Genomic DNA, 102510 nt, shown 5'->3' on the forward strand with positions numbered 1-102510 from the left:
CCTAGCCGGGGCCATTCATTCCCTCTCCCGCCCCTTGTACGACAATCTTGAAGACCCCCTTTGAAGAACAAGTCTTTGACTCTGGGCCCCACCCTGGTCAGAGTGAGAGCTTCAGGGTCAGTCCTAGCCCCTGGCTGTGTGACCTTGGGCAGCTCGCATCACCTCTCTGAGCTTCCGTTTTTCTGGCTTTGGAATGGCCCCGTGAGGGCAGAAGGAGACAGCGCAGCTGCTGAGGAAATGCCAGGGGACTGTCTTCCCAGGCGTCACCATTTGCAGGGGCTTCAACGGCCCCAGGGTTTCCCCAGCTCCCTCCGGCCCCAGGCGCCCCACAGCAGCCCCACGGGGGCCACCACACCTCTCCCTGACCTGCATTTCCTCTGCCCAGCCCCCCCCTGCCCCCCCCCCGGGGGTGTTAGGAAAACCCGACAATTGCACTGGGTTCTCACTGAGAGTTGTGAGAACCAGTGGTTGAAAATAGCCTGGAACTACCTGGCCTCCCTCCACCCCCACCCCCGGGAGGGCAGGGGCAGGCAAGGGTGCCCAAGGAGTGGGCAGGGCCACTCGGGTTACATAAGCCTGCCCGTGGCACCCCACCCCCACCCCTACACTTCTCCAGAGAGGGCCTGGGGACACGGGCACTCGCGAGCAGGGGCCCCTCGTCCGGGCCTGGACCAGCAAGAGGCGGTTGGCCCGGCAGGCTCTCCAGGGGCTGAGGGCTGTGTGCACAAAGTCCTTCAGAGCACTTGGTCCTGAGTGTCCTCCTCCCTCCTGTCTGTGGGGACTCGCTGTGTGGCCGTGGCCGGAGCCTTCCCCTCTCTGAGGCTTTCCTGTAGAACACAGGGAAATAATGCCGCCCGGCCCAGACAAGAGCAGATGTGGCCACAGACGTGAGCTCAGCAAAGTGGACTGGCCGCTCTCCTCGCTTCCCCAACCCTGCTCTGTCCCTTGCCCCCTCCCGGCCTGTGGGGCCAGGTCTCAGGGCACGTGTCTCACTTCTGAGCGCCCACACCACGGTGCCCCGCAGGTCTGACACCGTCCGTGGAAGCTCCTAGCTGACGGGGCCATAGTGTCTCCAGGCCCAGCGTCCCCCCCGAGTGACCCCGCGGTCTGTGAGGTGAGACACTGCCCCAGGATCTCTGTGTGGGGCAGGCCTGGCCTTCTCCCGGGCCTCACACAGACACGGTGAGAGGGATCGGACGGAGGGCCGGGCACAGGCCGCAGCACGAGGGCTGGAGACCAGCCGTGGGGAGAACTTCCAAGGGGCAGGCGCTCTCCCCTCCTGTGTTCCTGCCCTGTCGGCCCTGGGCTCCAGCACGTAGCTGGGCCCACGGGGCCAGGGGCTGTGCTGAGGGTGTGTCCACGGTGGGTCCCCGAATCGCCCCTATGGTGCTGGAGTGGGGCGAGGCCGGGGGGCCGTCATCCGCGACAGTCACGCCCGCTGACCCAGAGGGGCTGGAACAAGGGGGTCCTGGACTGAGACAGTGCAGGGGAGGCGGGAGCGGGGCCAGAGCAGGGCCCTGGCCCGGAAGTGGGGCACCAAAGAGCGGGAGAAGGGGGGGAACGGGGCTCGGACCTCCACTGGTATCCCGGGCTGTGCCAGGCCTCCTTAAGCAATTTGCTCATTTGAGCCTGACAAAGACCGTGCAGGTGGGTGCTGTTATCATCCCCAATTTACAGACAGGCAGGCACAGAGGGGTAAGTAACTCGCCTGAGGTCACACAGCTAGAAAATGGAGCAGTTGGGACAGAACCCTGCAGTCTGGCGGCAGCGACTACATCGGCTCGCGGAGGATGTACCACGTCCGTCTTCCCAGGACCCACGGATGATTGCCTGTCAGCCCAGGTCTGGGCCTGCCCGGGATGTAGAGCCTTTCTGTAGTGGGAGGTCTGGCCACTGTCCTCCTCTGGGCCCAGGCAAGAGGAGGGTCCAGGGAGGGTCCCAGAGTAGTATCTGTCCCGTGCCTGGAACACAGGAAGGGGCCTTGCCTCCTGAGAGGCAGGGAGGGCTTCCAGGAGGAGGGGTCTCCTGAGCCTCATGCTTTTTTCTTTTTTTTAATGTTTATTTATTTGAGGGAGAGAGAGGGAGGGAGGGGCAGAGAGAAAGGGGTACAGAGAATAACAAAGCGGGGCTCCATGAAAGCCTGATGCGAGGCTCGAACTCACAAACCTGAGATCATGACCCCAAAGCAAGTGGGATATTCAACCGACTGAGCCCCCGGGCACCCCCTGAGCCTCATTCTCGAGAATCTGGGCCTTCCCAGGGAGGTGGGAGCCCCTTTCTCCCCAGCTGCTCCTCTACTTGCCCCCCCCCCAAATTTGGCAACCTGGAAGGACTGAGGGCCCAGCTGGGGGTGAGAAGGGGCGGGGGTGCCCGAGGGCACAGGGCGGGGCCATTTCTGCAGAGCAGCAGCCCCACAGGCCACGTCTGTCCCGACTGGGAGGCTAATTGGGCCTTGTTGCTTCCACAATTAATTATCGTGCCTGTGAATCAGCTAATTGCTCACCGAGCTCAGCCCCCACCCCTCACCCTCTGCCTCAGGCTCGAGAAGTTCACGAGTAGCTGGAGAGGGACCGCGGGATGCCCTGGGAGGGAAATCCTGTGCCGTCCCCTCCTCCCCTGCCACCAAGTGACCTCACTCCACCTCTGTCCCAGCGGGCAGGGTGGAGAGACCATGGACCAGAGCCAGTGAGCTTCGGTCTAGACCACCCCCTCCCCCCCCCCGCAGAAGGGCCTCAAACAAACCCCCTTCCTGAGCCCTTACTTCTCCCTCTGAGACCAGGATGGTCTCCGGTGAACGCGGTTGGAAATGGACAGGCCCCGAAGATGTGTTTCCTGTGGCTCCACGCTGGTTCCTCCCAGCCCTGCAACAATCCGTTCTCCATCCCTCAGGGATGCCGTACAGGGCAGGCTCAGCCTTGCTGCTCAGGAGCCGGATGCGTAAACCTGACGAGGAAACGGGCCCAGAGAGTGACCAGGGTGAGGGCCCAGAGCGTGCCCAAGGTCAGGGGCCAGTGTGTGCCCAGGGTCAGGGCTCAGAATGTGACAGGGTCAGTGATCAGTGAGTTCAGAGTCATTTAGGAGTCTCAGCTGAGTCAATGGCTGTGGTCAGGGACTGGTTTATGACCGTGAAGAGGGCTTTTTAGGTGCCAAGTGTCATATCCCCCTCGGGCTGTATGAGGAGGTTCTGGAAGCCGGCTTCCAGCTGGATGAGGTAACGCCAGCCGAGGACCGTCTATTCAACCTGCCCTGTCCACCCAGGGTTTCGTCCAGCTGTGGCCGGGCCGCCAGTGTTAGGTGCAAGTGGTGAGGGTCGAAGGTCTGGGAAGAGGTTGCTGGATGTAAATTGGTAGCAAATTTCTGGTAACGTGGCCATCAGTTCAGAGCTCTAGAGTCTGGGAGTGTCTGGGCTCTGAGAAAAGACCATTATGCACCAACAGAGAAACTGAGGCTGCCGTGGGTTGAATGTGACCCTGTTTATTTCAGGTCATTGAGCTGACAGCCGGGGGGGGGGGGGGGGGGCGGGGGGACGATCGACAATGGGCAGAATTACCTACATCTGATCTTCAGGCTCCAAGCTGACTGTTGTCCCTCCTCGGGGAGGAGCATGAGGGGTACAGGTCCTCTCTGCCTCCAGGTGGGCACACTATCTGGATCCTGGATCGGGAACTGGAACAAGGGGTCAATTTTCCAAAAGGGGCAGGTCAGGGAAGGAGGCAAGGAGTCCCCGTGCGAGGAGGGGGGTTGGCATGGCCCTGCGAAGCCCCCGTCTAAGGGGACACCACCTTGTCCTGGGAGCCGGGACCAGGCCCCGAAGCAGAGGAGTGGGGGACGGCTGCCCCTCCCCCCTCAGCAGGGAGAAGGGCTGGTGGGCACAGCGGCCCCTGAAATCCTGACTCAGAGCAGCCAGCACCCTCGGCTCTGCCTCATGGCCTAATAGCAGAGGCCCCCTGGTGGCCGTGGGCTGCTAGTGCACGAGGACGCGGAGGCCAGGCCGCTGCAGGGGAACTGGCCATGCGAAGGCTGGGCGGGCGCTGCTCTGGGGGGCCCCGGAGGTAGCCCCCCACCCAGCACCACCTCCATGTCTTCCCCCAGTTCAAGGGTTTGGGGAGGAAGGCTCTCTCCCTCGGGAGGGAAGGCAAGAGACAGACTGCCCGGAGGTTGTACCGGGAAGGGCCCTCCGCTGCCTTGTGGTCTTTGTCTCCGCAGCCCTCCCGACCAGCCCCTTAGAGAGACCAGGGGAGGTTTAGGCCCCAGGCTGGCCTTGCAGGAGGGACTGGTTTGGACAGAGCTCCACCCCTGGAGGGCGCTCCATCTGGGCGCCCAAGCCATCTTGAATTGCCTTCCCCTGCCCCTCCCCACCAAGGGCTGGCGCTTGTGATGGGGGTGCTGACGGTGACCAGTGATGGTGTTGACCGTGACGGTGCTACAGTGGCACTGGCCGGGGGTCGTGGTGATGGTCACGAGGAGCACAGTACGGGGCTGGATGCCAACCTACAGGTCGAGAACAGCGAGGACTGTGAGTTAATGTTTGGTGGTGACGATGACGACACCCCGATTCGGTGTCCCGCTGAGTCTGCTGAGAAAAGCAGACAGCTGCACCAGAGAGCGGGCCTGGACGGCAGAAGCACAAGTGGTAAAGTGCTGAGATGGTAAGGTGTGTAAAGTGTTGAGTATTCAAGCAGAGTCAAAGAGGATCTTGCATTCAGAGTGGACCACAAGTTGCGTAAAAAGAGCAAGGAGCTGGGGGGCAGTAGCATCCCAGCAGAGAAGAATCTGGAAGTAATTTCCCTGAGGTCATTCCTCCAAGACTCTGGATTTCATTCTAGAGAGGCCCCCTGTGGGTAACTGGCTACAGGTCCCCGGAGAAGAGGGGTTACGGGCACTTTAAGGTGGAAGATAAAGCAGCTAAAGGGGCCACTGCCCTCAGTTTGTGGAAAACAGAATCCAAATATAGACCCAGGACGTCCCCACTGTCACCAGGTCCAAGGAGGATGGGCGTGGGGTGAGAACGGCGAGGGGCGAGCGAGGGCAGCCACGCTGGCTCTATGGTGGCCTGCTTCCAGACCCGCCGCCTCTGGCTCTTCTCCAAGGCCCCTCCCTCAGTGTCTCTAGGAGTCCCCTGAGCACACACTGGACAGACCCAACCTGGACGGCACCAGTCGGCCCTCCCCCGCTCTGATGCTCTGGACGGGGCCCAGAGTCCGTGCTTCCGACTTCCACCTTCTGCCCATAACTCCTTTCTCCTTCCGTTCAGCCGACCACCCACTCTCATCCGCCTCCCCATGCGTCCTCCCCGCCAACCCTCACGGGCCACCCACCTCTTCAGCCCTGCACGCACACCACGCCACACCACGCCGTGCTTCTGATTATGCGCCTATCTCTCAGTCCGCACTCTCCTGCCTCTTTCCTCCATGCACCCGCCCTCCACCCTTCCACTCCACATCCTGCCCGCCTCTCCAGGCTTCAGGTCCATCCACCCTCCCACACACCTCCTTCCTCTACACCCCCTTACCTCATCCTTCCTTCCATGTGCCTGTACTGTCTATGCACAAGCCCCCACAACTTCCCTCCACCTATATGTCCTCTGTCCATCCGCCCATCCACTCACCCATCCAACCGTTGAACCATCCGTCCATCCATCATCCACCCACCCACACGTCCATTCCCTTACCTTACACCCACCCATCCACCCTCTCACCCCTCCATCCACCCACCTACCCAGTCATGCATTCATTCACTTACCCTACCCCCACCCATCCAACCATCCATCCATCCATCCATCCATCCATCTATCCATCCATCCATCCATCCACTTACCCGCCCAGCCATCCACCCACCCATCATCCATCCATCCATCCATCCATCTATCCATCCATCCATCCATCCATCCATCCACTTACCCGCCCAGCCATCCACCCACCCATCATCCATCCATCCATCCATCCATCCACCCACCCACACGTCCATTCCCTTACCTTACACCCACCCATCCACCCTCTCACCCCTCCATCCACCCACCTACCCAGTCATGCATTCATTCACTTACCCTACCCCCACCCATGCAACCACCCATTCATCCATCCATCCATCCACCCATTCATCCATCCATCCATCCATCCATCCACTTACCCGCCCAGCCATCCACCCACCCATCATCCATCCATCCATCCATCCATCTATCCATCCATCCATCCATCCACTTACCCGCCCAGCCATCCACCCACCCATCATCCATCCATCCATCCATCCATCCACCCACCCACACGTCCATTCCCTTACCTTACACCCACCCATCCACCCTCTCACCCCTCCATCCACCCACCTACCCAGTCATGCATTCATTCACTTACCCTACCCCCACCCATGCAACCACCCATCCATCCATCCATCCATCCATCCACCCACCAACCAGGCGGTGACTAGCCACTCCTCGGCTCCTGGAACAGACAGAGAGCAGAGACCCAACTCTTGGCGTTCCTTCTGCCTGGGGCAGGAGCTGGGCTTTCCTCGGTGTGCGCGCGTGTGTGCATTTTATCCGTACCCCCCCCCCTTATCTCTCTCCCCTCCCCCACACCCCGCCCCCCGCTCGCGCTCCCCTCTAATGTGTGATCTGGAAGCTCTATAAAGCCTGATGTAATCCGTAATGCAGTCTCTGGCTCCCGATTCGGGATCCAGTTTCAGAGAGCAAGAGATTGGGGAGCGCCGGCAGCCCGGTGGGGGGAAGCGGCTCGCCTCTCTCCTCCTCCTTCTCCCAGTCCTCGGCCTCCTCCTCCTCCTCCCCTCGCCGCCCCGCCCCCGGCTCGGCTCGGCTCGCCCCCCCCTCAGGAAGGGGAAAAAAGGCGAGAAGAGCGGGGCAGGCGAGAGGAGCGGAGCGGCGGCGGCCGGAGAGGGAGCGGCGGGCGCAGGCGGCGGCGGCGGCGGCGGGCGCGGCGTTGGCGGCGGCCCCGGCGGAGCGAGCGCGGAGCCGGCGAGCCGGGAGCACAGGCGGCCGCGCCGCGTCCTGGCCGGGCCCGGGCCCGCGCGCCCCGCATCGCCTGCAGCCCGGGCATCCGGACCCCCCGGCGCCCGGGGGGCTCCAGCAGGCGGGGGGGGGAGGGGAGGGGGCCTGCGTGCGCCGGCGGGGGCACCCCGGGGTGCGTCCGGCTAGGCCTGGAGCGGGCCGGGGGCGGCGGCGGCAGGAGGAGCCCCCCCCCCCCCCTCGGGTCGGGCGCCCGGCTCGGCCGCCGGCGACGCGGGGCGCTCCTGGGGATTTGCAACTCGCCGGATCAAGTCTTCGCCGGCGGTGCCGCTGCTGCTGGGGAAGGTAAGGAAGACTCCGGCCGGGGACCGGGGGCCGGGGGCCGGGGGCCGGGGGCCGGGGGCGCGGCGAGGGTGGGAGGGGGTCGGGGGAGGGGCGGGCGCCCGGACTTCCTAACTTCGCCGTTTGGGGCTTCGCAGCTCCGAGGTTTGCGCTCGGAGCTCGGGACTTTGGACGCCCCCCCCCCCCCCCAGCCCCCTGCCTCCTCCAGCGGCAGCCAGGGAATCTGGCAGGTCTCTGCGTGCCCGCACCCGGCGGGCTGAGGAGGGGGCGACCCTGGACGTAGTAGAGGCTCCTTGGCTTTGCTCACCTCCCCCCAGTCCACACACGCAGCCTGGCCAGCCTGGCAGGCTGGGCTGGGGAAGGCATCCCTCCCCGTCACATGCACAGACCCGGGGCAGGCTGGAGAAGGCGTTCCCGTTGTGTCCCCGACACAGACAGATGCTGGCAGGGGTCTTGGGGACCCAGATGTGACCCCTAAGGCCACACATAGACCCAGGTAGGTTGAGGAGAGACACCCCCGTGTGTCCCTCCTTCCCTTCACCACCCTCAGAGCCCCCTACAGACAGTGTAGGGGCCCGAGGTGTCCTCCCCCCACGCAGAGCCCCCGGGGCTGCCGCCAGAAGCCTCCAGGCTCCCCCTCAGCCCTCACCCTTAGACCGGTACTGGCTTTGGAGACCCCTGGAGGCTCTCTCCCCCCACCCCAAAGCAGCGGAGGACTACCCTAGTGCCCCCCACCACCCCACCACCTCCCCCCCCCCCAACACACACAAACGACCTGGCTCTTTCCGTTCTCGTCTTCTTTTCCACTCGCTCGGACAGGCCGTGCGGATAAGCCGCTTCGAACTTTGGGTCTGCCCTGCGCCCTCTCCCTGCGAGGCAGCGAGGCGAGGCACCCGGCACTCCTCGGTCGGTCCCCATCCCCAGCGAACAGAGGCCGCCGGCCCTCCGCCGCGGCTGCTCTCTCTGGGAGCCGCGCGTAGCTGCCTCGAGGAATGAGCATTGCCCCCTCCTGGGGAGGTTGGGGGCGCCGGGCCCAGCCAGACACCCTCTCCTGGGTCCCTGTGGCCCCCTGGGCCGGGCAACCCGCGACTCGGGCCTGCCTGGGAGGGGGCGACGAAGATGAGAATCGCCGGGAGCCAGGCGGCCGGGAGGACGAGTCCGAGGCTGCGGCTCTGAGCCCGGGTCCCTCCGCCGAGCCCCAGCGACTCCTGCTGGGTCACTTCCCAGGCAGCTCAGAGAGAGAGCCCAGCCTGGCAGCCAGGCCCCGGCCCGCTGGGCACCTTACCCTTCCCACTTTTATTTTGGGCTTCCAAGTTTCTTGGAGCGCGAGGACCCAGGCTGGGACCTGACGAGCCCTAACCCACCCCACCCTAGCACCCTTCCCCGCGGCGCACTCCCCATCACGCCCGGTTCCCCCGGGTCCGGGGCAGGGGTTCCTTAGCTGCAACTCGGGAGGAGTTGAAAGGCGTGAAGGCGCGTGGGAGGGCAGGGGGCGCGCACCCCCGCCCCAGAAGAGCCTCTCGGCGGACGTGTTGGGGAGGTGGCCCGGAGGTCTGCTCTCCTACCCCACCCTCGGGACCCAAGGAGACCGTTGGTGCCCTCCCCCACAGACACAAACACACACCCCCTCTGAGCAGCGGCCGCGCGGGCGGTGGAGTGGAGTGGGGGGGGGGGGGGAACCGGAGCCTGGGGTCCCTTGTCGCATCCGGGAGGTGATATATGGTTTTTGGGGTCTGGAGCAGCGGCCATGGCGTCTCCTAGAACCCTGAAGACTTCCATTCCCCGGCGACCCCCGCAGCCGAGGAGGCGGCGAAGGAGGTCGAGGGAGGGAGCCGCTCCCTCCCCGACCGCGGGCGATGGAGAAACTCTGCGCCCGGACGCCGGGTGCCGCCGGGTCCGGCTTTGAGTACCCGAGCAAGGTCACGCCGCCGAAGGAGGGGGCGGGGGCTCTGGGCGCGCCCCCGCCCGCGCAGAGTCGCAGCTCAGGGAGGGGACGTGGGCCGCCCGCCGAGTCACCCGAGCACCCGCCACCCGCGCCCGGTCCCTGGAGGCGGACGTTGCGCGCATTCGGGGATCCCGGAGCGCCCCGCGCCGAGCCCGCCGCCTTCCTCCCCGGCTCGCTCGCTGCTCCTCCGCGCTGCTTTCAGACTTGTTGCGCGTGCATCTGGGGGGCGGGGGACGGCCCGCGAGCCGCGGAGCCCGGGCGGCCGGGGGGCCGAGCCCGAGGCCGGCGGGAATGCGCCCCGGCGGCGCGCGGCTCCGCGGGCGGGCACGGCGCTGGGGGCTCGAGCGGGGCGTTCTCTGCCTCGCATCCCGGAGAAGGGCGCTTGTCCCCGCCGCGCTCCCGCGCGGGGGCGGGCACCGGGCGGTTCGCTGCCCTCGGCCTCACGCCGCACTCCGCCGACCCCGGGCGGGGAGGGGACACGGCTAAGTTGCCGAGCCCTCCAAGTCCCTTCCCCTGTCCGCGGGCCCCGGCCCGCCGCGGGCCTCGGCGGCCGCGTCCGTGCAATGGGAGCGCGGATTGTGCTCTCGGAGCCTTCCAGCCGAGGCCCCCGGTGCTCGTCCCGCGATCCGACGCGCCGGGCCCCGCAGCGTGCTGGGGCTGCGGCGTCCGGGCCGGCCGGGTCCCGAGGCAGCGGGGCGCCTGCGGACACTCGGCTGCGAGGCCTCGCCGGCAGGCGGCCCCGGCAGGCCCCGGGCGAGCGGCCGCGCGCGGGCCGACTCGCGCGGCGCCTTCGTCCCCTGGCCGGCCCCGCCTCCCGGAGCGGGTCCGGGGACCCGAGCCCGCCCCCTGGGGACAAACTCGCGGCCGGGGCCCGGGCGGCCGGCGCGGGGCTGCGGTGGCGGTGGCAGAGGGCGGCGCGCTGCCCCGGACGGCCGGGAGAGGGCGCCCGCGCCCGCCCGGCGGCCTGCCCGCCCCTTCCGTCTCCTCCGCGCCCGCCCGCGCCCGCCCCATCCTGGGCAGCCCCCGGCCGCCCCGCCCTCCCGCCGGGCGCCCCGCCGCCCGCCCGCCCGCCCGCCGGGGCCGCTCGCTGGCGTCTCGGGCCGGCCCCGTCACCTGGCTCTTCCCGGCTCGCCCGGCCCCCGTGCCCCGGCGCACGGTGCGCGGCCACGGGCGAGCGTGTTTGTGTCCATGTGCGCCGTGCACGCCGCCCGCATGTGTGTGCAGGCATGCAAACTGTCGCATCTGTGTGCGTGGCGCGGTGCGGGTCTGCCGTGAATGTGAGCCCGGATGGCAGTGTTGAAGTGAGCCGCGTTTTACCCTTGGGCGGGCGCCGGGTCGGCTCCGTGCGCAAGAGCTGGGCCGGAGACTAAAGCTCTGTCGTGGAGACCCCGCACCTGGAGGGGTTCGGTAACCCCATTTGTGCCGGCGAACCCACACTCCCCCATTGTCCTCTGGAACCCTCCCGCCTCCGGCCTCCCTGGCTGCAGCTGCGCCACAGGGCAGAGCCGTGGTTGCTGGGTAAACACGCATGGCCCGGGGGCCCTCGTGCACACATACACTAAACGTGTGGGTGCCCGCGTGTGTACCCTTGCACTGGGGGTGCAGTGAGGGCCGCGAGGAGGGCACGGTCCCCCCCCCCCCTCCGCAGGATGAGGGCTGACGGGAATCTGGGAGTGAAAAGGCTCTGACAAGCTCTGTGAATCAGCTCTAGACCGTGGAGGATAAGGAGAAGCCTGCAGGCGTCCAGATGTGGGGCTCCCACGGAGGCTGCTGCAAGGAAGCGACGGGCTAATGGGGACCCACAGAAGGGGTGGGTGGGTGGTGGTGAAGGGGAGGGAACAGCCACGCAAAGGCCCTGTGGCAGGCGACAGGACAGCTGTGAGGAACGGACGGGACTTGGAAAGGAGGGTGAATGGCAGGACAGGGGCTGCAGGGGGAGGCGGGCCAGACCTGAGCCCTGGAGGCCTTGGGCCGTGTCCCGGGAGCTGGGGGAAGTACCGAGGGGATCTTAAATAGGGGTGGTGACTTGGCCCGACCAACGGCGGGGGGCCCCTGCGGGCAGCGGGGTTACAGGAGGCAGAACACGCCTATTCACGCCAGGTGCCCACAGCTGCACTGCAGACCGCAGCCATCGTGACAAAATGCCCACCTCCCTGACCACCCGAGACCCCCCCACGTCATCGTCAGGGTGCACGGATCCCATAAAGACAAGCACACAGAACGCCCTGGACTCTGGGCCCCACTTGTGTTGCTCGACTGTGGGGAAAAGGTTTCAGTCGCCGGGGATGGAGCCTGAGTCCCTCCCCGCAGGGGACAGGTCTTGGCAAGGAGCCCCTAAGACCCGCAGAGGGAGCCGAATGCAGACCCCTGGGCTCGGGTCTTCTGACACCAGGTGCTAAGGAGCCTCCCTGCCTCGGTGTTCTCAGCTGGGGGGGGCAGGGGGACGCAGTCCTGCTCGCAGGGGGAGGCAAAGACGAGCTCAGGGACAAAGTGCGCTACGGGGGCACATCTGTCCCGCTCCGGCCCCACCTCCCCTGTCCCCCTTCTCCGTAGGGACCCTTGCCTCGTAATTAAAGAAGCACCAAGGGCTAGGGAGCAAATAGGAGTCTCCGTCTTGCCCCCAAACGCAGGTCCTCTGCCCCGAGTGACCCCGTTGGTGAGTCCCTGTTGTCTTTCCAGAACGCTCTGTGCTTCGGCAGGACAACTGCATATGTCTTGCATGGGCAAGTGGAAGTGTTCAGTGTACATCATGGGCACCCGGCTCACCCGCCATGCCCCGGCACCCCGCCCCCTACGCCCCCACACCCCCACTCCCAGTTATCACCTTTGGCACCTCCATTATCTTTGTGCTGGTCCTGCCGCCTGTCTTCCAGCCCGTCGATCTCTGTGGCCCCAGCAACCACCAGAAGCCAGGAGAGGCTCCAGGGCAGGCACCGGAGTTGAGCCCCAGCCCAGGCAGTTTTGGGGGGCTGGCTGCCGATTTTGGGGTGCTGTCTCAGGGCTGAAGGTCTCTGAGGCGGAGACGCCGAGGGCTGGTGGGCAGGGCCACCCAGGGATGGCCTGGTCTCATCACTGACCTCCACCCAGATGGGGGGGCTGTGGAGAGAGCACCAGGCCCCACCCTCTGAAGCCTGTGCCGCCGTCCACCCCCACCCCCACCCCCCTTTAAGGCTTGAGCCTGCAAGGGAGTTGATGGCCCCAACCTCCCTCCCGCGTGGCAAGGTGACTTTGGAGCAGCCGCTTCTCTGAGACTTGGTGACTCAGGGCTGGGAGCCTTGCCGCCCTGTGCCCCAGAGAGCCTAGAACTGCAGAAGGCAGGGCAGCCTCGGGGCTGTCGAGGGCAGGACTTGGTACGGACCTGATCCGGCTGGGGGGTGACATCTGGTGCCCCGGGAAAGGCATGTGACCAGGGCTGCAAGACCTGAATGGAAAGGAGAGGGAATCAGCAGGCGGGAGAGCGCGTCTTCCCCCGCCCCTGCCCCCGCCCCCAGCTGGACCCGCCCCTGGGCCCCACCTCACACGTGGCGCCTCCAGAAGCCCTTTGTGGACAGCAGCACGTCCACTCGCACACCCACGCCTGCACACGCACACACACCTGCACGCGGTCCACTCACACCACACGCACACGCTCCCCCACCCGCACAAAGGCCCCCCCACTTGTCCTCGGACATGCACTCCCTCCTACACCGTGTGCACACGTAGGTACACTCCCGCCCTGCACCCACACCCACTCCTCAGCACCCGGCGGTCCATCCGTGGGCCCCACCGTCCCCTGCTCGGGGCCGGGGGGGGGGGGGGGGGGGGCACTGCGTCTGCTTGCTCCCGCCTCCCTCCAGAGCTGGAGGACCGTGGGCAGAGGTTGTGACCTTGAGCCCCGGCCCCACCCTCGCTGGCCGTCCTTCTCCTCAGCTGCCCCCCACAGAGGGGAGAGGTCACCCCGTGGGTGTCGGGGGAGGCCCCGGGTGCAGCCTCCAGCTGGGGGAGCCTTTGCTCCTCTGAGCACTGGGACGGGACGGTCAGCCTTGCCGCCCCAGCTGTGCTTCTGGAGCAGGTACAGGGGACTTTGGGAGCCGGAGGACCTCGATTCCACAAAGCAGGTGCGGGCTAAGTGCCGGTCGCTGCTCGCCCCCTGCCCCCCCACCCTCGCAAGCGGTCAGGAACTCTGCTGAGGCCACCCAGTCGGGCCGCCCGCGATGCCCTGGAGCCTCAGCACAGAGCAGCCCCAGGGCCTAGGTGTGCCCCCGGGGCCCCTTCCTGACCCCCTCTTCCGACCTTCCTGCTGTCCCCTTGCCCTCTCCCATGCGACCTTGGGCAGGTGACCTCGGACGAGCCCCTCCCTCTGGAGACCCGGGGAGCACAGATCCCGGTGTGGGGTGTGGATCGGGGCATCACTCACGGGCCCGCAGCCGGGTGGCCAGGGCAGCCTCGGGGCTCAGCGGCTCCCCCCGGGGCGCCAAGCCGGCCGACCCTGAGAGGAGAGCACAGTCAGCCACCCCCTCCTCGTGAGAGTCCCCCACCCCCACCCTGGGATCTATGCCGTCGCGTCCCCGCTTAGGGCCGTCTCCGGGAGAGGCTGGCTGTGTGCACGCACATGCTACTGCACGCTTGCGCCTGCGTGCCTAGGTACGTGCGTGCGCGCTCGGGGTGCAGGACACGCCCACTCTGGGGAGGGCCCGGCAGGCAGGCGGCAGGCGCTGGTGAGGCCCTCGAGGGCAGGCCGCCTCGGTGTCCTGGAGGACGAGTGCTCCCCAGGCCAGGGCCGGGCCAGGAACGGGGGCGGAGCTCCTGGCGCCCGGAGGAGCAGCTTCGAGGCCTGCGAGGGCTTTGGGGTGATGGGATTCTGGGCAAGAGGAGGCGTGACAAGGCCGGTCAGGGAGCTGGCCCCCAGCTCCAGGCCCCAGCTCCTGAGCTACCCTTGGTGCGGGGAGTCCGCCAGCCTCCCTTGTGAAATAAGGGTGAAGACCGCCTCGCCCTCGTGGGGCTGCGGGGCGGGGGGCTGCGGCCGAGCCACACAGGCCCCCCCCCCCTCCCAGCCCCCAGCAGCGGCCCTTCGGGTGGCGGGGGGCCTTTCTCTCTTCTCTTGGGCAGACTCCCCGCCACGGCACCTGTGCCCAGGCAGGGGCGCAAGGGAAGGGGGCTTCCCGAGGGGCCGGGCCAGAAGGCGTGGTGATGCGGTGGGCCTCTCGGGCCCCGCCCCCCCTCGGCCCTGTGGTGGCACCTCCCTGCTCTGCCCCTACCTCTCTGCTGAGTGCGGCGTGACCTGGGGGTTCCTCGGGGCAGGCGTGGGACTCCCCGCAGGTGAGCGGAGGGGTTCAGGGGAGCCCTGTCCGCACAGGCCGGGAGCACGAACACAAGGTGACTGTGGGGTGGGGAGCCACGTTCTCATGCCCCACCTGCGTCTGTGCTCACTGACAAAGGCCCCTCGTCCTGGGTTGTCCTGGATCTATGCCCCCCCCCCCCCACTCCCAGAGCCCACGCGGCCCCCTGGGGCCCAGGCTGCCTCGGCCGGGAGGGATCCGTAGGGGTCCCTGGGCTCCCTGGGCAGGGAGGGCAGGCTGCGTGGGCAGGGGCGGTTGCGCGTCCCCGGACGGCCTCATCCGCTTGCTCTCCCGGCCCCTGCCCGCCAGCCAGCCCCTGGGCTGTCCTCGGTGCTGAGGGCGCCCACCCCACCCCTCCCCCAGCGCAGCCTTTTCCCAGGACACACAGGCAGGCACTGTTCAGGGGGCCGGGCAGGACAACAGAGTGCCTTTTGTGGCTGGCATCTGGGGATGCCATTGGCGGCCTGGGGTGGGTGGGGAGGGGATGTGGAGGCAGGGCCCGGGGTGGGTCTGCGTGTGTGCACCGGGCCTTGCGGGGGAGGGCGCTGAGCCTGGGGAGGAGGGTCGGACAGACTGGAGTGGGGCTGGAGAATCACAGCGCCTGAGGGAGCGGGGAAACCGAGGCACCCAGGGCATCTGATGTCGGGGCGGGGGCACCCTGGCCTGCACGTCAGGGAGACATCTGGGACGGTGTGGCAGGTGGGCAAAGGATCCTCGGCTGACGGTGACCCTGTGAGCCTCACGGGGGGCTTGGTTCTGCTCCTACCTCATGACGGGGCCGTGACATCCAACAAGGTGTTCCCGTGGAGCTTAAGCCAGTCCCAGCCTGTGGTCGGGACTCAGGAACTGGCGGTCACTCTTAGGGGTCCTCCTCGGCTGACCCCCAGCTTCCCGTCCCCGCCCGGCTCACTCTCAGTCCCTCACCCGCACGGTCACCCACCTCCCGTCCCAGCAGCCTCCACCCTGCGACCCTGCTCAGACACCCACAGGGCTCCCTGGCCCCCACCCCGAGGCCAGCCCCCGGGCCTCTGGGAGGCCTTGCGACGATGGGCCGGGGCTGAGGCGGGCCTCAGGGTGAGGGCTGGACACCGGGAGGAACTTTCTGGCAGCAAGGGCAGTTTGGTTAGTTTCCCCCACGCAGGAACCAGGGGGGCTTGGGCGTGAGTCGTCGCTGTCCCTGGGAGCCCGAGGGGGGCAGTGGGCAACAAAAGCCTCAGTGACCCAGGCCGGGATCGGAGGACAAGTGGCCTGTGTCAGGGGAGGAGACAGTGCCCTGGGAGAGACTGTGAGCGTTCACGGAAAGGAGTGACCTGTGGCCACACGAGAGCCCATTGCTGGGGACGGCCAGAGACCCCCAGCGCCTGGCTTTTGGCCAGCAGAGGCCCGGGTGCCAGGTGAGGCTGGGGTGGGGGCCTGAGCCAGCCCGGGGACACACAGTGGGAGGTGCTGCCAGAGACACCGGCCGTCCACCCCACCCGGCCCTCCTTCTCAGAGGCCCTGGGGCCCCCCGGGGCTCTGGCCCGGCCACGGGGCGCTCCCTAAACGGTCCCCTCCGGGCAAGCCCTCCCGTCCCAGCTCTGGTGTCCACCCCACGGCCCCTCACGTCCCAGTGAGCACACACCGAGCCCGGCTCTCTTCTTGCCGTGTGTCCTTGTGCAAGCACACGCGTGCGCACGGTCGCGCGTGTGCTCACAAATACGGGGAAACATCTGCGCGCAGGTGCACGTGTAGCCACGCATATTCACACATGCACACGTGTGTGCACGCATCCGCCCCTCATCTCAGTGAGGGCCCCCACCGCCCATCGCACACCTGCCCAACCTGGAAGTCTGGTCGTCTCTGAAACCCTGGCTCCACCCCCCCCCCGCTCCCCCCCCCCCCGCCGCTCCCCCCCCCCCCCCCCCCCCCCCCCCGCCCAGATCCCACACAGGCCACATCCTCCGCTCTCCCTGCCTGCACCCGCCCGCAGCGGTCAGAGGGACCCGGGAATGAAGTCAGATCAGGCCCTGCCCCCACTCGTCCCAGGACCCCTCCCAGACGCTGTCCCCTCCCTCCAGGACCCCACCCCGAGTGCCAGGTCCCTCCCTCCTGCCGTATGCCCCCACCCTGTCTCAGCACCAACTGCCCCGGCCTGGGAGGGACTTGACCTGTCCTCCACCGTGGCTATGTGACCTGGGGCCTGACACCAGCGTGCCCCAAGCCTGCCCGGCTCTCTGCCTGCCTGCGCCTGCCTTGGTGCAAGGAGCCTCAGAGGGGAGGGGCCTCTGAGCCATTTATCCGAGGCCTCGTTGGGGGTCAGGTAGGTAGTTAATGAGGATAAAGGAGCCTCGTCTGGCCAGAAAGGCCTTGTGAGCCGCCTGGGGACGGGGCGTGGAGAGGCAGGGGGACAGCGCGCACTGGCAGGGGCGGGGGCCATCCACAATGGCAGCCCGGGCCTCCTGCCCAGCTCTGCCCTGCGACGCAGCCGGGAGAAGCGAGGCCAGGCCCATGTCCTCATAGCCGGCACAGCCCTCTGGCTGGCAGAGCCTTTCCCGACGCCCGGGGTGTGGATGGAGCAGTTCGAGTCGGAGATGTTCTAGAAGACGCCTCCTGCTTCCCACCTGGCCCGGGCTCCCTGACGGCCCTTGGGGTCCCCCCCTTTGGAGCCCCAGAGCTCCACAGCAGCCCTGTTCGAGAACCCCATGGGTGAACACTTCCAGGCCATCTTCCAGCCCTGGCAGTCCGTTGAAGGCCCGCTTCGGGGCCTCGGTCTCGGGGCGCCGCCGCCTGAAAGGGCTCTGAGCTCTGCCCTGACCTGCCCTCACCGCACACTCACCCCTGCACTTGCCACCCCAGTGTCCAGGCCGGAAGTGTCCCCTCCACATCCCATACCCCAGCTGGCCACTGGGGCCTCTCTGTCCTATCTCCTGAGCATCTTCCCCCTCCCTCCCCACGACCACCCCCTGCCCCACCGTGCCTCCCCCCGAGGCCCACTCCCCCCACCATGGGCCGCCCGGGCTGCCCTCGTTAGGGACCCTTCTGATTGGAGCGCTGTCCTGCTTCTAACCCAGCTGCCACCTCTGTCCTGCCACGCGGGGCGCTGCAGGGGGGCCTCTGCCCCCGGCAGGTGCTCCGGTTGTGGAGTGAGCCAGTGACCAGGAGGGCTGGCCGGGAGACATGCCAGGAGGACCTCAGCGTGGCCTGGGACGGGAGCAGGCTTAGGTCCGGTTCTGCCCGCCCCAGGGCAGTGCTGGGCGGTGCAGAGGGCACCAGCTCTGACTGGCAGACTTGGGTTTGGATCCTGGCTCTGGCGTTCAGCACCTACCAGCCCCCACCAAGACACGGCTCCTCTGTGGTCCCAAATATGCCATCTGCAAAATGGAGCCCTAACAGGTGCCCCTGGGGTTGCTGCTGTACAGATGCGACGGCCTGGCACAGGACGGGGCTCACCAGAATGCCGAGTCCTCCTGGAGGCGCGGAAGGCGGGGGCCGTGCTCTCCCCCGCAGCCCCACGGCTGACCGTTCTCCAGAGGGGCTGGCTGAGGCCCTGGAGAACTCGTGCCCGGCACAGGCCCTCAGCAGTTGGTGCTTGTGTACGTCACCTCCTGTACCTGCTCCTGGCCCCCCAGGTCCCCCAGAACCAGCCCCTCTTCCGAGCGTCCCCCCTTCCCTCTCCACCACCGTCCCCTGCACCAGCCTGCCTCCCTTACCTCCCCCCGAGGCCCCGAGGGAGTGTCCGGGCCGGAGAGGGGACACAGGTGATGTGGGCCCTCACGTGGGTCATTGCAGACCACGCAGGCCCCCTGGGGGTAGTGATGGGGCGCAGCAAGGTGAGCATTAAGCTGGGATCAGTGCCGACATTGTTCTGGGACTGGGGATAAGTCCCCTGGACCCTCTGGGCATTAGGGAGAGTCTGTCCCAGGGCCGGGGACTGGCTTCCACATTAGGTCCCAGCCCGGGACTTGGGTGGGGGGGTGCAAGTGGGGCTCAGATGGGGTTTTGGAACACACGGCCTGCTCAGCCCTGCCCACAGGTGCCAGGATGAGAAGTTTGGGAATTCCCTCCTCAGGGCACCTGAATGTCTGCCACTAAAGAGCCCTGGGGGGCCGGGTTTGGCCCAGCTCCCCCTGGTGACCCAGAACCTCACTCTCGCCTCCTCTCCCCTCCTCCTCCTTGCCTCCTGCCCCAAACATGGGTAAACCCCCAGGTCTAGATCTTACTCTCTTGCTGAGACAGTGAGGCTTCTCCCCCATTATACAGATGAGGAAACTGAGGCTAGGGGGTGAGGACTGCCCGAGGCTACATAGCCATGAAGGGGCTGCCAGTCCTCTCAGGGCCCAAGGCCACCTGTGCCCAGCTCCCTGATCCACCAAGAGCCCACGCAGGAAGGACGCTGGGCAGCAGGAAGTGGCGAGTCCCTGGGGGCAGGCGGCCATCATGTGCAAGGTCTGCATAGTGGAGGCCACGGGCACCAGGAGGCCCAGCAGCTGGCGGGGGGGGGGGGGGGGGGGGTTGGGGGGGGGCTGCTGTCTTCCTCACCCACCGGCTCAGCGGCTGCCTGGGGCCGGCGCCTGGCCCAGCTAGGAGCCCAGGGATGGTTGGGGAAAGTGAGGCCCGGAAGCAGAAGGAACCCACCGGGGTCCACATGGTGGCAGGTCCAACAGGGGCATCGTCCTTTTCTGAGCCCTGGGTGGCTCCGCTGTGTCCCTGCTCCAATGGGCTGGCAGCTGCGTCCCCTTCCCCCAGGAGTGAGGGGGCGACACACAGCCGGCACCTTCTCTCCCAGAGCAGGGGAGGGGACCCAGCGGCACAAGGCTGGGGCCGTGAAGGGGTTCAGGTGTGGGTTTTCCCGCCTCTCACTGTGACCTCCTGCGAGCCACTTACCCTCTCAGCCCCGGTGTCCTCGTCGTGAAGTGGAGGGGTGGGTCACAGTGCCAGCCTCACAAAGAAGGGGTGAGGGAAGGGGTTAGTATAGGCCGAGGCCTGGATGTGTGCGGTTCTGGGTGACTCCATGCCCAGCCCTGCCTTCCTAGAGCCGCGGGCCCAGGGGCCAGTGGGTCCCAGAGGGGGAGGAAGACTGCCTGAGAGGCGGCAGTGACCCCCATCACACTGTCACAGGGTCTGCACTCCCACTGCCGGGGGATGGCCGGAATGACCTCTCCCCTTCCCCTTCTGTGAGGATTGCACTCTCCTCCCTGACTGGCAGGGACTGGGGAGGAGGAAGGGCACAGAGAGAGGAGACCGGTGAGGGAGACGGCCAGGAGAGAGTGCCCAGCCCCCCACCACAGGGCCAGGGAGAGACACAGAGGCCCAGGGGCTGAGTGGCCGCCGTGGCCATGATGACGTGAGCAAGCAGGCAGCCCCGGGACCCGCAGGGGCCAGTCTGAGCCGGGCGGGCCCGGCCTAGGCCTCCGGGGCCCCGGGCCCCGGCCGGGGGCTGCCCACCGCTCCCTGCTCAGGCCAGGTGGAGGAGGAGGCCACCGTCCCCCTGCAGGTGGACACGTTGGCGGGTTGCAAGCACGGCCCCCCAGTGCCCAGAGTCCCAGCCTCCCCGGGGCAGGGGACGGGGTGGGGGTGGGGGGGGGCTTGGCCTCACACGGTCCCTCTTCTCCTCTTCTTCCAGCTGCTGCTGAGGGCCCCAGGCCAGCGTCGGGGCCCTGAACCTTAGGTCGTCCGGAGCCTTCTCCCGCCCCCGCTCGGAGCCCCCGCCCCCGGCTCCCGCCAGCCCAGCCCCGCCGTCGCCGGACCCTGGCATGTCAAGGCCTGGCCTGCGCCTGCCTGCCCAGCCCGCGGAACCCCGGCGGCCCCGCGAGCTAGGATGAGGGGCCAGGCCGCCGCCCCGGGGCCCCTCCGGACCCTCTGCCCGTCGCTGCTGCTGCTGCTGCTGCTGCTGCTGCTGGGGCGCTGGGCGCGGGCGGCCGCGGGGGCGGACGCGGGGCCCGGGGCCGAGCCGTGCGCCACGCTGGTGCAGGGCAAGTTCTTCGGGTACTTCCAGGCGGCCGCCGTGTTCCCGGCCAACGCCTCGCGCTGCTCCTGGACCCTGCGCAACCCGGACCCGCGGCGCTACACGCTCTACATGAAGGTGGCCAAGGCGCCCGCGCCCTGCGGCGGCCCCGGCCGCGTCCGCACCTACCAGTTCGACTCCTTCCTGGAGTCCACCCGCACCTACCTGGGCGTGGAGAGCTTCGACGAGGTGCTGCAGCTCTGCGACCCCTCGGCGCCCCTGGCCTTCCTGCAGGCCAGCAAGCAGTTCCTGCAGATGCTGCGCCAGCAGCCGCCCCGCGAGCCGGGCCCCGGGCTGCCGGCCGCGCCCCAGAGCCCCGGCGACGACTTCTCCGTGGAGTACCTGGTCGTGGGCAACCGCAACCCCAGCCGGGCCGCCTGCCAGATGCTGTGCCGCTGGCTGGACGCCTGTCTGGCCGGCAGCCGCAGCTCCCACCCCTGCGGCATCATGCAGACCCCCTGTGCCTGCCTGGGCGGCGACACCGGCGACCCTGCCTCTGGCTCCCTGACCCCCCGAGGGGACGTCTGCCTGAGGGACGGCGTGGCCGGTGGCCCCGAGAACTGCCTCACCAGCCTGACCCAGGATCGGGGCGGGGACGGCGTGCCAGGTGAGTGGCCGGGTGGGAGAGGGCTGGCCCTCTGGGCAGAGGGCGGTGGGAGAGGGTCCTCTCTGCGGGGGGCTGCCCCGGCCACCTGCCCCTGGGCAGCCCCCTCCCCCCGGGGAAGCCAAGCGCTGAGGGCAGGCGACCTGAGGTGTTCGCCACGGGCCCCGGAGGTGCGTGCTGAGCGTCAGTGAAGGACCAAACGGAACCGCGGATGAAGGAGCTTTAACTCCTGGCTGGGGGAGGGGCCTCCCGTTGTGGCAGGCAGACGACGCTATTGGGCCAGTAGGCCCGTGGCCGGGGTCTGCGGGGGCCCCTAGGGCTGCGGGCCGCGTGGAGAACTGGGCCGGGCGGGCCCTTTGGAGTTGCGGCCAGGGGACGAGGTTTGGGGATCGCGTGCGTTTCGGCGGCACAGATCATTCACCCAGCAGCTGGTTACCGCGCTCGCAAGGTGTCCAGGCTCCAGGGACACGACGTGACAAAAAACAACCACAAAGACCCGCTGTTGTGAGGCTGCGGCCGGGGGGAGGGGAAGGTGCCAGGCAGCAACAGGGGAGGGCGTCTTGGGAAACGGCGCAGGGGAAGGGTCCCCGGCGGGGTGGAGCCTCTGTTTCGCCTGGAGGTCAGGGTCACCTGCACCAGGGGACCGTGTTCAAGATTCTGGGAGGGGTGCACGTGAGCGCCGTGGGGGTGGGAAGGGCAGTGAAGGCCCAGGACGGGCAGGGCAGAGACCGGAAGTGGATGGTGCTGGGGTGCCCGGCACAGCTGTCGGGGCGTCCTGTGTGACTGTCGGCCCTCGGAGAGATGGGGCCCGAGCGGAGGACGTGGCGAGGCGGACGGAGGTGGGTGGGGCTCAGTGGGCAGTGGGCAGGAGGTCAGTCCTGTGTGCGCTTGGTGGTCGAGAACCCCTGGCGGGCTGCCCGGGGTTTCCTGGGCGCCCCTGGGAGGCTGGAGCAGCCGGGGGCAGCCCACCTCAGACCTCGGGGCTGCCAGCGGAATCCAGGTGCTGGGCGTCCAGGGACCAGGCCTGGCTGGGTGCTCCACGCTGGGTGGGTCACTGCGGGGCCGGGTGACGTTCTCCGGGGCTCTTAGCCAACGAGGTCAACGCCCTACTCGGAACAGAGTCTTTAAAGGCAGAAAAGAAGCCCCAAGGGGTTACAGGGGAAGCCAGTTACCCTGGAACACGGTTCCAATCATGGTCCCGGCTGTAGATTCCAGAAACCTCCGTGAAGCCGTGAGCATAACTGGAGAGGAGCAGGGGAAGGGGGGCAGGCCAGCGCCTCTCCAGTGGCCTCAGGAGGAGGCAGGCACAGCCCCCGGGGGCAGGGGCAGACGGGGTGTTCAGGAATCCGGCAGAAAGCCGTAGGGTAGGAGTCTGGAAGGCCTGATCCGTGGGCTGGGCAAATGTAGGTCGCTGTGACCTTGGCTTGGGCAGCTTCTGAGGCGTGGCAGGATGGGAGTGGTCCTCAGGGGACCCGGAGGAGCAGAGCGGCCGGGCAGCGGCTGGTTTGGGAGGTGGGAGGACCAGCGAGGGCCGGGTCACCCCCCGCGGCCATTTCCCCCCTGAAGGACTGCCGTGCCACATGGGGTATGACGGCCCCAGGGCCCGGCACCTGTGCAAAAGAGCTGGTCTCTGTTAGCACCGAGGGGCCTGAAGCAGAAGAGTGACACAGGCTGATGGTCCTAGGCTGTAAATGCAGAAGAGCGTTGGAACTGGGCAGGGGGAGCCGGGGACGGGGAGGCAGCCAGGCCGGCACCCAGGAGGGAGCTGACGCTGGCCTGGGGGGGGCAGGGCAGCAGCAGGGTGGGAGGAGGCCGGTCTGGGGGGGGGGGGGACTGGAGCAGGATTTGGGGAAGGAGGTGGCTAGATACCCCACCCCCACCCCCCAGATTCCCAGCTAGGAATGAGGACATCAGCCGGGTTGGGGAAGCACTGGGTGGAGACACAGTGGGGAGGAAGATCCAGAGGTCAGAGTGGACTTCAGCGTGGGATGCCCCGGGGGTCTCCCAGGTGGGGCTGCATCTGAGTGGGGCACTCTGGGGCCTGGAGCGCAGGGCCGGGTCAGCCTGACCCGAGCACGCTGTGAGTCCTGGGCCACTCCCAGCAGCTGTCAGCCCCTCAGGCCCCTTGTCTTTAAAACGGAAACAGCAAAACTAATCCTTCCTGGATGGCACGAGGAGTGACACCTAGGTGCAAGTGCGTCTGAGCCAAAACGACGGCAGCAATGCGGCCGGGGCCTCGGGTTCATCAAGAGATGGGAGGCAGAGGGCTCGGGGGCAAAGAGGCAGACAGGAGGAGGAGGGCGCTTGGGGTGGGGGTGGGGGGGGTGGGGCTTGCACACAGATTCCGGGAAAGGGAACGTTGGGAGGTGGTGCTCAGAGGACGGTAGGAAGGTGTGAGTGCACGTGTGTGTTTTGCGCCGGGCTCTGCGCAGGGCCCATTTCAGCGCTTTTGACAAAGCTCAGCGCGGGGGGCTGCGTGGCAGGGGCTGGCAGTCTTGTGGAAGGAGATGTGGACTGTGTGTGGGCTGGGACTGCCCGCCACGTGGACGGGGCGGCAGGGGGCTCCTCTGCACTGGGCAAGGTGGGCCAGACGGTGGTCACCCGGGCCCAGAGATAGCTCGGACCCCAGTGCCTGTCCCCGGATCCAGAGGGCCCTGATACTTCTGGCACCTTGGGAGTAAAAATCGTCTTAGTAGTGTTAACAGCAGCCACGTCTTGAGGGTTTCCTCTGTGCCGGGAGCATCCACATATTAACGAGGTTGCTCCCTCTAGCAGCCGGTCAGATAGGCCCACCAAAGCACCCTCCTGCCCCAGGGCCTTTGCACTGGCTGTCCCCTCTGCCCGGAACACTCTTCCCCAGATCCCCTCGGGGCTCCCTCCCTCAAGTCCTTGCTCAGACATCACCTTCTCAACAAACCCTGACCGTGCTGTGTAAAATGGCAGCAGCCGGAGCCCCCCTTTCCGCCCCCATACACTGTGTCCCTTTCTCTGTCCACAGCGCACTGAGAATTTCCTCTATTTGTTAGGTCCGCGCCCCCTTCTCTGTCCCTGCCGGGTTGTAAGCAGCACAGGGCAGGGTGTGTGCCGTGGTCACCCACGTAACCCCCGGCACGTGGAACAGCACCGGGCACGCAGCAGGCACCTGATGAGCACTGGTGAATTGGAATAAGGCACAGAGATGTTGAGGCAGCAGCCAGGGTCACACAGCTTGGAAGGGGTAGGCTGACGTCAGAGCCGGCTTATGGCTTCCTGGTGGTCCGCCCGGGGGCTTCGCCCACAATAATCTCTTCCGGGAGGGCCGCGTGCGCACGTGTGGGGGCGCTTGGACCAGGAGGTACAGCGATCACTCAAGGCCTGCGGCCGAGCTGGGCAGGTGCCAGACCCCGGATCTCGTCTGCTGAGCCTGGTGCCCAGGGAGCTTCGCCCCCTCACGCTGGCCAGGGGAGGCTGGGACAGGCACGTCCTCTCCATCTGCACCCCAAGAAGGCGGTGCACGGCTGAGCTGCGAGCGAGCAGGCGGCCTGGCCAGCCCGTGGCCCATTTTCAGCCCTCCCCCAGCCTGGCCTGTCCAAACGCCACATGGCCACGTCACGCCTCCGACCCAGTGAGCATTCCTCAGGCCAGAGCAACTGTCCCCTCTCCTCCCTGCCGCCGGCCGGCTGCCCGCCTGGCCACCCCTTTCCGGGGTCTCTCAGGCAGGGCCGGCTCCCGTGTCCCGTGCCCCCGTCTCTTTCCCGTAGTCTCTCTCTGCGCTTTTCCACCTCTGGTGAGATGGGGCCGTTTCTCTCAAGGGCTGTTTTAAATATTCATGTTTTAATTAAAGAATTTTATTGCAGAAGCGACATGTAAGATAATGAAAGAGCAGCATCCTGGGGGCTGGGAGCAAGCGTGTGTGTGTGTGTGTCCGTGTCCCTGTGTGCGTCCCTGTGTTCGCGTGTGTGTGCGCCCCGCCTCCGTGTGCCCGCGCAGGCCGGGGCTGCCGGGCTGGAACGGGAGTGGGGTCCAGGCGTGCAGGTCCGGGGCCGTGTGCGGGCGCCGGAAGACTGAGGAGCCAGACCCGCCCGAGGCCACGCGGCCCTGCCTCCAGGCCTGTCACGCTCAGCTGAGGTGGCCCCTGCCGTGGCACACACGACCCCTGCAGGGCGCGGGAGTTGTCCCAACCCTCAGTTCGGTCCGCCCCAACTTCCCTTGGGAAGAAGCGTCTGGAGCCCCTCTCTGGGGTCCACAGGCTACAGAAGGAGGCTGGGTGTGGGATTCGGGTGCAAGAATGGGGTCTCCAGATGTCTCTGGAGGTCGGGGGGTGGCAGGGACAGTGCACAAGGGCCAGTTGATAAAACTCCGGGAAAACAAGGTTTCAGGCCCCGTCGTATACAATGCCCATTCCAGATGGAACAGCAGGACGAGCCCCCCTGAGGCCAGAGCCCCCCCCCCCACGCTCCCCCCACGCTCCCCCGGCCCAGGATGCCAGGGATGCCTAGCGGTACGGCCCTGCTTGGGTCCCATGTCCCGGAAAGATGGCGAGACGGGGGTCAGTCGGACTCGGGAGTGTGTCCAGGCCACGCAGCGCCAAAGGGCAGAGCTGGGGCTCGGCCACCAGGCTTTTCACAGGACACCCTCCCCGGGACAGGGGACGCCTGCCTGACCGCGAGAGGGAAGCAACGAGAAAGCATGTAACCCTGCAGCTGCGGCCAAGCCGGCCACCTAGGCAAGCCTCAGCTTCCCTTCCGTGATCCGGGTTGAGACGACCCGGGTCTGTGCGAGGCTAAAGGAGGTGGTGCCTCTAGCGCACGTGCTTGGAGGAGCCCTCCTGTCCTTACCCGGGGAGTGGCCCGTGGGCACGGCTCTCAGCCCCGTCCTGAGGCCTGACGGCACCTGCCGCAGTGCAGTGGGCTGCTGGCCCCTCGGGCCCTCGCAGGGGGAGCTGTGGGCCCCAGTGGAGGATCAGTTCAGTGTCGGGCCGTGTGGGGTGAGGGGCCGGTGGACGGGGGCTGGGTTGGGGAGGGGCATCAGAGAGCTGTCTTGTCCCCCCGTGGTCCCCATTTGCACATCCACGCGAGGGTCGGAGAGGAGGAGCCTGGGTGCCCCTGGATGGGCCCTAACTTGGTGGGGGGGGGGGGGGGCAGGGGCCTCCCAGGGAGCTGGACTGAGCGGTGGGCCCCTGGGGAGCCCTGCAGCTGCCATTGCCTGGGGCTGACCCCACGTGCCGGACTGGGGAGCCCTCTGCTGGAGGAGACGGGAAGTACACGGGCCGCCTGCCTGGGGAACCCGGAAGTCGGCGCGGCCCAGCTGGGGGAGCGCCCCCATCCCCAGCCGAGACTGGGGAGACCACAGCCTCCAGGCTGGGGCACCCGGGGTGGGAAGGAGGCCGGGAGCCCCCTCGCCGGCCCTCTCTCCTGGGTGGCCAGGCTGCCTGGCGGCCATTAATTGGCCCCATTCATCCTTTAATGAGATGGAAATGAGGCTTTGAGACAGAGGGGCATTGAGTGGGGAAGAATGGGGGCTTCTTTCCGCGCCTGGAGGGGCAGCCCACCCCCCCAGCCTTGCCCACTCCTCCGCTGCCCCTGGAAGCCCACTCAGCCCAGGAACACCGTGGCCACCCAGCGCTGAGGGGCCAGGAGTGCTTGCACGGGGACTCCTGTCGCGGACGTGTTCGCTCAACAAACATCATCAGCCGTGTGTGGGGACCCACGTTAAAAATAAAAATGACAACAAAAATAGCAGCTTCCATGTCCTGAGTGTTCATTAGCGGTGAGGGTATGGCCAAGGTTGGGGACCAGTGTGTGACGGGGACCAGGTCTCAAACGTGATGGGGGAGCAGGGATCCTGTGCCCGGGATCACAAGTTAATCTGTCATGAGGATCAAGGCTCAGTGTGTGATCAGGGCCAGGAATCAGTGTGGGACCAGGATCAGAGCTAGATCTGGGGCCAGTCTGTCCTCTGAGCCGGTGGCCCCCCCTCCCCAGCCTCTCCCGGTGCACCCCCTCCTCCTCACCCCCTCTCCCCCCATCCTCACCACCTGGGTCACCAAGGTAACCAGCCCTGAAATAGTGGGTGCTTTGGCAGCTGAGGCCTAACCTGAGTCTATCCTGAAAGACTGAGCTCTGCAGCAGTTGCCATGGGAACCGAGTGGCATCCTCCAATTAGCCTGGCTTGGACACCCTCTCTCTCCCACCCACTGCCAGTTTCCACGTCACTCAGGCTTCCTTGTGGGGGCTGGGCTGGGGCAGCCAGGAGGGACAGGCAGGACACGCCCCCTGACCCTGTGACCAGGCCCGGCCCCCTGAACTCCAGCGCTCTCTGTTCCTTTGGGTCCGCGGTTCGGGACGGGATGGCTTCAGCAGGTGACAGCACTGAGGCCTGGAGCCTTGGGTTGGGGCTCGTGGTCAGTCCTGGCAGGCGGCCTTCATCTGGAGGCACAGGGGGGCTTTTGGAGGCTGATTATGGGCTCAGTTCCGGCCCCTCTCCTGGTCCAGGCCTCCTCGTCCGGCCCGCCCAGCGGCGGGGGCGTGAGGCTGCCGAGACCCCCGCGTGCGGGCCAGATGTCCGGTCAGCCTCCGCTGTCCCACCTGAGCCGCTCACCCGCGTGCCTGCGGAGGCCATGCTGGGGGCTCCCCACCCCTCTCCCAGGGCCCCCCAGCCCCACCTCTCTGGAGTCCTCGCAGGAGATTTGCAGTTTGAGAGGAAGTGGCATTGAGGTACTATCCTCCGTATTTATGGTTCTTACCCAGCACTTGAGACCCTGGCTCCGTCCACGTTCCGAGGCTCAGGCTCCCTCCAGGCAGACCCTCCGGCGGTGGCCTCGCCCTAGCCCCCCGGCAGCCCAGACCGTCCCTCTTTGAGCCTCAGTTTCCTCCGCCGTAAATGGGCTGCAAGTTGCCTCCCAGCTGGGCTGGGATTCAAGGCTCCTTGTGCTGAGGCACCTGTCATAGACAGAGCCCACGGGGCAGGGGAGGGGCAGAGGCAGGGGCAGAGTTCCCCACCCAGGAGGTCCGTCCCCTGGGGGGAACTGGCCACAGTAGCTGGGGGAAGAGCAACCTTTCTTGCAGGGTCCAACAGCCTGGCTCAATTCCCATTTGTCTCTTCCTCGCTGGGGGGACGCTGGGGGGCGCGGGCACCTCTCCACTTCTGCTGGGCCTTGGTTTTCGCATATGAACAATGAGACCCACGAAGTGTCCCTTGTGGGAATTCAGTGACCGATGAGAGCATCTGTCCCAGACCCCAAGAAGGGGCTCAAACCAGGCCCCTCTGCCCCCTAGGGCAAGGCACCACGAAAAACGCAGCCCTGCACCCACCGTGTGGCCCTGGAGAGCGCCTTCCTAGGCCCCCCCACAGCACATCTGGGAGCCCCGTGTTACGGTGTATAAGCCCCAGCGAGCAGGGTCCGTGCCTGCCCGCTGAGGGGCAGTGGCTAAGGTCTGAGCCAGCCCTTCGGGCTCGGTCCCTGTGGTCTGGATGCATTAGCTGACCTGTTTTCCCCTTCCATCCAGCACCGACATGCCCGCGTGCCCTGGAGGACAAGAGGCTTAACCGCTGTGTGCCCTTGGCAGGCGTGGCCTGCCTCTCTGGGCCCAGGGGGACGCGGTGCCCTCAGGCCTGTGCCTCCCATGTGTTTGCCCCTGGCTCCCCCTGCTGGTCGGTTCCCATTCCAGGCACACAGACCACGAGGAGGTGGCCGGCACCTTAAAAGTGGCCGTCTAGGGAACGGATCGGCACCCGACAAGTTTGCTACAAATCAAAGTGGGTTCTCGGGTCAACTCTGACCCCAGCGACTGCCCATTCCCTCCCTCTCCGAGCCCTTGTGGGCCATTTATCTTCATGCACTCAGTTCTGGGAAGTAGCCCCCCTACTGTCCTCAGATGAGATGCATGAGGCCAGGGTGGGATGGACTGGACCATCCCGGGGTCAGCCGGGAGAGGGGGGGGCGGGGCACCGCATAAACCTGGTCTTTCCACTCCCGCCCCGCCCTGAGCCCCTGTTCTGGGGCCCGTCCTCCGGGGTCTCCCGCAGGCCTCATTCTCTCCCCATGTGGCAGGGCCTACTTCCCTAAGCCACAGATAAAACCAGACTCCAAGAGGCACCTGGGGCCCTTCTGACAGGCCAAGTGTGACCTGCCCTTGGCCAGCCCGACTGCCCTGCTCTAGCCTCAGGCAAGCAGGCAGGGTGGGGTGGGGCAGCGGCCCAGCCCGAGTGCAGGTTCCGGTGCTGGGCTTTGGCAATGTCCTCTCCCTGGCCACTTCGTAAGTGGGTGTGAGGTCAGGGTGCCCGCCCACAGGAGGTGCTTGGGGAAGCTGGTTACCCTTATTGAGCGTGCTCTGATCCTGCTTCGCTGAGGGTGAGGGGGCCCTGGCGCCCCTGAGGACAAACGAGATGGCGGTGGCCACAGTCCAGTGCAGTGGGGGCGTCTGGACCCCTTAAGCATGGCCTTTGGACAGAAGCAGCCCCCTCCTCAGCCCATCAATGCAGCCTCCACACTCCACCCGCCCCTCGGCGGCCCCCAGTGCTTGGAGGCTCTCCTGCCCAGTGCCCTTAGCGCACTAGGGCCACCAGGGGGCTCAGCCCCGCAGGGAAATGAGGTCCTGAGTTTTGTGGGGGACAGGGCGAAGATGAAGGAGGCTCATGACAGAGGCTGAAAGGGGGCGGCTGGGGTCGGAGCAGGGGGTAGCTGGAGGGGTGTGGAGGCCTTTGTCCCCAGGGTCCCTCAGCAGCCAGAGGCCAGCCAGGTCAGGTCTGGGGGAGGCTTGCCCCAGTGCGGCCACCAGCTATGGGACATTGGTCTCCTCTGGTGTCCCTGCGCGGGGTGAGGGAAAGAGCACACAGGTCGTGGCCAGGGGTGGGGGCCTCAGGGAACACTGTACTAAGGACCATGGGGAGGGATCCAACAGGGCTTGAAGGTGTGTGTCCAGGAAGGAGGGCCCCTGCTGCCCTAGGGCCTATCACCAGAAGCTTATAAGGCAGCCATTGGGGTGGGCAGGGGTGTCATTCATTCATTCATTCATTCTTCAGACACCCCTGGGGCTCCAGCTCTGTGTCCAGCCCCTACATTGGGGACCTGGGTTCAAAGCCAGTAGAGACCCTGGCACAGGTACCTGAACACAGAGAGCTGGAGAGCAGAGGCCTGGCACCCCAGAGGGACACCAGGCCCCCAAGGCCATCCCCCCAGAGCAGACCCTTACCCCAGCACCTCTGCCCCTCCTTGTCCCTGCCTGCCTCTGCTTCACAGGCCATGATGGCCTGTCTAGGCCTGGACTCGCCTCCTAGCCCTGCCTCCACAGCCGGGGACTTGCTGGCTTCATACCTGCGGGTGTTCCGTGCTGGGGGAGGGCAGGGGGTGGTGGCCTGTGCCCAAGGTTCCCGCCCAGCAGACACTCCCAGAGGTCACTCCCTGAAAGACACCCCAGCCCTTTGTCCCACCCCTGGCCCTGACCCCCGCCCTCTGATTCCTCCCAGGTGGTTGGAAGCTGTGGTCCCTTTGGGGCGAGTGCACGCGGGACTGCGGGGGAGGCCTGCAGACGCGGACGCGCACCTGCCTGCCGGCTCCCGGCACCGAGGGCGGTGGCTGCGAGGGGGTGCTGGAGGAGGGCCGTCTGTGCAACCGCAAGGCCTGCGGCCGTGAGTGCGCGGACGCGCGGGCGGGTTGGGCTGGATAGGCCGGGCGGAGGGAGGGGGCCCGCGGGGGGGAGCAGGTGAGGGAGGAGACCGGGGCGGGGCCAGGTGAGAGAAGGGAGGGCCCCGGGGCGGGGCCCGGGGAGGGAGGGAGCCGGGGGCGGGGCTAGGAGAGAGGAAGGTGGGGGGCCGGGGCGGGGCCAGGGCAGGGGAGGGGGGGACTCGGGGCGTGGCCAGGGGAGAAACCCGTGGAGGAGGGAGGAGCCCGGGGCGGGGCCAGGAGTAGGGAGGGAGTGGGTCCGGGGCGGGGCCAGGGGACGGACGCGCGGGGTGGGGGGTGCCTGGGGAGGATCCCGGGGAGGAGGGAGGAGTCCGGGGCGTGGCCAAGGGAGGGGAGGGTGGAGACCGGGGCGGGGTGGGACCAGGTAGCGGAAACCCCCAGGGCAAGGTCGGGTGGGGGTAGGGCCTTGGCCTGAAAGAGGCGGGGCGGGGCCAGGAAGGTGGAGGCTAGCCAGGGGCGGGGCCGAGGCCCGGAGCAGGCAGGGCCAGGACCAGGGAGCTAAAGGTCCAGGAGGAGGGGTGGGACCTGCCCCGCCCCACCCCGCCCGGAGTTAGGCGGGAACTGGGTGGAGATTTCTTCGGATTCGAGCGGATTGGGAATTTTGGGGTGTTCCGGGAGGGCTGATTGTGGGGTTGCCCCTTTCTCCCCCACCCGAGGAGCCCTGGCCAGACCTGCTGGCCCCAGCCTTATCCGGACTCCAGAATGAATTTCTGTAATAAGGCTCTAATGTCTTTATGCATATTTTAGTCGCTTCCATAACGTTAAATCAAGTTATAATGAGACTGTCATTTTTCGGGTGGTTTATTCCCTGACGAACCTTTCCTGGAGAGAGGAGCTCATCTCAAGAAACTGGGGAGGGCTCTGGGGTGTCGGGAGGCCAGGCCACGGGAGACAGGGGCGCTGGTGGGACGCTGAGCAGGAGAGGGCAGCAGCCGCTGGAACTAGCAGTCCTGCAGGTGGACCCCAGGGGGAAGAGAGGGACGGGGTACAGGAAGGGGGAGAGGGGAGCCACAGGAAGGGGTCTCATGGTGACCGGACAGGGGCTGGTGTCAGGCCGGGGTTTCCTGGCTCCAGCTTTCCCAGCTGTCCAGTGGGGCCAAATAGCCCTGGTGTGGCAAGCCTGGCCAGGGACTGAAGGCCACAGGGCCCAGGGAGCCTCTCTCGCATTCTGGGGTCGGTGCTGCAGGCTGTGGCCTGGACACTGACCCGAGCCGCTCCTGCAGCAGCGGGTGGCACCAGCTCCCGGAGCCAGTCCCTGCGGTCCACGGATGCCCGGCGGCGCGAGGAGCTGGGGGATGAGCTGCAGCACTTCGGGTTCCCGTCCCCACAGACAGGTGAGCCGCGGGATGGGCCGTTTTAGTTGGACTAAGACACCGTAAAGTGGGGAAGGTTGGTTTCGGGGACTGGGTCTTTGGGCAGATACTCTACGTTATTAATTGCTGCTAATTCTAAGTAATAACGTTGACAACTGACCATTAGGCCAACCTCTTGGGTGCCAGGCCCTTGTCGGCTTTCGGAGATTGGTGTGAGGCGAAGGGGTCTGTTTGGGGCTGGATCCCGCGGACCCAGAGAGGGCACAAGCCGCCCCCAGGGGTTTTCAGCCTTTTAGGGGACACGGCGAGTCCCGCAGGTCAGCCCGGGTTGGAATCCCAGGGCCTTAGGAGCATGGCTGCGGTGCCCGCTGCCCAGCGCGGCGGCCCTGCTCCTGGGGGTCTGAGCGCAGCCTCAGCACAGAGGCAGCCGCAGGCCTGCGAGGATGTCGGTCTGGGCCCGCAGGCGACCCCGCGGCCGAGGAGTGGTCCCCGTGGAGCGTGTGCTCCAGCACCTGCGGCGAGGGCTGGCAGACCCGCACGCGCTTCTGCGTGTCCTCCTCCTACAGCACGCAGTGCAGCGGGCCTCTCCGCGAGCAGCGGCTGTGCAACAACTCGGCGGTGTGTCCAGGTGGGCCAGGGAGGGGGCGGGGCGGCGGGGGGGGGGGTGGAGCAGCTGGGAGGGGGCGGGGCGGAGGGGGAGGAGGAGCTGGGAGGGGGCGGGGCGGCTGGGGGAGGAGCAGCTGGGAGGGGGCGGGGCGGAGGGGGAGGAGGAGCTGGGAGGGGGCGGGGCGGGGGGGAGGAGGAGCTGGGAGGGGGCGGGGCGGCTGGGGGAGGAGCAGCTGGGAGGGGGCGGGGCGGAGGGGGAGGAGGAGCTGGGAGGGGGCGGGGCGGGGGGGAGGAGGAGCTGGGAGGGGGCGGGGCGGCTGGGGGAGGAGCAGCTGGGAGGGGGCGGGGCGGAGGGGGAGGAGGAGCTGGGAGGGGGCGGGGCGGCGGGGGGAGGAGCAGCTGGGAGGGGGCGGGGCGGCGGGGGGAGGAGCAGCTGGGAGGAGGCGGGGCGGGGGGGAGGAGCAGCTGGGAGGGGGCGGGGCGGGGTGGAGCAGCTGGGAGGAGGCGGGGCGGGGGGAGGAGCAGCTGGGAAGGGGCGGGGAGGGGATGGAGCAGCTGGGAGGGGGCGGGGCGGCGGGGGGAGGAGCAGCTGGGAGGGGGCGGGGAGGAGGCGGGGCGCGGGGAGGAGCAGCTGGGAAGGGGCGGGGAGGGGGTGGAGCAGCTGGGAGGGGGCGGGGTGGGGGAGGAGCTGCTGGGAGGGGGCGGGGCGGCGGGGCAGCCGCGTCCCTCCCGGGGCTGCTGAGCCCAGCGGCGGGCGCCCTCCGGTCCCCTCCGCAGTGCACGGCGCCTGGGATGAGTGGTCGCCTTGGAGCCTCTGCTCCAGCACCTGCGGCCGCGGCTTCCGGGACCGGACGCGCACCTGCCGGCCCCCCCAGTTTGGAGGCAACCCCTGTGAGGGCCCTGAGAAGCAAACCAAGTTCTGCAACATTGCCCTGTGTCCTGGTAGGTGAGAGAAGGGGGAGCTGGGCGGGGGGCTGGGCAGCGGGGAAGGGCCCATTGGACCACTGGCGCAGGTCACAGGGCCGGGTCACGGGAGTCCAAGGCCAGCTTGCTGGGTTGCTTAGAGGTTGGAGACCCTAGGGGATTCTCACTCACGTGTCATGGGCGTTGGGATGGTGTCCCCCCCCCCCCCCCCACCGTGGTCACGCTCATGCTCCAGGCTTCATGACGGTGTGGTGGGCCCCAGAGGTGTTCACACCTATGACCCAGAATGCATGGTGGAGTGGTAGGCCCCTAGGGGTGTTCACACTTGTGCCCCAGGCTTGGTGTGGGGTGAGACCACGGGGGCATTCTTACCCGTGGCCCAGGCTGGGCAGGGGGTTGGCGGGCGGGCCCCCGGAGTCACACCTGCGGCCCAGGCTGGACGTGGGGCCCTGGGTATTCACGCTGGCTTCCTGTCCCCTTCCTCCCCCGGGCCGGGCAGTGGACGGAAACTGGAACGAGTGGTCAAGCTGGAGCACCTGCTCTGCCAGCTGCTCGCAGGGCCGGCAGCAGCGCACCCGGGAGTGCAACGGGCCTTCCTACGGGGGCGCCGAGTGCCAGGGCCACTGGGTGGAGACTCGAGACTGCTTCCTGCAACAGTGCCCAGGTCGGGGTCCCGCCCCGGGGCCTGCGGGTGGGGGGCCTGAAGGGCGTGAGCCACGGGGGCGTGGGAGTCCGTGGGACACGGGGGTGGCCGTGGGGACTGGTACACGGGAGGCGCTTGTGTTCCTCTGCGCCAAGCTGAGCTCCGGTTCCGCTCCCTCGGTCTCCATTTCTCTTCTCCTCATGGCTTCCTGCTCTGGACCCCTGGTTCCCCGTGACTCCTGGACCTGTCCCCGCCTGGTCGCCATCCGTGTGCCCTCATGCCTGGCCGTGCCCTGCAGTGGATGGGAAGTGGCAGACCTGGGCATCGTGGGGCGGCTGCAGCGTGACGTGTGGGGGCGGCACGCAGCGAAGGGAGCGCCTCTGCTCCGGTCCGTTCTTCGGGGGAGCAGCGTGCCAGGGCCCGCAGGATGAGTACCGGCAGTGCAGTGCCCAGCGGTGCCCTGGTGAGGGTCCTCCTGCCCTGCGGCGGGGCTCTGGGGGAGGGGCACCCCGGCGACTGGGCGGGCTTGGGGCTTCGCTTTGCCGGGAACAACCCCGGACGGCAGATGTTCCGGAGGGGTCTTGCCCTCCGTGAGCCTGCCCCCCGCTCACGGCCCCGCTCCCCGCACCCTCCCGCACCCACTGCCTCCGGCCCCTGGCAGAACCCCACGAGATCTGCGACGAGGACAACTTCGGGACCGTGATCTGGAAGGAGACTCCGGCAGGAGAGGTGGCCGCGGTCCGGTGTCCCCGCAATGCCACAGGTGAGGGACTCCCGTCCCACCCTCAGAGATAACACGCGAGGCCCTGAGGGGCCCCTGCAGGCCGTGCCCAGGCAGCTCCATTGGCACACGGAAGCCAGGATGGCCCGGCCAGGAGCCACGCCGCCGGCTACGGTGTCCGGAGCGCTCACCCAGAGACGGCACCCGCACCCACAGCACATCGTGCCCCTCGCAGGTGCCCGGTTACGGGTGGGAAACTGAGGCGCAGAGAAGTCACCGCACTTGCCCTGGGCTTGCTGGGCCAATACGTGGGAAGCCAGCAGCCTTAACCCCCATGCGTTCTTGTGGAGGGTTTGGGGGGGTGTGTGGAACAGCGGGGCGTGCTCCCAGGGGAAGGGGCTTAGCGCCCTGAGGGGTTGGCGGTCTTTCCCCTCTTGTTTGAAGGAGCGCGGCACTTTGCGTACCCTTGTGTGCCGTGTGACGGTTAGGAAGTGCCGTGACCTCTCTGAGCCTCCCTCTTCTCTCTACAAGAGGAGGGTGTTTGGGGCTCTCCCTACAGGGCTGTCATAAGCGAGCGGTAGAGGGGTCCACACGGGGCGGGGGCAGCGGTGGAGGCGACGGTGGGGTCCCCTTCCTGTTTCGTGTGCACATTACTGGTAGCCTATTGCAAATTCACAGAAGTCCCGGGGGCGTGACCTCTGGCCTTTTGCCTGCCCCCATGACCTTGTTCCCCCTCGTAATCCCGCACCACGCTGTGGGACAGGGGTCCCTTCCCACCCAGTGAGTGGCTCCTGCCAGGTGACAGGGTCGTGACAGTTCTTTGGGGCCATCACTGTTGGACACGCAGCCATGCCCAGGTCCCTGGCCACTTCCTGGGAGTAAGTTCTGGGTCACAACTGATGCCAGGTGCCCCCTCAGTGTCGACGGGCCATCAGGGCCTTCCGAGGCCTCTAGTGCTCTGCGGGTGACGCTGGGCAGGGACCCAGGCCGTTGGCTCTCCGGGGTCTCTGGGTTGGGGGGGTGCTGCAGGAGAGGCCCCGCCCCCGCTCTGCCCCCGTGCACGTGGGGTCCCGGGCCCCTGACTTCAGGAGCCGCTGCTACCTGTGTGGAAGGAAAGGAACAGGGAGGCCGGGCCGCGTGCTGGCCCTGCTCTCCGTGGAAGGCCGTGGGCGAGTCCCTGCTTCCGGGGCGGGAGGGGTGTGTGCCGGGGGGCCGCGGGTGGGCCCCCTGCGCTGGAGGCAGAGATGACCCACTTCTCTCCAGGCCTCATCCTGCGACGCTGTGAGTTGGACGAGGAAGGCATCGCCTACTGGGAGCCCCCCACCTACATCCGCTGCGTCTCCATCGACTACCGGAACATCCAGATGATGGTGAGGGTGGCCGCTGGGGTCTCCTGCCCTGGCCGGCACTCCGCTGCCCTTTAACCCCAGACGTGGCCCCGTGGCCCCCGTGGCTTGCCCCGCGGACGCGAGTCAGCTGGGGCCACGGGCTGGGGGCTGCAGAGGGCCCGGGCGTGGGGGTCCTCGGTACCTGCCCGGGCGGATCCTGCAGACTCGTGGCACCCGCCCTCCATCTCCCCAGACCCGGGAGCACCTGGCGAAGGCTCAGCGTGGGCTGCCCGGGGAGGGGGTCTCCGAGGTCATCCAGACACTGGTGGAGATCTCCCAGGACGGGACCAGCTACAGCGGGGACCTCCTCTCCACCATCGACGTCCTGAGGAACATGACGGAGATCTTCCGGAGGGCGTACTATAGCCCCACCCCCGGGGACGCGCAGGTGGGGCCCCCGAGGGCAGCCCCGGGGAGGACGAAGGGGGAGCGCCCCGACCTGGCCCCCTGCAGAGCCCCGACCCCACTCGCGCGCCAAGCCACATTCTGGTGCTTTTTCTCGGCTCACTGGCCCTTCTTCCTGTTCTTTCCAGAACTTTGTGCAGATCATCAGCAACCTGCTGGCAGAGGAGAACCGGGACAAGTGGGAGGAGGCCCAGCTGGTACGGATGCCAGTCTGGGCCCCGCGGTCATGGCAGCAGGGTGGGCACGGGCGTGTCTCCTCCCTCCCTGGGGCCCGGGCTAGCGGGGCGGAGGGTGGTGGCCTGGGTTCCCGTCCCAGCACGGCCTCTGCACCGGCATGACTTTGAGGAAGCTGATTCCCGCCCAGCTTCCGTCTCCCCATCCGCCAGGGGACGGTAGCTCACCTCGTGGGCTCGGTGGCGGGCGTGGGAAAACGTGTGGGCCACGTGGCGCGAGTCAGGGCCACCGGGACAGGGTCAGCCTCCCTTCCTCCTGGACTGACCCCGGGACAGTAGTCAGCGCGGGGGGCGTGGGTGTCCGGGGACCCCTCCGGTCTCTCCGGGCTGGACCCCTGCCCGCCAGCACGGCAGCCCCCTCCCCCGGGCTCAAGGTTCCACTCCACAGAACGGTGCCGGTGCTCAGAAGTGCTGGGTGCTCAGAGGTGCTGGTGCAGAGGTGCTGGGTGCTCGGACGCCCCGCTCTGCTTCCAGAGTCGGGTCCGGAGCGTCCGGGCACCGGGAAAGGAGCACCGGGACCCCGGAGAGGGGGCCACCGATGCGGGAGCGAATGGACGGGAGGGTGTGACCCGGGCCGGGCGCGGGGTGTTCCGGGACACCCTCATTTTGCTCTGGGCCCCCCGCCACCCCCCCCCCGGTCCCCAGATGGGCCCCAACGCCAAGGAGCTCTTCCGGCTGGTGGAGGACTTTGTGGACGTCATCGGCTTCCGCATGAAGGACTTGCGGGACGCGTACCAGGTCACAGACAACCTGGGTGAGCCCCGGCCCTCCCGCCTGCGTCCCCTCGTCTACGGGGACGGGCCCGGCAGCCTCCCTGCGGCCCTCACGCAGGCGGCCCCGCGCCCCTGACCGCCTGAGGGGTATCGGGAGCTGTGCTCGCAGCCGCAGCCCTGCCCGTCGTCACCCCTACGCGCCTCACACCCCACACGCCTCACACGCACGCGCCTCGTATCCACATGCCCACACACCTTCTGCACCCCAACCCCCACGCACCTCGTATACCTACACACCCCATACTCCATGGACTGCGCACTCAGAGAGTGGGCCCCATCTGTCCCCACGTCCTCATGGAGGGAAGACGCCCTGGTCCCCAGAGTTGGCCCCACAGGCGAAGGAGGGCCCAGGCAGGTAGCCAGGCCTGGAGGGGCACGGGCGCGCGGGCAGGGGGCCCCATGTGAACAAAGGCACAGACGGACGTGTGAACTGGCCGCGGGGGTGGGTGTCTGTCGGGGGACGGGCCCGGAGGTGGGCGAAGGCCCAGGCGTCCGGGCGCCGTGGCGGAGGCCGTTGGCCCCGGAGGCCCTCCCCCTTCACCCCACACCCGCCGAGGGCAGCTCCGCGCGGGCCCCGACCCGGCCCCGGGGTGCGGGGTGAGGGGAGCGGGCGTCCAGCCGACACCAGTGGGCCGGGGTGAAGGGGACTTGGAGACACCGGGACCCCCCCACCCCCGTCCCGGGTGTGCCATGCGGCCCCCAGGGATGCCCTGTGAGGTGGGGTCTCTTCCTACCCCTCCTGTAGAGCCCGTAGGGAGGGGACCCGGGCTCCAGCCTCCCAGGGAAGAAGGGGGGCCCCTAGGGGACCCGGCCCCCCGGGCACCCCTTCGTGGCTGCAGGCCTGACTGCAGAAGCCGCCTTCGACCCCTCCCGGGGCCCTGGGGGCCACATCCAAGCCTGGGTCCTCACAGTGGCGGGGGGGCTCCCGCCGGGGCGGGAGGTGGGGGCTGTCTGAGGGCTCGGACAAGGCGGGAAAGCTGCCCCTGTTGGTGCCCGCTCTGAGCCGGGAGCTCCCCAGGGCCAAGGCCCCTGTCGTGTAACTGGCCTCCGCCTCTGTCCGTCCGTCCCCGTGTCTCTGGCCGTCCCCTCCGCCCAGTCCTGAGCATCCACAAGCTCCCGGCCAGCGGAGCCACAGACATCAGCTTCCCCATGAAGGGCTGGCGGGCCACGGGCGACTGGGCCAAGGTGCCGGAGGACAGGGTCACCGTGTCCAAGAGTGTCTTCTCCACGGGGCTGGCAGGTGAGGGGCCCCAGGCTGCGGGAGGGGCCCTTACGGGAGACTCACCTCCCCCCCACCCCGGGAGGTTCCTTCTGGAGTCTGGCCTGCCACCTCAAGGACCAGGCCAGTGGTCGTTTCCTCTCCGTGTTCCTGAGGTCACACCTCCTCCGGGAAGCCCTCCCTGCCCTTCCTGCATTTGGAGGCTCCCAGACAACCCTTGCTGAATGGACCAGGGACCTTCACCGCAGGGAGGGGAGGGGTCCGCCTGGAGGCGCACAGCTGCCACTCTGGCTCCTGGGACGGGAGGCCCGCCCTGCCCGCCCCCCCCCCCAGGCCCTCGGGGGTCACTTAGAGGGACCTAGGCAGCCACCCCAGCTCTCCGACTGCAGCGCTGTGCGCGTGATGGGGGTGGACATGACCCAGGAGCCCGGGCCTCCGCCTGGGGACACACACTTCCCTCGCCGGAGCAAGGTCCAGGCGGGGGCGGCCGGGAGAGGTGACCGCGGCGCCCTCTTCCAGAGGCTGACGACTCATCTGTGTTCGTGGTGGGCACCGTGCTCTACAGAAACCTGGGCAGCTTCCTGGCCCTGCAGAGGTGGGGGGCCCAGCCTGGGAGGGATGGGCCGAGCGAGGGGTGCGGGCCTGCGGGGGGCGTTCCGGGGTGGGCCTGGGTCTCGGGGAAGGCTCGCTGACGCGGCCTGCTGGCTCTGCCCCAGGAACACGACTGTGCTGAACTCCAAGGTCATCTCGGTGACCGTGAAGCCCCCGCCTCGCTCCCTGCTCACGCCCTTGGAGATCGAGTTTGCCCACGTGTATAACGTGAGTGCCCTTGACGCGTGTACATCTGTGTACGCGTGCCTGATTCCTCCCACCTGATCCCAGGGGGATCCCACTGCCTCCTTGGGTCTCCTGTCCGCCTCGCGGGAGAGCCGCTTTGATCCCTGAACGAGGGAGGAGAAATTGCAGCTCAGAGACGTATAGCGATTTGCCCAGGCTCACACAGCGAGCTTGTGTGGGAGACAGGTTTCAGTCCTCTCCTGCAGCCCTGCTCTTTCCCACTGTGTGGCCTTGGGCAAGTTGCTCAACCTCTCTGTGCCTGGGCTCTCTCCCTTATCAGATGTGAGCTAGAGGCTTGGCTGAGAACCGAGCAATTACCACCAGTGCTTAGAGCGCACCACCCCTCACGAGGGCCCCGGACCCTGCCGCTCTCACCTCCGTGGTCCCAGTGCTGCCACGCCAGGCCCGCAGGACAGGCGCGTTTGCTCATTCCTGCTCGCTTACCCCTCAGGGCCCCCGGGAAGGGGTCTCCCTCTTCCACCATTTGTATTAAGCTGGGCTGGCCGCCTGGGCACCCAGACACGGACCGCAGCCATTGCTGCCGGGAGCTGCTCAGAGAGGGGACAAGAGCTGCTCAAGGCCATGCAGCTGGGCTTGGGGGCCGGGCCAGTCCCTTCCCCACTCTGGGCCTCAGTGTCCTCCTCCTCAAACTCCACCTCTTGGGGCAATCGCACAGTCCCAGCACCCGCCTACCATGCCTGGGGTGGGTCCCAGCAGTGACCTTGGGTGGGGCCTGGAGGGTGGGCACATGACCCTGACTCCTCTCTCTCCCCCAGGGCACCACCAACCAGACCTGTATCCTGTGGGACGAGACAGATGTGTAAGTTCACGTGGACGTTGTGGCCTGGGGGGGCCTCCAGGGTGGACCGGGGCTGGGGGGGGGGGGGGGCGCTGACCCGCAGGGGAGGGCTGCGGTTTCAGGTTGGAGGCCGTGTCCTCCCGTCCGTCTGTCTTGAATGATCCCCCACTGCCCAGGTCTGGCTCTGAGGCAGCTTGGAGCCCCCCACCCCAGCCTGCCTCCCAGCCCTCCCGGGGAAGAGTTTGTGCAAAGGCCCCAGAGAGGGAGCAGCCTCCAGAGGAGGGTCAGAACTGGGGGCACATGGTGCGGGAGAGAGCTTGGTGGCTGGATCCCGGTGGGCCAGGTGAGCCTGGGGGCAGCTAGGCCTCCCCTGCTGGGGAGGGTATGGTCAGGAAGTTGGATGACACCGCCACCACCCGCCTCTCTCAGCCCTGGCACCACCTTTTCTTAGGCTCCCCTGCACCCCTGCCCTAGGCCGGCCAGGAGCATGAGTGTGTGTGCAGCCTGGTCCCCTGCGCCTGGGGGTATGTGCGGTGATCCCTTGTGCTCTGGGCGGTGTGGTGATAAATGTGTGTCCTGGGAGGTCAGGAAGCCTCCCGGAGGAGCTGACACTAAAGTAAGACAGGTTTGCCTGGCAGAGGAGGGGACGCAGAAGCATAACTTGAGCAAAAACATGGAATTTGGAAGGTACAGGTGGCACGTGAGGTGTGGCCAGGAAGAGCAGGTGGCTGGAAAACAGACAGGGTGGTGCCAGTTTGTGGCAGTGGTTGTGTCAGGAACTATGGAAGTTGTCGAGATGGTATCACCATCCATCCATCCATCCATCCATCCACTGCCATCTATCTATCCATCCACCCACCCACCCATCTATCCCCATCCATCCATCCACCATCCATCCATCCACCCCATCCATCCATCCATCCATCCATCCATCCATCCATCCATCGCCATCTATCTATCCATCCACGCACCCACCCATCTATCCCCATCCATCCATCCATCCATCCATCCACCCCTATCAATCCATCCATCCATCTATCCATCCAGCATCCATCCATCCACCCCATCCATCCATCCATCCATCCACACATCCACCCATCCACCTAACCATCCATCCATCCATCCATCCATCCAGCCCCATCCATCCGTCCACCCATCCATCCGAATCTATCCATCCATCCATCCATCCATCCATCCATCCACTGCCATCTATCTATCCATCCACCCACCCACCCATCTATCCCCATCCATCCATCCAGCCATCCACCCTATCAATCCATCCATCCATCTATCCATCCACCATCCATCCATGCATCCATCCCTCCATCCAACTATCCCCATCTATCTATCCCTATCCATCCACCTATCCACCCATCCATCCTCCAGTGATTACTGACCATGGAAAAGACCTGCTGTATCCTCAGCCTTGTTCTCTTGTCCTGTCTCCAATGAGGACGGACGGCAAAGCAGGAATGTATCGATTCCTATGAAAATGTCAGGTCGTGCCACATGCCAAGGAGCAAAGCCAGACGGATCTGGTGGCAGGTGGGGAAGCCTCTCTGAGGAGATGATGTTTGAGCAGAGGCCTGACACAGCATGTGCATGTGGGTGCCTGGAGAGAGGCATTTTGGCAAAAGGGACAGGCCGCGCAAGGTCTCTGCTCTGGGGGCGTGCAGGGCCACTCGGCAGACGTCACCGGCCTTTCCTGCCCTGGGCCTGGGGCGTGGGGACAGGCCTGAGTGGGGGCTGGGTCACCTGTAGCCCTGGCGAGTTGGCACTCTGGCTCTGGTCGTTGTCCCACTGCTTTTCTCCGAGTTTTACAAGCAGCACAGCCTCTTGTGTCTGACTGGACTGAGGTGCGGCCCACAGGCCTGCGCCCCACCCCCCAGCCCCCAGAGCCTTACGTCTGCAGGCGGCGGGGTTGTGCTGTGACTTCAAGTCCATAGCGCCTGGCCCCTGCCCACAGCTAGAAGCCTGCTCCCCGGGGGCTGTTGAGAGGCCACCTGCAGCCCCCGGGGCACCTGACTGACCCCCGCTGGAGGGGCCTCCCGCTTTCTCTGGACAAACACCGCACCCTCTCGGACAGCTGCACCCACATTTCTGATTGTTTCCTTGGTGTCCAGTCCCTGGACAGTTTTAAGCTCTGGGAAGTAAATTACTTTCCAGACTGGTGGGATTCATCCCCTTCGCCCTTCCTGGACTGCAGGCTGTGGGAGGTCAGGCCAGCCCAGAGTATGTCCAGTTCACTGTCCCGGGGGCCCTCGTGCAGCCAAGGAGGACCGTGTGGCTGTGCGGCCTGGGGCAGACCCCCCCACTCCCGGAGCCCCGGCTTCCCATCCTGTGGCCGGAGTCTGCCCGCTCACGGGTAGGAGCTGGGTGGGAGCGGGGAGAGCACTGTGGCCAGGTCCCCACTTCTCACTCTGGCCGTGAACTCCACCTGCCCGTCCTCCTTCAGCTGTGGGGGTGCCTGCCCACTGCTCCAACATGCCCCACCCATCCCTGGTCACCTCTGGATGCTTGGGATCACATCTGTGCCCGGGGGCCCAGGGCCCCAAGGACGGCATTTGCACACGGCTCCCTGTTTGGTCCTGGGCACGGCCCTGGGAGCCCTGGGTGACGGTGCCTGTCACCTCTGAGGAAGCCGAGCCTCCTAGAGGCCCGTGACTCAGCTGAAGGCTCGGGGTGGGGAGCTGAGGCGTCTGATCCAGGACTGGGCAGCCGGGGCCCACGGGGGAGGGTCAGAGGCTGGGGGGTGGGGGTTGGAGGGAGCTGGCTCTGTCCCCCGGGTCCCCCTCTGCTCTGCCCCGGACACCTTCTCCTTCCATGTCGGGTGGGCGGCTCCTCACCACGTGAGTGGGCTCGCGAGAGCCCAGGTTTTCCTAGGTGACCTGAAACAGGGTCCAGGGGCAGGGGCCCCGGTCTGCTTCCACCCGTGTGCCCAGGAATTGAGTCTGTGCCGGCGTGGACCGTTGTGTGCAGGCGGGATGAGAAAGAGTGCCAGGCATCTGCAGGATTGTGGGTGGGGGCCTGGGGGAGAGGGAGCCAGTGGCCACAGCTGAGAGAGAGTGATTTCTGGATCCAAGACTGAGCCCGGCCCTGATCACAGATGGAGCCTTAACACGGGTCACCTGCTGAGCCCTGACTTTCATCAAACACTGAGCCTTGACCCTGGTCACACTCTGAGCCCTGACCCTGGTCACTCTGAGCCTTGACCCTGGTCACACTCCGAGCCCTGACCCTGCTCACGTGCTGAGCCCTGACCCTGGTCGCTCTGAGCCCTAACCCTGGTCATTCTGAACCCTGACCCCTGGTCACCCTCTGAGCCCTGACCCTGGTCACACTCTGAGCCCTGAGCCCTGGTCACACTCTGGGCCCTGATTCCGGTCACCCTCTGAGCCCTGACCCTGGTCGCTCTGAGCCCTGCCCCTGTGTCTTATCTGAAATCACTCATGCCTGTGCACATATAACAAAACATGTGTCATGTGCTTGCAGGGCCACCGCCTCCTCCAGACACATGCGACAGTTGACCATGTGACTCGCTTGTCTTAGAAAAAATGAGTCAGAGGGTTCCACCCACAGTACAGACGCTCCACCTGCCTCGCCCCCAGCTACACACACTTCCACACGAAGGCTCGACGCCCACGCCTGACGTCTCTGTAAACATGGGCCCTGACCGACCCCTGGAGTCCCCCTTGCCCCAGCAGCCCCAGTCATGTGGCCGAATCCCGCCCTCCCCGCCAAAGACCCCGATCGCCCACTCCGGGACCTCAGCCGGCAGCGTGGCTCGGGGCCGTCCCCCGCAGCCCTCCGCCGGCCTGGCCCCGGCAGCAGCGAGGGCCTGCGGAGTGGGTGTGTTAGGGAGAGAGAGCGGTTCTCGCAGAGCTCCGTTCAGGACTCTGATGAGCGCGGGATGGGCGGGCCGGGGGGTGACGGGGGCTCGCGAAGGCCCGGAGCACCTCCTGGGACCTGGGGCCTGTGCTCCTGAGCCAGCTGCCGCTGTCCTCCTCGGCCGTCGCTGACTTAGAGCGGGAGAGTCAGAGCTGGTGGGATCCTCGGAGAACGTGGGCTTTGCCCTGACCTGCTTGTGGTACGCTGAGGCCCAGCGTGCCGGCCGGGGGCAGGGGCTCTCCGAGAGGGCTCCTCCTGCGACGCCAGCGTTTGGGGGTGTCTGCTGGGGGCCTGCCACGCAGGGGCCTCGGGAAGGGCCGGGGGCCACTCCCACCGCGCCCCCAGCTCCGGGACCCATGCTCACATCGGCCGTGGAGGCTCTGGGAATCCCACCGGGTTGGGGGTTCCCTCGTGCAGTGGCTCTTGGCACCCTTACTCTCTGCCACCTGAGCCGGCACGGTGGACACTGGGACAGGCTGGCTGAGAGGCCGGCGTCCTGCACGCTCTGTGGGGCTCCTGTCTTAAAGCCTGACCCCACTGCGGGCTCTTCCGGTGTGCCTCGTTTGCGCACACAAGCTCTCGGTCTGCCGGGGAGGCAGACCCAGGGTGCTGTCTGACAAGCGAGGGCCCCCCCTCGGCCCATGCCGGTCTGTGCTGCAGCCCCAGCCCCTGCCCCTCCCCGGCCCTGCCACACAGGGATACTCAGGCCCCGGGGCCCGGCCCCTTCCCTGGGGTCCCTGCACCTGTGTGTGTCCTGGTCCCTTTAAGAGCCTTGCGCCCATCCTTGGTTTCCTTGGAGAGAGCAGTGAGGGGCAGGCCGCGGGGGGGGGGGGGGGGGCGAGCGGAAGGGAGAGTTGGCAGGGCCCCCGGGTCGTTGTCAGCGGCTGGTTCCCAGATGGATTCCTCCCACGAAGGCTGGTTTCTGATGGGAGCAGAGGAGGCAGGCAGGGGGGAGATGGGAGGGGATGGCGAAACCACCCACCCTCCGCAGCCCTGGACTCTGCCCAGCCCCTTCCCCAGTGCCCTTCCCTCCTCTGAGTCTCCCCCGACTTTGTTCTTGGGGGGTAGGGGGCTGGCGGGGCCCTCCTGTGGGCCTGCCCTCTCCCGAAGGGGCTGCTGAGTCTCCTTGCAGGGCCGGGAGCTGGAGGGGGCGGACAGGTCCCCAGGTCGTGGCCCACCGACAGCTCCAGTGTCCTGCACCCCGGCTCACAGCCCGGCTGCCCCAGCCACTGCTCTGCACCCCACGGGCCCCCTCACGGCCCCCCCCTCGGGGCAGCCGGGACCCTCAGCCCATCTGTGCCCAGCTCTGCTTTTGCCTCAAACGCCGCCTGCTCTGAGAGGCTCAGAGACATTCCTGCCCATTTTCCTACACCCGCACTCCTGTCCACCACTTCCCAGCTCAGACCCCAGTTGGCAGCAAGTCCGAGGGTCCCCGAGCTCCCGCTTCGTGGTTGCCTCTCCCCTTGCAGGATGTGGGCCCCGCCCCAGGGCAGGGTCTCCTCTGCTGCCCAAGAGTTTCCCCTGCCAGGGATCCTCAGGAGGTGAACAGAGGAGGCTGCTGGCATGTGCCCCATTGAAGGGGGTCCCCTCATCCTCAGGGGACTGGAAATTTGTCCATTCATTCATTCATTCATTCACTCATTCATTCCCTGAACACATCTTTCCTGCATCCAATCTGCCCAGCGTGGTCTGACTTCGGTGACAATGTCCTGCCATCAAGGTGCCCCCGTAGCACCCACCCAATAGGATATCCACCCGGGTGAGCCCACCCCCATCCCACTCTCACATATAGGGTGAGAGGGGCCCTCCCGGGAGGGCAGGGTCAAAGGACCTGAGCTTGCCCTTGACACGGCTCCAAGCTGTCCCCACTGGGGGTCCTCTTGGACCTGCTTGTCCCAACGACTGGGGGTCTGTGGGCGTCCAATAGCCACGGCTGGCTGGTCAGGATGGCCCCTCCCTCCAGCTCAGGAATCCCTGGCTCTGCTCACACTGGCCACGCAAGCCCAGGCCTCAGTTGCCTTGACCATGCGATGGACAAGATGAGCGCCCACCAGCCCCCAGCCCCCACCAGGCGCCTCCCAGGCGACGGCAGAGGGTGGAAACTGCCAGTGGAGGCCCAGAGCTGGCCCTGGCCCCAGCCCTCCCCTGGCCCGCCCCCTCCCCCAGCCCCCTCCCCTGCTCTTTCTTTCTCTGCGAGGAAAAGCACTGCCAGCTGCTGCTCGGCCTGTGACAGTGCTGGTGAGGCGTGTCTGGAGAGGGGCTTCCGCAGGGGAAGGGGCGGAACCTGCCGGGGGCACCGTGGGGGTGGCAGACACGTGCTCGAGGACCCGCGGGCGTTGGCGTGGAGGGGGCATCTGGGGGTGGGGGCCTTTCCTGGAAGAAGGGTCAGGGCCCGCGAGCCTCCTGCCGGGCTGTGTCCAGCTGTGACCGGGTCCCCCTTTGTCCGTCGTCTAGCGTCTCCACACCCGCAGGCGGCCCGGTGAGCGTAGCGAAGGGGAGGGGGGCCAAGGTGGCAAGTCAGGGAGGGCAGGCCCTGGGGCTCACGGGATCTGCCTGGTAGAGTGGGGTCACAGTGGGTGGCACGTGGCTGGCTGGGGTGGGAGGCCTGTAGGGGTGGGAGATAGGGCGGCTGTGGGTGCAGATTGAGTCAACCACCTTGCCTGTCCCTGGTCACGTGACCGAGCAGCCAGAGGCCTTGGAAGAGGGGCCCGGGACCAGGCGGGGCCGTTTCCCTCAGCACCCCCACCCCACAGGCCCAGCTCCGTGAGCCCGTGCCAGGCCCTGCCTTGGGGGCAGGTGGGGAGTGAGGAAAAGGGGCCCGGAGTCACCCTCGGGGAGGAGGGGGTGGGCCCACAGGAAGCCGTGCTGGCGCTAGGACCCTGGGCTGGAGGGGTGGGTGCCTCGGGGTGAAAGGGGAGCTGCCTTGTGGGGCCATGCTGGCGCAGGAAGGGGTGCGTGTGGGGACAGAGCAGGGGGCTCTGGGGAGGGCCTGGGCCTGACGAGCACACAGTTGCTCTAGGGTGCTCCTAGCGGGGCTCCGTTCATCCGTCCCTCTGTCCCTCCACGCGTGCCCTGCCGAGACTGCATTCACAGTGAGGCTCACCCCACTAGCCCTGTGGCCCCACATCATTCTCCCCGGAGGAGGGGTCAGGGTTGGGGGCTGCCCGCTGCCCAGACCCCATCCTGCCGCCTCCCGCTGGAGCCCAGTCTCCTTCCTCCTCCTGGGAGCCCCGCTCTCCACGGCCTCCCAGGCCCACCCACACCACCGGCTGCCCTGCGTGGGCATCCATCCCTGCCCACGCCCACGTGTCTGGGGTGCCCACCAGGGTCCTACCACGACACAGCAGCTAACGGGGGGCAGGGGGCAGGCGTCTGATCTGCCGCAGCTTGGACTCAAATCTCGGCCCCATTTCTTACTAATGGGGTCGCCGTGGACGAGCCTTTCATCTCCTTGAGCCTCAGTTTCCACATCTGTAAACGGGTTGCTACAGCTCTGAAGCGAGGTGATGTGTGTCGAGCACAGATTGTGGGGCCGGGAAATAACCGGTGAGTAGGTGCCATCCTTAGCCTACTCCAGGGGGCTTGTGTCACTAGCTGGCACGGTGCCCTGTGGGGACAGCACGTGCCCTCGGAGGGGGGCCGGGGCGAGGGGCCAAACCGGTGGGGGACAGGCTTCCCGGTAGGGGGCTCCTGGGCTGGGCGCAAAACCCGGAGGCGGGTGGCAGAGGCTCTCTGGGCCCCGGTGCAGCACGTGCAAAGGAACTGAGGCAGGCGTCCGTGCCATGGGGTGGACTTGGGAGGTGACCTTCCTCCCGTGAGACACTTGCTTCCCTCTGCCGGGGCGCAACTGTTCGTTTTCTGTGGCAGAAAGGTCTTAGTCCCACTTCCCGGGGGGCCCCGGCCTCTTGCCCCTGCTGGTGGCCCTGGGGGGCGGTGACTGCCTGCTCGCCTGCCCGTGGGCCGGCCACATGCGGGGCAGGCCCGGGAAGGACTCCCAGGTGGTCGGCCAGGGGCCGTGGCTGTCCGCCCTCCTTTCTACGCCTCACTGCAGAGGCCCTTAGAAGTGGGGGTGGTGGGACGGCCGTGAGGTGGCCTGAATCACGGGCCTTTGGGAGTCAGGTGATTCCCTGGAAGGTGGGGTCAGGGGCAGGCCCCGGCGACGGCGTAGGGCCCGGGGTTGGCCGCCTTCGCACGCTCTGTCCTGGCTGGCGGGACGTGAGGGTTCCGCCTCCGCAGCGCCCCGGATGCGGCGGGTGCCGAGGAGACGCCGTTGCGTGTCGGTGACAGGGGTGGCGAGCCAGCGTCCCTCTTGGTGCTAGTCGTGCAGCTGGTTCTGAGGCAGTGATGGCGGGCGTGATGGTGATGCTAACGGTGGAGGTGACACCGGGGACCGTGCGGGCACAGCCGCGCGGTGACCGTGGTGGTGACGAGTGCGCTCTTGGTGGTGCGGCTGTGGGCGGCGGGTGGTGACGGTGGCCGCGGGGGCTGGACGGCCGGCGGTCGCGGGTGTGGCGGGACTGACGCTGTCGCGGAGGGGACAGATACGGTGGCATCCACGGCTTCGATGCTGCTGCTGGCGGTGGTGATGGCCCCGGTGGCCGTGTGATGGCGTCATTCTCGTGCCCCACGGCGGTGGCAGCCCCATGCACGTGGATGGCGTGGCTGGAAATAGCGTGGCGGCGACGTGGTGGTGACGTGGCGATGTTGCTGGTACCGTAGGGTGGGGGCAGCGGTGAGGGCATCTTGGAGGTGACCGGGGCTGGCTGCGGCGGGTGGCCGGGTTTGGGATCTGTCGCAGTCAGGGGACACTCAGTTCAGGGCCCGCACACACAGGCCGGGGAGACGCTTCCCGAATGACCAGCGAAGGAGCCCGTGGTTGGAGCATGAGCGGGGCTGGGTGTCAGGGCAGTGGCCCCTCGGTTGGCAGGGGCAGGTGACACGATGGACGGCTTGGCTGGATGAGCACCAGGGAAAGTTCTGAGGGAAGCGACAGGCTCAGGTAGGACCTCTAGGGTGGCGGTCTCCGACCTGGGAGGGGCCAGGGAGGGGAACGGGGTCGGCGGGAGCCTGGCCTCTGAGGCCCGATCACTTTCTTGCAGGGCTGGGGACCCCGGCCTCTCCAGGGACCCTGGTCGCCTGGGTGGGTGGAGGGGGTGAGGACGAGAGTCCAGACCATGGGGAGAGCCGCGTTTCCGGGGCAGGCGGGCCCGCTGCGCCAGCAGGGAGTGGGGAGGCCGGCACCAGGCGTCGTGAGGAACCAGAGCGGCCACGGGTGCTGTAGCCACGAGGCCCAGACGCTGTCAGCACCAGGAGAGGCGGCCCCACAGGCAGGAGCACGGGCCTGAGGGCCTGGCGGCTCACTTAGCAAGACCCAGGTCAGGCGGGTGTCCATCCCCCTGGGTCTACGGGTCACAGACACCGGGGTCCCCTCAGGACCACGGGTGTTGTTCCCAGGCCCTGAACCAAGACAGGATGGGGCTGATGTGGGCCAAGCCCCGGGGCAGCAGATTCAGCCAACCCTGCTGGTTCCCACAAGCTGGCAGCAGACAGGGGCTGGGCACGGAAGGGGCGGGGGCGCTCATGGAGACCTCCCAGAGGCAGCAGGGGCTCTGGGGACTCCTGGAGGACCAAGTGAGTCAGCCAGGGGACGGGAGGACATGTGATCAGAGGCACCGGCCACAACCAAGGCCTGGAAGCAGGAGAGGGCAGCTGTGTTCTCTGTGTTCTGGGTCATCAGCGGTTCCTGCCGGGCCCAGGGGGCTTGGGAGTCATGATGAGCTCTGGTTGCTGGGTGAGGTAGGACCCAGGAGGGGAGTCTCAGCACAGAAGCAGGGCAGGACCCGAAGGAGGGGTCAGGCACAATGCTCAGGAATTCATAGGCTATCCCGGCAGGCTCCCTGGAGGAGGAGACTCAGCAGGAGCCTTGATCTATGGCTCAAAAGTCAAGAGGCAGAGGTGGGAGGTGGGCCTCCTGATGGGTGAGGCGTCCTTTAGCAGGGCCTGGGCCTGGCATAGTCGGTTTGGGGAGCACAAGTCGAGGCCTGGCTGTTGAGGACCTCCGAGGCCAGGCTGAGAAGCCTTGAGGAGCCCCTAGGAGCCCCCACCTGCAGAGACACTTTGCCTGCTCCCTGTTGCCCCATCCGGCTGCGCTGTGCCACTCTGGCTTCTTCCCTTCTTCCTGTTGTGTGGGAGGACACCCGTGAGTCATTTACACTCTGGTGCGAATTAGCCCATCAAACCCCAGGGGACCCTGCTGGGCACAGTCCTGTAACAGAGCTGCTTCGTGGGCTGGCAGGAGGCATCGTGAACCAGCAACGAATGCCCTGGTTGGAGCAGTGGACGGGGGTGGGGGTGGGGGCTCTCTGCACACCCTCCCCATCACCGTCCCCTGATATACCATGAGCGCGCCAGGCCTGTGGGCCGTGTGTCCCTGTGTCTCCCCGAACAGGGTGCTGGGTGAGGATCTGTGCCCACTTCACAGGAGGGGCACCTCAGCTCCGAGTGGCCGGGATGGGATCTGCCCAAGGGGGGACCGGCCTTGGCTGCCCCATTCCCCCCCTCGTGGGCTGGGCGCTGGCCAGGGGCCACAGGCTGAGCCTCCTCCCAGGGTCTCTGACACCCCTTGGGCTCCCACCCACCCTGGGGCCCCGGGGAGGTGCCTTGGGGGTGCTGCCTGAGCCAGGCTGGGGACCAGGCCCGTGGCGGATGGGAGACAGCCTGTCTTCTCTGAGGCGCTCTGGCATGGGACGCAGGGACGAGGTGGTGGCCCCCCACCGAACTAAGCATGAAACGAGGCGGGGGTTTGCACTGGGAGCTGGGGTCCAGCGCCCAGAAGTGGCCAGAGGGGAGCCCTGGAGGGTGAGAGTGCTGGGTCAGCTCTGGGAGGGTGGGGGTCCTTGAGGGAGGAGGGGGTCGGGGGAGCTTGAGCAGAGGACGGCGTGGCGCTGGCACTGTGGGGGGGGCAGCGGCCACAGTGGCCGGGAGATTCAGTGGGGGTCCCACCAGGGTGGTGCCTCGGGGGGTGGCGAGCGGCGGTCAGACTTTGGTGCCTCTTACAAGCAGGCCAGTGGGGTCTGCTGAGTGGCCGGCTGCAGGTGTGGGAGGGAGGCGGCGGGGCCTGGAGGCTGACCTCGGGCAGCGGGAGCTTAGAGGGGCAGAGGGCCGTCCCACCCCCACTGCGTGCCGACGCCGAGCGGCTGGGCCCGGGCCTGCCCTCCCAGAGGAGGAGGCCGAACAGGACCCCGAAGCCGTGAGCAGTGTGGAGTGTGTGATGGGAGAAGGTCCCCGAAGACGGAAGCTGTGGGTCAGGGGCGGCCTGGCTGCGGGGGCTGGGAGCTGGCCGTGGCCACGGTGGCCGTGGTGGCCGTGGTGGCCGTGGGGGCCATAGGGGCAGAACCAGCCTGGCCTCGCAGCACGTCGGTGGTGTGACGAGGGAGGCATGGCTCTGCCCTGGGAGCCCTGGTCTGATGGAGGAGACAGAGCCGTTTTAGGGGAGCCCCGATCCGAGGGGCCCAGCGACCCCCTCGAGCCAGGCAGGGAGGGGCTCCTGCTCTAGCCCCTGGACCCCCCCCCGCCCTCCTGGTCCTGGGAGGTGCCACTGCCCCAGCTCCTTCTGTCACCCTGGGCCTGGGGAGGGGAGGGGCAGGTGTCAGTGACCCAGATTCCTCAGGCCTGGGCTCAGGGAGGTGGGGGGTTGGCTCCATGACCCAGTATTCCGAGTTTCTGAAGCTCAGACAAGAGGCAGCAAACGGTCTCCCAGTGCGGTCGCTCTGCGCAGGAGGAGGCAATGACCCGCCCGTGTTGCAGAGATGGGAGCAGGTGTCCCCGAGGCAGGAAGGATTCCGGTCGCGTGTGGCAAGAGCTCCCAGATGTTGAGGTATAAGAAGATGCCTCCTAGAGGTTTTGCCGCCAGAAGCGCCGAGAACTCCCTGGCCTTTCCCAGGTCGGGGGGTGCCTAGGATGCCGATGGGGTGCTCGGGTCAGGGGCCACCCAGCCACCTGTCTTGCTCGATGTCAGTCCTTGGCTGGTGTGAAGGGCAGCACGGCAGGCTTGGCTGACCATCGGAGCAACCTCTTTCCCTGGCCTGGGCTGGGGCCTTGGGCGGGCCAGCTCTCTCTCTACTCTGGGCTTCAGCTTCTATATCTACACAGCGGAGCTGAGGGTTACTGCAAAGCTTAAAATAAAACGCACAGGGCGCGGTTATTATCCATGTGTGAGAGGGAGCCGGAAGACGGTCCCTGTCCCTGTGCTGCATGTCAGGAGCCCAAGCCTGATACAGGCCACGGGGGCCTGCCGGAGCCGGGGAGAGGCGCAGCCGAGGGAGCGTGCCCCGTGGCCCTGCGGGGTCTGGATGAGCCCCGGCCCCCTGGTTCCAGGTCCGGCGCCTTCCGGATCCGCCACCAGCTGCCGGCCTCCTGGACTGGCAGCCCGAAGGGAGGCTCTCTGAAGCGGGCGTGGGTGTTTTCTTGTGCCCTCCGTGGCCCGAGGCTGCCGGGCAGGCAAAGTGGGCAGCGGCCCCTCACCCCCTCCTCTGAGAGGCCGATAAGCTAATTAGCGTCCTCATCAGGAGCCCTTCGAGGCCATTCTCCCAGGAGGTGGCCTGCAGCTATCATCAGCCTGGCGCCCTGCAGACTCTCCAGCACCGGCTGGGAACCTGCCAGGCTGCCGGCCCCAGCCAGCCCGACTCCTCTCACCCCAGGCCTCAGGGAGCTGTCCCCGCCTGGTCCTCCCAGGCAGAGAGCTGGGTTCCAGGTCTCTCCCCCACCCCCACCCCCCTGCCCGACTCTGCTCGGTGCACGAGAGCAGAGGCCGTGTCCGGGCCTGAATCGTGAGAAGCACAGCCGTGACCCGAGCTCGGGAGGCCGGCCACAGACGCCTGCTCTTCCGAACAGCTGCCGGGCTAATGTCACGGACAAGCAGTCGGGCTCCGTCTCCAGACAGGAACGGCCTGCAGGACTCTCTCTCGGAGCGCGTTGCCTGTGCCGTCGGCCGTCTCGGGGTCTGGTCAGTGGCTGGCGCTTGCAAGGCTGTAGCTACGCACGCAGCCCCGGGCGTGAGAACAGGCCGCTCCTGCTAGGAGCGGGGACACACGGCGGGAGCAGAGGCTGGGGTCAGCCAGGGCCTCGCGCCCCGTAGCCCTGGCCCTGCGCGGTGCTGGGGGATGCAGGGGGGGCGTGGGGTGCACCAGGGCACCCCAGCGAGGCCCTGACAAACCTCTGGCCAATGGTGTGGGGAGGACCAGGCTGGACCTGGGGTGTCACTGGGAGCCCCGGGACTCCCTCGGCATTCCTTCCATCGTGCGTCGTCGGTTCTCGTTTGCGGTGAGGGGTCTTTCCCTCTCGGGAGGAAGAGGAGAGGTGTCTGCCGTAGCCTCAGTAGGCTTTGATTTTTGCCCCCCCCCCCCCCCCGCCACGCTCCCCCGGGGCTAATGGCTACTCCTGCGTTTATTTTATGGAGGGCCCCAACCCTTGGGGGCGTCCTCTTTTCTCACTGAACTCAGAGACTGAGCAGCCTGGCTGGAGCACAGGGTTGGGGGTGGGGGGCACTCCCGGGGCAATGCAGCCCGCAGAGCCTAGGGCTGGCTCCTGGGCCTAGCCCCCTCCGGCCTCAGTTTTCCTCCGGGGTACAAAGGGGGCGTGTCCTCCCCGACCCCCCAGGGAGGAGAACGGACAAAGGCCCAGGCCCTGGCTTCCGGCCCAGCTCCGAGTATATATCCCTTCTCCCCTGGGCCTGAAGCTCTGGAAGGGGGTTGTGTAACATCTCCAATTCCACAGACTCTGGGCTCTCCGGTACCTGCAGCTCCGGAGCCTGAGCACCCCTGCAGACGCCAGCCCTGTGCCGGGCGCCTCAAGAGTGTTCACCCTCTGGGCTGTCCTGCCCCCCGGTTTTAGAGCTGAGGGAGCGAGCTAGGGCTGAGAACGGGAACCTTCCCGAGGTGACACAGCTAGGACACAGCTAGCAGAGTGGCACTCGGGGGGTGTGTGTGAGTGTCTGTGCGTGCACGCGCGCGTGGTCAGGGTTCCTGTGGGGAGCACTGGGCAGGGAGCGGCTCGGCCCCCAGCCTGCCCCGCACACAGGAGAGCTGGCTGGTGGGGGGGAAGCAGGCGAGCGGAAGGTCCTGGAGGCATTCGGTGGCTCTTTTCCGGCTCCGAGGAAGTGAAGCTGAAGCGGGACTCCGGGGCGGGCCTTGGGAAGACCCTCGCTGCGGAGACCTAGAATGTTCCCCGAAAGTCCTGGGGGCAGGCACGGGCCCGAGTTACTTGGGGAGAGGGCAGGCCTTTTGCGGCTCCGGCTTCAGAGGCAGGGCACGCGCAGCTTTGTGGGGCCTCAAGTGCCGAGTTGCAGTCTGGCCCCCTCAGGCCTCCCGGAGCCCCCCTTCCCCAACCCGGGGCCCGCGCCCCATGGGCGCCTTCTGCCGGGCGGCCGGCAGGCAGAGGGAAGGCAGGCCCAGCCCAGGACCAGGTGTGCCGGCCGGAGGCTCCTAAGTTCCCGGACCCGCGGGCCGGCCTTGAAGGGTGGGGGACTCGCATCCACAGCGACCGGTGCGCAGAGTCCTTCAGTCCCCGTGTTTAAATGGCAAGGCGCAACGAGGGGCCTCTAGACAGCGGGGAAGGCTGTTCTGTCCCAGGCCTCGGGCGGCGCACACCGGGGGGCGACCAGCCCGGCGGAGGTGGATGCGGGGGCGGGGGCGGTCCCAAGGTCACCAGCGCCGCGCCGGGCTCCGGGGGCGGAGTAGCGGGGGCGGCCCCGGCACCCCTCCCGGCGCGCCCCCGCCCCGCCCGCCGCCCCCGGCTCGGCTCGGGCTCGGCTCGGGCTCGGCTCCGGCTCGGGCTCCGGCTCCGGCTCCGGCTCGGGCTCCGGTTCCGGCTCGGGCTCCGGGTCCGGCTCGGGCTCGGCTCCGGCTCCGGCTCCGGCTCGGCTCGGCTCCGGCGCTGGGGGCGCGGCGGGCGGGGCGCTCTCCGGGCGCGGGGCCAGGGCCCGGCGCCCCGCGCTCCCGCGACTCGCTCTCCCGTGGCTCGGCGGCGGCCATGGGGCGCGGGGCTCCGGGGGCCGGCGGCGGGGCGGGCGCGCGGCTGCGGGCGCAGGTGCGGGCGCGGGCCGGCGGGGACAGGGGGCCGGGCCGCCGGCCGCCCGCCGCTCACGCCGCCCCTGTCCCCCCCTCCCCGTGTGTCCCGCCCCCCCCCCCAGGCCCTCCTCCCCCGCCCCCCCGCAGCTCGGGCCCTGGTCGTGGCGCGGCTGCCGCACGGTGCCCCTCGACGCCCTCCGGACGCGCTGCCTCTGTGACCGGCTCTCCACCTTCGCCATCTTAGCCCAGCTCAGCGCCGACGCGGTGAGACCCCGGCCGGGCCGCGCGGGGGCGACGGGCGCGGGGGGCGCGGGGGGCGCGGGGCGGGCGCTTCCGGCGCAGGACTGGCGCGGAAGGGGCCGGACTCATCCCTGCCCGGGGCCGTGCGCCCGGCCGCCCCCCGCGGCCTGGCCGGGGGCCGGCCTCTGGAGACGGCGGGTGGGTGGGAGCCGGGTGGGTGGCGGTGTGGAGTTGGGGACTGGCCGGGGAGGGGCTGGGCACCCCTCCCCTCCCCCCCCCCCCCAGTGACTGATGGGTGAGTCTCCCCCACTCTCCTTGGGGGCTTGGGACCTTGGAGGGAACCGACCCTTCGGGGAGCCGGGCAGGCTGGGCCCAGGCTTTTGGGGGCCGGGCGGGTGGGGGAAGGCTTGGCCTGGCGGAGCTGGCGTCCCCCTTCACCTGGTCGGCGTCCTCCTCAGCTGGGGGGCAGGGTCCTGGCCCGCCTGGGAGAGGGAGGAGCTGCCACCTAAATGGGAGACCTTCCCCAACCTCCCCAAGTAGACCCTGGCCTCTGGAGGCAGCCGTGTCCCCAGGTAGGAGTCCTGGAGTGCCTGAGGGTGCTGGGTCTGGCCCCGGTCCCCAGCCCTCCTGGGGAAGGCCCCATCATCTCAGGGGCCTCCCTTTTGTTCCCATGATTCTTGTGGGGGCTGCCGGTTTCTATGGCGACGGCATCTGGGGCCAGCTCCCAGGCTGGAGCCCTGGGTGCTGGGCTTGGCCCACTGGAGCTGATGGGCCGTCTTGCCCAGTGCCGGGCTCCATTCACGGGGTCCCAGGAAGCCCCCCCAGCCACTGGGTCCCCCGAGGAGGGAAGAGGCTGGGGTCTTTGCCCACAGAGACCCTGGGTCCAGGCCCGGTGGGGAAGGATCACTGAGCAGCAGATGTGGAGGACGGACCGTGGGGAGGGGGGACCGGGCTTTCCTGGGTGTTTGGGGTAGCAGGCCCTCGTCGGATGGGGGTATCACAGATCTGCCCTCAGGAACCCCTGGGTTCCGTGTGGAAAATAGCTCCAGGCCTTTCTGGGAATGTTCTGCCCACCACCCCCTTTGTCCAGTGGGACGTGGGTACGGAGAGTGACGTTGTCAGCCAAGGGTCCCTGATGGGGATGGAGCTGGACAGGACCTTAGAGGTCATTGCCGTAAACCTTCCATTAACAGGCAGGGAAACTGAGGCCTGGGGAGCGTGCCCTCAGGGTCTACAGCCTTTCTGGGGAAGGCCCTAGGTCCTGGGGCAAGTCTAGCTGGACGGGGGGGGTCTCTGTTTTTGGGCCTGACCTCAGTGTACCCTCCCCCATCCGGCTGTCCCTGTGACAGGGCTGTTGGTGTTGCTGATTCTGGGCCAGGGTCCTGAAGGCAGGAGCCAGGGCCACCCTGGGGGCTCCCTGGAAGAGGTGACTGTCTGCATAGGTAGTCGTCAGCGCTAAAGCAGCAGGCCTCTTCTGTCACCAGTGGGGCTGGGGGCTTTCTGAGTCCCCTGCGAGGCCAGAGCAAACAGGACCCCCGGGTGGCTGCTCGTTCTCCGGAGCACGAGGAGGAAGGCACGGGGCAGGGGAGGGTTCCGGAGTGGGATGCGTGCCTGGAGTTAGTGTTGAAACCCTGGCTTGGCCCTGACACACAGTGACTCTGGCATGGCCTTCCACCCCTCGGAGCCGCTGTTTCCCCTCCTATAGAACGGAAGTGGCCGTGTGTTACTCAGGGTGACTGTGAGGGGGCGACCGGTTGATGGGGGGGGGGGGTGTCTCCTCCACCAGGGTCTGCAGCGTGGGAGGGCCCCCGTGTGCTGCAGACAGAGCCTCCCACAGAAAGGCGGTGTCCGGGCCGGGGGCCGAGCTCCAGTGAGGGGTGGGCGGTGGTGCCGTGAAACCAGGAGCGGAGGCCTTGGTGTCCCGGACTTGTCCCGGAACACCGACCTGCGCCGGGTGCCTCCAGGGGCAAGCGTCTGGAGGCCTCTGTGCCGGGGCGGGCGGACGGGAGCACAGAGTCTCGGTCTGTGAACAGTTTGAGGTTTTGTTTGCCAGGGGGGTCGGCAGCTGCGGACCCAGCGTGTCTGTGTGCTTGTAAAGGTGGGACCCCGTCCCCGTCCCCCTGAAAGGAGTTGAGGCGGAAGGTACAGGAGCTCTCCCCCACTGGCCGCGGGACCGAGGGCAAGCTGCCTGGCCACGGCGAGCCTCGGTTTCCTCATCTGTAAGACGGTGCCAGAGTTGGCTCTGCCTGATCGTGTGACCCCCTCAAGGGCATGGGGTGAGCTCCGAGTCAGAGCGCCAGAAGAGCTGGGGTGGGCTCTACCCCCACCCCGTGCTCGCCTGCCAGCGTCTCCCTCTCCTTTCCCGGCCGGCTCTGGCCCCAGCGAGGGGTGACCCCAGAGATCCCGAGCGGGAGGGACTGAGCTGCCGTGCACCCCATCAGCCCGTCCGAGCCCTGTGAGTGCCTGGGGTGCGGCCCGTGCCAGGTCTAGTCCCGTCCTGGAGGAGCACGGGGTCCGATGCGGGGGACGGATGTGTGTTCAGACAGGCGGGGGACACGGCAGCAGCCTCCTTCCCTCCTGGGGGGGGGGGGTGGTTCGGGAGGCGCACATGAAGAGGAGGTTTGGAGTGGGGCCCTGAGGGGTGAGCAGGAGTTCAGCAGCTGAGCTTAGAGGAGAGGAGTGACAGTCGTCCCGGGCAAAGTGAGGACGGCAGAAAGCAAGCAGGAGACAAGGTGGGGCTCAGAGGGCAGGGGTGCGGGCGCCGTGGCAAGGCCGGGGCTGGGGCGAGCTGGGGCTGCGTCCTGAGGGCAGTGGGGAGCCGGGGGGGGGCTGTGGGGGGGGGCTGGAGAACGGTGTGGGATTGGTGTCTTGGAGGGATCCCAGCAGGAGTGGCGGCACAAGAGCCCAGCTGGCAGGTGGGGTGGTGGCAGAGGTGGGCTGGGCTGGGCTGGGGCGGGATGGGGTTGGGCAGGCGTGGGGATCCGGGTCTGAGCAGGTGGACGTGCCGGGAATCCTGCGGTATGGAGTGGCCACAAGGGACCAGAGTCCAGAGCCGGGGCCGAGAGATGATGGTATGGATGGGGTGCTGTGATCACACCCCAGGAGCCAGGGACAGATGAGATCCCGGGCCAGGGCAAGGAGGGAAGGGAGACAGGGCCCAGGTGTCCCCCACTCCCGCCCGAGCTCTGTGTGGAAGCAGAATGTCAGATGCCAGCCGTGCCGCTGACCGCTGGAAGGTTGAGTAACTGCTCTGAGTCACATCTGTGAGGGGGCGATGCTGTCTGCCTCCGAGCTGCAGCGGGGACCGAGCTCCGTGAGATACTCACAGCACTCAGCGTGGCCTGGCAAGTACGGGCTTCTAGAAAGCACGGTTGTTGCCGGCGGTGTGTCTGTGATGTGCCTGAAACCGTGTTCCTAGCCTCACCAGGGTCAGGGCTCAGCCTGTGACTGGGGTCGAGCCTCAGTGGGGCAGGAATTAGGCTGTGGTGGCACAAGGACTCGTTTACGTGGGAGCTGTGAGCCCTGGTGGTGCCGGAAGGAGGAAATCTGTGTTTAGGATGCATCAGATGTGCACACGGTCGGGGAGAAGATTGAAAGCAGGGAGCTGGTGTGGTAGAGATCACCGTAACCACATAGACGACAAAAGAGAGAGCCCCTGGGTAGGGGGAGGGCCGGGACCCTGGAAAGTCTCAAAAGGAGATGAGGGGGCAGAGAGATAAGGGGCTGGCTCAGACTCCGTGTTCAGTGAGGGTCTCTGTGAGGTGGTGATATCTAAGCTGAGGGAAGAGCCAGCCCTGTGAAGGTCAGAGGAAGAGCACTGGGCGGTGAGAGGAGCATGTGCAAAGGCCCTGGGGTGGCACCGAACTTGGCTAGGGAGCCTGTCTCCAGCAGGAGGCCGGCTGGCTTCTACCTTTTGTCTCTCTGTGTGTGGGTCGGAGCCAATCTCTTGCCCTGGAGACTTCTAATCTGGCCCCCCAACCCCCAACAAGAGCTAGAGTTCCCTGGGACCCCTGCCCACTCATCCTGTCCCCTTCTCTTCCCCACGTCGTCTAGAACCTGCGGGGCCGGGGCTGTCAGGAGTGACGGATGAGCCAGGTGGAGGGGGAGGGAGTGGGCGGGCACGTGGCTGCCAGGCCTAATGAGGGCAGATGGAGGCAGATGGCCACGGAGGTCGGGGCCGCAGCCGGCCACGGAGCGGGTGCGAGCCACTTGCTTGGCCACCCGTGACTTGCGTGGCCAGCCGGCCTTCGGGGTTACCTGGCAAGTTCAAGGGTGCGGGCCGTGGCCTCGAGCCCCCGCCTCCCTGGGGTTCTCCACCTCCCTGTGTGGACACACGAGTTTGTGTGGGAGCTGCACCCTGGGTCATGCCTCCAGGGACTGCTGGCCGCTTGGCTGACCTTGGACGACTTTCCTCATCTTCCTGGAGCCTGCCTTCCCGTGTCCGTTCACCCAGCCGGCCTCATCGACTGAGCGTCCGGGCCGGGCCTGGCCCAAGGGGGCTCAGGAACATGAGGACACCGGCTGCAGGGACAGCCAGCCTCCCCCAGCAGTGGGACCCAGGCCGGAACTGAAGGGCCTGGGGGGCGGGAAGTGGTGTTTCCAGTGTGGGGAAGGGCCGTCCAGGCCGCAGGAACAGCACGCACGTGGGCGGACCCCACGCTGTCGGGTGGGTGTGGGTGCCCTGTCCGGGGGCTCCGACTCTAGGTGCCTGAGGAAGGCGGGAGGCACCATCTGAGGGCAAAACTGCGGGGCTGGGCCTTCAGGAGCCAGCGGAGTGGGAGAGGCCCGGTGCAGGGCGCCGGGCTCAGCCGGGGTCTGAGAGCTGCCCTGAACGGTGTCGGCCGAGTCAGACTGGAGCAGGGATAGGAGTGTCCCCCTTAGGGTGGGGGCCCCTAAGCAGCCCCTTGTCCCCCAGCCATGCTTTCCTGATCATGTCCCCAGCACACCCGCTCCCCCTCAAGCCCAGAGGCAGCGGGCCGGGGAGGGCCGCAGAGACCATCCTCTTGGGTCCCTCCCGCCGAGGAGCCGCGGTCAGTGCTCAACAAGCGTGCCGTCCCCCTGCCACGTGCCAGCATGCCGCTTAGCAGGGTGCCCTGCCCGCTGGGGCTCGGCGTGGCCCTTGACGTGGACGTGTGGGCCGGCAGTCACGCGGGGGGCGGGGCGAACACGTGGTGCGTGCGTAAGCACGGACCGGCTAGGCGCTCAGGGCTGCGCTGAGCTACGTGGGGGGGAGAAACTGGGTCTGTTTTCCAGCCTGAGGCCCCTCTGAGAGGCACCAGAGGCACCACCCCCGACATACTGGCAAGGGTGTTCTGGGCAGAGGGACCGTCTGGTGCAAAAGCTCTGAGGTGGGAACAAGGAGGCAGCCAGGTGACGGGGCAGTCTCATGAGGCGGAGGCAGAAGGTGGGCAGGGCTAGGCCCAGTGGCCTTGGGAGCATTCACAGTTTGGGGGTGGGGCGTGGGTAGGGAGCACTCTGAGCGGGCAGGGGAGCACTCTGAGCGGGGCAGGGGAGCATTCTGAGCGGGGCGGGGGAGCACTCTGAGCGGGGCAGGGGAGCATTCTGAGCAAGGCAGGAGAGCACTCTGAGCGGGGCAGGGGAGCACTCTGAGCGGGGCAGGGGAGCATTCTGAGCGGGGCGGGGGAGCACTCTGAGCGGGGCAGGGGAGCATTCTGAGCAAGGCAGGAGAGCACTCTGAGCGGGGCGGGGGAGCACTCTGAGCGGGGCGGGGGAGCACTCTGAGCGGGGCGGGGGAGCATTCTGAGCGGGGCAGGGGAGCACTCTGAGCGGGGCGTGGGAGCACTCTGAGCGGGGCAGGGGAGCACTCTGAGTGGGGCAGGGGGTACTCTGAGTGGGGCAGGGAGCACTCTGAGTGGGGGAGGGGAGCATTCTGAGTGGGGCAGGGAGCATTCTGAGTGGGGCAGGGGGTACTCTGAGTGGGGCAGGGAGCATTGTGATCAGGGCAGGGGAGCACTCTGAGTGGGGGAGGGGAGCACTCTGAGTGGGGCAGGGAATGCTGTGAGCAGGGCAGGGGAGCACTCTGAGCGGGGCAGGGAGCATTCTGAGTGGGGCAGGGAGCATTCTGAGTGGGGCAGGGGGTACTCTGGGGCAGGGAGCACTGTAATCAGGGCAGGGGAGCACTCTGAGTGGGGGAGGGAAGCATTCTGAGGGGGGCAGGGAGCATTCTGAGGGGGGCAGGGGGCACTCCAAGTGGGGCACAGAGTGCTGTAAGCAGTGCAGGGGAGCACTCTGAGTGGGGCAGGGGAGCAGTCTGAGCGGGGCACGGAGCACTGTGAGCTGGGCAGGCGAGCACTCTGAGCAGGGCAGGGGAGCATTCTGAGTGGGGCAGGGGGCACTCCAAGGGGGGTAGGGAGCCCTGTAAGCAGGGCAGGGGAGCACTATGAGCGGGGCAGGGAGCACTCTGAGCACGACAGGAGAGCACTCTAAGTGGGGCAGGGAGCACTTCCAGCGGGGCAGGGGAGCACTGTGAGCAAGGCAGGGAGCACTTCCAGCGGGGCAGGGGGCATTCTGAGCGGGGCAGGGACGTGGCCTCTAATGGCATTTTACAAAATTCTCTGGCTACCACTTGGAGAAGAGCTGTGGGGGCCAGGCCAGGGCAGGGGTGGGGGTGCAGATCAGCGGACCAAGCACGGTAGGTGAAACACAGGGACGTGGCAGAGCAGAAGGGACGTCGAGGGAAGAGCGTAAAGCCGGGGCGCCTGGAGGGGCTGCGGGGCAGCGGTGTCGGCGGAGGGAACGGGGTTCGAGGCAGTGGAGGCTGGAGGTGCCAGTCGGATGCCGGTCGGATGCAGCGGGAGCCAAGGGGCCGGCGCAGGGAGCCCCGCGTTCTGCTGTCGGCTGGCCTTCCAGAGGCATGCTGGCTGGGAGAGCTGTCTGGGGCGGGGCGGCGGGGGGGGGGGGGGGGCCTGTGACCTGCCTGTGACACGGGGAGAGCCTCCTCTGGAATCGGGTGGGGGCGGGAGGTCTGTGAAGTGTAGGCAAAGGCTTCATCAGCAGGTGACTGTACCTACGCCAGCGAAGGCCCCGCCTCCAGCAAGAGAGGAGAAGCCCCTCACGGGACTGCCCAGGCCAGGGGTAGGGGCAGCACGGGGGTGGGGGGGTGGGGAGTGCTGGGGGTGCAGAGGGAAGGCTCCACCCTGGCACCCCCGCCCCCCAGCCTTCAGGGCCACAGAGCGCCCACGAGGCCGGGCCCTCACTCCGCTTTCTCCCGCCCTGGAACCCTCAGAACATGGACAAGGGGACCGTGCCATCGGTGACGCTCATCGTGGGCTGTGGCGTGTCGTCCCTCACCCTGCTCATGCTGATCATCATCTACGTCTCCGTGTGGAGGTGCTGCCTGAGCGCGGGCAGGGGCCGGGGTGGGGGGCCGGCCCCCGTGGGCCCCAGGAACCCTGCGGCCGGGGTCAAGTCTTGTCCCTTCTTCTTGGAGGGCGGCCACGGGGACAGGCTGGTCCAGAGCCCCCTTCCCAGTCGGCGGTACCGTCCCCTCTGTCGTCACCACCCCGCCCCTGTCTCCCCCTGCCCACCGCCATCACAGATGGACCGCACCCCAACCGCACCTCTGCCACCACCCTCCTCCCTCTGTCCCCCTCCCTCCCCGACAGTCCCCACGGGCTCCCTGAGGGCCGCTGCCTGGATGCCGGGTAGCACTGGAGAGGTGGGGCAGGTGTCGGTCGGGGATCGACCGGTCACCCTTTTCTCCTGCCCTCTGCTGTGCCCACGCTGCTGCACACAGAAGGTGGCCGCGCGTCCTCCTGCCCTCGGAATGCCCCCCCCCGGCAGATGCCAGCCAGCCTACTCCCCAGCCAAGCGCCCTGCCCTGGGACCCCGCAGCCCCCAAACTCTGTGTCCTGCCGCACGGGCGTGCGAGGTCTTCTCTGAGCCCGGGGTCAGGTCTCAGGGCAAGAGCCTCCACTGGCCTCTCTGCCCCTCACTCCCTTTGCCCGGGCCGCAGGGCCTCGTCACAGGACCCCTGGACTGCTCCCCCTGCCAGGCAGGGTGGGGGAAAGGCAGCAGTCCCTAGCCGTCCCCAGTCCTGGGATAAGGGACACGTATGCGCAGGCGCGGGCCACAGACGAGCATGAGTGTGTGTGGGCACGGGGGCGCCTGCGGGCAGCTCTCACCTCCCTGCCCCCAGAGCCCTGCTGTGAGCCCCACTGAGGTTTCGGACTGGGAGTATGAGTCAAGGTCACCCACCCCATAGCCCTGCAGCTGCCTCTTGGTGTCTGGCTCCATGGGCAGCAGAACTGATGTCGAACCCTGAGGCCAACAAGGAGAGATCGATGTGTCGTGTAGGCGGGGGAGGGTGGGCCTGTTTCCCCGAACCCCCCCCCCCACCCTCCCCTAGGGCAGGAGCACTGAACCACCAAACCCCCGGCATCTAACCAGCACCCAGTGCTCCTCCCACTCAGCCCCTCCTCAGACCATCTGTCCCAATCCCCGTGGGCGTGCTTGGCCCACTGGGCCAGCCCCTCCCCTGAGGCCTTGGTTTCCAGAGACTTCTGGGAAAGGAGGCTTGGGACAGCTCCCGCCCTCCGTCCCTGCCTGCTGCAGTTCTGAGGGTTTTGTTGAAGGTTTTCAAAGCGCCTCCTTTCTGAGCTCTGCTGGCTGAGTCACTGCCCCTGTGAGCCGCAGTCAGGACCCCAACCCCTTGGAAAGTGACCCCCCCCCAAGGTCACACACCACATCAGACCGCATCATGGCCCCTGAGGGGCAGCCCTGTACCCTCTGCTCACCACCTGCCTGGATCTCAGCCCCCAAGGCCACTGGGAGGCTGGCTGCCCTGGAAAATGGGAGAAAAAGTGATGGGGGCTAATGCTTTCTGTATCCTGCCCCTTGAATCTCAGTCACCGTCCTGGGCAGCAGATCCCGTTCCCTCCACCAGTCTCACGGATGGAAAGACGGAGGCACAGAGGGGTTGGGCCACTTGCCCAGTGTTGCACAGCTGGAGTATAGCTAAGCCACTGCAGCCCCCGCTCGGAACCATTTTGTCTTCTGGCCTCGGAGTCGGGATCAAACGGGGTGGGAAGGGCTAGTGGGACAGGGGGAAAGCTAGGTTGAAAACCAGGAGCAGGCAGAGACTGAGAGCCCAGAAATGATCTGTGTCCAAGGGATCCGGTGACAGGGAGAAGGTCTGACGCAAAAAGGGGAAGCAACTCTAAGGATAAGCCGTCCCCAGCGGGAACGGTCAACTGCGCTCAGGGTCTCCCCACAACCCTCCCTGGCACCTGACTGCATGCTGGAATTTAGTGTGCAGTCGACAGGAAGGGTAGGGCGGTGGTGGTGACAGTGGCCGCAGCAAGGTCTGCAGGGAGGAGGCGGTGCCCTGGTCTTGGTACATCCACAGGACCCCAGTTCCTGTGAAGATGAGGCCCCGTGGGGCACTGACACACTGTCTCCCGCAGGTACATCCGCTCAGAGCGGTCTGTGATCCTCATCAACTTCTGCTTTTCCATCATCTCCTCCAACGCCCTCATCCTCATCGGGCAGACCCAGACCCGCAATAAGGTAGGTGACCTCTGCCCTACCGTGCACACCCCAGCGTGCCCAGGTGGGACGGGGTGACGGTGATGCCCCCCAAAAGGATCCCAAGGAAGCTCGGGGAGGAGAGCGTAGGGCCACACACAGTGCCCCGTTCTCGTCCGACTGCAGCTGTCATCTGGCCAGGACCCGATGTCTGGAGTCTCCAGCCGGACTGGCGCTCTGAGATGAGCCGGTTCAAGGAGCCTGGCCCTGGCCCACCACTGGGGCCCAGACCGTCTGATCTTGTCTGTGCCATGTGGGCTTGAGGGTGACTTGTCCTCCCTGGGTGTCGGGTTCACCACCTGCTGAACAGGTGGACTGAACCCAGAGCCCTTGAGCGGGTTCCCGCCGGCGTTGGGTGTATCTCTGGGTAGTCGGGAAAGATGGAGGGAGAGGGGGCTCTGTCCCCGGCAGTTTGTGGCCCGGGTGACACAAGCACTCCTGGGGGGTGGGGGGGGGGGCGGCTAGCCGATCAGCAGCCCTCCTACAGGCAGTGGACCGGGGGACCCCTCGGTGGCTTCGTGCCTGGGGATTTGACCTCATTGCTGCTGCAGACGCTGAGCTTCTGTCAGCCTCACTCGGGGCGGGCAGGGAACAGGTGAGTGGGCACCTGCCCGGCCTAACCTGCCCGCCTGCCCCGCCCAGGTGGTGTGCACTCTGGTGGCCGCTTTCCTCCACTTCTTCTTCCTGTCCTCCTTCTGCTGGGTGCTCACCGAGGCCTGGCAGTCCTACATGGCCGTGACCGGCCGCCTCCGGAACCGCCTCATCCGCAAGCGTTTCCTCTGCCTGGGCTGGGGTGAGCGGTGCCGGGGCAGGTGGGCGGTGGGGCTGCCCCTCCCTGGGCCTGCCCTGCTGCAGCCCCTCCCCCTCCCCCCTTGCCCTGCCCTCGTCCTCCTGGGCCTCCACAGGGTTGCCAGATAAAATGTGACACCGAGTTCATTTGAATTTCAGGTAACGACTGATTTTTAAAGTACATCCCATTCAATATTTGGGATGCGCTCGTACTAAACGTGTTTTCTTTTCGGAAATTTTTCTGACGCTTATTCATTTATTTTGAGAAAGGGAGTGTGCGTGCACATGACTGGGGCAGGGCAGAGAGAGGGGGGGTGGAGAGAGAGAATCCCAAGCAGGCTCCACGCTGTCGGCACAGAGCCTGATGCGGGGCTCGACCCCACGAACCGTGAGATCGTGACCTCAGCTGAAATCAAGAATCAGGTGCTTAACCAACTGAGTCCCTCGGTGCCCCCAAAATATTTCCTTCTTTATTTGAAATTCAAGTGTGATTCGGTGTCCTGTATGTCGTTTGCTGACCTGGCTGTCACGACCACGGTTCCATAGGCCCTCATCCCCGTCCACCTCCTGTCCCCTTCTCTTATGCTAGGTGTCACCCCCCCGTTCAGGGGCTTCAGAGGCACATTGTGCCCCACCTCACCCCACCCGTGGGGCCGGAAGGAGGCAGAGGGTGGACGGGGCTCGGATGGTGGGGGGACCGACTCCCTTTCTTTCTGGTCCTTCCCCAGGGCTCCCTGCGCTGGTCGTGGCCATTTCTGTGGGATTCACCAAGGCCAAAGGGTACAGCACCATGAACTAGTGAGTCGGGGCAGGGTGGGGATGGGGTGGAGGCCGCTCGGCTCCCCCAGACCCTCCCACTGCCCTAGAAGGTGACAGCTGGCTGGGTGCCCGTCTCACAGAGGAGAGACCTAAGGCTGGGAGAGGGTGGGGGCCCTGGGGCTGGAGGCTGGGCTCTTCGAGGGGCTGCTTCCCCTAATCAGCCAGCTCCTCCCGGACTGGGCAGCAGGATGGAGAAACATGAGGCTCAGGGCCACTGGAGCTTTGCGCCTCCTCCTTAGGTACCTCGGACAGCTCCGGTGGCCTGTTTTCCCCTCTGTACCCACGTATGCACCTCTGCATGACTGTGGTGACAGGGGTGGCGCATAGCTCCAGGGCAAGGCAGGTGGTAGGGGGCCTATTTTGCAGATGAAGTCAGGGAGGCCCTGAAGGGTCAGCTGGGCGAGGTCCAGGGGCCTTGAATGCCAAGCCAGGAAGCTTGGGGTTATCCTAAAAGCAGTGTGATGATTCCCAGGGTTGGGGTAGAGGAACCAAGGCCGGGAGCTGTGGCTACAGGCCACAGGGGAGGAACAGGGAGCCAGAGGCAAGGGGAGGGACTGATGCAGGCTGCATGGGCTTGGCTGTCTGTGGAGCCCGAGAGGAACAGGCCACGGCTGGGCCCTGAAGCAGTGCCCCACATGGGCAGCAGGGACAGTGGACATGAAAACCCGTTTACCGGAAACCCCAGTAGCGTGAGTGCCGGGAGGTAAATATGGACACTGTCCCCAGCGCTGAGAGGGTCAGGGGTGGATCAGGGGAGGGTGAGGCCATTAAAGTGGGGGTTCTGAAGGATGAAGAGGAGTTTGTCTGACAGCATGGGGTGGAATGCTCAGGGCAGAGGCCACGGCGCAGAAGAATAGTGTCTTCGCTGGGCTCGGGGCTCCCGTGGGCCACCGTGGGTGGCGGGGCTGGCGACCATGTGTGCGATGAGGCAGGACCAGGCCAGATGTGTGAGCAGAGCACCGGGTGCCCCCAGCTGTGGGGCCTGGGCTGAGTGGGCAGGTGGAGGCCAGACCAGGGGCCCGACCCAGAATGTTGGAATTCTGTCGGGAAGAAGGGTCTGTGTGTGAGGCTGGCGTGGGGCGGGGCGGGGTGGGGGGAGAGGATCTAGGAGGAGAGTGGGGGGCAGCCTGGGGCGGTCAGGGCACCCTTACCTGGCCAGCCCGGCTCTGTGCCGTGTGGGTCCGAGCGGCCGTGCCGCTGCCCTGCGCCCGCTTCTCCGTCTGTGAGCCGGGCCCGCCAGTGCCGCCCGGGGCCCCGAGGGCTGGGAAGCCAGCGTGAGTGCGCGGCGTGCACACAGGAGGGCTTGCTAAGCGCCCGGCTCCTTCTGCCGCTCCCCTGCGTCTCACCTGCCTTCCCGGGGGGCGGGGGCTGGGCCCACGCCTGGCCACTGACCAGCCCGTCTCCCTCCCCAGCTGCTGGCTCTCCCTGGAGGGGGGACTGCTGTATGCCTTCGTGGGACCGGCCGCCGCTGTCGTGCTGGTACTGAACCCTCCCCGCCGTCCCAGGTGGCCGTGGGCTGTATGCGTTGCCCTTTCTGGGTCGCCTTGATCACCAAGGGGTGGATGGCGTTCACGGTCCCCCTGCCCTGCCCTCGGGGTGCAGGAGTACAGAGGCTGGGCTGCACGAGTGGCCGTTTATTTCTGTGAGCACAGCATGTGTGATTATCGGGCACCGGCCGTGTACCTGCCAGGAGATCGGTGTGAGTTCACCGGGTGGGCGACTGGCCGAGTGGGGACAGTGGGCAGGTGGCTGACGGGGTAGCAGGGAGGGCCAGCTAGGCCTGGGCGAGGAGCAGAGGAGCCGGCAGAGCCTGAGGCTGGGGGGCCAGGGGCCTGTCCCTTGCTGCCACCAGCTGTCACCCTCTCGAGAAGGAAGCACCTCCTTGTTTTCCCTCGCTCCTACTTCCCACACTCCTTTGGGGACGGATGTGAAACCATGCCATGTGGCACACAGGGTTATTGTCCCCAAGTTAGGGCTGAGCAGGGGGAGCTGGGCACGGCTGGGGGCCTCCGCCCGCCCTGCCCGAGCCCAGCCCTCTCCACGCAGGGCCACACCGCCTTGGTGGGGGCACCTGGGCACAGGCCCGGGGGAGGCCCCGCGTGTGAGGGTGGAGGCGGTGGCCAGCGGGCCTAGCCTGAGGGTCCCGGCGCCTTTATTCCTTGAAGGGAGAGGGCTGCGTGCTGTGCATGTCAACGCCGCTCTTCAGAGGCCAGGCCGGCTCGCCGTTTTACAAACAGGCGACCCGGGACGGATGGGAGGCTCAGCTGGTGGAGGCAGGAGCCCCCATCCCCCACGCCCCCTCCCAGGGTGCGTCCGGAGGGCACGGCTGGACCCCAGCCCAGGGCCCCTTCAGTGACACGGGGACACACAGGTAGAGACAGCACAGAGCCCGCTACAGGCAGGGTGGTGGCAGCGGCCGTCCTGCCCCTTCTGCCCCTGGCCTTGTCAGAAAACGGGGTCACCCGCGAAACATGCCTCCAGCCCCGGTGCCGGAGCCCGGGAACTTTCCGTTCAGACGGGGATGAAAGGCAGGGCCTGGCCGCTGCTGTGTGTGGAGTCATGAGCGCTCAGATCGAGGGGCGTCGGGGCGTCGGGGCGTCGGGGCGCCCCATATCCAGATCCGAGCAGTCTGGGGCCAGTCCTCGCAGCTGTCAGGCAGCTGTGTGGGAGCCAAGGGGAGGGCCTTCAGGGGAGCACAGAAATGAGCTGGGAGCCTCCCCACCCAGGAGAAGGGGCCAAGGTCTCCAGGGTCGTGGCTGGGCCGACGGGCGCACCCTGGGGACAGCTTCTCTTTCGCGTAGGTGGTAGCTCACGCGACGATAACAGTAGGAAGCACTTCGTAGGGTGCGGGTGGCTGGCGGGAGGGGGTCAGGAAGGGCACCATGGCAGCGCAGGAGCAGTGTGGCCCCAGCACGGGGAGGATGTCCCCGAGACGGCCCTCCGGTTGGGCCCTAGCGAGGGTTGAGCTCCCTGTTGTGGGAGGAATCCAAGGAGTGGGGGGGGGGGGGGGGGTGAGCGGCTGCGGGGGCACAGGGCACGCCCAAGCATGATGGCGGCTGGATCACACGAGGTCCCTTCTGTGGTCTGAGCAGGGCAGGCACCCTGTGTGTAGAGCCAGCCTGATCCCTGACCTGCGACCTCTGGACAGATGGCATCCCAGCTCGGCAAACGCTGCCCACCACGGTGGGGACAGCAGATGGGCCTCCGGGCTGCCCAGTGCAGGCCAGCCCGGGGTCCAGCCTCTGGAGGGAGCCCCGCACGTCACCCTCTGAGCCCCAGCTGGGTCAGCCCGGCCCCTTCTCATGTCCACCCCTGCCGGCAGGGCTCCCAAATCCTTGGGGAGCAGGTCACGTGGGAGGGTCACGTGGGGGACTTGAGCAGCGGCACCTCGCCCTGGGTGGAGCCCTGTGGCGGGAGAACCCCACCTGATGGCTGCTCCGGGGGGAGGTGGCCAGGCCGGCGGGGCTGGCGAGCCTGCTGGGTGGCGCTCTCTCCCCAGGAGCCCCGCCCCCACGCCCTGCTCCTCTCTGCAGGTGAACATGGTCATCGGGATCCTCGTGTTCAACAAGCTCGTGTCCAAAGACGGCATCACGGACAAGAAGCTGAAGGAGCGGGCAGGGTAGGGCTGGCCCCGGGCGCCTCACCCACCTTGAGTCAAAGACCCAGAGCCCACCCGCTGCCCCCGGGCCCTAGAGCAGGTGGACCAAGGAGGCTCAGAGGCCTGTGCAAGGCTCACGGCCAGCCCCTGCCCTGCCCTGTGCCTCAGTTTCTCCGTCTAGTCCTCAGAAACAGTGAAGCCCCTTGTTTTTGGAGACCTTACCCCCGCGGGGACCACAGGGACGGTGGAAGGGTGCACCTGGCCCCCCGCTTCCCTGCCCTGGGGTTGGGTGACCCCGAGCGAGGATACAACCTGCCCATCCTCATGGTGGCTTCAGCGACGGGAGGAGGGGACAGGTAGGATGCTCCTCCTACTTGGGGAGCCGGAGCCCAGAGGGCAGCGTCTGGCCACAGGGCACGTGGCTCTGCAGGAGGCTGGTCCCGAGTGTGCCCCGGCCGCCCCCCAGGGGATGGGAGCCCTGAGGTCACGGACGGGGGCAGCTACTGGCTGAGACTGACCCCCTCACTCCATCCTGCCCCAGCCCTCTGAGCCCTCCGCACCTCACCTCTGCCTGCCGCTCTGCGCATCCCTCTGCCCTCGCCAGTGCCTACTCCCTCCCTCCGTGCCAGTCGTCCGTCTCTGTCTCTGTCTCTGTCTCTGTCTCCCTCCTCCTCTTCCTGCTCCTCCTGCTAACCCTAGTGAACAGAAGCTTCAGGAAACCATCCTCTCTGGTCCTGGTTAGAAAGCCGCTAACGCTGCTTTAGGGGAAGTGGACGACGAGCCCGGAGTGCCCGCGGTGGCTGGGAGTCTGGGTCCCCCATTCCCTGGGCCTCATCCCCTGGAAGTGGGGATTGGCACGCCCCACCCCGCCCGCCCTCAGGACACACCGTCCCCCACGCGCATCCCTGGCCGGCCGAGGGCCGCACACCCGTCGGAGCGCTGCAGCAATGGGTACGCGGCGCTGGCTCGGCTCCCGGCTTCTGCAGTCGCCCCTGGGCGGGCTCCCTCGTTCCGCTCCGTTCCCTGCAGCCGAGTGGGGCGAGTGGCGGGGAGAGCGGGTTTGAGCCGCCAGAGCCCAGGGTGTCTGTCCGTGGGGCTACCTGCCTCCTGGGGCCCCTTCCTGGGCGTGCAGCCGGTGCCCTGGCGCGGACGCACTCCCGGCTGTGCCCGCACGGCTGCGCGGAGACCTCCCCCCCGCAGCAGGAGTCCTCCCCACGCTCACACACTCGTGTGCACACGCACGCGTACGCACGCACACCTGCGCACACACAGGGCCTGTGGGAGGGTGCCGCCCAGGTAGCTGACTGGTGGGGGTCAGGTACAGCACGTGCTCCCCGGCTGGGGCAGCCGCCTGGGGTAGTGCACGGTCCGAGCAGATACGGGGGACCGGAGGGAAGTGGCCGTGGCCTCACTCCGGGAGTTCTTCGTGCGAACGTGGGTACATCGTTTCACCCTCTGCTTAACACGGACGTGTGCGAGGACCGGCCCTGCCGTCCCCCAGGACCCTGTGTTATCTATCTCGTGGATCCCAAACCCTCTGACCCCAGGACCCAGTCTGCACCCACTTCCTGTGGCAACCCTCCTTCCCCTCGGAGCCATCCGGGCCCATCCCACACCCGACTCAGACCCAGTCCCCCACCCCAGCCCCCACCCCCTACCCCGGTCCCCCCCCTGGTCAGACCTGGTGCCCTCCCCCCACCCTTAACCACCTCCCAGACCTGGTCCCCCCCACAACCCTTCAGAACCGGTCCCCCCCCAGCCTCCCAACCCCAACCCTGGACTCAGCCCACCCCACCACCCGCCAGACCCGGTCCCCCCACACCCCCAGCCCCTCCCGGACTGGGCCCCCCCCCACCATTCCCCTCCAGGACCCGGTCCCCCACCACTAGCCAGCCCACTCCTGGGACCGGGTCCCACCCCCCCCCCCCCAGCCAGCCCACTTCTGGGACCTGGTACCCACTCCAATCAGCTCATTTCTGGGACCCGGTGCCCCCTCCCCCCGACCAGCCAGCCCACTCCCAGGACCTGGTCCCCACACCCCCAGCCCCTCTCGGCACCAGGGCCCCCCCCCCACCATTCTCCTCCAGGACCCGGTCCCCTACCACCAGCCAGCCCACTCCTGGGACCAGGTCCCCCCCCCCCTCCACCACCAGCCCATTTCTGGGATCCGGTTCCCCCTCCCCCTGACAAGCCAGCCCACTCCCGGGACCCGGGACCCGGTCCCCCGACCCCCAGCCCACTCCTGGGACCCCGGCCGGCCTAGGAAGGCTCAGGCAGGACTGCTCTGGTCCGTGTGCCTGCTTTGCCCCGCCCCGGTTCCGTGAGAACAGTGTCTGCTCTCGTCTCGGCCTTTGCATTTCACTTGCAGTCGGCCGCCCGGGGCCCCCCTTGGGCGCGCCCTCAAACGTGCCGAGTGGGGAGTCCCCTCTGCGGCCGACGCCGCCTCCGAAGCCGCCAGTAACGCCATGTTAGTGCCTCTCCTCACCAGTGCCCCCCGTCCCCGGCTCTGCTCTCTGAGTCACATTTTGCTTGTTTTAAGCTTTTTCTGTCACCTCTGCCATCCACTCTGGGGATCCTCCCCACCCGGCCCTTCGCCAGCAGGCTCCCCTCCTCCGTGCGGCCAGGGACGGGATGGGGCCGGGTCAGCGTCGGAACACTGTGCACCGGCCTGCCATCGGCGTGTGGCTGTGCCGGGGTCTGGGCTGTGCGCTGGGTGTTGTAAGCGCACGTGTGCGTGAGTGGGTGGGTGCGGGGGGTGGGGGGATGTCCCGTGAGTGAGCACGGGGGAGTGTGCGGGGCACTCCTGGCCGTGGGGGGACCCGGGTTCAGGTCGGGACGGATCCGTTGAGGCAGAAACCAAGTTGGGAGGCCCAGGCAGGGACGAGGCTCCGGGAATACGCGCTGTTTGCTTCACACGCCAGTCTCTTCGGGGTGGAGGGTGCCATCCTGGGCCTGTCACAAGAGCCCTGGGGGACATTCCCTGCTAGGTCACGCAGCAGGTTCCGGTCAGTGGCCCGGCCCACCCTGAGCCAGGCTCACGCCCCTCCTCCGCATCAGGGGCATCTGACCTTCTGAAGGGTCAGACGGTACCACTGCCCGCGGGCCTCCCCGCCAGCCCCTCTCCTGCCCACTGATCGCACCCGGGCCCGCACGGGCTCCTCCTCGCGGCCCCGGCAGAACTCGGGGCTGCGGGGATGCCACTAAGGCAGGTCCCCAAGCCCGGGCCATCTGCCAGCCACCTCGGGCTGTAGATGTCAGGGCTCCGGCCCGAGGGAAGATGGCTCACAGCAGGATGAGACTGCCCCTCTGCCCGCCCCAGGGGCTCTGCCCTGCCTTTCTGCTCCGAAGGTGGCCAGAGAGGGTCCGCTTTGGGAGGGAGGAGAGAGACGAGGGAGCCCTGCCGGCCACGGTGGAGACACAGAGGTTCAGAGCCGGGAAGGGAAAAGGACAGCCGGGCAGTGTGTGCACAGTCCTGCAGGGCCCACTTTTTCAGGTTGTGCCCCTCGTGCAGGCAGAGCACCCCTCGTGGGCACGGGCACCGCGGCTGGGGGCCTCAGCACCCGGGGGTGGAGGGGGGCCGGGGATCGGCAGGTCCCCCACCCTGGGAGGGGAGGGGAGGCGGGTCTGTGAGGTCTAGGTCTGAAGCCCACGCAGTGGTCAGGAGAGAAGCGTGGGGGCTTCGGGGTGATTCCTGGCTCGGGCTCGAGCCACTGGGCAGCTGGCCGGGGGGCTCTCCTGGAGAAGAAATGGGGCTGCGGCTGGGGCTGCCATGGGGACCTGGGTCCTGGAGCAGGGAGGGGGAGGAGGGGGAGGGGAAAGGAGGAGGAAGAAGACAGGGAGGGGACAGGCCTGTCCTCTGTGCAGGCCACCCAGACGGGTCTGGAGAGAGGAGGACGATGGCTCGGGCAGGGCCTGTGGCAGGCTCCCCACCGCAGGGCAGAGAGGGTGCACCTCTGGGGAGAGCTCCTGCCCCCGCCCGGTGAGCAAGGTCCAGCCCCGACCCCAGGTCCTCCCAGCCTCTCTCCCAACAGCCCCCGTGCCCCCAGCTGCTTCCTGGTGGCCCTGGCCCCTGCCTGATGGTCCTCGTGCCCCTCCCCCCTGCGGCCCCTCCTCGTGCCCCTCCCCCCTGCGGCCCCTCCTCGTGCCCCTCACCCGTCTCCCCTCCTCGTGCCCCTCACCCCTGCCTCCCCTCCTCGTGCCCCTCACCCCTGCCGCCCCTCCTCGTGCCCCCTCACCCCTGCCTCCCCTCCTCGTGCCCCTCACCCCTCCCTTCCCTCCTCGTGCCCCTCACCCCTGCCTCCCCTCCTCGTGCCCCTCACCCCTGCCTCCCCCTCCTCGTGCCCCCTCACCCCTGCGGCCCCTCCTCGTGCCCCTCACCCCTCCCTTCCCTCCTCGTGCCCCTCCCCCCTGCGGCCCCTCCTCGTGCCCCTCCCCCCTGCGGCCCCTCCTCGTGCCCCTCACCCGTCTCCCCTCCTCGTGCCCCTCACCCCTGCCTCCCCTCCTCGTGCCCCTCACCCCTGCCGCCCCTCCTCGTGCCCCCTCACCCCTGCCTCCCCTCCTCGTGCCCCTCACCCCTCCCTTCCCTCCTCGTGCCCCTCACCCCTGCCTCCCCTCCTCGTGCCCCTCACCCCTGCCTCCCCTCCTCGTGCCCCCTCACCCCTGCGGCCCCTCCTCGTGCCCCTCACCCCTGCGGCCCCTCCTCGTGCCCCTCACCCCTGCCTCCCCTCCTCGTGCCCCCTCACCCCTGCAGCCCCTCCTCGTGCCCCTCACCCCTGCCTCCCCTCCTCGTGCCCCTCACCCCTGCGGCCCCTCCTCGTGCCCCTCACCCCTGCGGCCCCTCCTCGTGCCCCTCACCCCTGCCTCCCCTCCTCGTGCCCCTCACCCCTGCCTCCCCTCCTTGTGCCCCTCACCCCTGCCTCCCCTCCTTGTGCCCCTCACCCCTGCGGCCCCTCCTCGTGCCCCTCACCCCTGCGGCCCCTCCTCGTGCCCCTCACCCCTGCCTCCCCTCCTCGTGCCCCTCACCCCTCCCTTCCCTCCTCGTGCCCCTCACCCCTGCGGCCCCTCCTCGTGCCCCTCACCCCTGCCTCCCCTCCTCGTGCCCCTCACCCCTCCCTTCCCTCCTCGTGCCCCTCACCCCTGCCTCCCCTCCTCGTGCCCCTCACCCCTGCCTCCCCTCCTCGTGCCCCCTCACCCCTGCGGCCCCTCCTCGTGCCCCTCACCCCTGCGGCCCCTCCTCGTGCCCCTCACCCCTGCCGCCCCTCCTCGTGCCCCCTCACCCCTGCAGCCCCTCCTCGTGCCCCTCACCCCTGCCTCCCCTCCTCGTGCCCCTCACCCCTGCGGCCCCTCCTCGTGCCCCTCACCCCTGCGGCCCCTCCTCGTGCCCCTCACCCCTGCCTCCCCTCCTCGTGCCCCTCACCCCTGCCTCCCCTCCTTGTGCCCCTCACCCCTGCGGCCCCTCCTCGTGCCCCTCACCCCTGCCTCCCCTCCTCGTGCCCCTCACCCCTGCCTCCCCTCCTCGTGCCCCCTCACCCGTCTCCCCTCCTCATGCCCCTCACTCCTGCGGCCCCTGCACTTCTCCTGCCCCACCTGCACCTGCCTCATCCTTTTGATGAGGGTGTCCTGTAAGGAGGGGAGCGGGTGGCCTGGACCCCAGCCCCCACCCCTGGTGGGAATGACCATGGCCCCAGAGGCTCCTTGGAGCTCCTGCAAGGCAGTCACCTGCCCATGGGGGCAGAGCCCCGGAAGTTGTAACAGTGGTGAGGGTGGGGTCGGGCACAATTCCCAGACACGGATTCGAGCCAGCCCCACTGCTGGTGCCCTCACGACAGGCCCCGAGGCTACGAAAGAGTGACTGCGCCGTTCGGAAGACGCGACAGGCTCAGAGCGGCCACAGCGTGGCCCATAGTGGTACCAGGAGGTGCCAGGCTGCAGAGGGCAGTGCCGCCGTGGGGGGCTCCTGGGGGCACCAGCGGAGCGGGGCCTGCCGAGACGATGAGGTGCCTGTGGGTCTCTGTTCTCGTCTCTGTCCCCACCCCCACCCCTGTGTGGCCCTGTCTGTCTGTCATCTCCTCCTGGAGTAGTTCTCTTGTTCTCTTTCTCTCTGTCCAGAGCTCAGAGGCCTGGCCAAACACCGCCCCCCAGTGGCCACCCTGTAGCCCCCCAGCTCCTGCCTCCAGTGCACCTCCCCTCCTGTGGCCTACTGGACAGTTAGGAACCCGGGTCTTCCAGAGAGTTCCTCTCTCACCACTGCCCAGCCCCCACCCCCGCAGACCACCCTCCCGAGTCTCTGGGAGCCCTTGGACTCCGGGCGGGTTGCCGGGCAGAACTCTGCTCCCCAGGAGGGCCCGGGCCTCCTCAAGGACCAGGACCGGAGCGGGTGGAGAGCCCCGGGAGAGGGGCGCCGAGCGGGACCCCCCAGGAACGCGCCCCCTGGCGGGAGGGCGGCCGGGACAGCCCTGACGCGGCCCCCCGCTGCGCTGTCCGCAGGGCGTCGCTGTGGAGCTCCTGCGTGGTGCTGCCGCTGCTGGCGCTGACCTGGATGTCGGCCGTGCTCGCCGTCACCGACCGTCGCTCCGCCCTCTTCCAGATCCTGTTCGCCGTCTTCGACTCGCTGGAGGGCTTCGTCATAGTGATGGTGCACTGCATCCTGCGCCGAGAGGTGCGCGGCCTGCGGGAGGGGCGGGGGGCGGGGGGCGCGGCTTCGGGACCCCCGCTCGCTCCATAAGGCGGGGATGCGCGGCACAGCTGGGGCGGCCGAGGGCCGTCGTCTGCGTAAGGCCCCCTCCTGGAAGCGCCCCTGCGCCCCTCGCCGGCTCAGACCGGAGGGGTCCTGTCCTCCTGGGCTCGGTGGGACCAAGAGCCACCGGAAACGTCAGCAGCTTTCACGACGGCGGAGACCCCTGGCCCAGTGTCTCTGGGCCTCTCCAGAGGGAGCAGGAGGAGGCTTTCACCAAACTCTCCCGACGGCCACCTGCCCGGTGGCCACAGCTCCGGTGACGCGCTCTCGCGTCGGGAAGGCGGACACGCGGAGAACGTGCGTCCGGACGTGGGCGGAAGAGGTGCCCTCATGAGGCCAGAGGAAGCCAGGATGTCCACAGAGGCTGAAGGGGCCGGAGCGGGTGGGCAGACACGCAGAATTACCTCCCCTTCCTAGAACCTCCTAGAAAGATGGCAAAGCGATTTTAAAGCGCAGATTGCAAAGAAAGCGGGAGAAGGGCTTCGCAGTGAAGCCTGGGAGTTCGGGGAGAAGGACGGGGGTCAGGAACTCAGCCCGCCTGAGGAAGCCGGGTCTACAGCCGGCGGTGGGGCGGGCCCGGCGCACTGAGCCCAGAGAGCTTCCAGAAGTGGCGCTGCAGGGGCCCTGGATGCCCAGGGAAGGTCTGCGGTGGATGACTGGTTGTCCGCTTAGGTAGCAGCCTGGACGCCCCCGCCCCGGGCTGGCGGCGCAGCCCCCACCCCACCTCCCCCACATGCAGCTCCACCGCCCCGGGTGGGGCTCTGGGGCCTGGTCTGGGGGCACCCTGGGGTGCCCTGGGGAGACAGGGGTGCGTAAGCCTGTGTGCTGGCCCTTGGTCACCCTGACAGCTGGGGCCCCCAGCCTCAGACCGCCTGGGAGAGAGGTGAGCACCCCCCTCCAGGGGCTCCGACCACAGGGAAAGACCGGATGGCAAAGACCCGAAGCTTCTGATGTTGGAACAGCCCTGTTGGCCAGCCGCCGCCACAGTCTCCACCACACGTCCACGTCTGGCCGGTCCCGCGTGTCCACTCTGCAATCCTGAGGACCCGAGGGGAGCCTGTGCCGGACGAGTCTCAGATCCAGGCAGCCGTGGGCCCCAGAGACAGCCCAGGAAGAAGCCGTTCCACAGCCCAGAGGCGACGTCCTCAGAGAGAGCGCTCACGCCCCCACCCTGGCAGCCACGCATGCCTGGCTCTGGCCTGACTGATCCGTGCTACCAATTCTCACTGCTAGTTACTCCATCTTCTATGGATGGGGTGGCCCAAGGCCAGCACAGGGGTGGTTGCCTCGGTGGGGTGTGAGCACATGTCACTGACCAGGCTCTAAGCTCATGCCCTTGGCGCTCAGCTGCCCAGCTTCTGTGAAACGAGAACAGCAGGCTACCAAAAAGGAACAGAAAGGGAGCTCGTGGGAATTCAAAGCATGAGAACAGAAGCGGAGAAGCTCAGTAACCGGATAAAACAGAGGCTGTGTCCTGCAAAGGAGAGAAGGTGGAAACTGGAAAACAGAAGGCGCGTTCTGCAGGCCCACCTGACCCAAATAGGAGGTTCTCCAGGGACCCGGCACAGGCTGCCAGGGTGGAGAGCAGGGATGTCTGCCTCAGGGGCCTGCTCTGGGGGACAGTCAGGCACCCCTGAAGACGCATGATTTCCTAGGATGGTTGGACTTCCCCATAAGCTCTCTGTGACCTCCTGGGTCCCACCTGCAGGGCCCATGCTACAGGGACCCTGCCACCAGGGGAAAGTCGGGCCTCTGTGGGGAGGGCGTGGAACATTTGGCAGGTGGATGAGCAATGTGGTCGTCTGAGTCTCCTGAGGGCAGCAGAGGGGATGAGGCTGGCCGGATGGCCTTCCTGGAGGAGGGGCCACGAGGCCCTCTGGGAGAACATCTGCTCTCTGTGCCAATGGAGACATTGCTTTCCCATCTGCCGTCTCCTGGCCCGTGGCCTGCCTGCGCTGGGCGCACAGTAGGTGCTTAGAGATGTCTGCTAGGTGGCTCAGTGAGTCACAAGGATGGAAGGAAGGTGCACCTGCCAGGGGAGGCCCAGGCAGTGGCCCTGAGGCCGGCGAGACCCCAGCACCACCTCCGATCAGCCGTGGAGCGTCGGGCGCCCTGGGCTCGGCACCTGGAGTGAGTGGGGGCAGGTCCGCGGGTCTGTGCTGGGTCTGGGAGCCAGGAGCCCCAGCCTCAGCGCCCCCTCCTCCCAGAGCTGCCCACCCCACTCCAGATACCTCCTCCAGGAAGCCCTCTGTGCTTTCACTGTTCCCGTGCCTTCACTTACTCCCTTTGCGCATCATGGCCCCACAGCGTCCGCTCCCTGAGGGGGGCTCTGCTGGCTGCTGCCCCAGCCGCGGGTGAAGGTGCGGCCTTTGCTCCTCACGCTCACGGACCAGCACCTCCCTGCAGAAGCAGGTCTCCTCTAGCGCTCTGTGCCGGATGCCTGGGTGGCCTCTGGCCCAGAGCCGCCGTCCCCGCCCTTCTGAAGAGTCCACGGCCATAATGGGTGAGATCCCCTTCAGTGGAGCGTGCTGTTAGTGACGCAGCTTGGGACCCGCCGCCACCACAGACGCGCTGTCCCAGGGCCCTCGTGGAGCCCGGGCGGAGCGCCTCCAGGGCAGTGGGGGCAACGGAGGCCGTGGTCACTCGGCACAGGGTGTGGACTCCAGGCCCCTCCTCAGCCTGACGGCCGGATCTCACGGACACACTCCGGCCCGGAGGGCTGCAGCGCGTCCTCAGCAGGCCTGGAACTCTCTGAGTTTGGAATTTCCATGCCCCAAAGGGCACGGAGAGAATCTCAGAGACGGGAAGGGAGGCGGGGCCCCGGCACGCAGGCCGCCCTCACGGAGGGGCCGCCCCGCGGTCCTCGCCCTTGCCTTCCCGCCACCCTGCCGGGCGAGCGGTCTAGGGCTGCCGCTGACCGCTCGGCTCTCTCTCGCCAGGTCCAGGACGCCGTGAAGTGTCGCGTGGTGGACCGCCAGGAGGAGGGCAACGGGGACTCGGGGGGCTCCTTCCAGAACGGCCATGCCCAGCTCATGGTAGGGCTCAGCGCGCGGTGCCCCCGGCGGTGTCTCCTCGCCCTGCTCGGAGCTGCTCTAGGCTCCAGCGGCCCCTGAGGAAGAGCTCCGAGCCCAGTCCAACACTGGGGAGACTGGGGCTCACCAAGGTGAAATCCCTGGTCCGGGGTCTGGGGACGGGCAAGGCCCAGATGATGCGTCTGGGCGAGGCTGCCACCGGCCCGTGCCCACCCCCGGTGCCACAGTGCCCTCGCCTCAGCTGCGGCGCCCCCATCTCTGCACCTCCCGTGCCCCCTTCGTTGTCCTCCGGCTCAGCCGGGGTGGGACGTGGCTCACTCAGCCTCCATCGGGCGGACCAGCCCTGGCCTGTCCACTCACCCTCCACCCTGCGTGGCCTTGTCCCCAGCCGGGTCCACGCAGGCCCTCCGGCATCACACGTGCCGTTCGGGTCCAGGTACTGCCCACCCCGCCTGCCCACCTCACGGGTGTCTGCTAAGACGTCACCTCCAGGGAGCCCTCCCTGACCCCCGCCCCCACCCGTGCCATCAGGCCTCCTGTTCAGGTCCTGGCAGCGCCCTGGGTGAATTCTCCACGCTGTCACTCGCCGCCTGCCGCCCGCTGGGTGCCCCCCGGTATGCAGTGAGCCTGGCAGCCGGGAGCTGCTCACTCAGTCCTCGGGGTGCCGAGCCTCCTCGTGGCGGCTGTGAGGCTCGCAGCCGGGACCTCAGCAGATGCCAGCGGCCGGCACCGGGAGGAGGCTTGTGCCCTCACGGTCGTGGGCAGGGGCCCCCGATACCGCTCCGGGCCCCACTTCTCCCCTCAGATTCTGTAGTCTTCCCACCGACCCGACCTCTGGTTTGCAGAGAAGGAGCCTCCAGGTTTGGGATTAGGACCCAGCCCTACGGCCCCTGGAGAAGGCCACGCCACAGCCTGGGGTGGCCCGAGCCGGGTTTCCCAGTCCACCGAGCTCCTGGGCTGGGGTGGGGCAGGTGCCGCAGCGGGGATCTCAGCCACCGCTCAGGGGACAGCTGGCCTCACCCTGGCACCGGACATCTGTGCCTGAACCCGTTCCACCTCTCTGGTCGGCTGGCCTCTGTTTCCTCATCCCCGGGGCTGTGGGGAGGACCACGCAGGTGACGGGGGCGGGCCCCCCACGCCCTGCACATCAGCAGGCGGCGGCCCCGGGGGCTCTGGCGTGACACCCTTTGCGTGCCCTGCCCCCGGAAGGGACATGAGGCCCTGGCAGAGGGGTCTTTGTGCTGGAGTCCCAGGGGCCGGGGGCCGGGGGAGACAGAGCCGGGGGGAACAGGAGCACGATTGAGCCGCAGTGGGACCGGCCTTCCCAGCTCATCCACAAACGCCCTGGCAGGCGCGCGCACGCACGCACGCGCGCGCGCACACGGAGTACGCAGGGGCGGGGCCGCCCGTCGGGGGTTCTCTGAGCACCGGAGCCCCCCGGCCGTGAGCTGTAACCCTCCTGGCGCTCCGTGGCGGGCACGCGCGTGCGCACACGCACACCCCTCGAGGTGCGGCTCCCGCTCGGCCCGGGGCCTCACCCCGCCGCGCCTCTGTCTTGCAGACCGACTTCGAGAAGGACGTGGATCTGGCCTGTAGATCAGGTGAGCGCCTGCCAGGTGAGAGCGACAGGTGGCCCTCGCCCGGGCCACTTGCTTCTTTTTCTTTTCTCTGTGTGTGCGTCTGTCTGTCCATCCGTCTGCCCTCATCCCACCGCTGCCCGCCACAGCCCGTGCCGTGAGGCTGGGTCACATCCGCCCAGATGGAGGGGCCGCTGCCGTGAGGCCTGGTCTGTACAGGCAGACACAGGGCCTGGCCCGCCCCAACCTTGGCGGCACAGCCACTCTGCGCCTCCCCACCCACTGCCCTGAGGCTGCAGCAGGCAGGGCCTGTGGGTCGAGGGCAGAAGAAACTGCCAGAAAGCTGTCCGTGGCTTGGGCTCACCAGGCTGATGCGGTGCTGGCGGAATTCTTAGCACTGGAGCGAACCCCTGGGGCCCGCTGCCCTGGGCCTGGCCCTGTCCGCTCCCCGCCGAGCCCCTGAACAAGAAGCCCTGTGCCCCCCGCCCCCCGCCACCTCCGACACTTCTGGTCTTCGGTCTCCGCTCTCTCTGTAGGGGCGGGGAGGCTGCACCAGCCTTGAGACACTGGAGCCGCCCTGCTTCCACCTGTCACCCACCTCGTCACCCGCCCCTGCCTGCGTCCCTCCAGGGCCCGCGTTCTGTGTTGTCCTCGCGTCTTCATCTTCCACCCAGCCATGGCGGAGGGTTGGCCGGGCCTTCTGGGGGGACATCAGTGGGAGCAGGAGGAAAGCAGGGCAGAGGAGCCAACCCTGGGCCCTAGAGTAATGCTGAGTTTCCTGGAAGCAAGGGGAAAAGGGGAATCGGCTGCCCAATGAAAGGAAACCGCTTTAACGTCGTCGTTCTGAGAGCCGGGCGTCCCGGCAGTGGCAGGCAATGCCGTTCAGAGCGGTGGAGAAGCAGCCGGTCTCACTGCCTTGGTCTGTCAGATACTTTTGAGGAGCGTCTTCTCCAGAGATAGCCATGGGGGCGGGGGTCGAGACAGCCCCAGATTGGGAGTGTCAGCTGCGGCCGGGTGGCCCCCGGGAGAGCTTCCTGGAGGAGGTGACCTCTGGTTGGGCTGAGTGGGAACTGGACAGAATGGTCTTTCACTTCCCACCTTGCTCTCATGCAGTCTAGGCAGCCTCCCTAAGAGGTGACCCCAAGACTTGAGGGCTTTTGGAGGCTCGGGCCCAGCCCCCTTTGGGTGGTACTGGCCTCTGAGGCCCCCACTTCTTCCTCGTCGGTAAGACGGCGCAGCCTGGCCCTTGATCTCTCAGGCAGCTAGCGACCGGAGGCGTGGCGGAGGGCGGCGGCGGGGAGGGGGGCTGGTGTCACAAACACAGGGCGAGGTGGGCACACGGGCTGGGGGGCTGGGGGCCTAGAAGGAGTCTGGATTTGGGGCCGAGCACGCAGGGGACCCGCAGCCGGATTTCTGCAGGAGAGGTGCCCAGCTCTGTCCGGGCGACGGCCCGCTGTGAGGTGGACGGGGCGACCTCTGCAGGGGGGACCCCGGAGGGGCACAGGTTCGGCGGGCGAGACGGCAGGTCCCCTGTTGGTCGACCTGGAGCGGGGGACGGTTGCAGACATGGGTGCAGGGGGTCGGCGTCCGGAGGCCGGAGAAGAGAAGGGGCCGGGGAAGCTCTGCCAGAGAGGAGGGAGAGTACCGGGGACTGGCGAGTGACCGTCCGCTCGGAGGGCGGGTGCCGGTGGGGTGGCACAGGAAGCCGCTGACAGGAGCTGTGGGCGTTTGGGGGCTGGACGAGGGTGTGGCTGGACGAGGGTGTGGCCGGGTGCCCGCCAGCCAGCAGGGAAAGCGCTCCTCGCTCACAGCGGGCTTCCCGTGGACGGGCCCCGAGTGGGCCTGGCCGCTTCGGGCTCTCCATGGGCCAGTGAGGCTGGATTGACGGGTAAGAGCAAGGCAGGTGGTGGGCAAGCTGGAGCCCGGGTCGGAGGTCGTGGTGGCCTGCCCCCACCCACTGCAGCTGAACAGAAGCGGGCGAGGCGTGCAGGGCCCCGCGCCGCAGGAGCGATGAGGAGTGTGTCCCTGAACTTCCGAGAAGTGCGGGCTGGCTCCAGGGCCGACGGGGGCCCGCTCAGCCGCTGGGAGGGGCTGTGTGTGGGTGGCGGCCCTTTGTCCTCTTGTCCGCGGGGGCAGACAGGAGCACCCCGTGTTCCAGCCTGGCTTGAAGAGGCCAAGGACTCCCAGCTGCAGCAGCGCCAAACACAAGTCAGGGGCGCGCCGGACCGAGACCGTCCGAGGCATCCCCGAGGCCGCGCTGACCCCCTCACCTGTCCCCACAGTGCTGAACAAGGACATCGCAGCCTGCCGCACGGCCACGATCACGGGCACGCTCAAGCGGCCGTCGCTGCCCGAGGAGGAGAAGCTGAAGCTGGCCCACGCCAAGGCGCCCCCCGCCAACTTCAACAGCCTGCCGGCCAACGTGTCCAAACTGCACCTGCACGGCTCGCCCCGCTGCCCGGGCGGCCCCCTGCCCGACTTCCCCAACCACTCACTGACCCTCAAGAAGGACAGGGCGCCCAAGTCCTCCTTTGCCGGGGACGGGGACATCTTCAAGAAGCTGGACTCGGAGCTGAGCCGGGCCCAGGAGAAGGCCCTGGACACCAGCTACGTAATCCTGCCAACGGCCACAGCCACGCTGCGGCCCAAGCCCCAGGAGGAGCCCAAGCACAGCATCCACATCGATCAGATGCCCCAGACCCGCCTCATCCACCTCAACATGGCACCTGACACGGGCCTCCCCGCCCGCAGCCCACCCTCCCGCCAGCCCCCAGGGGGTGGGCCCCCGGAGGCACCCCCCGCCCAGCCCCCACCGCCCCCGCCCCCACCACCCCCGCCGCCCACCCTGGAGCCAGCGCCCCCCAGCCTGGGGGAGCCCGGGGAGCCCGCCGCCCACCCAGGGCCCAGCTCGGGGACCGGGACCAGGAACGAGAATGTCTCCACCTTGTCCGTGAGCTCCCTGGAGGTGAGGGCAGCCCAAGGGTCCCGGGGGGTGGGGGGGCAGGGGTGCTGTGGGCGCTGCTGGTTTGGGCTGCAGCCGGCGTTAGGCAGGCCAGGCCCGGGAAGGCTGGAGGCCGGCATCCTGGCCTCACTCCTGCCGGAAGGGGTCCCCTGGCAAGAGTGGGGACAGGCCTACGCCAGAGAGCTGGTTCCTGGCAGGGCCTGCCTTCACCCTGTTCTCCGGCCACGCTGCCCCCGGCCCTGCTGGGCCCTGGCAACGGGGGGCTGGTGGCCTGTGCCATTGCAACGGGGCCCACCCAGCTGGACTTGGGCTGGCTGCAGTCTAGCCCATTCCGTGGTCGGGCGGTCACGGCAGCAAGTCCCTCCTTAGGTCAGCCTGAAGCCTGGAAGTGACCACACTCAGCCTGTCCGGCATGGGGCTCAGAGTGCGTTGGGGGGAGCGTTGCCTAGCACCCCCAGGGACCCCCGCCCTCCCCGGGCCACGCCCCCACCTCCTGGCTCACTGCCTCTGGTGAAGCAGCCCCAGGCCCCGGTTCTCTGTGGTCCCCCAGCCGTGCCACCCGCCCTGCGTCCAGTTCTCGTCTCCTCGTCACTGGCCAGTGCCGGAGGACAATCTAAGACGGTGAAGAAAGGCAGGGGCAGAGAATGTGGAGGCATTGCCCCGCTCTTCCGTCTGGCCTTGGTGTGCCCACAGTCTCCTCCAGGACCCCTGGCTCTGCATCACCCTTGTCCTCTGTCTCTCGAAGCGGGAGATGGCCCTGGGGACAGTCTGGGACAGAACGTGATGAAAAGCATCTGCAGGCTTACCCCCATTCTGGAGCCGCAATACCGGAGCCCCAGGCGGTCGTGTGACTGTCACTGCTGTCTGGGGCCTTGGGCTTCTATTCCCCTTGGCTCAGCGGGCGACCCCTCTGCCCACCCTCTTCCCCCAGAGCCCTCGGGCTGGGCCCCCCGCTGTCCCCGGGCAGGGGCGGGGCCTACAAGCGGCCTGGGTGCTGCCAACTATAGGGCAGTCAGAGGCATGTTCCCCAGCTTGGTGGAGAACCCGAGAGTAGCCATGGGGTGAGGGGGTCCCCAGTCTCCCCCCGTCTCAGGCGAGGAGAGGCCCGGACTTGTGGTCTGGGAGGTTTGGGGCGACTGCTTGCAAATGCGCACAACCCCTTTCTCCCCACAGCGGCGGAAATCGCGGTATGCGGAACTGGACTTTGAGGTGGGTCCCACCTCCTGGTGTCCCCTTCCCCAAACACCCGGAGCCCCCGGAGCGGGGTGGGGGGGGGTGGGGGTGGGGACAGGCAGCTGGAGTCCAACCAGGGGCAGGGAGGGGCTGGGGGGGAGGAGCCCGGCCAGGCAGGGCGGCTCCTTTCCAGGCTCAGGATGCCCGGCCCCTCCCGCCCCGCAGAAAATCATGCACACCCGGAAGCGGCACCAGGACATGTTCCAGGACCTGAACCGGAAGCTGCAGCACGCGGAGAAGGACAAGGAGGTGCTGGGCCCAGAGAGCAAGGTCTGGGGGACGGGGCGGGGCCTTGGGGCTGCGGGCGGGGTGGTGGGGCGGGGCCCTGGGGCGGGGCCGGCAGAGGGAGAGCCCTTGGTTGAAGTCCCTACGCGCTCCTTCCCCTCGCTTCAACTTTTCCCGAAGACCGGCCCCACGCAGCCCTCGCCAGAGCCCCGCACACCGGCCTTCCCGGGGACCCACCCCACGCCCAGCCCCGTCCGGAGGGGTGCACGGGGCGGTGCACGGGGTGGGGGGGGGGGCGTCTGGCTTCTGCCAAGGAAGGCAACGGCCGAGGGAGGGGTGCCGGGCCGGCGGGGCCCCCACGGCGGCGGGAAGCGCTCCGCTCCCGCTCGGCCCCGGGGGGTGGGGGTGGGGGCCTGCAGCCCGCCGTTCCGCCCGCTCAGGTCCCTTCCTCTCTGTTTGATTCCCGTGTGCGTTCTCTCCTCCCCGCCTCCGCTCCTGCCCCGTGGCCTCCCTCTCGGCCCCTGCCGCCCTCCCCGCCCGCCGGCCAGCAGCCGGAAAAGCAGCAGACACCGAACAAGCGGCCCTGGGAGAGCCTTCGGAAGGCCCACGGGACGCCCGCGTGGGTGAAGAAGGAGCTGGAGCCGCTGGCGCCCTCACCGCTGGAGCTGCGGAGCGTCGAGTGGGAGAAGTCGGGCGCCACGATCCCGCTGGTGGGCCAGGACATCATCGACCTCCAGACCGAGGTCTGAGCGGGTGGGCGGCGGCCACGCACCGGGCCCCGAGGAGGACATCCTGCTCCGCCCGCTCCCGCCGCAGGACGGGCACAGACACGCTCCCGGGCTGCGGGCCAGGCCCGCGCCCCGGCCTCAGGGCGCTCGGACGGCGGGCCGGGCGGAGGCCCGCGGCGCTGGGACCAGAGCCGGAGGGGACGGGAGGCCCCGGCGGCCTCGGGTGGGCACAGGGCTCCAGAGGCCGGAAGGTGCCTCAGACTCTGCCCTCCTCGAGCCCGGCGCCGGCGGGCGGGCGGGCGGGCGGCTGCGGACAGTGGCGGGGCGGGTGCGGCCAGCATCCCCAGGACACCTGCCTGAGCTGCCGCGGCAGAGGACCAGCCTGCTTGGCCCAGCTGGCCTGGCACCATTTTTTAGACACCCCTACCCCTCGGGAAGCAGCCAGCCCCCCCCCCTCACCTTTCCAGGGCCCGGGGCCCCTCCCCAGACCCAGGTGGAGAGCCCTCTCTCCCACCTGTGCTGACCCCAGGGGCAGGACTAGAAGCCCACTCCGGGAAGAAGCAGGGGTGGGGAATCTATTTTTTCTCTCCTTTTCTTTTCTTCAATAAAAAGAATTAAAAACCCACATCCCCTCTGTGTGGGCCTTCTCTGTGCGGCACGAGCCCCGCGGCCGCCTTGGTCCCTCCATCCGGGTCAGAAGGGCGGGGCAGGCCTGGTGGGCACCTGGCCTCCACTCCCGCCTCCTACCCTGCCTGGGTGTCAGGAGCTCACCCTGTGTGGGCGTCGGTCCCCAGGCCAGCAGTCACGTGGTTCCCGGGGATGCCGTGAGGGAACCGAGGGGGACCCTCGGATGCTGGGCTCCCTTGCTCCCCTGCCCGCAGACTTTTAGACCCACGGGGCTTGGCGTGTGACTTCCCTGCGCCCTGAGTCATGGCTGGAGGGACAATCCAAGACAGCAAAGAAATGCAGAGGCAGAGGATGTGGGGGGGGGGGGGGGAGGAAGGCCCCGGGGGGGGGGGGGAGGAAGGCCCCTCCCGCCTGGCCTTGGTGTGCCCACTGTCTCCTCCAGGACCCCTGCCCTCTGCATCACCTGTGTCCCCCAACCTTCCCCTTTGTCCTGGGGCAGGTGTGAGGAACAAATGTGGACATGCCCAGAGCCACGCCCCCGTCTCCATCCTGCCCCGCCCTCTGCCACCCCCCACCTAGGCCTGGGGCACACAGTTTGAGAAGCTTGTCTCTCCAGGAGAAATGCCGGGTCCTGCCTCTCCTCTGTATTTCCAGCAGGGGGCAGCCTGCGCCTCCACTGGGAGCCAGGCTGGCAGGTGCGAGGCTGGGAGGGGCGGTGAGCCAGGCTCCCCCCACCAGGCTGCGCTTCCCACCCTGGGGGCAGACCCCCAGACCCCGCTGGACCCCAGGAGGCGGCAGACAGTGACCACTGGCCCAAACAAGGGGTGTGCAAGTGGTCTGTTTGCGGGTCCCAGCGCCCCGGATTATGGCCCCCCAACCGCGTCATTCAAGATGAAAAAATGCCAACCCCCCCCGAAAAGTGGGGGAGCTGCCTGGCACGGGTCTCACAGCGCCCCACCCACCACTTGTCACAACCCCCTTGGGTCACGGCCACAAGTGGCTGAGGAGGGAGAGGGACCGGTGGTGACCAGGCATGGCTGTGAGGGGCTGGGGACTGCGTGGCCACAAGCGCCCTGGCACGGGCCCGCACGTCCCCGGGAACCAGCCTCTCAGCCACGGTCTGGACACTTCAAAAAGCCAACTCTTGTGGGTGCGATGTGGCAGCCAAACCTCCCCCGGCTGAGGCTTAAGTTTTTTTCGAACACTGGGTGCGCCCAGGCTCTCCCCACACAGAGAAGCCTCCAACTCCGAGCGCATCTGGCCTGGGGCGGGGCGGGGGGGGGGGGGGGGCGGTTCGGACGAGGGCGGCCACTGGCTGCCTTCTCATCCTTCCCCAGAAGGAAGCCGGAGCGCCCCCAGGAAGGGGGTCCTGGTGCAGAAAGCCCTGAGCCCCCCGCCACGCTCCTGGGGGACGGCGCACGGAGCACAGGGTTTACCACTGCCCTCGTGGTGTGACCCGGGCAGGGTCCGGCCGGTGACCTGCCCTCCCCTGTGCTGCTCGCTTGTGCAACAGAAAAGCTGGGAAAAACAGCAAACCAACATGGACCCGAGCCACACGCTCCCTGCATGCGATGGCAGTAACCCGGGGGCTCAGGGTCAGCGGACCCAGGTCCCCCCGTCCCGGCTCCCTCCAGGAAGGCTGTGTCCTTCCAGGAGAAGCCCGGTTCCCTGTTCTGCCCCGGGCCCCACGTTCACGGCTGTTCCGTGCTGCATGGCCACCTGGCACAGTGACTGGTCGCAGAAATGGCTGTCCTCTCTCCGGGCCTCGGTGCAGGAAGCCCGCCGGGGACGTTCCCCCCCCCCCCCCAGACTCATGGAAACCCCTGGGCCTTGCGTGGGTCCGCCTCCGTCACCTTCCGTGGGGGGCCTGCCGCAGCTGCTGCGCTCTTGCCTCAGGGACCGGGGAGGGGTCCGGGTGCCGGGTAGTGAGCCCAGCTCTCCCAGCCCTCATCCCTGTGGGGAGGTCACCCAGTGGCAGCCGGGAGGCGTCCCGTGCTGTTCCCACTGCCAGAAGCCACTCCTTTCCAGAGGTGGTCGGGCCACCAGAGAGATGTTTTCTTCACTGTCCGGGCGCCTCTGTCCAAGTGCCATCCCGCCACGGGTGCTCGGAGAATGCCTCCGCTGCCCCCTTTTGCCTGCCACCGGCAGTGCATCGTGGCCTAGGGGAGGCGCCCAGGATGGCGGTGGTCACCCTCAGGGGCGGGAGCACGTGCGGCCAGAGCTCCTCTGGCGGCGCTGGCGGTGGCTCTGACGGTGGCGATGATCCGTGTGGCTGGTGGTGGTGCCGGGGTGGGGGTGGGGGGACGGGGGCATCTGGCAGATGGAGGGACAGAAGGGTAGGAAGGAGGCTGCCCGAGGACAAAGACCAGAGCCTGAGTCCCCCGGGGGGAAGGGGGGGAGGGCAAACTGGAGGCAGCCTCCTCCAGGCCACACACTCCTGACACCCAGGTCCTCCTCACCCGGCGTCCTCCTGTCACCAAGGCCAGCAGGGCCGGGCCGAGCCCGGAGGGAAGCCCAAGCAGTCCCTGCTCGCCCGGTGGAGACGCCCTGCCCCTGGGCAGGGGGAGACCCTCCCTGGAAAAGCCTTCACAACCACCCCCGGGCCCAGCCCCCAGCTGGCCCCCACCAGCAGCGAGCCCCCCACTATCTGGAAGGCCCTCTTCCAGGCCAGCCTCCCACTGCCGTGCCGGCCGCCGCGCAACACCCTCCGGCCCCTCCTGGCCTCAGCCAAGATGAAGGGCCCGCCTCCAGGCTCCCGTCACCTCCCCTGGCCCCGCACCCGACAAGGGCTTTTGCCTCCACAGAGGAGCAAATCCACGGTGGGCCTCATGCCCCGGGACTGTTCCAGAACCTTCCACCAGCGGGGAGTGCCCTTCCTGGGCCTGCTCCACCCACCCCCAGTTCCTCCTGGAGCCTCCGGGCTATGTCTGGGCAACACGGGACCTGTGTGGCTCCCCTGGGGTGACAAGGCAGCTGGTGTCCCACCTCAAAAGTCCAGAAACCGCCACCCACCCCTGGTGGCCATCCTACTGCCCTGAGAGGTTACCGGCAGCCCTTTCTGACAGATGTAAAATCTGGGGTCCCTTGCTACCGCCCCCCCAGACCCCGGCAGGTGTCTGGGCTCATCCTGAGGAGTGTCCGCCCCCTGGGGAGGATGCCGGGGCCCTGGACAGAAGGGCTGGCACACCGGTCAGGGCCGGGAGGGGTCACACGGGCCTCTGCCTGTGTCACTAGTGTGCCCACTACTGCCAGTGACCAAGGGAGTTCCCAGACTTCCTGTGGAGTGGGGGTCCCCACCTGGTGCACCTCTCCGCAGGGGGGTGTCCCACGGTCCTGGCCAGGTCTGCTCAGAACGGTCCACAGAGGGGCCCAAAGGTGGGCCGGCTAGGGGCAGAAGGCCTTGACCTTGGACGAGCCCCGCCCCTCTGGGCCTCGGTTTCCCCTCTGGCACTGTGGCAGCAGGATCGGGTGACAGATCCCTTCCAAGGCCAGCAGTCTGTGGCCCTGTAACCTCTTGAGGTGGGGAGCAGCAGGCTCCCCCAGTACTTGTCTTAGGGCCTAAAAATAACCAGGAGGGGAAGGGTGTCTCTGAATAGCTCGGGAATGTGCCAGTCACTCCGGCGGAACCACCTCCAAATAAGGATCTGGCAGAGCCGGAAGCCCTGAGACAGTCACTGCTCACGTCAGCCTCCCAGCTGTGCTGCTCCAGAACTTTCCCTCCCACTGCAGCCAGCCCTCAGCCCGGGGCCCCAGGGGTCTCCCCCCAGAGCGGTCAGGGCACGGGGCAGGGGTCCTGGGGCCCCCTGTAGACCACAGCTCCTTGGACAAAGAGTACTGGGGTCTGAGCAGTCACAATCACGGAATCGAAGATTTGCTCATCCAGAAACTTCCCTTTACGTGCGTGGGATCTTAGGACAATCACATTCAGACCCCTCCCCCAAATCTCCGAAGACGGCAGTGCAGGGCCCCCTGAGGAAGGTAGGGTGGGCTGTCAGCCGGCTCTCCCCTTGGCGTCCCAGCCAGCGGGTACCCCGACTGGAGACGGTGGCGGGGGGCAGCCTAGAGCCCTGCTTGGGCCAGTTGCAGGGCGCAGGCGTCCCCAGCTGTCCCAGGAAGGCAGAGGAGGTGTTGCTGGACTCAATATGGCTCTCTGGGAACACCATATGGATCCTGCCCAGGAAGGGGAGTCGGGAGGAGGCAGGAGGCAGCACCCCCACCAGTGGCACCCCTCTCTCTCTCCATCACGGGGAGCTCCTTGGGAGGCAGCGGTGGGTGCAGTGGCCTGGTTCCGGGACACTTCGGCTGCCTGTGACCTCAGGGAGCCTGTCCCCTCGCTGGTGTGCCTCCTTCACCAGCCTGTGCCCCACCTGTCCTCTCCTGTCCTTTCCAGGCTCAGGGTTCCCGGATCCTCAGAGGGGAGGCAGCTGACAGGCTCCAGCCCGGTCCCTCTAAAAGGGACTTAACCTTCCAGATGGATGGGGGGGGGGGGGAGCGGCGAGGGGGGCCAAGACAGGAAAGAGGGGGGATGGAGTTGTGGTGGAGGAGAGGAGGGGACACGCCCCGGTGACGGTGCCCTGAGAGCCAGAGCAGGGACACCATCCCCCAAGGCTTCTGGCGGTGGGGAGGAGGGTGGGGAGCTAGGCTGAGCCTGGAGGTCATCGGGGTGGGAGGTGGGCACCCGGGGAGGCAGACAGACCCCAGGCTGGAGGCTGCAGACGGCTTGAGAGCCGGGCAGGGGCCTCTCTGCTGGGGAGGGACACTCTGCTCTCAGGCCCTACCCCTGGGGAATCCCAGGGGCCACAATGGACTCTGGCCTCCCCCGGGACACCAACAAGTCACTAGGGGGCAGGTGTGGCCAGGGTCACACGGCTGAGGCCTGCACCGCTGCCTGGGTCGCACTGGAAGCTCCCCCCGCCCCCCACCATCCTGCCCCCCCGCAGTCTCTGCCCATGGCTGCCATGTCCTCTCCTGGCCTCACCTTGATGGAGCCACCCGCCCCCACCCCACCCGTGGCTCCCTGTCTCTCTAGAGCCACCGCGCGTCTTGCCTCAGGTTTTGGTGTGGGGGTCCGGTCCCCCCTCCCTCCGGCATGCACATGAGATCTTGTCCTCTGACAGCGGGGAGGGCCGCCGGGGAAGGAGCCCCCCCAGGACCATGCTGGGGAGGGTGTGCAGACCACTTTCACCCACGCCCCGGGATATGGCAAGGTGTGTGTGTGGGGGGGTGGGCAGTGGAGTAAGCCAAGTGGGCAGGATAGGGAGAGGGGACGGTGGAGGCCAGGCCGAGGGCCAGGCTGAGGAGCGGAAGCATACCGCCAGGGCGGGGAGCCGCGGGGCTTGCAGGGGCGGCAGGAGAGGGGGCTCCTGCCGGAGGCTCACAGAGCAGGTGGACCTCAGGGAGGACCAGAGCATCACAGAACGACGCATCAAGCTGCTGGCATCGGGGAAGGGCAGACCCCCGTGGGGCAGGTGCTACTATTCCCATCCCCCCTCGCAGAAGAGCAACGGAGGCACAGAGAGGGTGAGCGCCTTGCCCGAGGCTGCAGAGGCGCGTCCGTGGTGAGCTCTGAAACCAGGCGCTCAGGCTACGGTCGCTGTGGGCTTAAGAGAGGTCACACTGGCCCCCTTGGTTTGTGAGAGCCGAGGATCGATCGTCAGGAAGAAAAGGAGTCATTTCCGTTGCATAACTTAAAGCAAAGCAAGACGTGACGCCCACGTACTCGTCGCCGTGGCCTGGCCTACTTTAAAGCGCCTACCGGGCTGCACACCTGCCAGGCCCTGATGCTGTCTCGGGCAGGAGGGCGACGTGCCCTCCTCTCTGCACCCATCTACCCCTGCCTTCCCCGGGAACGCCGGGCAGAGACACCCGCCCCTCCCCCACCGTGAGACTCCCGCCCCGCCCCCTGTCCCTCCCTCCTTCCGGGGCCCCTTAAATCAGGGACTCCCCTCTCGCCACACGCCTCCACGGCTCCCCTAATTAGGCCTTCTCACTGCATTTAATTACACAACCATTCAGGCTTTCTACTTCTTGAGTCACTTCTAGGACGCCATATATTTTTAGAAATCTGTCCGTTTCAACTTAAGTCTCCAAATGTATTGGAATGAAATGGCTCCTAATAGTCTCATCGCCTTTTTTGGTTTCTAATGTGTCTGTAGCTGGGTCCCCTTTTCATCTGGCCTTTGTTTGAATCGTGCCTTCTCTTCTCTCTTGCGTGCCATCTTATCGGCTGTTGCAAAGAACAAATGTTTAGCTCTGTGGGCCTGCTGTATTCATTTTCTTTCATTAATTCCTGCTCTTATCTTTATCTCCTTTCTTCCCGGGTTTACTGTGAACAAAAATAACTAATTCCTTAAGCTGGATGCTTATCACATCAAACTTTTAGCTTTCGATATGCATCTGATGTAAGCCTTTAGGCTACAAATTTCCCTCAAGGTGTTGCTTTGGCTCCACCTTTTTCCATTATCGTTGTGTTAATGGTTACTTTCTTTGATATTTCATGTGCTTTAAAGTCCTGAATCATGGAAATTTTTAAATCTGCTTTTTTGTGATTTCCATTTTAATTATAACGCTGTCATAGGAGCACAGGAGCTATGCTAGCTATAATGCCAGCATAGGAGCTAGTCCGTAGGAGACCTGCTTTGTCGCATAGCAGGTACCCATTAAAAAAAAAAAAAATACTCCCGGTGTATTTTCTAACTGCTAAGCACACAATAGTTAATATGGTTGTAAAGTGCAAAGCCTGTGAGTCTCAGTGCTCGTCTTTCATGCAGCCAATGGTTTTCTTTCTCTGTGACCTGCCAATGTTAAAAAAAGGTATGTTGAAAATCCCCACCAGGATAGAGTTTTTTGTAGTTCTACCAAAGTTTGCCTTGTTTATACCTCTAAACACAGTTTAGAACTGTCGCATCTTCCCAGCAAATCAAATCTTTTATTCTTTTGAAGGGACCACCTCTCTACATAATAATGTTTTTATCCTTTGACTTACAGTCCCTTGTGTTGGATATTAATGTAAATACCCTATCTTTTGTTAAATAGTATTTAAAATCCAACCAGAGAATCTCTGTTTTTGAACTGGTTTTGGCACTTTAAAAATCCTCTTTCTTAAAAAACAAAATTATCTTTCTTGGGCGCCTGGGGGCTTAGTCGGTTGAGCAGCCGACTTTGGCTCAGGTCATGACCTTGCAGTTTGTGGGTTCGAGCCCCATGTCAGGCTCTGTGCTGACAGCTCAGAGCCTGGAGCCTGCTTCGGATTCTGTGTTTCCCCCTCTCGTCACCCCTCCCCTGTTCATGGTCTGGCTGTCTCTGTCTGTCTCTCTCTCACTCTCTCAAAACTAAGTAAACATTAAAAAAAATAAAAATCCTCTTTCTTGGATATTGAAACAATTGCACTTTTTAAATACCTATTTTTAACCCACTTTTACCTTGTCCAGAATCTATGGTCCAGAAACCATAGATTCTTTCTACTCCTTTTCAGCTTACCTTTGACATTTTACCAGTTATTTAACTTTATAAGGTCTGAAATGTATCAAAATAGTAAATCCTTTTCAAACAATACAAGGACCTCAGCACATTTTAATCATTCTCTTTGGACTTACGTGGTCTACTATTTTAGCTCTGTATTTTTGAAACTGCATAACCGAGATATTATTTTTAAAAAGTAGACAATATTTGGTTGTACTTACTTATGTGTTTCACGGTTACTTTGCTCACCACTCAATTGGGCTCTGTGCCCAATTCCGATCTGTGGGTGTGCGTGTTGGCGGTGTTGGAGGGGGGAGGTCCCACCAACAAGCAACGCCCCACACACCAGCAGGTGTCCTACGATTCAACTCAACTCCGACACGACCCGACCCGCACGCGGCTGCAGCGCCCCCAGGCCGAGGGCTCCGTCCCACAAGGCCGCCCCCACTTGAGGCTCCAGCTGCGAGCCCAGCTTGTCGCCACTGCTTCTGACCAACCAGCCTACGCGGCAGGTCCCCACGACCCCCGCCACGGGTTTGGTTAACTTGTTAGAGCGGCTCCCGGAACTCAAACACTGTACTCATTCGATCACTGGTCTGTTGTACAAGGATGTAACTCAGAACGGTCGGACAGAAGTGGTGCGCAGGGCGAGGTGTGGGGAAGGGGCACAGCCATCCTCCCCGTGTCACCAGTGTTCACCGACCAGGACGCTTCCTGAACCCCTTCCTTGGGGGGCATTAATGGGGCTTCGTTACGTAGGCATGACCGATGAGCTCATTGGCTATTGGTGATCGATTCAACTGCCAGCCCTTCCCCTCTCCCCAGATGTCAGGGGTGAGACTGAAAATTCCAAACGTCTAATCCCACCGTGGGTACCCCCCCCGCCCCGCCATCTTGAGGTGAGGCCCAAAGGTCGTCTCATTTACACAACAAAAGATACCTTTCGGGGGGGTTTCTTCACTTATGAACCCCAGGGTTTTAGGAGCCGCCGTCTCAGAAAGGAGGCCCGAGACCTAATGATGCTTGTTACAAATCACAATGTTACGTCAAGTCCCCTTAAATTTCATGCCTTCCCTCTTGAGCATATTCTTCCAAAGTCCTTGCAGCCTGTCCATGGTAATGGTCTCTCTTCGCACAAGCAGAAGACTGAGCTGCCCCCACTCCGGGCCCACCGGCCCACTGCCCCTGCCGTGTGGTCACCACTGCCCCCTGCAGTCCCGGTCTTGGGTGTTTATTTATCCCTTTTCTCCCCATAACCCTCCCCAACCCATAAACAACTACTCTAGTTTAGTTAATGTGTCTATTTCCTTTGTAATTGCTCTCAGGGAAAAAAAAAAAAGGAAAAGGGCTTTTTTAACTTTTGGAACTAATTTTAGGCATACGGAAGAGTTACGAAAATAGTACCGAGGCTCTGTATACCCCTCACAAGCTTCCTCTAACGTTAACGTCTTACAAAACCGTGAGACAGGGGCGCCTGGGTCGCTCTGCCGGTTGAGCGTCTGACTCTTGATCTCGGCTCAGGTCATGATCCCAGGGTCGTGGGACTGAGTCCTGCATCGGGCTCCATGCTGACCATGGAGGCTGCTTGGGATTCTCCCTCTGCCCTGCCCCACCCCTGCCACCGTCTCGCACGCTGTCTAAAATAAAAATAAACTGTGAGACAGTTATCAAAGTGTACGGATTTTAAATTTATTTAAATTATATTATATACCTCATTCTGTTTTGACTTGTTTCCACTAAGCATTTTTTAAAAATTTTCGTTTAATGTTTATTCATTTCTGAGAGGCAGAGAAAAAGAGAGAGAGCATGAGCAAGGGAGGGGCAGAGAGAGAGAGGGAGACACAGAATCTGAAGCAGGCTCCGGGGTCCGAGCTGTGAGCACAGAACTCACAAACCTGTGAGATCATGATCTGAGCGGAAGTTGGACACTTAACCAACCGAGCCACCCGGGCACCCCCAACCACTAAGCACTTTTTTAAAAAAATTTTTTAAAAAGATCTGGGTTGCTATGTGTGTACTTGATCCGTTATTTTTCTTTTTTTTTTTCCTTTTTCTTCACATGATTTAATAAAAAAAATACTGCCCGACGTACATCCTAGATGAAGCTACATGTAACGACACACTCCGTGCATGCTGACGCCGATGTGCCTGCCGGAACTTTCCATGCTCTACCCCCACTTTCCTGGGGCACACGTTATGTACAGTTAAGCCCCACCCACCTCAAGTGCTTGAGGAGTGTGGGCAAACGCACACACGTGCAGAGCCAGCCCCGCGGTCAAGGGTGCGCCGGCTGCCGGGAGACACCCACACCCGCACGCGCAGGGGGACGGGGCGCCGGCTGCTCTCCTGCGGGGCTCGGGGCTGTGTCTCGTGGGCGGCCGTCCCCCGTCAGCCTGCAGGCTCCTATCCTTCCAGAGGAAGCCGTGGCAAAACACAAGTTGTTAAGAAGTCTAACATCCACTCTTCTCCCTTGTGGATCGTGCTTTCGGTGTTAAATCTACAAACTCACGGTCACACAACGACGCCATGCAGGTTTTCTCCTGTGGGACCTTCTAGAGGTTTTACAGATCTGTATTTTACGTTTCGCGCTCAGATCCACTGGAATTCACGTCTGTGACCGGCGTGTGGGCTCCGTCTGGATTCTCTTCTTTTTTGAACGTGGAGGTCCAATTATTCCAGCATACTTGTTGGAAAGACTATCATTTCCCCCACTGAATGGACTTTTTCTCTTTGCCAGACATCAGCTGGCTGTAACTGGGGGGGAGGGGAGGGGTCTATTTTGTTCCACTGACCACCGCGTGTCTTCTCGTGCCAAAACCACACTGCCTTGACATTTCATTCTTTTTCTGTCTCCTGTTTCTCTGTTGAGACGTTCTAATTTTCCATTTATTGTACGAGCTCTTAGGGCTTGGTTAAGTCGTTGATTCAAGGTCTTTGATAATTTCAACACGTGTTATCTCTTAGTTGGTATCTATTGAATGCCTTTGCCCTTGCACTTGAGATATTCCTGTCCTGTCACATGGAAGCAATTTTGGATCGCATCCCGGACACTGTGGTATTTATTTGGTTGTGACGCCCGGTCCCACTTGAATTCTGAGAGGAATATTGATTTGGGGGAGGGGACGTTTTTGCAGGCAATCAGATAGGCTAGGTTCCTGCTGCCAGCCCCACTTTCCATGAGCTGTGGTCCTAAGACCAGGTGGGTTTTCAAATCGTTCCCCAAGCTCTTGAGACCTGCTTTGTTTGTGCACGGGGCAAGCCCGGGACCTGGGCAGGTCTGCCCTTTAGATCAGCTCTAAAAACCTCTATATGCTGTTTCTGGTTGGCCCAGAGCACGGTGAGCCCAGGGTACGCGCATGACTTCATGTGGTCGCTCCCCCAGACCCCTCCTCGTGGAACTTCCCAATACTTCTTGGCTCTTAGGGGGCCCCCACCCCCACTCTAGCCTTCTGGCTAGAGAGTTGGGACTTTAGCTCGCCCCTCAGCGGTGCACCTGCTCTAACTGGTTCTGTCTCCCAAGCCAAGACCACAGAAGGAGAGACACAAAAAAGCAACCCCCTCCCCGCAACCCCCTTGGGTTCAGGTGTCTGTACCGCCTCCTTTTCAGAGTTGCTGGGGACTGGGGCAGACACAGAAAGCAAACAGGAAAACGAGGGCACGGCCTCTCCTTTCCCTGTCACGTTAGGACCCCCCTCTTCCGGCTCCCTGCGCAGAACAGGGGGCCTTCTCTCGAAGCTCCTTCTGTCTACACCTGCTGCACACACCCAGGCTTGGGGCGGGCTGAGTGCAGTCCAGGAAGTACCAGGGGAAAAACAGGGAACATACCGCCAGCTCAGTGGTGCTCTGAGGTCTACACTCCACGTGCTGCTATTTACGAAGCCCTCAGAGAGCCCTCCGTGCACGGCGCCCGCGAGTTTCAGCCACGTTCACCAGAGGCGATGTGGAGCGTGCAGGCTCCCACCCTGCCGAGAACCGGAACTTCCCACCGTTCCGTGGCTCCCCGTGGCCTACGTTCCCTGTACTTCATCTGTCCACTTTTCAAACTGTCGTCACAAGCACCACGATGGTGTATGTCCCCCCACAGGCCCCCTTTTGTATGAGGATTGCCCGACACGGGGCTCAAGCTCACAAACTGCGAGATCGTGACCTGAGCTGACGTCGGACGCTTAACTGGCTGAGCTCCCCAGGCACCCCGAGAATCGCTCTCCTTCGTCAGTGCAGGTGTGGACTGCCGGCTTACCGGGTAGGTGCATTCTTAACCCGGTGTGAGGCCGTCAGAATGTGCCAGGCCCCTCATAACCGCAAGTTCTCGCCAGCACCGGGCATCGGCCGACTCCCTAGCTGTTGTCACCCAAAAAGGCATAAAGTGAAGCATCATTTGTGGACCGTGCGCCTTCCCAAATCGTTAATGAGTTTCTGCACCTTTCCGAGTGGATGCCTGTTGGCTTTGGGGGCCCCTCCCATGTGACTCGCCTGCTCATACCTGGGACAAGTTTTCTGTGGGACTGCCTCCTCATCGACCGCTCTGCCTGCCCCAGATGTCGGCTCCCGCCGCCGCAGGTTTCTTCGTGCTGTCACCGGTGTCTGCTCTTTAGCTGCGCCGTCTGTCGCCGCACAGGCCCGGCTGCGGTGCCGCTGTGGGGAACGCCGCCCCAGCGTCGCGGTGACGGCCTTCTCTCTTTCTGCAGCTGTAGTTATCGGGTCTTTCAGGCTCGTGTTGGTGGAATCGCATACACCCGTTTTTGCCTTACGGTTTATTCTTCCGAAGCTTGTTTTTGAGGCCCTTCGTTGTCCATATTTTATTCTGTTAACTGCCAAGCCTGTCCTTGCACGTTTCACTCCGGAGCCGCCTCCTGCGTGGCGTTGGTCGGGGACCAGCTTACTTTTGGTCCACCCAGCGAAACGGTTATTCCCGACGTGACCACTGAAATAACCCACCCTTTCCCTATTGACTCGTTCTGCGGTCTTTCCCGGAAGCTGACTACGGTGCGTGTGAACACGAATCTGTCCGCGAGATGTCTGCTGCTCTGTGGATCTGTTCTTCAGCCAAAACACACTCTTATTTTATTTTTTGCTCTTCCCGGTTCCTAAATTTACTGCCATGACTTTACAGGATGTCTTGCATTTGGTAAGAGCCTAGCAGCGGCGGCTTGTCTATCTCCAGGCCGAGCGTTTGGTGCTTACGTATTTATGACGGGTACAGCTCGTGTGCCCCCTCCCTTTACTGGTACCCACATCCGGTTTTGCCCATTAGAACAGTTTTTGCGTCTCGGACTCCATTTTGCCAGCTAACCACGCTGCTGACACAGCTCTCTGGTTCCTCTGCGCTCAGGACGTCTTGCTCGGTTCCGTGTCTCCCTGGCTCCTACAGGCTGACCTGGGCCCGGGAGCCGGCGACTCGTGCAGGCGGGCGCCTAGCGCATCCGGTCTTTCTGCACCTCACCTCCACGCTTGCAGCCCGGCCGTCCTGGGGTTACAGCTCCAGGCGGACGGTCACTGAGCCTTGTCCTCTGCCGCTGCCCCAGGCACCGCCGTCGGCCCCAGGGACTCTGCACCCGCGGGCGAGATCGCTTTCTTTAGTGTTCTGTGCGGTCTGTGTCCTGGGGTATCTCACTGCGCTTAGTAGGTGCTGCGCTTCCTACCACGGTGGACACAGGTCTCCCCTCAAATCTGGGGAATCGTTTTCCTGGGGAATCTGGGAGTTCGTTTTCCGTGCAGCCTCCAGTCATTAATTCACAGGGAGAACCTGTGGCCCCTGAGACTCTAATTCAGGGACTGCATTTTCCCTACCTCAGGTTCTGATTCTTTTCCAAATCTGCTTGTCTATTTTTGATAATTCTCTCTCTTTGGTCATCGTATGGTTGCCTTTTGTCCCTTTAAAAATTTCCTATGTGATCATTTTGCGAACCGCATTTGTTCATCGCGGTTCCTCGTCCTGGGAACATCTGCAGTCCCCAGGGGCCTGAAACCACGGGGCTTCCTGTCCTCGCTCACGGGCTGCTTTCCTCCCGTCTGCGACCTTCTGGCCGGAGCCCGAGCGGCTCCACTCAGGCGTCTGTGCGCTGAGCCCGGGAGGTGGAGCTCCGTCCTGCCAGGCAGCTTCCTGCTCACCGCTGCTTGGAACCAGTGGGCGACGCGGCCCCCAGCACCCCCCCCCCCGCCACCCCTAGAGCCCAGGCTGCGCGCATCGGGCCCCCGCTCCCTCCTCTCTCACTTGGGGAGCCAGGCCCTGGCCCCACCCCGGGGCCCCCCGTCCTGTCTTTCCACCCACCATTCCCGTTGTTGGCTGGCTTTCGGCTACTTCCATTTTTTTTGCTTTTTGTTTTTAAGCTTTTGGAGGTTTCCCTCACTGTTCTCGAGAGTCAGCAATCCATCCGAAAGTACATTTATTGTAATGTAGCCAAGGTCTACTTGTATTTTCGCGGGAGGCCACTTTGGAACACCTAGTCTGCACGCCGCAGGCGTCGGAAACTTCTGCTCTGGCTCGTGTCCCCACGGCCGACCCCAAAGTGCTCTGGAGCAAGACACGGATTCCTTCCGCGGTCCCCACGCCCTCTCTGGAGGCACACTCTGCTCCAGGCCCTTGCGACGCCTCGCTGCCCGTCCTCTCCCCCACCCCTCCCCCCGCCAGCTGCCGTGTATCCTAAGTACTCTTTGCCGGGACACCCTCCTCAGGGGAACCACGACAAGCGGGGCTTCTCGTTCACAGCCAGCCTGCCTCTCCTCCCCAGACCCCAGCACCCCCCCCCCCAGCTCAGACCGTCCCCCGCCCCAGGCCCTCCTCCGGGGGGCACATGCCCTGGTGCTCCCCGCCCGGCCTCCCCGCCCTGGCCACCTAGCGCCACCACCACGCGGCGCTCGGACGGCAGGAGCCGGGCCGTGCCCGGCTGCCGGGAAAGGCCGTGGGGTGCGGCCACACTTCTCTCCCACCAAACACCGCCATGGGCTCCCCGGCTCTGGCACACGCAGACCCAGACCCGAAGGCATCTGCAGCTGCCCAGCCCGCCGCCCCCTGCCCGCGGCTGGCAGAGCGCGGGCCCCTGCCTTGGCTCACATGGCACCCTCTGCGAGACGGGCTCCCGCGCGGTGCCTTCCGCCCCTGACCGCTCCCTGGTCACGTCCTCCAGGCTGGCCTCCAGCTGGCCCTCTCCACAAAGCTCCCCTCACTTCCCTGGCTGGAGGCGGAGTCTCAGGGTGGTTCCTGGGCCCCCGGACAGCTGTTGGGGTGCATCTGCACTTCCCTCCGAGGGCCAGTGGCACCCTGGGAGGACGCGAGGGCCAGGGGCACCCCGGGAGGACGCGAGCTGT

The 102510-nt window shown here is 66.3% G+C and overlaps 1 protein-coding gene across 13 annotated transcripts; it reads left to right on the plus strand.

Moving 5' to 3' along the window:
- Positions 1–6626: 6626 nt before the first annotated feature.
- Positions 6627–87739, plus strand: ADGRB1 (adhesion G protein-coupled receptor B1). 13 transcript variants are annotated; one of them, XM_078441674.2, is made up of 32 exons: positions 6627–7303; positions 20166–21153; positions 30598–30759; positions 32038–32148; positions 32591–32755; positions 33511–33675; positions 34157–34321; positions 34599–34763; positions 34962–35063; positions 36285–36391; positions 36603–36797; positions 36943–37011; positions 37693–37801; positions 38917–39060; positions 39559–39634; positions 39756–39858; positions 40653–40696; positions 55752–55893; positions 63116–63219; positions 65295–65397; positions 66058–66208; positions 66933–67002; positions 68436–68502; positions 70557–70642; positions 76450–76617; positions 77108–77279; positions 80297–80392; positions 81951–82005; positions 84249–84931; positions 86102–86137; positions 86327–86410; positions 86938–87739. In XM_078441674.2, the coding sequence occupies exons 2-32, from the start codon at positions 20361–20363 to the stop codon at positions 87133–87135; spliced, it is 4890 nt and encodes a 1629-aa protein (XP_078297800.1). In that variant the 5' UTR covers positions 6627–7303; positions 20166–20360; the 3' UTR covers positions 87136–87739. The 13 variants fall into 13 exon arrangements, with proteins under 13 accessions (XP_078297800.1, XP_078297799.1, XP_078297805.1 ...); XM_078441673.2 differs by having other exon boundaries at positions 66933–66984; positions 86327–86431; positions 86935–87739; XM_078441668.2 differs by having other exon boundaries at positions 6628–7303; positions 86327–86431; positions 86935–87739.
- Positions 87740–102510: the final 14771 nt, after the last annotated feature.

Source organism: Panthera onca, chromosome F2, assembly GCF_046562875.1.
Source record: "Panthera onca isolate mPanOnc1 chromosome F2, mPanOnc1 haplotype 2, whole genome shotgun sequence".
Taxonomy (NCBI): domain Eukaryota; kingdom Metazoa; phylum Chordata; class Mammalia; order Carnivora; family Felidae; genus Panthera; species Panthera onca.

Bases quoted from the DNA above. Each gene is read 5' to 3' on its own strand.
- ADGRB1 (XM_078441668.2), top strand. From the start codon at position 20,361: ATGAGGGGCCAGGCCGCCGCCCCGGGGCCCCTCCGGACCCTCTGCCCG. The intron at 36,392-36,602 runs GTGAGGGTGGCC...CCATCTCCCCAG, and splicing joins ACCGGAACATCCAGATGATG to ACCCGGGAGCACCTGGCGAA. The intron at 86,432-86,934 runs GTCTGGGGGACG...CCCGCCGGCCAG, and splicing joins TGCTGGGCCCAGAGAGCAAG to CAGCCGGAAAAGCAGCAGAC.